Source organism: Rattus rattus, chromosome 4, assembly GCF_011064425.1.
Source record: "Rattus rattus isolate New Zealand chromosome 4, Rrattus_CSIRO_v1, whole genome shotgun sequence".
Classification (NCBI taxonomy): Eukaryota; Metazoa; Chordata; class Mammalia; order Rodentia; family Muridae; genus Rattus; species Rattus rattus.
Window position 1 is genome coordinate 18180128 of NC_046157.1, and position 144179 is coordinate 18324306.

Sequence of the window (144179 nt, forward strand, 5' to 3'; positions counted from 1 at the left end):
GGAGGGTTAGAAGTTCCGGGCCAGTCCTACTACATAGAAGCTTTGTAGCAAATTTTAAGCCACCCTGAGCTACATGAGACTTAAAAAAGGTGGAGGTGGGAGAGGTTCGAGAGATGGGTTAGACTACTTTTGGAGATAGCTATTCCAGAGGATCCAGGTTCAATTTTCACTACCTACAGTTTCACAACTGTCTGAAACTCCAGTTCCAGGAGATCCAGTACCCTCACACGGACATGTGCAGGCAAAACACTAATGCACATAAAATAAAAATAAATCGCTAAAAATAGTTACTAGTTCACCCTCAGTTTGGGTCCCCGATGTGCCTTATTTCCTCATTTTCCTGTTCCTAGCCTGGACACTGTCACCCGTGCTCAGTGTCTGTGGCCTTCAGACTAGCTGGAGCGCGGTCTCTTCTGTTCCTTCCACTACCTGTGGTTTCCACATCAGCTTCACTCAGCTCACCTTACCCGCTTGTCTCGTTGCAGGCGGGGTTTGCTACCTGTGTGGCTCCCAGACACCTTAGCTTAAGTTCTCCTTCCTCTCAACAGTAAGTGCTAGAAACATTTGGCAGAAAGATCCTGGAGCCATCTCAACGAGGGAGTCAAAGGCTAGCAACATGGCTCAGCTGGTAGAGGTACTTGTCATGCAAGCTTGGTGACCCGAGTTCATCCGTGGAACCCACATAAAGGTGGACAGAGGAAACTGACTCTACGAAATTGTCATCTGAGATCCACAGGGTAATGCGGCTTGAACTGCGTGTGTGCGTTCAAGCACACTCAGGCACACTCAGGCACACACACACACACACACACACACACACACACACACACACACCACTTCCATGCGCACAGATAGAAGAAAAAAAAATCAAAAAGTTAAAGGACACAAACTATAATGTTTTAAGAGACCTCCCAACTCATCAATGACAGTCGTTTCCCTGTAAAGTGTCTGTGTATTTTCACCAACCCGTCTGTGAAAGGAGGAGTCAGGAGAGTGTGTCCCACCCAGCACTTAGCGCAGAGGAGAAGCCTTTGTCTTGTTTTTTTTTTTTTTTTTTTTTTTTTTTTCGGAGCTGGGGACTTTGTCTTTTTTTTTTTTTTTTTTTTTTTTTTTTTTTTTTTTTTTTTTTCGAGCTGGGGACCAAACCAGGGCCTTGCGCTTGCTAGGCAAGCGCTCTACCACTGAGCTAAATCCCCAACCCCCTTTGTCTTGTTTTTAAAGGGAAAGAGCTAAACTAAAATAATACTAGATAATGAGACGTTCCAGAGTCAACTCTGTGCACTTGAGAATGCCAACAGGGAATGAATGAGTGGATTTCTCAAATGTTGCTGCTGCGTTGGAAATGACAGAAGTCTGAGATGCCTGGGTGGGGAAAGGCACAGTGGCCTGAGCTCAATCTCTAGCACCCACTTTGGTGGAGGAAGAGAACCGACTCCAGCAAGTCGTCCTCTGACGATCATACATTATTTTATTTGCAAATAAATAAATATATGTAGTAAGGTTATTTTAAATGATGGAATAACTCAGGGACAGACCATAGTGGTTTCTTTCTTTTCCTCCCTCTCCCTTCTCTCTTTCCTCCCCCCCCCTTTCTATAACAGGCTCTCATATATCCCGAAACAGCCTTGGGCTTGCTATGTAGCTGAGGATGCCCTTCTGATCCTCTTGCCTCTACCTGCATCTCCATCTCGGAATAGGAGCTTCTGGAAAAGTATGCTGCTGAGCACGATGGCCTTTGATCCCAGCTCTCAGAAAGCACAGGAGGGAAAGATCTTTGTGATTTCGAGGCCAGCCTGGTCTACACGTATACAGAGCAAGTTCCAGGATGGCCAGGGTTACATAGTGAGAACCTGTCTCCAGAAAAACCAAACCAAACCAAACAAAAAAAAAAAAAAAAAAAAAAAAAAAAAAAAAAAAAAAACCCAAAAAAAAAAAAAAAACAAATGAAAACAGAAGGAATGTCTGTATCATATGATACATCAGTTATGCTAATGGGCATTTACCCCAGAGAGATAGACACTTAAGTTTACACAGAAACCTATATACACAGACTGGGGTTCTAGCTCAGTAGTACAGCATATTTCTAGCATGTGTAAGGCCTAGGGTTTAATCCCCAGCACTCGCAAAAACTCACAACTAAATAAAAACAGAATCTGTATTCCAGTGATCACAGCAGTTCAGGTAATAATACCAAGTAAGCTAGAAACAACTGTGTGTACCTGGGGAGTGGATGAATGGACTCTGGTATATCTGTGTACACAAGAGAACACCGCTTAGCAATAGGTGGAAATGGACATTTGACATATGTGGCAAATTACATAAATCACAAAGGTAAAGGTCATTTAGGTAAAGATCGAAAGAGGAAAAGGTCCCATAAGGTACAGGCTGTAGATTGGCAGTAGAGTGCAGAAGGCCTTAGGTTCGGGTCCTAGTACTGCTAGGAGAAAGGTCACACACACATCACATCACATTATAGCTCATGGTGGCTAAGGAAGGGAGAAGAAGGCCATATCCAGGGATAAAATGCACACTTCAAGGGCACATAGCCCGTTTTGTCCAACTAGGGTTGCTTCCTAAAGATTCTGTTTCTCAGTGATATGCTAAACTGTGGTATTTTAGTAAGTCCTTGTGGGCCCCACCTCTGAACACCATTGTACCAAGTACTAAGTCAAGACATAGGCTGCTGGAGAGTATTCAGATACAAACCGAATGGGTGCCATGAGGGGGGCATGTGATCAAAGAGTGGATGCTTTGGGGGGGTGGTGGTGTTTCAATACAGGGTTTCTCTACGTAACCCTGGCTATCCTAGAACTTGCTTTGTAGACCAGACTCATGTTTTTTTTTTTTTTTTTTTCAGAGCTGGGGACCCAACCCAGGGCTTTGCGCTTCCTAGGCAAGCGCTCTAACCACTGAGCTAAATCCCCAACCCCAGACTCATGTTTGTCTACCTGCCTTTGCCTCCTAAATGCTGGGACTAAAGATGTGCACCACCAACGGGTGGTAAGGAGTGGTTCTGACCTCACTGTGGGAACAGACTTGTGCTCCTACACGGGATAAACTCTAAACACACATGAGGATGCACACGGGTTGAAAGGTCACAGATACTGACCATACAGTTCTGTGGATGTTTTGTTACGAGCTCCTGTCAATTTGCTGGTGTTGATGCCTCTCTATAGTTTTATGTCACACCATTGGAAGAAGATGGGTAAAGAGATAAAGGAAAAGGTTTGCCCTGTGTTTGTAACTTCCAGTCTACAGCCATTTTTAAAGTTTAATATTTCGGGTGCCCATGTGGAAGTTAAGAGGGCAACTTTGTGGAATTGGTTCTATCTACCTTTAGTGAGAGTGGAGCCCAGGTTGCTAGTCTTGTGAAGCAAGTGCTGATCCTTTTTCTAAAAAAAGAGTTATTTTTATTCACGCTGCGTGCTTACGTGTTCTTATCTGCCGTGTGTGTGTGTGTGTGTGTGTGTGTGTGTGTGTGTGTGTGTGTGTGTGTGTGTGTAGGTGCTCTGGAAACTTCGGCCCTCTGAAGGAGCAGTAAGTGCTCTGAAATGCTGAGCCGTCTCAGTCAGGGTTTCTCTGTGTAGCTCTGGTTGTCCTGGAACTTGCTGTGTAGACCAGGCTGGACTTGAACTCAGGAGATCCGCCTGCCTCTTCATCCTGAGATTGGAGGCGTGTATCACTACCTCACGGCTACCTGTCCTTAACTGTTTTAAAGTGGGGGAGTGGCTGAAGAAGAAATTAAGATAGAGAGGAAGCAAGCTGGATGGCTAAGACTGATATTGGGGAGGAAAACAAACAGCAGTATGGATAAAAAAATGAACCAGGAAGTATTTAAGGTTTATCAAGAGCCTTCAATCACCCTTACCTTTGAAGTCATGGTCTATAGTCTTCCTCACTCTGCCCATTTTAGATGGTTGTTTCTTCATTGTCTCTTAATTATGTTCAGAAACAAAGAGATCTATTCCTAGTGAACCCTATTCATCTTAGTCCATTGCGTGTAACCCTTGGCTTTCAGTTCTTTTTAGTCCTTAGCTTCTCCACAGATTAAACCTGAAGTTAGTTTCTTTGCTGCCAGAGTGTTTTGTTTTGTCTTTTAATATATCTGAATTTGATATCATCGCAGTTGCTAGAAGTTGCCAGAAAGTTGTCCTCCAGATAATTGTCCCTTGCTCTAGCTTATACCACTGTTTTGTTACAATTAGCATCCACAATATGCACTGTCATTGAAATTTCTATTTTTCTTAGTGGAGAAAGCTCATGGAGAGTTTATTGTGAAGCTGTGGGGCTCCTTTCTTAGTTAACTGTGTTTGAATTCAGCTGAACTTCTGAGCCTTAGCTACTTCAACCAGCATCATGGTTTACTAAGGTTAATGCCTGAGGGAATATTAACCTTGCAGACAGTAATCTAATTCAGTGTCATCACAAGTGCATAATGCGGGAGTTTGGAGTTTTGCCAAAAAGCACCATTCAAATGAACATTCAAGGGTTTGGGAGGTGGGTGTGGACAAGGAGAGAATTCCAGAAATGGTTATGTAGATATTTTCACGTCCTTTCCCTCTCACCTGAAAGGTTATGTTTAAGTATTGCAGAGAGGTGCTAAATAAAGCCTTGAGGTTGTTATGAAATCATAACGAAGGTGCTCCATCTCTCATTAAGTTCCCGATAACCGTTCGACGTTCACTGAATACATTCGATTACCTAGCTAACCTTGTACTAGTGCGTGTGTACAAAGGTCAGTAACTGTAAGCCCTCCCTTCGTATAGGCAACTCAGGGTCTTGGTGTTAGTTAAATGACTTCTAAGAAAGGTCATGATTTAGTGAAGGTCATCAAAGGGCCTCCAAAAGATAGGTCAACTAAGCAATCTTAGGTATGTATAGATTATAACCAAATCTTTGCAGACATGCAGTCCAAGGGTTGGGCCCAACGAAGTTCTGACTGGGTTCTCTTGCTCGGTGCCCACATCCAGCATCGCAGTTTTAGTTTCAAGGGTGCAGGGTTGCATCTTTCGGAAAAAGAGGAGAGGCTAGGTAAGAGAATAAAGGAAAGATCCAAGAAATCCTGGCTAAACCCTTCATCTACGTTCCAGCCTCTTCCACTTCCCGGGGTCCGGACCGCTATTAATCCCCATTTTTCACTTCTCAGGGTGCCAGGCAAGCACCCAACCTCAAGGGGAGGACGTTCCTCCCAGTAGCTTTCTCAGATCTGATCTATTTCAAAGCATTTTCCTTTCAGGCCCATGAGGGGGACCCTCAGTGCGGGGCCAGCTTCCCGGGCCACGCTGCACTGCTGACACGCAGGCGCCGGAATCAAAGCCACGCTAGGTCTCGCAGCCAGCTCTCCCCGCCAGGCGAGGGCGGGCAGCCCGGAGCGCTTCCTGTGTGCGAGGCTTCCCACAATGCACCGCGCCGGCAGCGGCGGCGACCGCGGCGACGCTCTAGCCGCGCCATGTCTGCCTCTCGACTGCTCTGGGAGGAGGAAGAGAAGGAGGAAGAGGAGGAGGAGGGGGAGGAAGAGGAGAAAGGCGCAGGGGTGGGAGCTGTCGCCGGAGCTGCCACAGCAAAGTTCTCTCCCTCCCCTCGCCCCTCCTCGCCGGGCCCGTGGGAAGGTCGGAGCTGCGGCCGTCTGCAGTCAGTGACCGCGCGCCTCGGCGCCAGCCCGCGGTAAACGCTCGGCCTGGCAGGCCCGGGCCCGGGAGGGCGGGGAGGGAGGGGCGGCGCGCGGGGGGGTTGGGGGGAGAGAGCGCGGCGGCGACGGCCTGACCCGCAGGAGCGGCGGGCCAGCCGGGGGCGGCCCGGGAGGCGGCGGGCGCAGGCCGCGGGAACGCGGGGCTGGGGGACGCGAGGATGGTGGGTCGGGGCTTGGAGAACGGAGAATGACGGGGGCGGCGGAGGCGAGCGGGTGGCTTCCGAGGCCTGCGGCTGGTGTCGGGTAGGAAGGAGGTGGGATGCACGCGGGGAGGCCTCCGGGTGCCAGGCTGTGGGCGAGCAGGCCGGCCAGACCCCAGGGCTCTCCGCCGTCTTGGTGCAGTGCATTATGCACCGCAGGCCTCGGTCGCCGCTGCTGCCTCGGTGTGCTCTTTGGCTGCAGGGAAGGGCAGGGGCTGGTGAAAGGGGATTGCTTGCAGGAAGCATAGTGGGAGTGCGAAAGGGGAGAAAGGGGCCGGAGGGAAGATGCCGGATAGGTGGAGGAATGCCGGGGGTGGTTGTGGAGCAGTCTTGAGGATTCTGGGGGTGTTCATTGTGCAGATATGTTAGGTGTTTCATTATGGAAAGAACCGAAGCGTTTCCAAGGCAAGGGAAGAAGGCTAGAGTAGTTTCTACGGATAGAAGGGAGAGCGTTTGAAGCCAGAGGATTGCTAAATATTGGAGAAGATGCAGGGAATGCATAATAGAATAGACAGATGTAGCATAATTATCAAATGCTGGCCCAAGGTCTAAAGAGTTATTCCAGATGGGCCAGAGTGGCCTAGTTCGGAACCTGTTTGGGCTCTTCAGTAGATGACATCCGGTAAGTGTGGGTCCCAGCTTGGTTGGGGTCATTGAGAATTAGTCACTTAGCGTGTAGATTGGTTTGAGACATTTTAGTGCCGCACTAGTGAACTGAAAAATCTTTGAAAGAGACCTTGAGAAACCGCCTAGCCTATGGGGATTCTTGAGGCCACGGAGTTGAGAATTTTAGCAGATTTGGAGTATTGTCCGTTACCGGAGGGTGGATGAACACTGTCCTGGCAGATACTGGAATAGGAATTAACTTGGCCTGGTGGTTTTCTTTTCCACTGCTTAGCTTATATGGTTCCAGAACAGCTGGTGCCGTATTTCAGCCTAGGTTGCAGGACACAAAATTATAGTTGTCCGTGTCGATAGTTGGTGCATTATACTCTGGTCTTTGGAGGCTCCATTTGTGGCCCAACGAAGTCTAGTTGAATTGGTTCTGTACCTCGGGTTGGCGGGAGATCCTTTTCCATTCACGATTCCGGATGTACTCCATCAAGGAGGCATGATGTTATTAAAGAAAATAACATCAGCAAGCAAAATGTGGGCATAGAGGATCTAGAACATCTGTGTTGATCTTAGCTTATAAGGAGGTCTGGAGTGGTTATCATGGTGCCAAGGAAACCTAAAGGGACAGAATGAGTAGGTCTGATGAGGAGCGACAGTGCTTATGTTAGGAAACCCAAGTTCTTTCTCTTGCATTTACTGAATGCTCAGTAGACCGTATTTTTCAAGAAGGAACACTGGGTGAGGACAGTGTTTTTTTTTTTTGTTTTGTTTTTTTTTTTTTTTTAATTTTTTTCAAGACAGGGTTTTTCTGTGTAGTTTTGGCTGTTCTGGAACTTGCTGTTGTATACTAGGCTGGCCTTGAACTCAGAGATCCTCTACCTCCTTAAAGGCTTGTGTCACTGTTGAACAAGAACAATGTCTTAAATTCTATTTGGGTAGTATTCACCTTTTGTTATTAAGAGAAATTACATAATATGTTGTGATATCACTTCAACCGAAGAGAAGATGAGTATGATGAATGTGACTTCTTTTTTATGGAAGTTGAAGGGAAAGAGGATAATGGGGAAATGGTGTGACATGTGGGAGAGGGAAGGGAAACTCAGGTACCATTCACTCCTTTAGCGAGGATTTCATTCCTTTAGCCGAGATAGCACTTAATACTTAAGGTGGGGAGGTTTCTTTCATTGTAGTTTTTCTTATAGAAGTAACTGGAATTTTTATTTAAAAAAAAAAAAACTTGGACATTTTCCTGTAAGTGCATTTAGATCGCTCACTTTTAAAGATTTTATTTTTATTTATGCATATGTATTTGTCTGTGTGAACATATGCTGTGGATGTGAGGGTACCCAAGGAGATTAGAAGAGAATGTTGGATCCCCTGGAGCTGGGGGGACAGTTTTGAACTTACTGATGTGGGTGCTGGAAACTGAACTTGGGTCCTTTGGAAGGGCAGGAAGCACTCTTTTTTTTTTTTTTTTTTTTTTTTTTTGGTTTTTTTTTCGGAGCTGGGGACCGAACCCAGGGCCTTTGCGCTTTCCTAGGCAAGCGCTCTACCACTGAGCTAAATCCCCAACCCCTGGAAGCACTCTTATTATCTGCTTCTTTGGTCATATTTATTTGATATGATGCACCGGCTTTTACTGTCGCCATGGTATTTGTGGCTCAGTTTTCCTCTGCTGCACTAGTATTATGTTTCTTTTACTACTGTGCACCAAATACAGTATGTTGCTTTTCTTATGCAAATAATATGAATATGTATGTAATTTACAAAACTTCTGAGGGGAATAACAATGAAAAGCGTCCCCTGTTCGTTGCAGTTTTGTGACTAAGACTGCTGCCTGCTATGCTCCCAGCCGTCCCCCCCACCCTTCACCCCCACTCTCCCAGTTCTGAGACAGGGTCTAATTGTGTAACTCTGGCTGATATGGAACTGGCTTTGTAGACCAGGCTGGCCTCAAACTCAGCAGAGATCCACCTGCCTCTGCCTTCCAGGTGCTAGGATAAAGGCCTGCACCACCATGCCAGTGTACTTTTTTGTTGAGGTTCTGAGACAGGTTTCTGTCACCCAGGCTGGCCTGGGTATGTAGGAAAGATGGCCTTGACCTTCTGAACCCTTTGCCTCTTTGATTTCTGGCATTACAGGTGTGAGTTCCACATCTAGTTTCTGCAGTACCAGGAACTGAGCCTGCGACTTTCTTTTCTTTTTTAAAACAGGGTTTCTCTGTGTAATGCTACCTGTTCTGGAACTCACTCTGTAGATCAGACTGGCCTGGAACAAGTGCTGGGATTAAAGGCTTGGCTGAACCCAAGACTTTTTTGCATGCTGGGTAAGCGCTACCAACTGAGCTACAACTCCAGCCCACAATTTTTTCTTAATCATATTCTCACCTTCCACCTTAAGCAAATAAACACATAGCAGGGTATGGTGAGTGCACCTTTTATCCTAGCATTTGGGAGGCAGAGGCAGGCAGATCTCTGTGAGTTCCATGCCAGCATGGTTTGCTGAGTTAGTTCTGGGACAGTCAAGGCTAAACCAGGGCTCTACAGAGAGAAACCTTGTGTTATGAAAAAAACCCCAAACCACACTTCATACAAAATAACGGGTTACTGCATGGCATTTTCATACACGTATATAGTCACTGTGATCATACTGATCCCTCTGCTGCCTTATCTTATGTTCTCCCCCACATTTGTCCTGTCACAGGCTGCTGGTTGTAAGCATTGATTTTTTTTTTTTTTTTTTTTTTTTGTAGTTCATGTTTTTCTCTGGCTCCCCCAAGTAGTTGGTAGGTGTTTATCATTTCTGTTTCCTTGGTTTATGGAAGTATGCCACCATGTTCTGCTCTATCATTTCTCTCTTTACCAAGATTACATCATCAGTTTGGATCATGACTACAGAAGCCAGCTTTCCCTGAGTGAAATGGTGACTGTCATTGATGTTTTTTGTTTTTCATCCTCTACTCTGATCTTCAGTTATTTTTGTGTATTAGATGGCTTATACTTTCAAACGATGTGCCTTGATATAAAAATTTATTTTTAAATTATTGCATGTTTGTGGGCACATGTGCAGCAAGGTGACTGTGCGTGGAGGTCAGAGGAGAACTTGAGGAGTTAGTTTTTCTCCTCAACCTTTATGTAGGTTCCAGGGATTGAACTCAGGTCATTAGGCTAGCTAGCATCATTAAGCAGCAAGGCACATTTACTGACTGAACCATCTCGATGGCCCTACGTAAGCCTTGAGTTTTAGAGGCTGAAAAACTCGTTTACAGGCTTTAAACCAACTACTTTAGAGCGTACCTCTTGACTTCCCACTGTATTAGAAGAGTCTTTAAACTTCTAACGTTAAAGAGGGAAGGAAGGTTTTGTTAAAGTAGTCAGGAGTATTGGGTAAAATGAGAGAGAGAGGCTGGGACCCAAACAAGATTTGTAGGAAACAGCATCTTTGCAACATTAGCTTTGCTGGCTAGGGATGAGAAGTTGCCTAAAAGTGGTCACTGCTTGTTCATTTTGGACGTGCCTACCAGGTTGCAGTATTCTTTGAGTCTTCTGGAGAGTTTTAGTTGATGAATGTGGGAATGTGTTAAAATGACCCCTTACTGTACATTCCAGGGGTCTGAGGTGTTCACTCACTTATTTAAGATAGAACCTTGCTAAATAGTTCCAGGCTGGCCTGGAACTTACTAACTTACCGAATTGTCCAGGCTTCTTGTCTCTCTGCCCCTCTGCTTCAGACTTTTGGATTACAGGCACACATTACATGTCTGGCTATAATTTTCTAAGTTGCACTTGTGTGTGTGTGTGTGTGTGTGTGTGTGTGTGTGTACGTGTGTGTACATATGTACGCATGCACCATGGTCTAATGTGGAGGATAACTTGAGTGAGTCAGTTCTACCTTGTGGGTCCATGGGATCAAACTTGGGTTACCAGGCTTTACAGTGAACTCCGTCCCCCACTCAACCATTCCCCTGCCCCTTTACTTACATTTTTATTAAGTAATGGAGTGGTGGAGATGATGGTGACAAGTCTGTGTTGCTTATTTAGAAGAATTGAGTCATTAGGGCTGGTAAAATTGCTCAGCTGGTACAAGTGTTTGCTGCCAGGTCTGATACCCTGAGTTCAAGTCCTGGAACCGGCATAGCAGTAGGAGAGAGCCGACTCCTGCAAATTGTCCACTGACCTGTACATGCAGGTGGCATGTACACACAGAATAATGATAAATAGTAAAGAGAATGGAGTCAATGGTTTCAAAACTGTGTGGAGTTGAGGTCAGCACTGTATATATGGGGAATAAGAGGATACTGTTCTATTTCTTTTAGTAAATCTTGTTTAAGTAATTGTACTCCTCTTACTATTAATGTCAAGGTTTCTTTCACATGTAGGTGTGAATGTTGAATATTTTTCTTCTGTTCATTAACCACCCCTCCCCTCCGCCTTCTTTTTGGTATTGCTGATTACATTTAGGGTCTTTTGCAAAGATTGTGCCACTGGCCTAGCTGTATTCTCTTTGCATATTCATTTATATCGTTCTTTCCCTTGCCTTCACATTAGGTTGTACACTATCTTGGAGGAAACTGAACACCTTATCTCTTAATGAATAACTGTTGAATGATTGCTAGAAGGTGTAATTAGCACTCTGGAGGCAGAGACAGGAGGCTCTCAAGAGTTTCAGGCCATCCTGGTTCATATAGGGAGCTTCAGGCCAGCCAGGGCTACATAGCAAGCCTTGTCTTAGTGAACAAAGCAATCCAAGAGTTTGTCTGTGGGTTTGACTTTGAGAGCATGGCGGGAAAATGGTTAGATACTCTGCATTTGTGGAAGAAGATGGAATAGATTAGATTTGAGCTCTAATCCTGCATAAATGTTAAAGGGGTAAGATCAGAGGGCCTTTTCTAATCAGAGGGTAGTTTAATCTGGTCTGGAGAAGGACACTAGTTTCAGAAATTTTGTTGCATGATTTTCATTTAACATACATAAAAGCATTACTAGATGTCATCAAGAATGAACCCTTTGGAAGTTATGTTCTGAGGGGGCTAGACTTGTGCACAAATACACAGTGATCACAAGTGTGCCACAAAGCAGAGTGTGGCATAAGAAAATGCCACTGAAGTATAAGAACATACTTAGCTGTGGGAGAACCCGGGACTGCATTGCAGCGATGCAGAAGTGGAGTTGGAAAGCCTGGTGCAATGGTGCAGACCTGTAACTCTAGTACTTGGAGACAGGCAGGAGGAGCCAGTCTTCTGGGCCAGTTTGCCTTACCAGAGTCAGTCTGGGATACATAATGAAACCTTGTCTCAAGAAAGAAAAGGGAAAACTATAAATACATAAAGTAATTTAAAGAGAACATTTTAGTTGGCAAGATTGGAGATGAGATACTAAGATCTATGGGGAACGGTGTAGTGTTTACATGATGACTACAAGCTTTATTCCACTTAATACATCTGTGTATGAATGTGTATATGTAAAACAAGAAAATTCATAATATAACTAAAACCACATTTACCAAAGTGGATGCTTTTATGATAGTATATACTATTCTCTTGTTAGGAAGTTCTTTCATTGTTTTGTGTGTATGGGTGTTTTGGCTGCATGTCTGTACCCATGTTCATGCAGTACCCCGGTGCTGGGGATTAAACCTAGGTCACTTGGAAGAGCAGCTCTTTCTCTCAACTGCTGAGCCATCCCCCAAGGGGATCCTACCTCCCTTTTAAAAATTCTTAGTTTTGAGCCTAGCCTTTAACGGCTGAGCCATCTCTTCAGCCTTCACCTCCCTTTTTTAAAAGATGGGATCTCACTATGTCTAACCCTGTCTCACTATATAGACTAGGTCTTTAAAGTAGAAATTTACCTGCCTCTGCTTCCGGAGTACTTTGGTGAAAGATATGTGCAATGAAAATCCTCAGAATCCCACTCTGCCCCTAAAAAAAAAACCCAACCAAACAACAACAACAACAACAACAACACACCCAAAACTGGCTTGGGGGTTTGGGTTAGCATAATTATCATGCATGAAATGGGTTTCATGAGTTGCTAAATAATGGTAATCTGTAATTCACAAGTAGAGCGTACTGTGCTTTAAAGCAGAAGAGTTAGTTTGAGTTGGGTAGAGTATGGATAAGTGTTTGTATTTGGTGAGCTAGTGTTGAGCTTAGTGAGTGACAGAGGTTGGTTTTTTGTTGTGGCCCTCATATTTACCCATTCTGTGATTGTAGAGAATTACTTCCTTTTCAGAATCTTCACGTTCTCAGCGGGAAATTATTATCATTGTACCTTTCTGGCTAAGGTTATTGTGGGGATTTGATGATGAAAATGTGTTAGCAGTAACACTGCAGTATGTTAACATATTATTAATGTGTAGCTACAGAATTTTGAGTAGAGAATTGTCAAGAACTGTATGTTAGACAGGATTGACTGACGTTCTTTTCCCCCTTTACAGCCTAGACTAGTGCTCTACCAGTGAGTTATGCCCTAGGTTCATTTATTTTATCTGATAATGGATATACCATATGGCACTGGGGCAGTGTGGTGGGAGATGAGTGGACCAGGAGGCTCCTAGTGACGTTCAGAAGGGCTTGAGTTAGTAGCAGCAGTGGTGTTAGAGACAGGAGGGTAGCATGGGGTTACTGCAGTGGAGAGACTAGGTAGCTAGATTCAGATGACTACAGCTGAAATTGAATGCATTTTTGGGTAGAATAGTGGGGTACATTACAACAGACAGTTTCGTGTAATAATTTGCTGTATGATTAAATATGCAAACTGGGAATGGAAGGATTATATTACAGGGTATTTTTGATGGACTGCTAGGATTTACCTATACTGTACAAGGTTTTATCGTAGGCAAGTGGAGAGACTAGGTAGCTAGATTCAGATGACTACAGCTGAAATTGAATGCATTTTTGGGTAGAATAGTGGGGTACATTACAACAGACAGTTTCGTGTAATAATTTGCTGTATGATTAAATATGCAAACTGGGAATGGAAGGATTATATTACAGGGTATTTTTGATGGACTGCTAGGATTTACCTATACTGTACAAGGTTTTATCGTAGGCAATGAAAGGTTACATCTATGTTTATGAACACATGATTCATTTTCTTCAGAAACTTATCTAGGGACAAAATATATGCATCTATCTATGACACAAGTAATTTGCCAGCTTTGATCAGGCTTTGTGGAGGAATTGGTGTGTAGCTCAGAACCTGAAGAATTGGTAAGGCTGTATAGGTCAGACGGTGAGGGTAATAGAGGTGACAATCCTGGATGTGTTTAGGGCTGGTGTTTTTCTTTTTTTTTTTTTTTTTTCGGAGCTGGGGACCAACAGGGCCTTGCGCTTGCTAGGCAAGCGCTCTACCACTGAGCTAAATCCCAACCCCTAGGGCTGGTGTTTTAAATCATCTGTAATTACGGTTCATGTTGAGGAATGGAAAGAAATAAAGCTAGAAAAATAGTAGCAAGGGGAGCTCCAAGTCCAGACCAAAGTGTTTAAAACAGTTTATTTATTGAAATATGCCCAGTGAAGTCCTCTAATCTTAAAGGCACAGGATAATATATTTTAAAACTTATTTTTATTTACTTATGTATCCATTTATATAGCTACTTCCAAGTTTAATATATAGGAAGTTTCTAACATTTCTTCTGTTCCCATAAGCTCTCCATGTGTCACCTCCAAGTAGGAAGATATCCTCTACAGACCATAATTATTCTCCTAATCTCTATTGTTACAGTGTGGTTCTGTGTGACTCTGCACTTATAAATGGAGTTCTTACCTGTGGTTTCTTTTGCTCAAATCATGGCTGTGAGATTCCTATCTGTTGCATGTAGCAATTGATTTATTCATTTTCATTCCTCTTTATGTGTCTCTTTTGTCACTGTTCTGCAGTTTATTTACCTATTTTATAGTTGTTGGACAATTTAATAGTCTGTAATTTGGGGGACTCAAAGGAACTTTAACTTGACTTAAGATATAATGGGGCACCGATGATGGAATTTTGTTTTCATTGATGAGTTTTGATTGTGGAAGTAAGAATGGAGTCTTAAGACACATAGTGAATTCAGGGACACCCTGGGCTGCATAAGGAGATCCAGTCTCCAAACAAACAAACCAATAGGAACATCAAGAGAGGTCATCTAGCAAGAGTTAAAGTACTGGGTGAAGACCCAAGAGGTCCAGAGACTTGAGAATACATTCATGGGCTTGGTAATTGACACTACTACTGGGTTTGGTAGGTCACTCTCTGGTGGTTATGAAATAATTTGGACTGGTAATTTAAGCATTAATTAAGCAATATTTATGCTGGAGAGGTGGCTAAGTGGTTAAGAACCAGGTCGATCCCAGCTTATGTGGTGGGCTACAACTGTTCATAACTCCATGATCCGGTCCCAGGGGATCTGTCACCCTTTCTTCTCCACGGGTACTGCTTGCATGTGGTGCACAGATATGTATGAAGACAAAATACCCATACATAGAAATAAAAAGCGTTATTTTTTTTGTCTTTGTGTTGTTGTTTTTGAGGCAGTCTTTCTACATAGTCCTGGCTATTCTGGAACTCGCCATATAGACTTATTACCATACCTGCCAGCCACCCCTAATGACACAGAAATGTAGTATTTATAACTGCTTAGGCCTTCTAGCTCAAGTTGTTCCCAACTAGCTTGTATAACTTAATACTCTTGTCTATACTAGTTTATGTTTGCCACGTGGCTTGTTACTTCCAACCCAGTCATCTTATGTCTCATTTCTTTCATGGCTGGGTGGCAAATCTCCCCTCCTCCATCTCCATTTTTTTCCCCCAGAATTCCTATCTCTGCTGTCTTGCCTTTCCTCTCCCGTCCTGCTATTGGCCATTCAGCTCTTATTAAATCAGAAGGTGATGGAGAAGAGTTTTTACAAAATACTCAGGGCAAGTGATAATTCAGTAAAAATACCAGTATCAAGATCCAGCCTGTACTCAACTCTGTGCCAGTACAGAAATCAACATCTGAATAATACAAAGACAACAATTACACAGTGCATAAAAAGATAATTTCAACCTCTCTGTGTGACCCTGGCTGTCTTGGCTCACTACATAGACTATAGGCTGGCCTAGGACTCACAAAGATCCACCTGCCTCTACCTACCAGTGTTAGCATTAAAGGCATGGGCCACCGTGCCTGGCTTTATAAATGCATAAAGTAAGATTTAAAAATCAACATATGTTCAGATTCCTTAGGAATAACAGGTTGAGGCAGAGGGTGGCGAGTGAAAGCTTATTTCTGGGGAGCTGAGAGAGATAGAAGGAAAGGGTTGAGGCAGTATTAGGAGGGAGAACATTTTAGAAAGTTCCAAGATAGAATTAGAGTACTCACTTCACACAGGCAGAGACCAGTGTAGAGTCGTGAACCAAGAGTCTAATGGAGGAATGCCGTGTATAATAAGTGTATGCTGAAGAGGCGAGGACTAGGAAGCATGGATACTTTATTCTGAAACTGGAGGGAGTAAGTGACAGATGATGAAGAAGACACAGCATTTTAGAAGCTGTGAAGGGGATCCAGGTGCCAAAGGTATGATCTGATTTTCATGGAAGGACTTGAGTGTTTGGGATTAAGCATTTAAGTTTGGAACTGCTTTAGCTAGTTGATGGGATGAGCTATTCCATTTAGAGTAAACTGTGGACGATTCAATGGCTTTCAGCTGCTGTTCTTAATACCCAGTGTGTGAGTGTGGAGAAAGCAGGTGAGTGTGGTGGAAGACTGACCTGAGGGGAGCAGTACTGAAGAACTGCTGCCTTCATAGTGTGAAGCTAAATGCCAGGAAAAAGCAGGGGTGCAAAGCAAGGCACGATGGTACCAGTTCTCAGTAAACTGAGGCAGGAAGACAGAGAGTTCAAAACCAGCCTGAGCTACATCACTGGATTCTGTCTCAAAAAGATGAGGTATCTATCTATATATATCTGTCTACATATGGTTGTGGCTAGGAAAAGAGACTCTTTGAAGTTATGAAGCACACTTGGGTTGTTTTCTAGTATATATGTGTGGGTAGCTGATGTGGGATATCATTAGGAAATGAGGAAGTTACTACAGAAAGTTTTTGAATGTATTGTTGAGCTCATTGAGAACAATGACTAATCTAGAACAAAGCAGAATTGAAGTCATTGAGGAAGTAGTCCAGAGATTGGTGGATGGTGCAGAAGGGATGGAGTGCATAGCTGGAACTACCCAGCAATCCTTGAGTGAAGGAGTAGTAATAGGAGAAGCAGAAAGGCATTTCATCCGGCTGAAGGAGTAGGAGAATGGTGCTTTAGACAGTAGAGAAGCAGCTGATGCAGGAAAGGGTGAGTTGGAGAAGAGGAAGTGGTCACAGCAGTCTGGTCAAGAGGTAAAAATTCTCATTGTTTTTGAGAATTGAGTGGGATTGAGAGAAACAGATGGATTTGTTATAGACACCAGTTCTTTGATTTTTCTGTACAAAGTAACATTTGTAGAATCATAACCCTTCATGTGTAATCAGATAAACTCCTTTGAGAGATAATGTGGATTAGAAAGGAAACATTAAAAATGAAGTAGAAGTGCATCAGAGACGAGAGGAAAGGATTATATTTGTAGACTGTAGACTATGGACCAGGGCCTCCCCCTGGTTTTCTTTTCTTTTTTGAGAGATGACTAGTAGTAGTCTGGGCTGTCCTTGAACTTGCTATGTAGCTGAAGATCTTGAACCTCTGATTTCTCCTGCTTCTACCTCTCAAGTGCTAGGCCTACAGGTTTGTGCATCACATGTGGTTTTATGTGGTGCTTGGATCAAACCCAGGGTTTGGTGCATGATAGGTATGCACTCTAGCTACCAAGCTACATCCCCAGTCAGAATATAGACAAGTTGATAGATAAGTCAATAGAAGCTAGTTAAATCAGTGCTCCTCCCACAAACCTCTACTTCCAAAAAATTTACATTATGATTCATAACAGCAAAATAATCAGTTACGAAGTAGCAACAGAAATAATGTTATGGTTGGGGTCTTCATAACATGAGGAGCTGTGTTAAAGGGTCACAGCATTAGGGACGTTGAGAACCACTGGGTTAAGTACATAGACTGGAAGTGAGCGAGGAGGTCAGAGAGGACCTGAGTGTGATGGAGGGGAAAGAAGAGCAGCATATCGGAGAGTAATGTGGAGAAGATGTGCTTTCTGGGAAGCACTGCTGTATGTGTAGTGAGATCCAGGACAGACATGGAAGGAACAGGTTAGACAGAAGGAAAGGGACAGACATCCTGCTGAGGAACTTAAAATGCCCGTGGTGTGTCATGCCTTTTATCTAATTTTCTGTCTGTCTGTCTGTCTAACTTAGCTTTTAAGTAAGAGCCACAATCTTATTTTTCTATAAGCTGGTCCGAAACTGTGATCCTTGTCTCAGACCTGTCCTTCTCTCCTAAGTGGCTGAAACTATGTGCACTCCATACCTTACTTACGCCACATACTTTCTTAGTTTTAGGAGTTTGCTTCCCAGTTATTACCAATGTATAGATGTCTCCCCCACACAATTCTAAATATGCTTTCTTGGCTTGTTCTACTTTTTTTATTTTTGATAGTTTTGTACACACATATTCTAGTCTTATCTTTTGAACAGCTCTAAAGCATAGACTTGCTAATCTCAAAGATAAAATATAGTTTAAGTGGAAACTTCACCACCTAAAAAAGAAATCTTCTGTATACTTACCATGATTAATGATATTTAAGGCCAACACTAGGCCTCTTAGTTGCTTGGATCTCTGCACCCAAACTTAGCCTGCCTAGCTTTGGAATAGTGCTCATTTTTGTCAAATTTAATTTTCTGTCACCTTTTCCTTTATACAGGCAAGGATCTATTTTTAAAGCATTTGTTAGTGTGTGCGGTTGCATATAGAGGCTAGAGGGTGACTATGGAGCTGCTTCTCCACATTGCTGTGGATTGGGGGATGAGTGGTTAAAATGACTTTAGAATTTTTGTCTGTAGAGCCTCTCTACCTTCCAAGTGTTGGGATTAAAAGTGCACACCACCGCTTTAGAAAGTGTTTTAAAGGGCTGGAGAGATGGCTCAGAGGTTAAGAGCACTGTACTGCTCTTCCAGAGGTCCTGAGTTCACTTCCCAGCAACCACATGGTAGCTCACAACCATCTGCAATGGGATCTGATGCCCTCTTCTGGTGTCTGAAGACAGTTGCAGTGTACTCACATACATAAAATAAATAAATAATTCTTAAAAAAAAAAAAAGAAAAAAAAGAAAGTGTTTTAAAGGTTTATGTTAAGTTGTTGGGCAGGGTTGGAGATGAAGCGATTGGAGGTACAGCTCAGTGGTGGAGGTTCAGTTCTGTCCCTAGTCCTGGCAAAAGGGAAAACAAGGCTGGGCCAGACCTAGAAAATGGATTTTTAAAAGTGACTCCTCTGGAATAATTTCACAGAATGTGAGTGAACATGTTAGGCTGGGAAATATTAACTTAGAACGATGGAACAGACCAGAAAAATGAGTGACCGAGGAGTCTATGAATTATTTGGCAGTAGCTGGTACAAATTATAAAAGTTAACTTTGGTGAGATTTTGAATAGCAAAGGGGGATTGTTATGGAAGAGACAGGAAATTTGTTAGGTAAATTTCAAAAAAATAAGTGGAAAAACAGGTTACAGAAAAATTCTTTAGAAAAATACAGTTATTATGTTGAAACCAGAGGAGGGAAGACTGAAATGAGACAATTGAAGGATAGAGAAGTGAGAGGAAGAGGAAGGAATGAAATTATTGAAAGGTTTCTTCCTATTTAAGAAGGCAGTGTTGTGCCACGTGCCTGGTACCTTCTGATGACAGGCTCAGTTTGAAAGGGTGCAGGTTTTTACCAAAGTTCCTGAATCCACACATTTTTCATTTTAGACACCCGGGAATAGGGAGTCCTCAAATCTCCTGGGCTTTTGGAGTTCTGGACAGATTGGCGAGCCTGGCCTAACGGAGCCGAACAGCCAAGGCCAGCCGAACAGCCGAGGCGAGCCGAGCTGAGCCGAGCCGAGCCGAGCCAATCCGAGCTGCGCCTTGCCGTCGGCCCGCGGGACCCACGCGCTTGTGGCCAAGGAAGGCCCCTTGGCGGCGGTCAAGGGAGTGAGAGAGTCTGGAGGCGGAGCCTTTTGTCTGGAGCGCGTGCGCCCGAGGCCTCTCTGCTGCTTCCGGATCAGCGGTGCGCTCTGGGCTAGGCTGCCTGTGTGCCTCGGTATAGTGTATGTTCCAGTGGGGCGGCCCTGGGCCCGGGGCTGCTACTCTTCTTGTTCGCTGCCCTGTGCTTACAGCTTTGTGGTTCGTGAGAAGGTCAGGCTAGAACTTGGTCTACAAGACAACTTTGTTTAAAACTTGGATTTAGGCAAGAGTATGTGTACTGCAGTTCTTATGTTGGTTGTGCTGGTAAAACCTGCGAGGTTAGTGGTGAGAACTCTCCCGAGGACTTTCCAGCGGTAGACTGTGAGGCAAACTTTGTTCTTCAGACTGCAAAGTACTTATTACAGTGACAGAGAACGGCTGCTAAGGTAGTAGACTCAAAATTAAAGTTAGGAAATGCAAATTGGGAGCCCTCCACTCCCGCATGCATTTAAGTCTTTTATTTTATGTAATAATTATGACTTGTTCAATTTCTCATTTAGAACTTTGAAAAATCAGGCATGATTTTAAAGACTTACTAATTTTGTTCTAAGCAATGATAAAAGTACTACATGGATTTGAAATTCAAGTGTGTTGAATGTTACTTTAAATAAGTTATACAGAATTTTTAGAACTATTTTTTTTTTTTTTTTCAGAGCTGGGGACCGAACCCAGAGCCTTGCGCTTCCTAGGCAAGCGCTCTACCACTGAGCTAAATCCCCAACCCCAGTTTTTAGAACTATTAAAGCTAAAAATATGTTAGCAATTGCCTTTTGGATGTCGAGGCACACCCCGGTTTTCCGTGAATTTCTGGATAGTATTATCAGTATGGTATGAGTGTAAAACCTGAACCTGAGTATATAGTGTTTGAGATTACCAGTGTGTTTGCTGCTGGGAATAGACTGGGTCTCTTATTCCCAGTCTGGTGACCTATCCAAGAATAGACTAATGAAACTGGCTATTTATTTGTTCGGAAGGCAATATGGCCAAGTGGGTTTTATAGTAAGCATTAAAAAGCTGAGAAAAATGAATGTGGCAATATTTAGTTTATTGTTGAAATGTGTAAGCCTAAGAGTAATTTATTTGCATGGAACTTCTTTGGCCTTTTAAGAAAAAGGCCTTGAATATTCCTCAGTGTTAATTCCTTTTACGGGATTTGTGCTGCATTTGCATTTGATTAAATAGATCTATGTAGATACTTGGCATTTAGCTGGGGTAGATGTGTTTTTCATGTGGATATTTTCAGTGGTTACAAGTAACTTGAATGCTTAGCCTTTTCAGAAATACCAGGGGGGGGGGAAGGAATTGTGTTAATAGTAATCTCAGTTTAAAAACTTCATGCCTGGCCATTGTACAGGGCTGTGATGCCAGAACTCAGGGGGATCTGAGGCAGGAGGATCACCACTTCCAGGTAACTGTAGGTTAGATAGTCAGACTGTCTTAAAACATAAAAAGAAAAGAAAACCTCTGAACCTCTTTGTGGAGGATGCTTAACAAAGTACAGATAGAAATATTAAAAGTTTTAATTAAACAAGTTAAATTTTATATGTCAATGGGTATTTTGCTTGCATGAATGTGTACCAGAGGCCAGGGTGTCAGATCCCCTGGAATTGGAGTTATAGCTGATTGTGAGCTGCCATGTGGGTGTTGAGAATTGAACCTAGGTCTTCTGGTAGAGCAGCAACTGTTGTTATCTGTGGAACCATCTCTCCAGTCTCTCCCACAGCTTGATATGCTGTTACACTATTTGGTTAGTGCTTTTTTTTTTGAGACACTGGATTTCTCTGTAGCCTTGGCTGCTCTGTAGACCAGGCTCATCTCAACTCAGAGATCCATGGGCCTCTGCCTCCCTAGTGCTGGGATTAAAGGCCTGCATCACAACTGCCTGGCTATAGTTTAAATTTACTTATTTTATTGAAATTATTTTTAATCACCACCAAGGGAAAGATTATTATCGTGACATAATTAATCAAATTAAGAAACTTCATCACTTACATGGCAAGTATTCGTTTTTAGTATCCATCAAATTATTGTTATTTTTCATAAATGGTTTGTGGTACCATGAGTCCTCCCTTATTTTTAGAACAAAGTCTTTCAGTGAATTTGGATAGGTTGACTGCCACTGTGTGCAGCAGCCTGGGCGCTGGGGACTCAGACTCTGCTTTATTCTCAGTCATTTCCCCAGACCCCTTTTAAAAAATGTTCAAAAAGTTAAAAAGATCACACACAATTTTAAAACAAGATCACTCAAAGTTAATTATAACCTTTTCTTCTCTCTCTGCTCTGTTCTCTCCCTCTTTCCTCCTTCCTTTGTCCCTCCCTCCCTCCCTCCCTCTTGTTTACTCTTCTTTACAACAGGTCTGTAGCTTCTAGACCCAGGTAACCCTGCTGCCTCTGCCTGCCTCTGAGCCTGCCCTTCTGAGGTAGCACAGGTTACGGGTGCGTGTGCCATGCTGAGTTTAGTAAGCAGAACTACAGGCAGCTAGGGTTAGGAAAGTTAATAAAACATCTTAGGGTATTTTGAGCATATCCATTTGCCCGTTTTGTGAAGATAACCGTATTAATGACTTGATTGTAAATCTTCCTCAGGAAGGTTGTTTGGGTAAATTTAGAAAAATTATTTAGGATTGGGGTTGGCTCCAAAGTGTTGAGTTCAGTTCAGGGCAGCTTCCCTGTTCTGTTAATTAAACTTTGGGACATTGAAATTGGCTGAGGGAAATTACTGAATAGAGAATATTACTCTATTCATATACTTCTAGCCTACACAAATTAAAAAAAAGGAATGGGGTGGGATATAACATAGATTGGATAGATATACATATTATATTCATATGTAATATATGCTATATATCTTGTATATTATACACAGTATATATTATATATAAATTATATATCATGTAATATGTATATAATATGTAATATGGGTATTATAATACTTTTTTTTTTGAGACAGGGTTTCTTTGTGTAGCCTTGATTGTCCTGGAACTAACTCAGTAGACCAAGGTGGCCTTGAAATCACAGAGATCCTCTTGCCTCTGCCTCCCAAGGGTGGGATTAAAAGTATATGCCACCACTGTCTGGCTCATAGATTGGGTATTTACTGAATTGTTTTTATATTATGTAAGCAGTGTTTTGTTAGAGAAAGAAGGATTAGTAGAGTTCTCTTTATGTCTAAACCAAAACAAGAAAACACACACACACACACACACACACACACACTCACACTCACTCACACTCATACACTCACACACACACTCACACACTCACACTCATACACTCACACATACACTCACACTCACACACACACACACACACACACTCACACTCATACACTCACACTCATACACTCACACTCATACACTTACACACACTTACACACACACTCACACATACACTCATACACACACACTCGCACACACTCTCTCACACCCACACACACAGAGTAAAAGGGCAAAATACAAGTCATTAATTTAACTTAGCCTGCTGAAAATCACTTTGTGTTACTTTATTTTTAAACTTTAATTATTGTGTAAATGTACATGATGTGTGTGGGAACTGTGGGGATGGGGGTGCCGTGGGCATGGGGGTGGTGGGTGTCAGAGGACAACTTGCGGAGTCAGTTCTCTTCTCCTGCCTTGTTAGAAGGGATTAAGTTTAGGTATTGGGATTTATACATAGGAAATGCATTTACCCACTGAGCCCAAAAGTCATTCTGTAGAATCACATTTATTTTCCAGAATTGAAGTGAAGTGTATGTTAGTGAGAGAGAGAGAGAGAGAGAGAGAGAGAGAGAGAGAGAGAGAGAGAGAGAGAGAGACAGAGAGAGAAACTCTTGTTAATACTTCGGTTTATAGATGGAATGACTTTCTTAAATTTTTTAAAAAGATTTATTTATTTATGTATATGAGTACACTGTAGCTGTCTTCAGACACACTGGAAGAGGGCATCAGATCCCATCACAGATGGTTGTGAGCCACCATGTGGTTGCGGGGAATTGAACTCAGGACCTTTGGAAGAGCAGTCGGTGCTCTTAACTGCTGAGCCATCTCTCTAGCCCCTTTCTTACATTTTTATTAATGTTGTAGACAAATTTAAATAGAGGAAAGAAAGCAAAGTCTGAGGAACTTTACAGTTGGCCAGTGTTCTTTCATTTAGACTTGTACTTGTTCTGTCTCCTGCCTCTTCCTTATGTATTTCTTTAAGATTGTCTTTACTTGTGTGCATCTATGCATCTTGGGAGTATGTGCATATGCTTGTATATGACTAGAGGCTAGAAGATTGTGTCAGATCCCTTGGAGCTGGAGTTAATAGGTTTTTGCGACTTATTCCATAGATAGATGCTGCAATCTGAACTCCAGTCCTAGTGATTTTATAGCAGACACTTAATTACTGACATATCTCCCTATCTCCTCTCTCTCTCTCTGTATGTATGTATGTATGTATGTATGTATGTATGTATGTATGTATGTGTGTATGTGTGTATGTATGTATGTATGTATCTGTGTGCACGCGCACATACACTCATTGCCCTGTTGAGGTCAAATGACAGCTTATAGGAGTTCAGTCTCGCCCTCTATCTCTATTGTGTGGGTCCCAAGGATCAAACTTTCAGGTCCCTAGGCTTGGCAGCACGTGCATTGCTCTTGCCAAACCTGCTGGCCCCACAGCTCTTGCTATTTTTAGGATACCTTTATTTTGAAAAATCATAGGAAGTGGCTGTGTAACTGGATGTGATGGTGCATACCTTTAATCTCAGTAGTCAGGAGAAGTAGACATCTGTGACTTTGAGGCCAATCTGGTCTATATAGCAATACCCAGGTCAGCCACAGCTACGAATGAGACTCTGTCTCAAAAATAAAACAAAACCAGAAAGAATGCTGTTCTTTCTTCATCCAGACATTCTCTAAGTTACCAAACCCAGGAAACGGACAATGGCACTTCCCAAGACTACTCAGTTTGTAGTTTTGTTTTGTTTTTTACAATTTATAGAATTACACTGATGTGTACATAATTCTGTGCCATCTGTTTCTCATGTAGAGATGTATATAGTGAATGTATATAGCCACTACAGTAAAGACACAAAGCTTGAGTCACAACAAAGGCCACCCCTCTTGCCATACCCTGAGGTGTTGCTCCCTGATTCCCAGCAGCCTGTTCCCTACCTAGCTCTATGGCTTTTCCATTTCCAGGATGGTATGTAGTGGGAAGTTGAAGAAAGACGTTTTGTTGACCTTTGACCTGTTGAGGGCTGCTGTTTGTGGTGTGTGTGTGTGTGTACGTGCTGAGACTAGAGGGAGGACCTGCATTCTTGTTGCTCTTTGTCCCATTTCGATGAGACAGGGTCTCTTGCTGAAGCTAGGATTGCGGCCAGCAGTTCTTTCTCCACCCCTCACCGTGCCGGGTTTACAGACACAGCTGGCTTTTTATGTGAGTGCTGGAGATTTGAACTCAGGTCTTTGTGGTTACAGACCCTTATCTGCTGAGCCTCCCTGAGCCCTGGGGTATGTTTAGAGTTTCCATTGTAAACCAAGGGCTAGTGAAAATTTGTGCAGGAAATATGAGGATTTTATGTAAATAAAAGCTTTTTTTTTTTTTTTTTTCCGGAGCTGGGGATCGAACCCAGGGCCTTGCGCTTGCTAGGCAAGCGCTCTACCACTGAGCTAAATCCCCAACCCCATAAAAGCTTTCTTTTATTCTTTCTGAAATAGGTGTTCAGTGGTGAGATCGCTGGGTTGGTTCTAAGTGTGTTTAGTTACTTGCTGTTGTGGTCAATGATTTTGATCATCTTTTTATGTTTTTATTCTCTTCAGATTTTTTTTTTTTTTTTTTTTGGTGAAATGCTTGATACTTTTTGTTGAATCAGTTTGTTTACTGTTGAGTTTTGAGAATACTTTATAGAGTTTTTATTTAAGAACTTTTGTTGTGGGTTTTGTTTGTTTTGCTTCTGTTTTTGGAGACAGAGTTTCTCTGGGTAGTCCTGGCTGTCCTGGAACTTAGTCTGTAGACCAGGGTGACCTTGAACTCAGAGACCTGCCTCCTGACTAAAGGTGTGAGTCACCTGTCTATTCAAGACTTCTGTTAGATGTGTTTTACAAATACTTTCTTTTAGTCCGTAAACAGAGTACACTGCTTTTGAAAATGATCTTAGACATTTCATCTTAACCAAGTCTTTAATTTTGATAAGGTCTGTCTGATGTATTTTTATTCATGGAGGGTAGCATGCCTCTGGTGCCAAGCTCTATAACCTTTTGCCTCAGTCCTCAAGTTTTCCCTGTGGCACCATCTGTAAGTTCTGTAGCTCTGTGTTTCATGTTTAATTTCATGATTCCTTTTGAGTTTGAGACATGGTTGTATGGCTTAGAGGTTGGTTTTGTTTGGCTTCTAGATGTGTAGTCACAGCACACTTAGCTCTTTGACCATCCTTTCTCAGTTGAACTGTTTTTGCCTCTGTCCAAATCCGTTGCACGCGTGTGTGTTCACGCTTGAGCTCTAGTTTGTTCATTATTTGTGTGTCCTCTGTCTTTCAGGACCGCATGCTTACCTGGGCCATAGCTGTGTGCTCCTGCAGGCTTGGTAGGAATTCAGTAAGTTCAGTTCAGCATAGATTGCTTCAGCATGCAGACCTTCAGTCAGTGACCAGGAGCATCATGGAGCTTCATGGAGATTTAATAAGTCTATAGTTCAGTCTTAGGAATTTACTTTATTATGTAGACGTTATTTTGATTTTGGTTCTTTTGTTTGTTTGTTTGTTTTAAGACAGGGTTTATATGTGGCCCTGGCTGTCCAAGAACACAATCTGTAGATTCCTCTGCCTTTGCCTCCAGGTGCTGGGATTAATGGATTGCATCACCATTGCCCCAGCCTGTCACTGGCTAGCGATTCCTGTTTATTTAGATCTGTCAATTTTGAAACACACTCTAGGAACCTGTGAGTTTTCCTTAAATATATTAGAAATATTTCTTTTTTTTTTTTTCCCGGAGCTGAGGACCGAACCCAGGGCCTTGAGCTTGCTAGGCAAGCGCTCTACCACTGAGCTAAATCCCCAACCCCAGAAGTATTTCTAACATACCATGTAATTCATATTCCGTAAACAGAGAGATGTGGTTTTTAGTATGTCATAGAGCTATGTGGTTGTCACTGTAATCAGTTTTAGAATAGTTAGCATATAAAATATTTAGAATATTTTCACTACCTTAAAAAGAAACTGCCCTTATTTCTGCTTCCTCTCAGTGCCTGGATATCTGCTTCTAGGAGTTTGTCTGATTTGAACATTCTATGTATGTATGTATCTATAAGTTGCTGCTAATCTTTCTGCTTCTAGTGGTTTGTCTTCCTTGAGTATTCTGTCTGTCTGTCTATCTCTCTTGAGAGAGGATTTCTCTGTATAGGCCTGGCTGTCCTGAGGCTAGCCTCAAACTAAGAGCTCTTCCTACCTCTTCCTTTCCAGTGCTAGGACTAAGGGTGTGTGCCATCACTGCCTGGCTGTTTTAACATTTTGATGATATCATAAAGTGGATAGATTTCTGTGTCCTGTTTATTTATTACGCTCTTACATCATGTGGCATGTGTTATGAGTTGATTTCTTTTTAATGGGTTAGTAATAACCTATATGAACATTTGTCTACTATCTGATCAGCACTTGGGTTGTTTGTATTTGGGTATTATGAATAATTCTATTTTGAATATATGTATTCGTTTTTTTAAAGAGTAAATCTTTCTTTTTGTGTATGCTGTGTATGTGCACATTTTCATGTTAGTGGGCACATTTGTGGGCTTAGACTCAGGATTAATATCTAGGATTTTTCTGTTTACTTTTCTACCTTAATGTTTGATGAAAGTTCTCTTGGTCAAACCCAGAGCTCACTAGTTTCATTAGCCAGCTTGCTCTGGGACCATATCTCCATTTCTGGTTTTTGAGGCTGAAATTACAGGCGAGCCACCACTCATTTAGAGTGGTTCTAGGGATCAGAGCTCCGTAAGCACTGTGACTACTGAGCTATGCTCCCCATCCTACCTATGTTGTCAGACTGGGCTTGAACTCAGGGACCCAGCTGCTTTGTGTTTTCTGGGATTAAAGACATAAACCACCACACGATGCTGAAGACACCCCTCCCCCCCTTAAATGGAGACTCTGTAGGTTGTCTGCAGCTGAGCTACCTCTTTAACCCGTGTCCTGGTGTAAGCCTGCGCTCAGTTCTCTGTGAGCATGTCTGAGAGTAGACTTGCTGACACAGCACCTCCGCAGTGCTAAGTCAGTTAAGAAGCTGCAGACGTCTCCAAAGACGCTTTCCTATTTCACTTTTCCATCAGTGGTGCAGGAACCCTTCAGTTTCCCTATATCTTACCGGTTATCACCTGGACTACACCCCCATCACGCATCCCTTGCACCTTGCTGTAGAGTCCAGATTGAATTCACTTTAAATCTGCGTACTCCAACTTCCCAAGTGCTGCGGTGACAGGGATGTACCACTTTCCATTCTGGTGACAGCCTTTTTGATTATAGCATTCTTCGTGGGCCGAGAAGTTTAACGATGTGGTATTGTAAGATGTGTGTTTGGTCTTTATCCATTTCCTGGCAAGTAACTCCTAAAATTCCTGGAATCTCTAATGAGTTTCTTTTGTATTTATTGAGTGTAGGGAGGTTGTAACCTCTGAGCTATCTTCAGGGTGGGGACTGGTCACAGGAAAAATCTAGGTATGATTTGGGGGTTCCAAGGAGGGGGAAGAACAAAAGTTGAAAAGATTTGTCCTTGAACAGTGGTATAATTTATCCTTACCTAGTGAGACCTTGTTTTGAACCCCAGAGAATGGAGTTTGGGGAACTACTGGATAGCTCAACTTGTGGAGGAGGGCCCTGAGGCATACTGTGCTGGAGAGAGCGAGGAGGCAAGGCCATTCTTCCTGTGCCCTGTGCTGCATATGTGTCTCCTCTGATGGTTAATCTCTGTCTTTTGAATGGTTTTTGTAGTATGTCAAAGGTTGTGTTTTTCTGAGGTTTGTGAAAAGCTCCAGCAAATTAATTGGACCAGGGTGGGGTTCATGGGAACCCTGATTTAAAGCAGGCTAGTCACAAGTTTTAAGACAACCAGCCTGGGGTTACATAGATGACATTCAAGGCAGAGCAGCTTATCTCCAGATCTGAGTTGATTTAAAGGTCAGTTTCTTAGAGTTTCTCTTGCTGTGATGAAACACCAAGACAACTTGGGGAAGAAAGGATTCTCCTTACACTCTGTCAGCAGGGCAGTCAGGGCAGGAACTCAGTCAGGAACTGAAGCAGAGACTTTGGAGGGACGCTGCGTACTGGGTACTGGCTTGTTCCCCACAGCTTGCTAGGCCTGCTTTCTTACAGTCTTGGACCAGCCGCCAAGAGGGGCCCCTCCACTCCAGTCATCAATCAAGACAGTACCCCACAGACTTGTCCGCAGGTCAGTCTTATGGAGGCATTTTCTCAATTAAGATTCCCTTCTCCTAGATATGTTTAGGTTTGTGTCAAGTTGACAAAAACCAACCGGCACAGATGCCCAGCTAGTGTCTGTTGCAGAATTTGGAGAAATCCCTCCTATACTTTTTGGTGACTGGAGTTTAGGGTCTGTATGTTCTGGGTCTCTTGCCACGGTTTGTACTTACTGCACCGTAAGGGTTGTCTTCACTTTTTTGATGGTATCTTTGAAGTGCAGCACTTAAGATTTTAACTTAAAAAGAACCATAGTATAAGATGTATGCTCTCAAAATTATATTTAGAGTATGAAATTAACTAGAAGCAGTGCCGTAAAGCAGGGTCCAGGATTCACTTTTGAGCACTAAAACTTTAGACCCATGCAGCATAACTCCTTGTTTTTCTCTCCTTGTCCTCTGGCAGCCTGTGTGTGCACGACCTTTCTTCTGGGGTTGCTTTAGATCCCTCATGGTGGAATCATTCATTATCTGACCATCTGTGGCTGGCTTATTTTACTTAGCATTTTGTTCTCAATAGTTTATCCGTCTTAAATCTCCCTTTTAAAGTGTTGAATGTTTCGTTGTATGTCTTTACAACGCTTTATTTAGGAATGACTCTTCTGCTTCATGGACTCCAAGGTTGGAGCTCAGGCTGTCAGGCTTGCTGGCTGCTGCCTTTACCTTCTGTTTCACTTTGAGAACTGGCCCATATCATAAATATTTTCCTTATCCATTATTTGTTGGTGTTCATTTTGTTTGTTTCCACATTTTGGCTCTTGTGAAGAATGTTGTAAATATCTATTTGAGATCTGACTTCAGTTCTTTTGAATGAGTAAACCCTACCTAAGGAGGGCTGTTGTCTTTGGAGAGCCTCTATATGCTTTCCTCAGTGACTGTAACCATTTTCTATTCTCATTAGGGCACAGGGTTTTCAATTTCTTCGTATTCTTTGAACATTTACATTACCCTCTTGATCATGGCCACTTTAATAGGTGCGAGTTAATAATAGTTGGGTGTGAATTTTTTTAAAGTTGTTTCCCTAGTAACTATAGTTTCCATGGTTTTAAAAAAGGGTTTATTTTTATTTTCTGCTTATATATGCTTGCATGTATACATATACCGTATGTGCACATATACCTATGAGGGCCAGAAAAGGGAGATGAATTCTGTGGATCTGGAGTTATAGACAGTTGTGAGTTGCCCAACATGGGTGCTGGGGGCCAAAGGAAGAGCAGCAAACACTGCTAATGCTGGGCCATCTCACCAGCCTCCCCCCCCTTTGTTGTTTTTTTCAAGATAGGGTTTCTCCTGTATCTCCCGGCTGTCCTGGAATTAGCTTTGTAGACCTGCTGGTGGCCTGGTCACAGAGATCCACTTGCCTCTGCCTCTTGAGTGCTGTGATTAAAGGACTGTACCACTACCTGGCCCCTTCCTGATTTTTGAATGCTTATGTGTGTATGTTTGTATGTCTGTAGGTGCATGGGTAAGCCAGAGGGCAGTCTGCAGTGTCATCCTCAGAAACATCATCTTTTTGACTTGGAGCTCACCAGCTGGGGTAGAACCAGTATCCTTCTGCCTTGCCTTCCCAGTACAGTGTCCAGTATACTTACTAGATTCAGGATCTTGAACTCAGACCTTCATGCTTACAAGACAAGGTCTTTGCTGACTAAGCTATCTTGTGGTCCTCTTTCCACATCTCTGTTGTCTTTGTATCTGTTCAGGGTCTTGGTCCTTTCTTACTGTTGGTGCTGGGAGTTAAGCTGGAGGGCCTTAGTTAGGCATGCCATCCTTTTGCTTTGCCACTAAACCACACCCCTAACTTGCCTACTTTTTTTTTTTTTTTTCTGGAGCTGGGGACCGAACCCAGGGCCTTGCGCTTGCTAGGCAAGCGCTCTACCACTGAGCTAAATCCCCAACCCCATTGCCTACTTTTTTGTTTTGTTTTGTTTTAATCAGGTATCTGGGAGTTTCTTTTGTAGTTTGGATGTTCTCCTTATAGATGTGGTTTGCATGTCTTTTCACTGGCTTGTTCCCTTTGTTCAGTAGAATCCTTTCAGTGGGATGTTGTTTCACTTGTCTAGTTTTTGCTTTTGTTGCATATGTACTTTTGGGGTCATGTCTAAGAAATTATTGATATGTCAGGATGCTTTCCTTGTCCTTTTCCCCCAAGAGACTGGTGGTTTCAGGTCTTCTATTTAAGCCTCTAAGAGGGTGGCGGTAGTGACAGGCATGCTGGAGTACACCTGGAGCTTCCCCAGTGAGCATGCGCCTTACTGAGCCTTACCCCCAAGCCGCATTGACTCTGGGCGAGTTTGTAAGGTATTCATCCTAACAGTACTAAAGTTTCTGACCCACAAATCCCAGATACCTGTTTTGATCTTTCTTAATTTCTTTCAGTCAGGTTTTGTAATTTTCAGTGCCTGTTTGTTAATGTGTAAAAGTAGGCACTTTATACTTTTTGATGCTACATTAGAGACTTTTCTAGAGCATGCCTCCTGGAGCTGTTTTAATTTACAATATTAGTGCCTTTTACCTCTTGCTTAATCATCCTAAATTATTCTATAACGATGGTTCTAGAGGTAGCAAGCACAGACATGTTTGTCTTGTTTCAGATCTTAGGAGAAGCATTTACTATTTCAGCATTAGTTACATATGATGTTAACCCTGGCTTTCTGGTACATGGTGTTTATTAGGTTGATAGATGGTGTTTATTAGATTGCAGTAATTTGATCAATCTGTTCTCTTGTGTGTGTGCGTGCATGCAAAGGTTTTATTTACCTAAAAAGTTTCCACGTCTTTTTAGGTGATTTGTTTTTTTTTTCTTTTTTTTTTTTTTTTTTTTTGGAGCTGGGGACCCAGACAGGGCTTTGCGCTTCCTAGGCAAGCGCTCTACCACTGAGCTAAATCCCCAACCCCAGGTGATTTGTTAAAAGTTCTTCCCTGTCTTGCTGTTGCAGATGTCTAAGTTTTCTTTTGCTGTGGTAAACACCATGACCAAGAGCAGCTTGGGGAGGAAAGGGTTTATTCAACTTACAGCTCTCAGGTCACACTTATCACCAAGGTGAGGACAGTCAGGACAGGAAGTCTAACAGGCCCCTGGAGGAGGGAGCTGAAGCCTTGGACAAATGCTGCTTGCAGTCTTGCTCTTTATGACGTGCACAGTTTGCTTTATTAAACCACCCAGGCTCACCTACCCAGGGTGACACCTTCTCCTGTGGACTGGGCCTGCACATTAATCGTTACTGGAGAAAACCGCCCCGTAGACTCGTGCCAACAGGCAGTCTGGGTGGAGGCATTTTTTCTACTGAGGTTCTTCCGAAACGTGAGGTTTGTGTCAGGTTGACAAAGCCAACCAGCACATTAGACTGATTGTCAGAGTTTAAACCAACCTGACGTTTTTGAGATGATTTGTTTGGCTGTGGTGCATTATCCCTTTATGTGTTGGTGGGTTTGCTGTTCTAATATTTTGGTGAGAGTTTTTTTCTATATCCATAAGTGATATGACTTATCTTTTCATGTGGTGTCTTTGTCTTGTTTCAATTTCAGTAGCACTAAACTGTGCTTGTTTGTTTGTTTATTTATTTGGATAAAAGCAGCTGAGTCTAATCTTGACTCTTTGGGCCTTAACTGCCTCTCAATGCAGCCCTGGCCCTCCTGGAACTCTGTGTAGGCAGACTGGCCTCAAACTTACTGAGTCTTTCCCTCTCTGTTTTAGGAAAAATAAGTGAACATTTGGTTTCAATTCTTAATTAACTGTTAGGTAGAAATAACTAGTGAATCCATTTTAGTTTGGAAATTTTTTGAGGAGAGGCTTTTCAAGAGCCCAGTTTTCTTTAATGGTTGTAGAACTATATATATCATCACTTTCTTCTTGATTGAGTTTTGGTAGCGTTCTTAGAACCTGGGGTCAAATTTGAGAGCATAAAATTGTTTGCAATAAATATTCCTTTGTCTTTTAAATTCAGGGTCTGCATTGATAATGTCATTTTATTCTTGATATTGTTTGTGAGCTCCCTTTCTGTTAGTTTTATAGAGGGTGAGCTTGTGCGCTCGCGCTCGCGCGCGCGCTCTCTCTCTCTCTCTCTGCCTCTGTGTGTGTGTGTGTGTGTGTGTGTGTGTGTGTGTAGGTTTGAAAGCAGCTGAGTCTAATCTTGACTCTTTGGGCCTTAACTGCCTTTAGGCCTTGAACTGGCTGAGGATGACAAACTTCTGACCTTCCTGCATCTGCTGCAATTGCAGGTGTGTGCTCCCACATCGTGTTTGTGGGATGCTGAGGGTGGAACATTGGGCTTTGTACAAGCTAGATGGGTACTCTATGGCTCGGTCTGGCTTATAAAGTTTTATTTAAATTTTCTCTTTTCTGTTTTATTTATTTCTTCTCTGCTTGTTTAAAGTTCATTTTACCTTTATGGTTTGTGTGAGTGTGAGTGCACATGTGTGTATGTGTGCATGCATGTACAGTACTAGAGGTCACCATTGGGCCTCTTCTTCATTTGTTTTCTATCTTATTTTAAAATCTTTATTATGTTTTAATATTTGTTTTATGTATATGAGTACTTTATCTGTATACATTGCTGCATACCAGAAGAGAGCATCAGAACTCATTTTATAGATTGTTGTAAGCCACATGTGGTTGCTGGGAATTGAACTCTGGAAAACAACCAATGCTCTTAACCGCTGGGCCATCGCTCCAGCCCCCTTCCCAAGATATATTTTGTTACTTTAAATTAGTATATGCATGTGTGTCTGTGTGAGAGTATGAAGGCCTAGGCACCTGCAGTTGTGAGCCTCCTAAGGTGGGTGCTAAGAACTGAATTTGAGTACTCTGCAAGAGCAGTGTGTGCTCTTAAACTGCTGAGCCAACTCTCCAAATTGTTATTTATTTGTATATTTATATATGTATGTGTGTATCACTCACATTCAACATTACACAGGTAATTGTACAGATTAAGAACTTTGAGGAGTCAGTCCTCAGCTTTGGTCATGTGGGTCTCAGAGATTGCACTCAGGTGCTTAGGCCTCACTTGTGGCAAGCACTGGTCCATCACTCCATCCATCCATCCATCCATCCATCCATCCATCCATCCATCCATCCATCCATCGACAAACACCTTTACCAGCCTAGCCACCTCACTGGTCCATCATGTCATTCATTCACTCATTCATTTATTTATACATCCATTCATTTACTGTTAAGTCTCTTAAGATCTTTGGAATTATTTTATGTACATGGGTGTTTGCCTGCATCTTAGTTTGCGCACTGCTTGCTTGACGGGGGGCCGAAAGAAGTCATCCGATCTCTCTGAAAGTGGAGTTACAGATGGCTCCTGGTTTCTGTGTAAGTGCATGGTCCTCTGAAAGAGCAACTTATACTCTTATTGTCTGAGCCATCTCTCCAGCCCTAAGGTTTATTTATTTATTTAGATTTATTATCTTTGAGTAAGTGTTTTGGCTACATATGAGTTCCATGTGGGTGTACCTAATATCTGCAAAAGTTGGTCTTAAATACCCTAGAACTATAATCATGGATGATTGTGGGCTACTATGCGTGTGCGTGAACCTGAGCACTGTGCGAGAGCACCAAGTATTTTAATGACTGAGCTGTCTCCATCTCTCTAAGGTTTATTTTTAACTATGTGTGTGTGGGTATATACATGTGAATGTAGGCACAGGCCTCTGGTCTCTAGAGTTGGGAGACTTAGGTGGCTGTGAGCCATCTGGTTTGGGTGCAGGGAACCAAGGTCGGGTCTTCTGCATGAGCAGTTGGTGCTCTTAACTATGAGACAAGGTTCCTCAGTGGGTCTGCTGCTCACTGATTTGGCTAGGTTGGCCACTCTGTGAAGTTCAGGGATCCTCCCGTCCTCATTTCCTAAGTGTAGGATTATACACACATGCCACAGTGTCTGGCTTTTTATGGGCTCTGGGGATCCAAACGTAGGTTCTTATCCTTGTCCTGAGTCAGCTTCCTTTTTAAAAAAGAATTTTTTTGTGGTAAATAAATAACGTTGGTTTGAAATGTTTGTTTTTTTTTTTTTTTAAATATAGGTGTGATGGCACATACATTTTTTTTTTTTTAAGATTTATTTATTTCATGTATGTGAGTACACTGTCGCTGTCTTCAGACACACCAGAAGAGGGCATTACAGATGGTTGTGAGCATTTAGTGCTATCTATTTAAAACAAAGTTTGTTACATTTGTTTATTGCATGTCTGCGTGCATGCACACATGCATGCAGCATGATGATATGCAGAGGTGGGATATTGTGGGAGTTGCTTCTTTTCAGTCACGTGCGTCTGGGGTTAAGCTTAGGTTGTCTGACTGGTGGGCTCTATCACTTTTAAATTAATTTTAGTTGCTTCCCACATATTTTGATGCCTTCTGTTTTTATTTTCATTGTTCTTTTATACTTAAATTTTTTCTTTGAGACTTATTTGACTCATGAATTTTGTGTGTCCACCTGCGTGTGGTGTGTGTGTATGTGAGAAACCTACAAACTTTTCAGAAATGTGTTTTATTTCTTTTTCAAGTTTCTTTTTCTATTGTTTCCAGTCTTAGTTGAGTATAGTCAGGGAGTAAACTCCTTCGTTTTCAGTAAACTTTTAAGGTTCACTTTGTGACCCTGTGCGGGGTGTGCTTAGGTTAATGTTTCATATATGCTTGAAGAAAAAAATGTGTATTTTGCTATTGTTTACTGGAGCATTGGTTATATCTTTGTTGACTATGTTATAAATGTAGCTACTCCTGTTTAAAAAAACAAAACATATAGGGGCTGGTGGGATGGCCCAGTTGCTGATGGAGTTTGCCTCCACTCCTGATGATCAGAGTTTACTCATGTGCGTGTGTGTGCACGCGTGTGTGTGTGTGTGTGTGTGTGTGTGCGTGTGTGTGTGTGCGTGTGTGTGCGCAGGTATGCATGCGTGGATGGGTATGCCTCATAAGATGTGTGGGCTCAGAGGCTGTCTTTGAGGGAGGGTCTGGCTCTTCTTCCCTGTTGGATTGAGCGTTGTGAACTTAGGCTGCAGGCTTTATTCACACCCAGACCTTTATCGGTCGGCCCCTGGGTTTGAGGTTTGTGAAAACACTGTAGAATCTAGCCATTAGAAACAAAGAGCATATCTTAGTTCATCTGTATGTCTCAAGTAGTTCTTGGTGTGTTAACACCCACCACTTCATTTCCTCCGTAGTTCACTCCTTTGTGTGTCGCCTTAGTTTGTGAAACAGGCCTCACATAGTCACTTCGCCCAGTCCCTCTTCTGTAGATAGCACCTGGCTCCTTAGGCCAGGTTCACCTTGAATTTGAGACCCTCCTGCAGCTGCTTCCTCAGTTAAGGAATTATAGACACGGGCCACCACACCTGGCTTCTAGTTTCTTGTCTCTTTGTGGATTACTTGAACGTTTCGTGGGTTTCCATCATTATCTATACAGTTCTGGAGTCCATCTTTTGTACAGTGTTCCTAGAGACTGTCCTCATCACCATATGCACATCTGCCGGGAAGCCGTCTTACTCCTATCCCACAGCTAAGGCATCTAAACCTCACTAGTTTTTTCACGTTCTTCAGTCTTAGTCTTATTCATTGTTTGAAATCACTGTATAAACCTAAGGCAGGGAAGGTAGTCTCTTATCTCTCTCTCTCTTTCCCCCTCCCTCTCTTCCCTCCTTCCCTTCTCCTCCCCCCACCCCACCGCACGGTTTTCCTTCTCCTTTCTTTGTCTCTTTCCTATGCTTCAAGCTTCAGCTTCTCCCCCGTGTTTGGAAAATTTACTTCAACTAATCTTTTTTTAAAAAATATTAATTAATTAATTAATTAATTATATACAAATACACTGTCGCTGTCTTCAGACACACCAGAAGAGGGCATCAGATCCCATTACAGATGGTTGTGAGCCACCATGTGGTTGCTGGGAATTGAACACAGGACCTCTGGAAGAGCAGTCAGTGCTCTAACCACTGAGCCATCTCTCCAGTCCCTCAGTTAATCTTTTTAAAAAGGTTTATTTTTGAAGAATTATGTGTATGAGTATTTTGCTTTCATGCATGCCTGTGTACCACATGTGTTCCTGGTGTCAGCCAAGGTCAGGAGAGGTTAAAAAGTTCCCTAGAAGTCAAGTTAGGGATGGTGTAAGATACCATGTAGGCGCTGGGACCTTATTGGATTTAACGCCTGTCCTGTAAGAATAGCACTGCTTTTAACTACTGAACCATTTCTCTGTCCTCCTTCTTCAGTCAATCATGATGAGTAGGTCTGCTAGCAAAGTGCGATTTCAGTTTATCTTTTGAGAGCAATTTATTTTTCTATCTCTGAAGGATAGTTTTACTACGTGATGTAGGGATTCTCCTACATCAGCTTCCCAAGTGCTGAGATGATAGGTCTGTATGTACCACTGTCCCTTGCTTCAGAAGGATTTTTATTATTACCTAGTTTTTGTTTATGAAGAATCGACATGTTTGGATGTGTGTGGTACACATGTAGATGCCAGGGATTTGCATCAACTGTCTTTTATTGCTTTCCTTCTTATTTTTGTTTTGTTTTGTTTTTGTATTTGTTTTTTTTCGGAGCTGGGGACCGAACCCAGGGCCTTGCGCTTGCTAGGCAAGCACTCTACCACTGAGCTAAATCCTCAACCCCTCCTTCTTATTTTTGAATCTTAAAAAAAAGGCACATACTTATTTTATGTGTGTGTACACACAGAAGCATGACATGGCACACATGTGGAGGTCAGAGGGCAACCTGTGGGCGTTGTTTTTCTCCTTCCGCCACATGGGTCCTAGGGATCAAACTCAGTCATCAGACTTGACATCAGGTCTCATGGTGGACCTCCAGCTTTGTCTTTCCTTTAAACTTTTAAAAAATGGCTTATTTTATTTGTGTGTGTATGTGTACACGGATGCCTATGGAGGCCCCTGGGCCTGGAGTTAAACAGTAGGTAGTTGTAGCTGCCCATTGTGGCTACTGGGAATCAAAGCTGGTAACCCGTATCTCCAGCCCTTTCACTTTATTTTTTGAGATAGGGCCTCTCGTTAGGACCCGTGGATCACTGACTGACCAAGAAGCCTCAGGATCCTCTTGTTTCCCAGTGTTGTGATTGTAGGGACGCACTCACGTGGCATACGTGGCATTCCTGTCCTCTGGGGTGTGGGTGTGAACCAACACAGCTACTCTGTTTTGTTTGTGATAGCTGATTTCTTGATTGAAACATAATTTGGTAGACTGAAGGGATGCACTGTAGACAATGAACTGAAATACTGTGTAATTACTTGTAGCTGTAGAAGTTAATCTAATTTTCCTAGAGCCAAAAAAGAAGGTTCTGGCATAAAAACAAAACAAACAAAAATGCCCCCCCCCAAACAAAGCAAGCAAACAAACAAACAAAAATCCCCGAATCTTAAACTTCCAGTCTCCTGCTAAGTTCATGCACTTTCTAAAATTTGGCTGAAAGAGAACTTTGTCAGTTAAATGCATTAAAAAGATAGCTTCTGGGGCACTGGTGTGTAGATGTCTGTCACAGTAGGGAAAGAAAGCAAAGTGCTTCCCTTTGGATTGGTCTGACTGAGAGGAAGCCCAGATTTGAACTCTCTCTTCTCTCCCTGTGTCTTCATCTGTAGCTGTGGTCTCTCTCTTATCTCTAGTCTGTATCTGCCTTGCCTGCCTAATGTTTGTCCCGTCTCTCACAAAGGGCAATCCTACTTACTCCTTCCCTCCCTCCCTCCTTTTTCCACACATCTTTTTCCCACAATAATTTCAATAATAATTTGTGATGGAAAGATATTGCAAAAATATTTAGTATTTCAGGCTATTTTGTGTTATGCGAAGCATGTTTTTTCTTGCTTCATTATTTTTCTCTTTTAACAAAGCTAGTTACATTCTTTGAGATGTGACAACCTTTATTTGGTATGTTCAGTAAAACTTATGTAAGAAAGTATCCTTTTTGTGAAAATGTTTATGGAACGTTAAGATTTCAGAACCATTTTTCTAGGCACTAGCAGTTAACATACTTTGTAGTTATACTAATGCCTTGATTGTGGAAGAGGTTTAGCAAATCAGCTTTTAAAAGGGCTCAGATAGAACTGTGTGTCGGTATATTTTTAAAATTTCTTTTCTTGCTCACCAGTGCTTTGCCTGTCTGATACGTGTCACCAGGCGTGTGTCTGGTGTCCTGGAGCTCAGAAGGGATCAGATCCCCTGAACTGGAGTCCCAGATGACTTGGACAGTTTTATCTTGGGCACCTAGTCTCGAAGTTCTTCTGTCTACTCGTGCGGCTCTAGTCCTGTGGCTATGGTAGCAGCTGTGTAAACTCAAACAGCAATGGCTGTAGGACTAGAGAGTGGAGCTCTGATAGGTAGGGAGGAATGGCGAGCAGAGTGGTGCACACTCTGTGCAGCTTTGACTCGTGGCGTCTATTCTTCTGTTACTGTAGAAATAGATATTTAAAAATAACTTTGAGTGTGGCACAGTAACATATGTCTATAGTTCCGGGTGTGGAGGTAGAAGTGGGATGCTTGCTTATGTTCAGGTATTTGGGATCAGCCTGGGTGACATAGTAGGACTGTTGACAGTAATAAGAAACACATACTGGCTCTTTTGCGTGCTTGACTTTGGGGCAGGCAATGAATTGCGTACTAGAAACTTTTGTTGTTATGCTGGGGACAGAGCTGTTTTGTGACAAAAGTTTTTTGGGGGATGCAACACATGGATCTACTCATTCCAGTTAGGAATCCTACTCCATAGCCAAGTACAGACACCACCAGATCAACTTGGGAGCCAGTGAGCTCTGCTGGGGTTACTTACAGGAGCAGAGGTGTCTCAAAGACAGCTACATCACCAAAGCCCGCCCTAGCATGGTGACAACTCACAGATGGGAACCTGGAGCTCATGTACAGCCTGCAGGCAGACCAAGAGTGTCCTGTCAGGTGCCCCAGCTGGTGTAAACCTTTTCAGGCAGTTGGCTGTTTCTGACCATTACAGGCAGGTGGTCTGGTCTCAGAGTCTTCTGTATCTTGGATTACCTGAGAAGCTTTTCAGCTTTTACTGCTTATTCTGCCAGGGAGGGGCCTAGGGAGTCTTGTCAGTTTCAGGGATTTCCTGGAGTGTCATCCATGCTGGAGTGGGCTTTGCTTGTCTTGGAATCTCTGTCTGGGATGAGTACGGGTAAGAGTGTGTGTGTGTGTGTGTGTGTGTGTGTGTGTGTGTGTGTGTGTTGTATTTTCCTAGGGAGAGTTAGGGTTAGGGTTAGGGTTAGGGTTCTTTGCTTGTCTTGGAATCTCTGTCTGGGATGAGTACGGGTAAGAGTGTGTGTGTGTGTGTGTGTGTGTGTGTGTGTGTGTGTGTGTGTGTGTGTGTGTGTGTGTTGTATTTTCCTAGGGAGAGTTGCTTGGGGTGCTTAGCATGCTAGGCAAGTGCTCTACCATTCAGCTACATCATTGTCCTGTGAAATTGTCCTGTGAAATGGATTACTTTAAAGTACATTGAGAAAATGATTTTAACTGGAACTACTCACCTGCTATAAAATGATAAATTATCAGAAAGGTTACTCTTTGGAACCCCATGATAAAACTATTATCAACAGAATTTTTAATTGCTTGCTTATTTCCTAGCTATTACACTGGCAGGTTTTATTGATTGACAGGATTTGTACCAAGCTTTAAAAATGCGTTAGGGAGGCGGTACGACGGCTCGGTAAGTGAAGTAGTTGGGGACTTGAGTTCAGGCATAGTTGCTGCCTGAAATCCCAGGACCTGGGGACAGACAGGGAATCTATGGGGCAAACCAGCCAGCTAGACTATTCAAATTGTCCAGCTCTAGGTTCAGTTTGGAGATCCTGCCTCAATAAAGAGGAGAGTGCTTGAGACAGGCACTGACATCAACTATGGGCGCTGACATGCAGGTTGTACATGTGCACACACGTGTCACATGCACCTCAGTTAAGGCTGACACATGAAATGCCACATACGTTTTTTTCTATATAAAGTTTGGCCTATTCTTTGTCTGAGAATTCAGCTTTAGTTTTCATAGCATTTGTTTCATATACCTGGAAAAACATCCCAGTTAACATGAAGAAAGTGGATCTGTGTCCTGGATCATTACAGTGCAAACAGAATGTTAATTTTCTTAATTTTTGCTAAGAGGTTGATTACTACATATAAATTAAAAATCATCCATACATTATTTTGACATTATTAAATCTGTTTTGCTTTACAGTCATGTAGCTTAGGATAGCCTTGAACTCGTAATGCACTCAAGGATGATCTTGAATTCTGCTCTCTGCCTCCTCCTCACTTTGGAGCTGTAGGCATGCATCACCGTCCTGTGCTGTTACAGTTCTGAGTATTGGCACCCAGGGCCCTATGGATGTTAGGTACATTCACAACTAACTGTGCTCCCGCTCCTCTCCCCAAGAGAGGAGCTTCTGTGTAGCTCTGGCTAGCCTAGATTTATTTTACTATGTAGCCCAGGTTGGCCTTGATGGTCATCTTCCTGGCTCAACCTCTTGAATGCTGGGATTTAAGGTATGAGCCAACATTTTTATTTAAAGTGTGTGTGTGTGTGTGTGTGTGTGTGTGTGTGTGTGTGTGTGTGTGTGTGTAGCGGGCTGTGTGTGCAGGTGCCTGTAGAGTTCAGAAGAGGGTGTTGGATCCCTTGGAGCTTTCGTTAGAAGCTTCCCCATATGAGTGCTGACAAGTGGTGAACTTGGGGTTCTCTGCAAGAGCAACAGTTGCTCTTCCCACCAAGCCCCCTTTCCAGCCCCAATCACATCGTTAGCACATGTAGTCGTTTCAGCAAGCGGCGCTGTTGTCCTGGGGTTTATTAAGGTGTAAGTAGTATCATGCGAGTGACCAACACACCACGGATGTGCTCGTTTTTGTGTTTTCATTTCTTGTGTAAGTGTCCCAGGAGTCCACAACTTGTTTCTAGCAACACATTTGTGCTTAAAATAATTCAGAATTGTCCTGTCAGGACACCTTAATCCTTAACTAGAAGTTTGAAACACTATAACTTTCTATCTTTGATAAACAGCTAGCGTTGATAGGCCATTGTGGTTGAATGGATAGTCGTGAATTATGTTTAATCCAGTAGTATCTACTCATGAAAAATTTTGTTAGATTTTTCACATTTAGTTAGAACTATTTTGCCTAGCTGTAAGAATGTGTTTAATTCAGTTCTTTTGAGTTACTAACTTGTATTTTCATACTTTTGCAGGATAGAAGAGAAGAATCAGTGGCTTGGAAATTTAGCCAAGTGATCTGGCGGGATGGGCTCATGCCTGACACACTTTATAGAGGTAACTCGGACTGCTTTATCCAGGCTTTAGTGTCTGACAGCACCGTTCGCCTCATGCTTGCTTACAGAGGTGCACCTCATTTCCTGGAGAGTAGTGCTTTGTAGTGCTTTGCATCAATGCACTGAAGAGAATTATGCTATGGAGCTGGGAGTTGAAGACCATTGCCTTTTCATTTAACCAGATCTCTTTTTTGATTCCCCCAGTTCTTTTATGTTAGGAGGACAGTTGACCCTTTTCTTTCTTTCTTGGCAACCTGTCTTGGTGTTTGTGTTAAACTTGTGCCTTTATCAGACAACGTGGAAGAAAACAAAATAATTAACAGTTATAGAATATTTATATATCTGTAGTAACATTCATTCATTCATTCACTCATTTATTTACTTATTTTGTTTTTTGAAACAAGGTTTCTCTTTGTAACACTGGCTGTCCTGGAACTGGCTCTGTAGACCAGGCTGGCCTCCACACTACCAACCTCCCCCCACCCCCGACCCCCCCAATCCACTCCTCTTCAGTTTCTCCTCAGAAAAGGGTAGGCTTCCCATGCATATGAAGCAAACATGGCATATTAAGTTGTAGTAAGACTAGGTACGTCTCGTTTTAAGGTTGGATGATAGAACCCAGTTTGAGGAAAAGAGTCTCAGAAGCAATCAGAAGAATCAGAGACAGCCTCTGCTCCCACTGTCAGGAGTCCCACGAGAAGACCAAGCTGTACAGCCATGACATGTGCAGAAGACCTAGGTCAGACCGTGTAGGCTCCTGATTGTTGGTTCAGTCTGTGAGCACCTGTGAGCCTAGGTTCGTAGAGTTTGGTTTTTTTTGGTGTCCTTGACCCCTTTGATTTCTGCAATCTCCTCCCACTCCCTTCCGCAGCCTCCCCTACTGTTTGGCTGTGGGCCTCTGCATCTGTTTCCATCAGTTGCTGGGTGAAGCCTCCCTGATGACAATGATGCTAGTTAGGCTCATTAGGGATGAGTTCCTTGACTTGTTTTTTAAATTGATGGTTCTGTTTGGTTCTGTCCTGGGCCTCTGGGTTATCCAGCCTCTAGTTCCTGGCTCTCTCTAGGTAGTATCAGGTGGTCTCCCTCAAGCTGTACTAGGCAATAGTTGGCCACTCCCATAATTTCTGTGCCGCCTTTAGCCCAGGATATCTTTTTTTTTTTTTTTTTTTTTTTGGTTCTTTTTTTTTTTTCGAGCTGGGGACCGAACCCAGGGCCTTGCGCTTCCTAGGCAAGCGCTCTACCACTGAGCTAAATCCCCAACCCCAGCCCAGGATTATAGACAGTGCAAATTGTAGGTCAGAGGTTTTGTGGTTGCATTGTACATGTATTCTTATGTCAGTTATAAAAATTGTAAAGTTGTATTATAAATTTTTTTTATAAAGTATTATAAAGTTGTATTTTTAAATTTGTTTTGAGAATTCTTTTAGAACTTGAAGATTGAAACATTGCTAGTTTTAATGGCCATATTTTAAGGTTTTAATGTCTATGTCTTTTGGCAAATGTATATGCTACTTGTAACCTCCTTCACGTAGATTTCATTGTAAGCAGTAGAGAATATCACAATGTTAAAAACAAACAAACAAAGAAACACAGAAAAATGATCTCTCCCATTCTTTTACTAATATTATATCTTCTCCCAGACATCTCTGGATGATACACAAGGACTTAATTACTTCTGTCTGAGACAAGGGCTCTGCGTACTTGATGCTGGTTTCATATTCCTTTTTATGGCGCTCCTCTGTGAGCTGGCTGCAAACATGTGTTACCATAGTGGGCTATTTACTTTTTTAAGTCGGTTTTATGTAGGTTGTATTTTAAAAATAGTGTCTTTTTATTGTCGGATTATTTGTCAGATTGCCAAATATATTGCCAGAATGTCAAATGTCATTAAATGTCATTATGATTGGCAGTTTGGATGAGTGTGCCCCTCTCCAAAGTATGCCCAGCACCAGCAGTTACCAGAGTGAGCACCTGTGTATCTCTTCGACAACACCAGCAAGCGATTTATTTACCCATGTCAGGTGTTTTTTGTTTTTTGGTTTTTTTTTTTGGATCCTTTTATAATTTTTTTTGTGTATTTACATATTAGGGATAGGATCCTTGTTGTTATGTTAAGAAAATTATTTTTACTTAGTATTTGCTTTTTTTTCCTGGCTTTTGATTTTGTTTCAGGTCTACAGAAGTTAATTTTTTTCTAAATTGTTGGATACTTCTAATCCTTCTTGGCTGTGGTAAATGTGGAGTGGAGATTCTGCATGCTCTTGAGAAGGTTATCACCCTTGAGTGTGTGACTATACCATCACTTCTGTGAATGACCTACATTGCTTATTTGTCCTAGTTTGACATTCTTTTTCGCTCTTGGTGATGTAGAATAGTATGCATAATACTATAGCTGTAGATGTAGTGAAGTGTGGTATTAAAAGTCAATAGTAGGTCACAGAAAATGTAGCAAGTGGCCACACATCATGGTGTGCACCTGTAATCCCAGCACTTGGCAGGTAGAGGCAGGAGCAGGAGTTCAAGGCTTGGGCACATCATAAATTTGAGTCACGCTGGGCTACGTGAGACCATATCTCAAAAAAGGGAGAACATTTAGTAAATGATAAGTTGTCTAAAAAATGTAGAAAAGAAAATAATAACATACAAGACCTCATTGACTGATTCGTCTGCATTTGTGGCTCTTGACATAGCTACTGCTGTGGCCCCCAGTCAAAGTAAAGCCGAGGGAGGCTAGAGGAGTCAGGGCAGGGAGGGATTTCGTCTCATTGACTGATCTCTCCAAAGCACTCAGGTCAGCCAGGCTTAACTGAGAGCCATGGGAAATAAGGCTCATCTCTTAAGAAACAAACAAAAGGGAACAAGCAGCCTGGTAAACAGTTGCTTATCTGGAAGATGTAACGCTAGCTCTCTGCATCTGTTGGTTATAGAAAGATAGCGGATTTTATTTTCGTTCGTAAAGCCCTGGCTGGCCTGCAACTCACTGTGTTGAATAGGCTGACCTCGAACTTACAGAGCTCTGCTTGCCTCTGCTTCCGGAGTGCTGGGATGAAAGTGTGCTGCCATGCCTAGCTCATAAGTCAGAGTTTTAAGCCATTCAAGTTATAGTTATAGAAAGGATAGAACATTTATTATCTAGTTTGAATTTATTATGGTTGGAGAACATATTTTGTAGGAGTTGTGTCCCTTTAATTTTACCGAGGCTGCCTTATTAGTTTAGTGTCTTAGTGCCTTAGTTTGGTGGTCTACTAAATATGGTTAAAGCTTAGTTTGGTTTCTGCCAGAGAATGTACATTTAGAGACAGTATCTTCTTTTTATTGTCCTTTCTTTCTTTCTCCTCCCCTCTGTGAGTCTACGATCCCACCATCTTCTCACTGTTGTCACTGGTTAGAAACTGGCCATTCTTTTCATGTTTGCATTAGTAACCTTTTGGTTGCTGTGATGAAGCATCCTGACTACAGCAGCTGATGGAAGAAAGCATTTCACTGGGCCCACGGCTTCAGAGGGTGAGAACCCACGGTGAAGGCAGGAGCAGCTGACTCAAAGCCTGCCTTGGGTGTCTCCTCCAACAAAGCCACAGCTCCCTTAGACCATTCCCCCTTAGACCAGCACAGTGGTGTCCTCACTCACTGCCTTTCCCTTCCTGCTGCCCAGCGCTCTTCTCCCCATGTTTGTTTTCAGCAGTTTTTTTTTTTTTTTTTTTTGTTCTTTTTTTTTCGAGCTGGGGACCCAACCCAGGGCCTTGCTCTTCCTAGGCAAGTGCTCTACCACTAAGCTAAATCCCCAACCCCTGTTTTCAGCAGTTTTATTTTGACCCAGGAGTACCACTTTTCATATGTGTCCCAGTGGGAATTGATTGAATTTTCTGGATTTGTAAGCTTATTTTTTAAAAAAAATAGTCAAGTATAAGGAATATTTGGTTTCTGTTTTATTAAATTTTACTTCTTTTTCTCTTTCATTCTTATATTAAGAAATATTGGTAAGCAGAATGTTTGCTCATATATCTCTGGAGCTCTTTATTTCTCTCTCTTTAATTGGGTAATTGAGTAAGGTCGTGTTTATTTATCCTCGCTTGTGCATATGTGGAAGACAGATGTCAGTTTGTAGGAGTTGGCTTTCTCTTCTGTACATACAGGTCACCATGCTTGGTAGCAAGAACTCCTACCCACTGCGCAATCTTGTCAACTCTAATCGGGTAATTTCTACAGATTAATAATTAAGGCTACTGATTGTGTTTTGCAGTTGTAAATTTGGTTTTGAATACTTGGCATACCTTTTTTTTATTTCAATAATCACATTCTTCTATTTCCAAATTTCTATAGGTTCTTTGAAATAATTTCTTTGCTTTATTGAGAATTTTACTTGCTAGATGATTGTTTTTATAGTTAAATGTGAAATATAAGTTGAGTTCATAACATAATAAATGTTTTGAAATCTTTGTTTAAACTACTCCATGAGAAAGAATCACTCTATATTGCCCGATTTTGATGAATATATATGCCTCCCCACCTTTCTATATTGTTTTTTTTGAGACAGGGTCTGTCTGTGTAGCCCATGTTGTCCTAGTAAGCAATGCTGGCCTTGAACTCACAGAGATCTTCCTGCTTCTGTCTCCTAAGTGCCAGAGTTAAAGATGTGAGCCCCTATAGTGGCTTGTGTTATCATTTTGAGGGCCGTATTGAGGAGTGAACCTAGGCCTTGTGCATATTATGCAAGTGCCCTATTATTGACTCAGTAGTGCGACTTACATTATCCGCTATTTTTAAGTATCTTGGTTTTTTTTTTTTAAAGATTATGTGTTATATATGAGTACACTGTAGCTGTTTTCAGACATACCAGAAGAAGGCATCAGATCTCATTACAGATGGTTGTGAGCCACCATATGGTTGCTGGGATTTGAACTCAGGACCTCTGGAAGAGCAGTCAGTGCTCTTAACCACTGAGCCATCTCCCCAGCCCTTTTAAGTATCTTGTGACTGTTGAAATGGCTATTGTGCATGATATATATTATACACGTATACTATTGCAAGTCTAGATCATCATTCCTCCCCATTTCTCCCATGCTGGTTTTATTTTTCATATTGTTCATATGTGTGATAACAGTCCTGTTCAAAAAGAAATCACATTTTATTTTGTACATGTCTTGTTAACAAAAACATAAGCATAAATACTCAGGAAAATTTAGGAGTAGAATACTGAGCACAGGCAGGTTTGACTTTGACTTTTCAGATGCCTGTACAAGTTTTAGAAGTTTATCCTCTATTGTAAGAGACCTCACTGTAGCCCTGGCTAGGCTGGAGCTCACCATGTAGACAAGGTGTCCTCAGACTCACAGAGGTCACTGCCTCTGCTCCCCAAGTGCTGGGGGGATCAGTACTGTTTGTGGTTTAAGTGGGCACTAGTGTCCTTGTCACCTCTGTGCCATTGTAAACACGACAATCAGAGCTGTTTGTAAATCCGATGTAAACTGTGTGGACCCCTTATGATAGGAAGTTTTATAACATCTTTCATTCGGTTGATACTTAGTCATAAGAGCTTGCTGTCAGAACGTCTCTTGTGTTTAGTCTGTGCTCTTTGGTATAGGTTATACTGCACACTGCTCTGGTGTTCAGTTTATGTCTAGATGCTTATGTGGTCTTAGGATGACACTCTACTGTGTCTCTGCACACTACTGCTGTTTGTTGTCTGTGAGTCCTCGATTTGTTTGCTTCTCCTTCACTTTACAGGCCCCGCCCCCCCATTTTCTTTTGAGACGGGTTTTATTGTGTAGGTTGGTGGTCTGGAGCTAACCGTGTAGACCAGGCTGGCCTAGAACTAAAGGCATATATTGCCACACCAGTCTACAGACCCAATAAAGTAGATCCAAAGATCCAACTAGTTTCTTCGTGTGGCTGCTTACCTTATAGTTCTGTAGCCCTCTGAAATTTGATGTAACATTTCATATCTCAGAGTTGTGGATTCTGGGACTAGGCAAATTATATTTATCAAAAATCTTATCCATCCATCCACCCACCCACACACAGAACATGGGGAAAAAGAGACCATGTAGAGGTCAGAGGTCTCCTTGCTGGAGTCAGTCCCCACTTCTTCCATGCATTCCCAGGAGTCAGACTCAGGGTTTGCATGTTTACCCGTTGAGCATCGTTCTGGCCACAAGGCAGTTTGTCTTAGAAGTCGGGATACTTCTTTCTTACCTGCCACTGTTGTTTCCTCAGGCAGTGCCCTCTCTCTTCTGCAGACACCGCTCCCTAGATTACAGTGTCCAGGCAGCACTCAGGCAGCCTGCACACACTATGTCCCGGCCTGTTCTCCTTCGAGGAGTGGAGTATGCTTTGCCTATCCTCTATGTATTCTCTTGTAGGCATCGGATGGCACAAGTGACTGAGAGGATCCTGTGAGTTTCTGGAGCCTGTGAAAGGTAGAAACTCAACCATGATTTCTTTCTCAACTCAACAGCATTCCCTTCCTTGAAGTCTTCAGTTTTTACTTCAGCCTCAGGTAACTTTATGTTTCATAATCTTGAAAAAGTACGTTTTAGGCCGTGTTTTAATTAAGTCATGAATAAAATCAGCCTACAGTTTGAGGTAAGTGTCCTAGCTGTGAAGGTCACTGATGTATGTGTAGTTTTGGACTAGGAAAGTTCTCGGTGGCCTCAGCTATATTGAAGTTACTTTTTTCAGAAATAAACATTTTTTTGTTGGATGATAGATTTCATATTGGATTTGTATAATAGTTTCAGTTTGGATTTTCATCTCTTGAGGAAATATTTATTTGTCTGTTTATTTAGTTTTTTCAAGACAGGGTTTCTCCATGTAGTCCTGGCTGTCCTGGAACTTACCCTGTAGACCAGGATGGCCTTGACTTTAGCCTACCTCTGTCTCCTGAGTACTAGGATTAAAGGTTTGTGTCACAATGCCTGCCTTTTAAAGATAATTTTTGAGATGAAACTGGTCAATATATTGTGTAATAATAAGTAGCAGGTATTCTCTTAATTAATCTCCTTAACAGCATTTTTAAAATATTGGTAGAAATGTAAATGATGGTTAATGTTGTCAGCTAGTTAGGGTCTAGAATTGTCAAAGCTAAGCCTACAGGCTTACCATTAAGGGATTATCCAGGTTAAGGTTAAGGTTAACTGAGACTGTCTGTGAGGAATTAATTGATGCGGGAAGACTCATCTCAGTTGGGAGATGAGATCCTGCCGTGAAAGGGAACCCTGCACTGTGTAAAATGCAGCAGGGGAAGCTGAGCGCTGGTGCGCTTCCTCCAGTGTTCACTGCCTGACTATTCAAGTCCTGCTGCCTCTACTTCCCTACTTGAACTGTGAGCTAGAATAAGCCCTGTTTGCTTGTCTTGAGGAAAAGAACCTGAGATAACATAGTCCTCTAAATGTGTACATGTTGTATGTTTACCTGTAGTAAAATAAGCAAGCAGTCTGATATATTGCCATGTACAGTTGGCTACTCTGATAGCCTTATAATCATCGGAATATATTTCTGTCACCTGGAAGCTTATTGTAAACTATCTCACACCTTCCACAGCTCCATCATTGCTGTGCTCCAGGCTCCTTTGCTTGGCACTGCTGCACTTTGTTTGGGGAGTGGGGTAGGGCGAGGTTGTTGAGGATGATGGAGCTTAGAGCATCGCTCATTCTAACTAAGTCTGATACTCTGTCACTGAGTTATACTCTGAGCCCATGCTGTTCTGAATACTTGAGCATTTTTTCTGCTTGTGTGCACGCACCACATGCATATAGTGCTTGCAGAGGCAGAGTGGGCTTTTGGAAACAGGAGCTGCAAGTGGCTGTCAGCCTCCATGTGGGTGCTGGGGATCCAGTATAGGTTCTCTGTATTAGCATCCAGTACTCTTGACCCGTGAGGATCTTTCCAGTCCCTGTGATCAATATTTTAAGTTCCAGCTTGTTGGGGATGATTGCTACAGTGCCTGCCAGTGGAGAGAAGAAAACAGAAGAATACTTTGCATTTCTGTAGGCAGTTTTTTATTTTACTTTCTGTATATGGACGTTTTGCCTGCATGTATATCTATCTGTCCAGGTCTTCTGCAAGAGCAGCAGATGTTTTTAACCACTGAGCCATCTCTCCAATCCCAACAATAACTTATTGGATAGAAGACGGTAGATTTTGGTGTGGATCTTGGATAACCAGCTGTCTGCCACACTAGAGTTTGTGTTGGATTTAATTTTATAAATAGTTATAATACAATTATAATGATTTAAACAGTTAACGTCTTTTCTATTCTTAGACAAAGTTTGGTGAATGATCTAGCACAGTAAACCAAGTGTCAGGCATTGAACATTTGTTCATTTTTATCTAGGGAAGTTTAAGAAGGATTTCTTATATCTATGCTACATAAAATGATGAAATTCGGTTTTCTAATGGAATGAGTAGTTTTAAGTTTGTGCTGGTACCAAATGCAATGTACAGGGTAACCAGGACCACTGTGTGCGCCCAACCCCATCCTTCTCATCTTAATAAAGATAAGTTATACCTGGTTCTTAAATAGTTCGAGTTGGCAAAAATGCAATGTTTTAGATTCCCAGTGCCACAATTTTCTGGTTGTATCATTTTAGAAGACATTTTGATAAATATTTGGAATATATTATGTGCTTAGATACAAGGTTTTTGAATGGTCTTCCTGTTATGTTGGAATGTCTATTAACTTTCCTTAAATATTTATAGATTATTTTTCTATGGTTAAAAATGGTCACTTTTATCTAATATTTACAAATGGAGACCTTTATCCTAGTTAATAATTTTATTACTATCTGTTAAATTATATTTATTACTTCAATGTCTCCTGCTGCTGCTGGCACTGAACATGGCTGTCTTAAAATAGTAGCACTTAAAAATACAGTTTTGAAGAAAGACTTTATAATATGAAAAGTGGTGTTTATACAAAGATGTATCTGAGAGCTGGGCATGGCGTCATGCCTGTAACTCCAATGCTTAGAAGGATGAGGCAGGAGGATTGCTATGAGTTCAGGGCCAAACTGGTTCTCAAAAAACCAACATTAAAAAATAAAAACTAAAACAAAGACATATTTCAGATGTGTCCAAATATAGACTATTCCTAGAGAAGAAATATTTTGTTTTTCAATGTGGTAAACAATTTTGAGTAGATTAGAACTCTGTTTTGAAGGGTGTAAGAATATAGCAAACTTCTTAGGAATGAAGTGGAAACTGGGTAAAAGGCCATTCTGATATCCATAGGGGTTTCTTCATTTTACCCACTGTGGTGTCGTGAGGCGTGTGTGTGTGTGTGTGTGTGTGTGTGTCCATCACACGCTCACCCCAAGCGCACACACACACACACACACACACACACACACACACACACACACACACACACACACATCTTTGTTGGTTTGCAGAGACAGCATCTTGCTGTATTAACCAGGCGAGCACTAAGCTTGCAGTGGTCCCCTTGCCTTGGTCCCATGTGCTCCGACTATAGTCATGCAGCACTAGATCCAGCTGGCTGGGTGACATTTGTATTTTTATGTTGGGATTTCTCTCTAATTTGCATCTAGAGTAGAAAACTATGAATATCCAGATTAATGTAACTGAAATCCTCCAAATAAACAGGGTTTGGTGGAAATGCTTTGGTTCAGAAGTCATTTCAGAAGGATGTAGTTCAGTGGCGAATGCTTTCCTCTCATGCACACGCCTCTGGGTTCTACCCTAGTGTCTTGGTGATGGGCTAGAGAAATAATTGATTTTTGGGATAAGTACCTTTGAGTGGCTGTCTAAAGAGAAGTTTCTTTTTAGGTTGAGTGGGTTCTGGTGTATTGCTGACCATTGGAGAGTAATTAATCATCTAAGTTGGGAATTACTCTTTTCATAGAAAGTAAAATGATACTTAGGTTCATGGGTTTTTGTTTTGACTCATAATGCACATTTGAAGTTCCATATATTCAGTGACAGAGAATAAGAAAGAGTGTTACCATCAATCTCAACAAATAAACAGGAAAGCAGAATCCTGAAATGAGAAGTTTATGTTCTGTTTTTTAAATGTTTGAATGCAGGTTAATTAAAGGTAGTTTGTGGCTGGTGGAGACATTCTATCTATGTACAATCTGAAAGGGAGCTAACTGCTTTCAAGAATTTTAGAGAATTTAGCAAAAGCTTTCAAATCTGTTTTCATGTTAAAACTTAATAGCCATCTTTTCTTTGACAGAAGTATGTTTTTAGTATTGCTCTTTATCAGCAACATATTGAATTTAAAAAATTCCAATTGGATGTAGAAAGATTGTCTTCATTATGACTTGACAAAAAAGGAGGAAATGAGGTAGTTTAAGAGGATAAATATAGGAAAAAGAATACCTTTTTTTTTCATGAAAAAATAAACTGAGGTATGACTAATAAATGGAAAGTGGAGAATGAGAAATGTAGAAAGGGATTTTCTCACTCAAGGGGGAAGATAGATTCTGCATCAGGAAGTGCTCATTTGAGCCTCAAGGTGAAGAGTACTCAGTAAGGAGGTGAGGGGTACTCAGTAAGATGGGGAGTACTCAGTAAGGAGGTGAGAGGTACTTAGTAAGAAGATGAGTACTCAGTAAAGAGGTGAGGGATACTCAGTAAGAAGGTGAGGAGTACTCAGTAAGGAGGTGAGGGATACTCAGTAAGGAGGTGAGGAGTACTCAGTAAGAAGGTGAGGAGTACTCAGTAAGGAGGTGAAGGTACTCAGTAAGAAGATGAGTACTCAGTAAAGAGGTGAGGGATACTCAGTAAGGAGGTGAGGAGTACTCAGTAAGGAGGTAAGAGGTACTTAGTAAGAAGATGAGTACTGAATAAAGAGGTGAGGGATACTCAGTAAGGAGGTGAGGAGTGGTCATTAAGGAGGTGAGTGATACTCAGTAAGAAGGTGAGGAGTACTCAGTAAGGAGGTGAGAGGTACTTAGTAAGAAGATGAGTACTCAGTAAAGAGGTGAGGGATACTCAGTAAGGAGGTGAGGAGTACTCAGTAAGGAGGTGAGAGGTACTTAGTAAGAAGATGAGTACTCAGTAAAGAGATGAGGGATATTCAGTAAGGAGGTGAGGAGTGGTCATTAAGGAGGTGAGTGATACTCAGTAAGGAGGTGAGGAGTGGTCAGTAAGGAGGTGGGGAGTGGTCAGTAAGGAGGTGAAGGTATTCAGGACTTGAGTGATGGCTTTGTAAAGCTTAGTGGTGGTGATGGAGTTAGCTTCAAGAGTTGGTGAGCAAAAAATGAACTCAATAACTTCTTGACAGTTCTAGAGCCTTTTTGGGTCTGGGAGTAGCTTGATGTAGTAAGAACTGCATTGGATCAGAGACGTTTCATTTTAAATTCCAGTTTATTTCCTAACTGTGACCCTACGTGAAGTTCTTTGTTAAGTGAGGATTATGTCTTTAGGGTTATGAACAATATTGAGCAAGGTGACTTAATATAGCAGTGTCCAGCCTGATGCTGTCTACCTAATAAATAACCCCATACATTAATTATCAACAGAATAGCTCTGCCTCTCTATTAATACTGTAATTATTTACACTACAGACACAAACCTACTCTGACTGCAGAATAATACTTCTTACATTAATTGCATAAAATCCTTTTAGAACTTAATGTAAGTTTCTGATTTAATGAAAAGTAAAAAAAATAAGTATTTTAGTGTGTCGTATAGTTGATTAAAAGTGAGTAGTAGTGTTCAGTTTGTGTATCTGTAACACTTGTGTTAATGGCTGAAGCAAGTCCCCAGACTCTCTGAGGCTTAAATCATTGTGACAAGTGCTTGTATTAAAAACTTATATTTTAGCCAGGCGCATGCCTTTAGTCTCAGCACAAAAGGCAGAGGCAGGCAGGTCTCTGAGTTCAGGGACAGCCTGGTCTACAAAGTGAGTTCCAGGACAGCCAGGGCTACACAGAGAAACTAAACAAAACCAAACAAAAACCCCTTACATTTTAATTCTATAATAAAAGCTCCGACTCAGAGCTTCTTTACTCTCTGTTTACTTGTAAATCTGTACACCTTAGTTCCTCAGAACATTAAGTTAAAAGCGGACAGTAAGAGTCAGCTTCTCTCTTCCTGAAAACAACAGGAAGAGGTGGCTACTGATTGACCTCCTCTTTAAGAGTGTCTTCCCTCTAGCCGTGAGTGATGATGGAATTACCCAAACTGCTAGCTACAGTGCAGATGATTTCTGCATGGGTGAGCCAAACAGTTGTCATTTAGTGGAGTAAGAAACCCTGGGTGAGGAGGGGACTTCATCTTGGTGTAGACTTGTTCTCAGAAAGGGTTTGAGATTTGAGAGCCAGGCCTGTTTTGACTTGTTTCTCCTTAGTTTTAATTTACTCTGTTTGAAACACACTATTTTCTGTTGTAAAACCCTGACTGAAGTCCTTGGTGCTTCCCCACCTCAGATAGTCTTGTCTAAAGTTTTTTTTAAATACTTTATTTATTTGTCACCCCTCCCATTGATACAAATGCAGGAATGTGATTTTCAATTGTTGATAAAACTGTGGCAGTCAAGAGCCTCTACGGTAGGGAAACTTGGTGTTATCTGGAGTAGTAGATCAGCTGGATGCTTTGCTATTGGTAACGCCCAAAACCAAAAACTGAGTTTCCCCTAAGCTACTTACTTAAGCTGGTCTTTTATTTTATTTTAAATTTCTTTTCCATCTTCCATACTCTAAAACTGACACGTTTTTGTTTTCACTGTGTAGCCCTGGCTGTCCTGAACTCACTCTGTAGACCAGGCAGGCCTTGAACTTAGAGAGATCTGCCTGCCTCTCCCTCTGGAGTGCTGGGATTAAAGGCGTGCACCACCACTGCCCTGATTTTTTTTTTAAGTGATGGTGTATGTGACTGCAGCTGATGCCCTAAAGGATGTCTTGTACATGTATAAGTGCCTGTCAGTTGGGGGTTTTTCACATCCTTTGAGAAAAACAGTAGGTAGTCTAGAAACAGCATAGTTTGCCAGAATTTCCAAAGAATTGGCCAGAATGATCAACTTTTAGTCCTTTCAACAAGATTCACTTAGTTGTAGAAAGCTAATTTTCTAAGGACCGTGTACAGCAATGCAAAGACAACAGCTGTTTGGGAAGATGTTCACAATGACTGACCTTTCACAGCTTGTTTGCTCTGGGAAGATTTTGAAAAATAAAGTCAAGTACTGCTCTTTGGTCATACGTTTTTCCAGACTGATAACATCTGGTAGGTACCAGGAAGGCAAGAAAAGCAAGTCTGAATTAGACTTTTGTTTACTCTGCTGTTCATAAAGGCCTGCGAAGTGTTCGTTTAAGAAAAGGTCGTTCCCTTGGCAATACCGTCCGTAAATCAAGGAATATTTTCATTTTAGTAGGGATTGGAATCTAACTACATTTTGGTCTTACATTATGAAGCCGAAAGTGATATTCAGCCCTGTCTTTAGGAAAGACACCAGAACACAGCGCTCTCCTACTTGTGGCTTCCACTTGGGGACCGAGGGTTACACTTGTTCTGTGTGACTTGGAGTCCTTCGGTGCACACACTGTACCGTATGTTATGTGCTCCTGGGGCGTACTGAGCCGAGGACTCTTCCCGCACGGTAGCCAAGCAGTGCTCTAACTGAGCTGCCGCACATCACAGCCCTTCTTAGGGCTCTTAGGGTTCACGGGGATCTTTGTTCGCATCTGCATTTTGCCTGGTAGTATTCTCTGTCCGTTATGTTTACCTACTTCATCCTTTTATGAAGGATTTTATGAGACTATAATATGTTCAAACCTGAAAGTTCTTGAACTGAAGCTATAAATACTTCCTTTAATCTGTTTTGTGTACATTTTCAGTAATAAAATATATTAGGATTATGGCTTAATTTCAAAATGAAAACTTGTTTTACTTTTCTAGCCTCTGGAAGTCAATCTTGGTAATTATATGAATTAGATAAATAAAAACTTTCTATTTCTTTTATAATTTGAAGTAAAAAACTACCAAGTTAGACATATAAACTAATTTTTTATGCTTTGTTGCCAAACTTGGTTTTTCTAGGCAGTTATACTTAAGCATGAACATTGACGACAAACTGGAAGGATTGTTTCTTAAATGTGGCGGCATAGACGAAATGCAGTCTTCCAGGGCAATGGTTGTGATGGGTGGAGTGTCTGGCCAGTCCGCCGTGTCCGGAGAACTTCAGGAGTCAGTACTTCAAGATCGAAGTTTGCCTCACCAGGAGATCCTTGCTGCTGACGAAGTGTTACAAGAGAGTGAAATGAGACAACAGGATATGATATCCCATGATGAACTCATGGTCCACGAGGAGACAGTGAAAAATGACGAAGAGCAGATGGACACCCACGAGCGGCTTCCTCAAGGACTGCAGTATGCACTTAATGTCCCCGTAAGTACTGAGCTAGAAATGGCAGACAGTCCTGCAAGTCACCAACATTTAAAGGATAGTAGTTTTTGTTTGTTTGTTTAATAGAGTGACTAAGCTGTAGGCAGCTATCATATTTGAAAGGCAGAATTAAGCTTGTATGTGTCATTATTTTTGGACTCTATTTTCCAATATTATTCTTTGGTCAAGGTTATGTGCATATTGGATTTTAAGTGCTTTTTTAAAGACATCATTTGGCATTTTGTTTTGATTTTTGGAGATGGTTTCTCTGGGTAGTTCTTGCTGTCTTGGAACTCAATCTATTTGTGGCAGGCTGTCAGTATATAGCCCAAGTTGGCCTAGAATTTGCTATGTGGACCAGGCTATCCTTAAACTTTCTGGCATCTTCCTGCCTCTGCCTCTTTGGTGCTGGAATTACATACAGCTCCAAGAAACTCATTTTTAGACATTTATGTCTTTTTTCCCTGTAATGTCATTGTTTAGTTTTGGTGTTTTGTATTTCTTGCCTCAGAATTGAGTTAGTCCCTGTTCTTGTCTTCTGGAAAAGATAGGAGAGAATTGATAAATTTCCCCCCTTAAATGCTTGCTCGAGATCATCTGTTTCTTCTATGAGTCTTGGCAGCTTGTTGAAAGAAGTGGTAAATTTCATCAGTTTTCCAGTTATTGGACACACAAATCTGTTTCCAGTTTTCTTTATCTATCTACCTACCTTCCTTCCTTCCTTCCTTCCTTCCTTCCTTCCTTCCTTCCTTCCTTCCTTCCTTCCTTCCTCTTTTGTTTTTACTATCCTTTAAATGCACATGGACTTGCTCTGTGTGTGTTGTTAATAGTCTATTTGTCTTTTACCCAGACTGTAGGCGTGTGTTTGTGGTTTTGTTACCACCTTTACCGTTCTTAAGCTTACAGTGGAGTAGTGTTAAATTGTATCTGCAGTGTTGTACAGTAGGTCTCTAGAGCTTCCTTGTCCTATAAAATTGACACTTTATGTATTGAGTACTTTATGTTATGTGTATGTGTGTTTGCGTGGGTGGTATGTGCATTTGAGTGTGGAGCAGTGCAGAGACCAGAAGAGGGCCTCTGATCTGTTGGAGCTAAAGTAGCAGCAGGTGAGGGTGAATCATCTGGTGTGGTTGCTGGGAATTGAACTCAGGTCCTATAGAAGAACAGCAAGTGCTCTAAGCACTGAGCCGTCTCTCCTGCCCCTGACTTACTGTTTTCAATTCATTGTTTTAATTTTGTGTGTGTGTGTGTGTGTGTGTGTGTGTGTGTGTGTGAGTATGTATGTGCGTTGCCCTCCTCTAGCCCTAGTTGGCCTTGAACTCTAACTGAAGAGGATGACTCATACTCGAATGGAGGTCAGGGGCCATCTTGCAGGAATCCATGTGTTCTTTCACTCTGCGCCCCTGGGGATCAGGTCACCATACCCAGGCCATCCACCCGACATGGCAGCAGGCGTCAGAGCTGCCTCACTGGCTCTGCTCTTCCTTACGTTTTACTTGGAGTTTCATTAGGTTGTTGATTTCAGCCCTTCTCTCCTGATGCTAATACTGTGAGTTTCTCTTATTTTAAGCGCTGCTTCAGGTGTCTCACTAGTTGAGTGTTTAATAACAGTCTCTTTCCTTCTGTTTTTGATTTCTTTGAACTATGCATTATTTGGAAGTGCATAGCTTAATTTCCAAATATTTTCTAGATTGTTCTTGCTGTTACTTGATTTCTAGTTTTAGCTATTGTCAGAGTAAATACTATTTGATTATGGTGTTAAGGTGTCTTTTGTGGCCGAATTCTGGTCTGACTTGTGGCGCTTGAGAATATATCCATTCCAGTGTCGGTTATATCCAGTCGTCTAGAGGCCACCAGAACTCTACTGGACAGACTGTGTTCTAGACCTTCTTTGGTTTTTAGTTTCTGTGGTGATCGTTTCAAATGCAATATAACTTCTTGCTCCCTTTGTAAAATGACTTTGCTGGTTCCTCGTTGAGCTAAAATACTTATTGGTATGGATGGAGATAGTCACTGTGTCAGAGCTCTTAGGTATCTTCTTTTATTGCTGTTACTGAACTCTCCCACACTTCATTTCCAGCATATCAGACTACCTTAGTTCACCAGATCACAATGACTTTATTATTTCTTTTGCACATGGCTTGCTTATGCCTGAAATATTCTTGTTGACACCTTGTGAAAGCTTTCTTGTGGCCACTTCACTTTGGATTATTTGCTTGTAAAACTGTTGTTATCCTTTAAGGTTGATTTTGTAGGTCTTGTCTTTAAATTTTATGTTTTTAGTACTTGGATCGTAGGAGACAGCCCAGTTGCTTGGGTGAAGGTGCACTTTGTTTTTAACTGAAGGAAAAATTAAATGGTGACGCTTACTCCTTCCTTCAGTAGACAGCTGCACACTTAAGTATTGCACAACCCATCAGGATATAAAATATTTTCATTATTCTACAAAGTTGTTTTGTAATTCTTCCCAGTTATTCGCACCCAAATTGTTAGGATTTTTTTCATCATAGTTTACCATTGTCTCTCTTGGAAATTTTATGCCATGAAGTTAATTGTAGCTCTCATATCTGCATGCTTTTGTGAAGCATGTTGTTAGTTTATCTGTGTTGATTAGGTATTTCTACTTTTGTTTTCCTTATTGGTTAATGTATTGTTTTAATATCTAAACATTTACTATCTCTTTTCCTTCTGTACTTTCTTATTTTTATTATTAGAAATAAAGCTACTAGTAAATGTATTTATTGTACTTCTTTCTTTTCCGCATTTTTGTATGCCTGGTCTGAAGTTTTGTTTCTGACTTAGTATCTATCTTTCAGTTAGAAGCACGTTTTGACTTTATCCTCCATGGTAAAGTTTGAGATGGATAGAGTAATACCTCAGCTTTGTTCTTTACAAGCCTCTTAGGACAGTTTATGTACTTGTATCTTATGTCTGTCAGTCTTAGTTTAGAGCCAGCTGGACTTAGATCACATAGATTCTAGGGAATGATTTGCTTACAGTCAACATTTAAACAGTGGTGGCTTTAATTCATCAGATGGTATACCTCTAGTTTTTTAGGTTTTCTTTAATTTACCCCAGCATTGTCTGTAGTTTTTAGTGTTGTTTTATTGGACACGTTTTGACTCAGTGCTGTAGCAGATAGTACCAATGTTTAATTGCTGACTAGGATAAAGACCTTCAGCTGCTTTTCCTATGTACTGTGCACTCTCTGACACTGCTCAGTTACCTGTCAGTTCCCAGAGTTACACTGCACATTCTGTGTTTCTCAACCAGCACTTGCCAGAACTTCCTTTCTTTGTGGAAAACCTTCTTATCCTGCCTGGGTGTGATGTCTTGAGAGACATCTTTTAATTTGCTTGCTAACTAGCGAGTGTATGGAGGACCTCAAGCCAGCTGGTCAAACACGACCCTTGGTCTGCAGATCCTGAACCCTGCTTTGGCATCTTCTATTGTTCCCATGTATTGCCCCGCTTACAGTCTGGGCACTGCAAGGCTCTTGATAGAGAAGAGCAGAAGGGAAGAGACAGCTACCTAACCATTTATCATCAATCCCACACCCTCTGAACCTCTGTCTACCCCAGATCTGGTTCCTACTCTGTAATTGGGTTACTTCGAGGATGTTTTTTATTGATGAAAAAAACAATATGTGACGTTTTCACTTGACCCACAAGTGAATCAGAGCTGTCATATCTGTAATCCATTTTTCTTATTGAAAGTTTCCTATTTTTAACTGGTGCAGATCAAGCTGCTGTGGGTTTTTGTATGGTTTTTGTATGAAGAATACAGGCGCTGCTCTCTAGAGCATGTCCTAACGTTTTGCTCCGTCTGTCTGTCTGCTTTTCATCGGCATATCACTCAGGGCGGTGAGGGTTCCTTCCTTACCAGCACGTTAGAACTAGAACTGTTCTCAGTCCCGTGTCAGCTTGGCGCCCCATTTGTAGGGCACTCAATTCAGTTGTTGTCCTCAAAGATAAGTGAGTCTGAAAAATTGGTCACGCCATTTAACAGATGGTCAGAACTTGGGATTTATGTAACATTGTTTTATAATGAGACATAAATAGACATGAGGAATTATTTCCCTTCGTCATATATTGCTGTTGGTGGCAAGGGCTAGGGCTTGGGATGTAATTATGTATTGGTTTTCATTGAAAAGGGCATTTTACCCAGAACAGTATGATTTTGTTTCTCAGTGTGAACAGACTTAAGAATAACAGGCCATTTTCAACATTCTTTCCTGAATGTGTTTTAAAAATGATATTGTACAAGGTAATAGTTTTTTTCTGTTTGTTCATTCACTTGGAAATCACAGAGAACTCCTTTTCATATTTCCCCTTGTTAGTATGGAATTAGCAATTGAGTTTTCTCAACCTGTAAATGACTTTCGGTTCTCTTCCCTTAGTAAATTAAGTTACAGTTAAAAGTTATTTGCGGCAACTTAGTTCTCAGGATTTATTTTGATTTTTTTTTCTTTTTACTCTAAATCAGTAGAGGTCAACTACTAGTGTATAGTAGTATATAGTTTACCATTGGACATTTAAATTAAGACGTGAGGTTTTTAACTCGCTGGGCACTCTGCAGATGCTTATCAACTGCATGGTGTCTGTGTTGGACAGTGTCCATGCAAGCTGTTCCATCACTGCCTCTGTGTCACTAGATAGTGCTGTGGTAGAAGCTTTGCAGCCATCTCAGAGAATTAAAAGATTTCAGCAACCTTCCCATTCTTAACAAGTTCGTCAAAGAAGGCTTGAGAACTCTTAACCCTCTGTGCAGTTTTCTTCCCAGGCATGTGAAGGGGCAGGTCTGCCATCTGTACTTACAACTTGGAGCAGATTATAATTGACAGTAATACATTTGTCTCCTGATAAACTGTTGGGCTGTATAATGTGAATGAAAATATTTTCTAAATTGGGAGCTATCTAAAAAATTCATGTTCTTGTCATATAATGGTTATAGAAAATATTTAGGAATATATAACTCCTGAAAGATTTACTTCAGAATTTCTGTGACATTCTTTTAAACATCTTTAAAAACTTACATGTGGAGGTCAGAAAGACAACCTGCAGGAATCAGTTCTTACCTCTTACGGTGTAGGTCCCAGGGACTGAATTCTAGTCATCGGGTTTGGAGACAGGTGTTTTTACCTGTTCAAGCTTCTCAGTGGCTTTGTGTGACATTTTTAAATCATAAATTTCTAAAGCAACATGATAGAATTACTGCTGTACTTTAAGGTGTCTTATACATTTGAATAAATTTTTAATGGGCCTGGAAACTCAAAATGTATTAGGCCATTGGAATAAGACTTCTGTTTTCCTTCTCAATTCCTAACAATTTCTGAAATCCTTTCATTAGGGAAGATGACACAGGCGGTTATAATTGAATTGTGTGCTTTTTCACAGTCAGTTGTAAGTCACAGTCTGTTCCTGATTACTGTTGCATATCTTCAGAGTTGTTGAGGGACTCAGTAGTAATTTGTTGTTTGGGCTGTTGGTTCTTCCTTTGGTTCAGGCTGTGTTTCAAGAGGTTAGAGTGGTTTGTCAGGTACAGGATTCTCATGAGAGTTTACTCACAAGCCACTTGATGGAGGGTGGTTTCTGAACAGAGATAACATGAGTTGAACACTGAACCTTCATAAATCAGGCTTTAATGGGAATTGTTATTGCTCACAACTACTGATTTTCATTAATTTATTTATGTATTGAGACAGGTTTATTCTATGCAGTCCTGGCTGGCCTAGAACTCACCATGTATATTCTTAGACTCACAGACAGGCCCGTCATCGTTCAGGTTGTGTAAGCGGATGAGTTAGAGTAACACTTTTGCAGTTGAGATCCTTTATCTGAAATGCTTGTGTCCAAAAGTATTTTAGCACTTTTAAGATTATGGGGTATTGACATATGAATAATAAGATTTTGGTGATTGGACCTGGGCTAAAATAGGATAGTCATTTTTGTTTCATATTCTTATTACACGAAACCTGGAGATAATTCTACTCAGTATTTTTACTGTGCATTTTGAGTGTAGCCTTATACCTGAAGTCAGGATGGCCAGGTTCCACTGAGGGCAACACTCATGAAGGTTTGGGACTTTGCAGTATTTTGTAGTTTTGGGTTAGGAATGCTTGATTTCTAGTTGATTGTTTTAGGGAGTAAAACTAGCACATTCTCCTTTTAACTATTTTCTTCTGGGCTTAAACTAATCTGACCCAACTCACCATACTTTTACCCCCATAGATAGATGCAAATTATTAATAATAGATTTTTCTTTAGATGGTTTTATGCGGATTTACAAGTTGGATTTCATTTAGGTCAGGGCTAGAGGTTCAGTTCACCTGGGTCAGAGGTGTTTATTCCAATATGACCACATAGTTACTGCTTCTAAATGACTACATGGTTACTGCTAGAGCTGAAATACTATGATGAGAATAGTTACACAGATGGAAGGTAAGTGTTCTGTAGGCTTCTGTAGAGCTCAGTTAGAGAGCACTTATTCAGGGTGTCTGGTCTCCAGAAACACATACTAGTGTGTCCGGATGGATTAGTGGGGGGACTCTTTGTTTCTATCTTTTGCCTATTCTGATCTCAAAGAGATTACTAATATTGATATTCTAGAAAAATTTTAATTTGCAAACATTGGTATAAATGATAAATCTATGATATCACTTGAACTTGTGTTTATTAATGATAATTTGTTTTGATTTTCATGTCACCACATATAAAACTGCCTTGTTTATTTCCGTGATTAAATGGCATGCTGTTATTTACTTGATGTTTATGTTGTTGCTAGGTCTGTTTGAGTGAAATAATGGTAAAAGGAATGCTTGTGCATGTATCTATACATTCACATGGTGCATGTATCTGTGCATTCACATGTAGGCTCTTTCTGCCCATGTGTATGTATTTATTAGATAAGAATGTTCATAAAGAAAATTGGACTAACTGTTAAGTTCACAGTCAGAAGTTACTCTCGTGTGCCCAAATCATGACATAGAGCATCATTAGTGACCCTGAGACAAAGCCTCCCAATACCCTTCCTATTACCTTGATGCTTTTATCACGGTCTGTTAGCTTGCTTGAGTTTGATTGTGATATAAACAGAACCATTTATACTGTGTGCTCTGTTTTTGTTTGCTTGTTGCTTATGAAGTCCGTCATCTCATGTATTTAATAGGTTATTCTCAGTTCTGAATGTAGTGTTCATTCTGTCATTGCAGACTGTTTCTAGAGTGGGCTGTAGGTGTGCTCAGTGCACATTGTTTGCCTAGCCAGTGGAAGGGACTAACTAGTTTTAATCCCTAACACACCTTCCCTCCTCTCCAACAAAAGATTGCTTTTAGGTATCGGCCAATCTGGGAAGTGCTTCTTTGAGTGTTCTTGGGATGTGCCTTTCTGTGCCTGCCTCTCCTCACTGCTTTGCCTGTTTCCTCAGGACACAGGTAGCTTGGCAAGTGGTTTGGCAAGTTACAGAGGTTGCTCTGTATCCTCGATATGGGGTCTTGTCATGTACTGGATTTTCGCGGTAAGCATTTTGGTTGTACAGTGTGGTAAAGTGTGTTTTGAGTTTTCCTTTCATGGGTAACTAGTGAAGTCTGGTAACGCTTCATCTATATGCACTGTTATGGGAGCTGAGTTTTCGCAGGTGATGTGAGAACCAAACCAAAAAAACGAAACAAAACTTTTTCTTCCTGATTGCAGTTTAGTTTTGTAAACTAAGCAAGAGATATTTCCTTTCAGTTCCCCGTGGGTAGCAGTGTGGGTATAGCAGTGTATAATGAGTGTGCAATAGGAGGGCGTTGTATTCCTACAGCCTTTCCTCTCTCCCCCCTCCCCCCTCCCCTTCTCTCTGACTGACTTATCCCTTTATCATGTCCAGGGGTCGCGTAGGTCGGCCTACTCACTGCAGCTGAGATGACCCTCAAGCCTGCCTTCTCGCCCCCACTTCCCAAGTATGAGGCTTGCAGCATGTGGTACCTACCACTCCTCAGACATCTTTGCTTTTACCAGTGAGGACTTGTACTAGATAGGACTTGATGCCATTTTAGGCTAATAAAGTAATCCACACTTCCTGAGAAAATCCTGAAGGTTCTGAACCATAGAGAACAGATAATGGCTCTAACCTCCTACCCTAGGATAGCCACTGTCCATGCGCTTCTTTGGCAGCATTGTACAGTTTTTTGTCGTCGTTGTCGTTGTTGTATGTAGGTATTTGTGTGTTTGGACAAAGTTTGTCCCAAACATATGTGGATATTTGTATAAAGTTTTAAAACATCCTTTATATTTATTTTTATTTACCACTTAACCTTCACCATGAATATTTCTTTGTCATTTATGTTAATCAAATGAATTTAGTTTTTGTAGCCGTATTTGAAAAGTCCAACTTAATATCTTTATAAATGGTGTAGCAGAAGAATTTTAAAATGTGTCTCTGGGTTTACTTATGATCCCCCCAAAATGACAAATGCCCTTGTAGGCTAGAGAAGAAAAGTAAAAGTAAATCAGTATATGGGGAAAAAAGATATGTACTTGGATAGGTGTGAGTGCTGTGGCACAACTTTGTGCTCTCAGTTCTCTCCTGGCATGCATGTCCGTGGACCTCATGTGTGTGCCTTGTGCCTACAAAAGCCAGAGAGGGTTTTGGACACCCCATCCTCCCTCCCACCCTCCCGAACTGGAGTTTCAGACAGTCATGAACTGCCATGTGGGTGTGGGTGTTGAACCCTGGTCCTCTGGAAGAGCGTGTACTCTTAATCTGAGCCATCTCTCTAGCCCTGGAAGGAGAATTTTAAATGAAAGCTTAATGAGCTCTTAGCTGTATTAAACTTTAGAAAGCACGCTATATAAATGAGCTATTTGTAGCAGTTATTAACACTCTGCATATCTGAGAAGCCACAGTCCTGCAGTGTGTGGTAGTGATTAATGGCAGATACGCTTATTTGGTGCCTTAGGATTTCCAAGGATTCTTTTTGTAATATTGTTTGATTTTTTTTTTTCTTTTTTTTATCCTTCTTACATAAGTGAGTACTGTTACTGCTCTGTGGACGACTGAAAGGTGATTAAACCAATAAGTAGCATCATGGACAGTAGATTACCATTGCCTATCCCTTCCCCTGTGTGCAGTGTGTGGAGAGCCTATCAGTTCAATCAGGGTTGTCTAGACAGCACAGGTAAAGGGTGGCTAATTGGTGGCTATGTCGCTGAAGAAAATGACACTTCACTTCCCCAGCAACTAGTGACTTCCTATGAATTCTCCTGTGTGAGGGGACACTGAGAGGCCCGGATGCATGCAGGTCTGTGCAGGCAGGAACTGCTAGTGTGATTTTCTGAGTGCACTGGAGATCTTGGTTCTAATCCTAGTTTTGGAACTGTACAGCATTGGGGTGAAAGACCTCACTGAATATGCTGGCAGCGTGAGCATAAGAAATTATACACAGAATATAGGAGTTTGGGTCCTTTTATCCCAGAATATTGAGGACCTGGATTTGAATTTTTACATTCTCTTTTGATCAGTACAGTTTTAAGCATTAAGTTTAATCTTTTTTGGGGCCTTAGTTTTGTTTTCCAATGAGGTTAATTCTCTAACAGTCTAGAGACTATGTACCCCCTACCCACCACTCCAACTCACATTATCCTTAGTGCCCTGATAGTACCTGGTGCAGGGAGCCCAGTCCTCTGTGTTTCTGACAGTGCCACAGATGTGATCTTGTATTGACCTCAGGTCGTCTTTCAGGGGACGTATGAGGCCGGTAACTTCATTTAAGATGATGTTTGCCAGATTTCCCCATTGTAAAAGTAATGTTTTTGTTGTCATTTCAGTGTGGATGTTTACTCCACAGGATTAAAATCCCGTGCAGCCATTGCTTAATTGCGTGGTCATACTGGTCCAGTTCGGGCCTCTAGGGGCTCTTTCATTTGGCTCCTTTGGACATATTTCTGATCCTTCTTAAAGCACTTGAATTTCTGGCACCACAGTGTTTAGCTTTTACCACACACTGTTTTTTTTTCTGTCCTAGATGTGGACTCAATTAAGTAGTCATTGGTAGATAGAAGCTAATTTCTGGGTGCTAGAGTAGTGAGTGTCATCCCTTCTTGCAGTCTCAGCCAGTGGAACTAGGAAGCACAGGTGTGTCTGCTCGCCCACACGTGTGCACAGCCTCTAGACGTGTGCACAGCCTCTGTACGTGTGCTTGGTGTTGATGGGGCACAAGCATTTCTATAAAAAGAGATTCAATGGAGGAGGAGGAAGAGAAAATTGAGGTGTGTCTAAATCAGTTGTCATTCTGTTGTTCGAACTCCTTCATGCTCTTAAAAAATTTGAAGACTTGCAAGAGCTTTTGCTGTTGATTGCATTGTATTTATCAGAAAAAATTAAACGTGCAATAATTTAAACTTTCATCTTAATGTATGACTAACGTATTATATAAGTAGCAACTCGTTTACAAAAAACCTTAAAAATTTTTTAGATTGATTTTATGCTTTTGAGGTTTTCCTACATGTATGTCTTTGTATCATGTGTGTACCTAGTACCCACGGAGGTCAGGAGAGTTGGAACTGGAGCTACGGTCAGTTTGAGCTACTATGTGGACATTGGGGATCAGGCTGAACAGCGGTCCTCTGCACCAGCAGAATGCGTTCCCAACCACCAAGCCACTTAAGTTCCATTGCTGGGTTGTTATTTTGGTTTTGATTGTCTTTTGAGACATGTTTTTCTATATAGTCTTGTAGATCAGGCTGGCTTTGAACTCAGAGATCCACCTGCCTCCCAAGTTCTGGAATCAAAGGCCCACCATGCCTAGCCTTGTTTTATTTTAAAGGTCTATTTATTATTTTTATTTATAGGTGTGTGTGTTCATCTGTGTGAATTTCTGTGTATCATGTGCATATAAGTGCCCTTGGAGGCCAGAGAACATCTGCCTGGAGGTGGTTGTGAGCCACCTGATGCAGGTGCTGGGAGCCAATCTCAGGTCCTGGTCAAGAGAAGTAAGCATTCTTTTTTCCCCCTTCGAGACAGGGTTAACTCTGTGTAGCTTTGGCTCTCCCAGAGCTAACTCACCTGTAGACTGAGTGGCTAGCCTCTAACTAGAGTTTGATGCTACTGCCCCTCAGGAAGTAAGCACTCTTAACTTCTCTACAGCCCTGAAAAGTGACTTTCATAAAACAGTTAATGAGAAGTGAGTTGTGCATTTTTGTAGCTCATTGTCTAGATCAGTATAAAATGCTTGGATTCTCATACTTAACTAATGCATCCAGTCTCTGATACTGTCACTTGTTAAACATCCATAAGGTGTTGTGACAGCTGTTTGATCAAGGAGCATGACGTGGAGAGGGTGTCAGGAGACTCCCACACTGGAGTGTCATTGATGTAACACTTAGCAGAAGTTTATTACTGAGCCAGTTCAAAGCAGTTGCCACAAGGCAAAGGAGAGAACTTAAGTTGTACGATGTTGTGGAAGTTAGAAGGGTAGAATTCCAATGAGACGTAGTCAGCATTACTTTGTTAGGATAACTCGACATACTTGATTCATTTTGTCTGTGGGTAACTATAAAATGCTGATACTGCAACATCATTGACTGTACAGGAATAAGTATACGTGGGAAGTTGGCCAGAATAGGGACTGGAGACTCCTCAACCTCCTCACAATCATAACTGGTCATTAATTTCTTCTCCTGACAGAGACGGTTCCTTACAAGGGTTTCATGTGGTCTTAGGTCGGGGAGAGGAGACACATACCTGCCCATCAGCTTCTCCTCCCCACGCTATTCTGTAGCTTTGGGAGCTTAGATTTTGAAGTCTTCTTCCTCTTGGCTGGATACATCTGGTTCTGTCAAAGATGTCCAGAGTTAGTCACTGCAGTTTTCCTTCCCTTCCTCGTGCCTCCCTTTTGTGTCTCCTGCCTTAGTTTTCTCCTTTCCTATATTCCATAAATATCCCAAGTACTGCTGGCATTCTTTCTTTAGCTTAGTATATTTGCATTATAGCTAACTGTGTTATATTTTTCTTTTCACACTTAATGCTTGTTATACTCGTGACCATCTTGATTGAGCTTGTTTCTCAGACAGTCTTTGGGACAGGACTCTTCTGTGTAGTTTGTGCGTATAGTATATCTGTGTACTACTTTGACTCCCAGCATAACCACTTTTTAAAATTTGGAGTCAGTTATTTGTCTGTATACTCCAACTTTGGAGTCTTTTAAAATCTTTGGCTTTAAGAAGGATATTAATTAGAAAAATTTGGGTCCACACGAATTTATAGTAGACACTGTTGTGTTTTTAAGAGGAGGAGAAGGAGCTGACGGAGCCAAGGATGGTAGGAAGGTGGTGAGGTGGCAGAGCCTGGGTGATGGGTGGGGAGGGATCATTAGCAGACTTAGAGGGAAGTTGAAAGATACTCTTAGTCGCTGAGACAGTGGATGAGAATTCAGAAATTGAAATTGAAAACTGACAAGAATGTATTTATCTTTGCAGCAGTGGAAGATGAGTAAGCCCAGATGTGTTTGTTCGAAGGTCACATAGAATCATGACAGCCGAGATTAGGAGCTAGTTACTGACTAGTTGTCAACAGGGCAGTGTTCTCTTGTTTTTCACTAGAGAAACAGTTTGTGTTAATGCATTTGTAAAAGGCTCATAATGAGATGGTGTCCTAAGTTAGCAGAGCTGGCGACGTAGCTAGACTAGGACGTGGATGTTGGGATGAGAGGGCCAAAATGCTGGCAAGGAGAGAAGTGAGAATTTGTAGACCTCATTGAAATGTTAGGTGACATTTATGTGTACTACATTAATAACATTATTAGGTCTGGGAAAAGAAAGATGGGGAGGGAGGCAAGTTAGGGAGTAAAAATGAAAAGGAATATAATGACAGACTTGCAAATCTAATTAAGTCTCTTGTTTCATCCATGAAACCTGTCAGGTTGTCATCTTTTTCTAATTCTGCCTTTGCTGTTTTCCTCTGTTCTGTTCATTCATTTAGAGAATTACAGGTGCTGTCTCTCTTCAAGTGTGAGCTTTTTCCTTGGGATTCAGAACCACACTATTTATACATTTAAACCCAGGAGAAAGAGACCTCATATTTAAAATGCGTTCTTTCCATCTAGGGTGGTACTTTGTATGTAGGAGCTCAGTAGACTTTTGCTTCGTTCTTTTAGCTTTACTGAATTTAGTACATACAGGTGCTTAGTAGCTGCGGGATGAGTGCAGATACAGGGATTATAACCAAGGATGTTTTCTGTATTTATGGAATCTTCAAAGTCATTCCAGACTCTGAGCTTGATTTTGATTTCAGGCTTGAGAGAGGAGGAAGGGTTTTTTAAAATTTACTAAGGCTCTTTATGTTCAAGTATGCAAGAATAAAAGGAAGCAAACAGGTGAGCAAGGAGTGGGCCTGCATAGTGTTCTTTGGAGGGCTTGGGAGCAGGGCAAGAGTAGAGGGTTTAGAGTTTTAGGTGGTGAAATATTTGAGTTTGGTTAATGGGTTTAGGAGTCATGTTGCTATTTCTAGATAGAAACTGCATTGAAATTCAGGCTCTTAGGTTACCATGAGGGTGCTTTGAGGGACTGGTGGTATGGTTGTTGTCAAATGACAGGGGACACTGGGGTTTTTATTTTGCTTTTTGTTTTTGTATTTTTTTCTTTAACTGGATATATTTTAGTCGGGTAGTGGTGGTATATGCTCTTAATCCTAACACCGGGGAGCAGAGATAGGCAGATCTCTGAGTTTGAGACCAGCCTGGTCTACAGAGCGAGTTCCCAGGTCAGCCAAGATTACTCAAAGAAACTCTGTCTTAAATAAAATAAAACAAAACCACCACAACAAAAAAGTCAATGTATTTTTGCTCACTGTTTTTTAGATTCTATTATGGTTTTCAAAAATCTGGTTACCTAGTCTCTTTAGCTGTTTAACCATTTCTTGACACCTGCTTTTATTAATATTATAGTTTAGTTTTTGTGAAAATTAGCACCATGGACGTGATTTCTTTTCAACAGGAGTTGTTAATCTGAGGAGTTGCCTCAGTTGTGAGAGTGCTTCCTGCCATGCGGAATGCCCATCTCCAGTATCACGTGTGCCAGACACGGTGCCACAACCTGCAGAGGGGAGAGAGAGGCAGGAGGGTTAAAAAAAAAAAAAAAAAAATCAAGGTTATTGGAGCTGGAGAGATGGCTCAGCAGTTAAGAGCACTTGCTGCTCTTGCAAAGACCAGCATGCAGCTCCCAGGACTTACATTGGGTGCTCAGAGCCTCCTGTAACTTGAGCTCCAGAGGACCCTGCAACTTATAGCCTCGTCATGCACCCACATATATAGACACACATATGATCACAAAAGGTAAAATAAAATTTAACTTTAAAAAATGTTGAGATCACCTTTGAGTTTATGAGATTTTGTATATAAGTTCCTTAAAAAATCAAAACCTCTCTGTCAGGTGGTGGGGGTGCCTGCCTTTAATCCCAGCGCTTGTGAGGCTGGCAGGCAGATCTCTGAATTTGAAGCCAGCCTGGTCTACACAGTGAGTTCCAGGACAGCCAGGGCTACACAGAGAAACCGATAAACAAAAAAAGGATGTGTCTGGGGAACCTCTCAAGGAAAGGAAAAGATGACTTAATGAATATCCTTGCCACGTTTACATAGTTTTCTTGTTTTTATAGATTACTACTGCAGTGTCTTGCTTGGACCAGGAAAGACTGAAACTCTTTCATGCTGTCAATAATGCGTTCTTTCACCTCTCGTACTTCTCATTCTTTGTTTGAATTTTCCAGCATCTTTGAAAAAATTTTACTATTTTTATTAGTATCTCTCTGTGTATATGAACAGAGATTAGAGGACAACTTCGTGAAGTTGGTTCTCTCCTTCACCTTTCTGTACATTCCAGGGATTGAACTCTTGTCTCCAGGCTTGTTCAGCAGTGACGTTATTCCACTAAACCATCTCTTTGCCCCACCTTGTTCTGTTTGTAAAAACCTTTTGTAAAAAGTTGCAGTGAGGAGGGGTTAGCTGAGTGCAGTATGTGTTTGCACGGATTGTGTACTTGAGACTCGAGTGTAGTCACATTATTCCATTATGGTGGCAAATGTTTTGGACCATTCCAAAGCTATAATTTACTGTCTGCCTGGGTTTGTACCCCTTTTATGTTACACACATGCCTCATATTTGAAAGATAGTATTAATATTGTCACTTTCCATGTATGTGTAAGGAAAACTGCATTTTGCTGAGAATTGATCAAGAAACCACTAGAAGAGCAGGCAGTGTTCTTAACCACTGAGTCATCTCTCCAGTCCCCAATGACAACTGCATTTTTAAAAAAACTGTGTGCTCATGAAGAGCTGTCGCCTGTAGAACTTACTTATGAATCCATCTTAACTCTGTATTAAAGAATTCCTGTGTTTTCTGTTTTGGCATTATTTCGAGACATGATCTCTAGTCCTGGTTGCCCTGGAACTCAGAGATCCTCCTGCATCAGATCCTCCAAAGCTGGGATATAGTTGCGTGGTCTTGTGGTCCCGCCCCCCCCCCAATTAATTTATAAATAACAACAAAGTGTCAGAATTGCCTTTTGGAGCAATTCCACAGTTGCCCTATCTCTCTTACTTCTATTTGCTGTGTCCCCAGCCTCAGTGTGTGGTTGTTTCAGGGAACCTCAGGGCTGAGGAGTGATTTACCATTCTATGCTACCTTCTAGCACCAAGATAACCAACCGTCTTATGCTGATAGTTATTAGCCAAGCAATCATTTGCTTTTTGAGTGTTGTTTTGCAGGTCTTTGGTTCAGAAATTCACTGTTGCTTCCATTCCCTCATTCATTCATTCTGTCTGTCTGTCTGTCTGTCTGTCTGTGGCCCTTGCCTGGCTCACTGAGGTTAAAGCCTTCTTTCTACTTACGAGTCCTTAGCTGCCATCTGCATTCCAGCTGAACCTGTGAGATGCTCTGAATCTTTGGTACCATGTGTTTTGTAGTGTTTTGTAGTGTTTTAAAAATGCCATGCTGACTGTTGTTTTAGGGGCACAAGCCTCAGCCCCGGTGCCCTGTCCACAGCATACCACTGACAGAAGCAATAGTGAAGAGCACAGGAAGGACAGTCGGACTGTGTCCTCACACTGAAAAGAGGATTCAAGAGAAGGCTGGTGGCTCGTGAGCCCATGGTTGGGGTTCTGTGTGAGACTTAGGTGTAAGCAGAGAGCAAGTGTGTACTTCATAACTAGCAGCCCTGGTCAGGGCTACCCCTTCCTGGCATTTGACTGTCTTTGTCTGGGCTTTAGTCTCTCCTGAGGTGGCCTCTTAATTTCTTGAAATCTGTGTGAAGTCCCTTCCCAGGAGACAGTTCCTTTCCAGGTTGGCACTTTGGGCTTTGGCCATCCCCTCCCCAGGGAAACAGCAATTCCTTGGGGCCCAGTGTTTGACTGGCCTGGTAGGCAGTTAGAGGCACATTGTTCTTGTCAGGACACTTAAGTCATTAACACTTTGTGTTTTCTTAGATTGTTTTCAGAGGGTTCTGGTGTATTTTTAACAAAATTTGAGAATTTTTGTATTCATTTTAATGATAAGTTTAAAGGGTTGCAGTGGGGAGGAGGCTGACTGAGCATGCTCAGTCCGATGATAATTAACTGTATCGTTAGTGACCTGAGAACCTTGGTGTTTTAAAGATAAGCAAGCAGCTCTGGGACCTAGATTTGAAGACAGGATAACAGTGTTGGTGACATTATATGTCTCTTGGACTCTGTTTCTCTAATTATACCTTACACAACTTTATAATTATATATTTGGTATGATTTGTTGAAAAAGCTAGGAAATGTTGAGCATAGAAAAGGGAAAAAGTGTTGAGCATAAATAAAAAAAACATTGTTGCCATTATTTGATTTAATTTTCTTTTGATCTGATCAGTTTTTAGAATTCTGTGGTTTTCTTGATCTAAAAACAAAGACTAAAATGTCTAAATATAGTTCCCAATACTGTATTGACTTTTGCTGGAACCTAATCTTTCTTAACGGTTTGTGGCAATGAAACTGATGTTATGTACCTCACTGTATGCTCTTCGGTCTCATAAACATCCCTTCCCAAGACATCATTAATCATCTTCTCTACTTCAACAAAATTCTTTAGTTTAATATACTCTGCTTTTGTTTATGATTTTTTTTTAGCACTCTGTTTACACACACACACACACACACACACACACACACACACACACACACACACACAGTCACTCTGAAAACATGTAGGTTCAGCAAAAGATAAGAGTTCAATTTTGAGGTGGGTGATCACAGAAGTCTTTCTCCTGTGTGTGAAAAGCAGAAAAAACAGGGGAGGTTTATTCGGTGTGAGCACACAAGGAAGAGAACTGCAGAGGTCCAGTAAGCTACGCCTTGCTTTTAGAACACTGACAAGAGGTTGAAGTTTAAAGGAATTGGGGCGGAGGTGGTCTCGAGGCAATTAAGAGTCCTGAGTGAGCTGTGGACCACTGTCTGATCTCTGGTTGATCTTGAAGAAAGTCTCTGGCTTACAGGGTAGGTGTTCATCAGAATAGGATTACTTTTGCTCCAGGGAAGTTGCTGGCCTGTGAGGATAGGTTGTTCTGGGTATCCAAGGTGACTCCAGAAAAAGGCTAAGGACAATGATTTATCTATGCCATCAACCATTCAGGGATGAGATAGATTATACAGAGACTGCTGGAGAGGGAAGAAGGTAACTCAGAGTAAAGGAGACAGACATGAAACCAAAGTAGAGAAGCCAGGCTTTTATTCTGAATTTATTACCTTGAAGCCCAAGCAAGAAGTCAGCTCTTTGTAAAACAAAAGCAGTTTCTAAGTGCCTGTTACAACTCTCCACTGTGTATGAATATTCTCAACCTTAAGAAAGCTGGATATCAGCTGATCTGGCCTTACTAGTTTCCTGGCCTATGATAAAGTAGTATATAAGAAAGGGGCAGGCTCTAATGTCAGAGGCACATAGGGGAGCAGAGCCAGGATGTTATATTTGAAAGTAGAAGTACCCCTATAGAGCAGAGTCAGAGAACATGGAGGAAATTCTGTTGGGAGTCATTCCTGTCACAAGCACCATGAATGTGAAAGCTAGTGGGAAAAAAAATAGTGTTAGGTAACCATGTGTAAGAGTCATTTCCTGGGGTTGGGGATTTAGCTCAGTGGTAGAGCGCTTGCCTAGCAAGCGCAAGGCCCTGGGTTTGGTCCCCAGCTCCGAAAAAAAGAAAAGAAAAAAAAAAAGTCATTTCCTCCCAACTTTCTGGCTATATTTACTCTTGGAAGGGTAAACACAAGTGTCTTCATTTTTTGATACTGACTTTTAAGACAAGGTTTCAGTATGCAGTCTGGGCTGGCTTCAGCTTCATGATTCCCCCTCCCCAACCTTTAGCCTACCAAGTGTTGGAAGTACAGGGGTATGTTACAATGCCACTTCAATTCTGACCTCCCACCACCACTACAAACACCCTTTGTCCCTGAACACTTCTCTTGACATTGTTGGCTAACTGTCCTGTGCTTTGATTTTTTTTTTTTTTTTTTCATCCCTCATCCACCACAGTGGAGTTTATCCTGGTTGGTTTTGATTTGGTTTCGAAGTCTAGGGAGAAAGAACAGATGACAAGGACTTAATAACCAGTCCAAAACTTCTTAGCTCATTTCAAACAATTTCAGAAGTATAGAATGAATATGCAGAACCTACTTGGAGTCCATCCTCAGACGGAAGCCCGTCTGCCCTGTGGGCGCTGTCCTAGCATCCCCCAACATACCCTCAGGTTATCTTGTCAGCTGTACGTCTACAGAATACACATTGGACTTTATGCATTTCTAAAATCAGCTTTGTTCTTTTTAAACAGATAAGTGTAAAGCAGGAAATTACTTTTACTGATGTATCTGAGCAACTGATGAGAGACAAAAAACAAGTCAGAGAGCCAGTAGACTTACAGAAAAAGAAGAAGCGGAAACAACGCTCTCCTGCAAAAGTAAGAGAATATGTTAAGGTGTGGTTACTAACCTTTTCATGTTAACTGTTGGTTTATCCTGTGGGCAGGAACCTATTTGGACCTTAATCCAGAGGGAGAGGTCTTCTGTGGGTTAGTGTTGCTGTGCTATCCCAGCTTCTGTAGGAGGGAGTAGAGAAGAGAGTTCCATACCTGTGTGGGTGTGGTGGGCCTTGACTTTCAATCCCTCTCCCCTACCCCCTCTCCTGCCCTCTCTTTCCCTTTTCCTCCACTCCCTCATCTGTACTCCCTCCTCCTTTTCTCCCTGAAAATGAACTTTTGTCTTTCCTCGTCTCCCTTGTATTATAAAGTAACGAGATATGTAGGATCCTTGTTGATTGTTCCTATTTTTATACAAGTGTTCATGTTTCACGAAAGTTTACAGTGTTCATCGGAGACACCTTTAATAGACTTACGTGCCCCGAGGGCAGAAACCTCATCTTGTCACAGCTGGCTCAAGAGCCTGAAGAGGGAGGCAAATGAACACTTTTTATTGATCTGTTAGGGGTTGTCCTCTTCTGTGTTTGTCCCTTGCAATGGCAGTGGTATAGTGCAACATTGGTAATTCATCTTCATAGTTATTTCCCTGTTTTACCTGTGTAATAATGAAGCTATTCCTTCCCTCACCTTTTATTAGTAAGGTCTCAGCCAAAACTAGCCTTGAACTTGATACAGTCAAGGATGACTATGCTTTTGATTCTCCTGCCTAGTGCCTATCTCTTAAATGCTAGGATTATTCAGGAGTGTGTCATCAGGCATAGTTTTATACAGTACTGGATACTAAATAAAGGGTTTTATGCATGCTAGACAAGTACTTTGCATTCTGAGCTGCGTCTTCAGTCCCCCCTTTAAATATATTATATATGATCACTCTCCCCCCCAACCCCTTGTGACAGGGTCTTGCTATGATCTAGGTTAGGCTGGCCTTGAACTTGAAGCCTTCTTGCCTCCATCTCCTGATTGCTAGGATTATAGGCATGAGCTACCCTGTTAATGAAGTACCAGAATCTTTATGATGGCTACCTACTGTAGTTTTTATTTAAAATTATAATCATTATCTATCTTGTACACTTGTAGTATAGTGACAAGAACAGCTAATAGTACTGGCTTATAAGAGCAGATGGCTAACATTTCAGCAAACTAGGAAATCCTGTTCACTCATTTTCTATTGTTAAAGACACCCCATGCTGTTCTTAGGGAGACAGAACATGTGCCTATGGTATTTTATTAGATAAACTAACTGAGTTATATTTTTGATTCTCTGTCATGTTTCCTTTCTATCCATAAAATTTAGTAGATTTGTATAAATGTAATTTCCTGGTTTTTCCACTTGTAAAGTGTGTTTAACCCATTTTTGGACTTAGAGTTAACAATAGTAGTTTTGTTTTTTATAGTGCTGGAGAACACACACCCATACGCACACACCCTTGCTCATGCTAAACAAGCATTATATCATTGAGCTATATCCCCCACTCTGTAAAGTTTTTAAGAATTTTATTTACTATTTAATAAATTGCTTGGGCAAGATCATGTTATAATTAATGATTGTTTTGCTGAACACTGCTGTGTTGTATTCTTTTCATCTCCTTTTTAAGTCGATGCCATATATTTATCAATGCTGTCTGCTTATGGAATCGAGGGGTATACTCTCGATTTCCAATCATTGTGCACGTTATGTCCTGCCTGAGTGGATGTGACTGGGGCTGCTGCACTCTTGAGAGCCTGGAAGGTTAGGCTTGACTACAAGAGTCTCACTGGAGTTGGAATTCGTATTTTGGTTCATACTAAATTCATCTTTCTCATTTGTCTGACATTTTAGGTTTCATATTTTATGGATTCCCTCCCCCTCCTTTTTTCCCTGTCTTACTTTTTCTCAGTGACTGATGTTTTATTGCTATTGCCCTTTACACTAACAAATTCATCAGAGTTAACTTCCCAAATCGTAGTGATGGTTCATTGTGCTTCTTCGTGCTCCTGCTTACATGGGAGGAATCTGTTTTACAATTTTAGGATTTATTTACTTATTTATTTTTATTGTATGCATATTTTTTATATACCACATTCATGCCTAGTGTTTGTGTCCACCAGAAGAGACTTTGGATCCCTTGGAACAGGGGACAGGTGGCTGTGAGCTGCTGTGTGAGCACGCAGCTGAACCTGGCTGCTCTGGAAGAGCAGCGGACGCTCCTGCCCTCTGAGCTGTCTGTTAGACGCTCTGTGCTAAGTATGGATTAGCTGTTATTCCCTAGACAGTTCACTGTCCTGTTTGCTAGTGCCATTCTGTACGTTAATTCATTTTTTGTTTGTTTGTTTCAAATACTCTCCCCCCAAGATTGATTTATTGGGTGTGTGTATGAGTGAAGGGCAAGCAGCCTGGGGTCTGAGGAGTTACAGGTGGCGGCTGGCTGTGAGCCACCATGTGGTGCTGGGAACCACACACAGGTCCTTCTCAAGAACAAGTGCTCTTAACTACTGAGCCATCTTTTCAGCACCCGTTTTTATTATTTTAATTATGTGTATGTTTGCATATGAATGCTGGTGCTCTTGGGGGGCGTCCGTGATGTAGTATTGGATTCCCTGCAGCTGGAGTACAGGTAGTTGTAAGCTGAGTGACATAGGTACTGGGAATCAGACCCAGGCTCTGCAAGAACAGTATATGTTCTTAATCACTTAACTCACCAGCCCCAGCCTTCGTAAATTCTCCCTCAAGTCTAGATGATTACCACCCAGGAGAAGATTACTGGAATCTTGTCCAAGTCAGTTCTTTGAAGATTTTTTTTTTTTTTGGTTCTTTTTTTCGGAGCTGGGGACCGAACCCAGGGCCTTGCACTTCCTAGGCAAGCGCTCTACCACTGAGCTAAATTCCCCAACCCCTCTTTGAAGATTTCTAAAAGCGTCGCTAAGGTATTTTGTCCCAGTCATTGTAGTGGGGAGATATCTCTTCTAGGTATAATGTACAGAAGAAAGCATTTCAGGGCAGTCCGTCAGGGAATTCTTAGAAGAATGAAGTATGGAGCAGACACAAATGAAAAGAACAAAAATAGTTACTCTAAAAATTGTTAAAATTGTTCCCAGCATGGTATGTGGATTATTCCTCTAAGCCAGCACTTGAGTTCCAGAACAACCAGAGTTACCCAGAAAGACCCTGACTCTTTTTTAAAAAGATTTGTTTATTTATTATATATAAGTACACTGTAGCTGTCTTCGGACACATCAGAAGAGGGCATCGGATCTCTTTACAGATGGTTGTGAGCCACCATGTAGTTGCTGGGAATTGAACTCAGAACCTCTGGAACACAAATTGTTTTTATATGTTACATGTAGTGGACAGAGAAAAGTGTGGCTAGTTTTAACATTGATCTTTAGTTCCCCAGGTGAGTGGGTTTTTTATGTCTGAAATGTTAAGGCTTTGAGGTATAAGCTGGGTTCTGTTACTCTTCCTCAGATATGTGTTAGTGTTATATTCAGATATTTCATTGAAGTGACTTTTTCTGCCATTTTCATTGAAGATAAACAAGTTTATCTTGGGTTTATAGTTTGTAAATCGGTATGTTGATTGGTTTTTTTTTTTGTTTTGTTTTTTGTTTTTTCAATTTTAAGTTTCTCAAAGTTCAAGGTGTAATTTATTTTAAAACAGTGTCTAAGACTTTGGGGAAGGTTGTCAGAGTGGAATGTTTAGGAATAATATGTAACAGGTTAGTGTGAGAACTAGAATTCATGATCTTTGCAGGGCTGCTTGCTGCCAAGACCTTTTCCAAACCCTAGTCTTTGCCCCCATCAGTATCTTTAGTATATGCTGTCATCGTGTCAGGCAGGATATGTACAGGAAGCAGAACTGATGCACGGTGGTGGGGCTCTGTTGAGCACATCAGCTCATGCCATGTTGACCATGTCACCACCACAGTGAGGAGTACTGCGCTGTTAGCCATGGTGTGAGGAGTACCACGTTGCTCTGCCAGCATCAGCTGCTGCAGACACTGAGCAGCGGCCATGTTTGGAACCTTTGTCATCTTAAAGTCGACAAGGATGCTTTGTCACTGAGCGTTGTCTAGGTTTAGGTCTTTTCTCTATTATGAAGTAATCTACTTAGGAAAATAGAAGAAATTGTAGACACTTGTTTCTTTCAAATGCCAAATTTCTTCTTTGAATGAGGGAACCCCAGAGCTTCATGCATGATAGAAAACAACTGTACTGTTGAACTCTATACCCCCAGCCCAAAGACTGTTTCATTTTAATCAAAATAGTACATTTAACCATAAATCACCTTTTGGTGTCTTTGTGCTGATGTTATAAACCCTCTAAAGTCACACATCTTGTGAAACATCCCCATGAGAAGATCGTTCTTTCCCCTCATGGTGGAGATGCGAGCATTAGACTTGGAAGTGTCCCCCCATCTGCTTGTGATTGCTTCACTATCTCTTTCCTTAAGGACAGGCTGCTCTCTGTTTTATCACTCTGTCTGTCTGCGAGCTCACTTTGTTTTGCCTCTTTAAATCTGTTTTCTGTTTCACAGACAGCTAAAGTTGTTACAAGCCTGTGACGTCTGTGATGTAGTAGTGTCTCAGTATATTTATGTCAGTGGTCGTACCCCAACCTCGCAGGCTCTGTGTTAGTTGTAATCAAGTAGCATAAACAGTTTCTAGGCCTCTCTCTCTCTCTCTCTCTCTCTCTCTCCCACACTCTCTCACCAGATCCCACTCCAGACAATTCTCTCTCTCTCTCTCGATATACCAGAACAAGACACCAGATCCCATTACAGACAATTACTATGTTGCTGCTGGGAATTGAACTCAGGACCTCTGAAAGCGCAGTCAGTGCTAACTCAGGACCTCTGAAAGCGCAGTCAGTGCTCTTAACCACTGAGCCATCTCCCCAGCCCTAGAGTATGACTGTATTATGGGGAAATTGTTTTCCATAGAACTGAACCTTTAAAAAGATTCTAATCTCGAGAAAACTCATCATTTAGAAACTATCACCTACATCTTTAAATTCAGGAAACAAGTAAGGACCTTTCTGAAACTAACAGTCACAGGCTGTGAGATGGTTCAGTGGGTAAAGACAACTTGCCACCAAGTCCAACCGTCTAGAGGGAGAAAAATGACCCCTGCAAGTTGTTCTTTGACCTCTGTGTGTCTGCAAGGGTCACACGCAAACGCACACTCAAATGTGTACACATGCACTGCACTCACACATAAATCTTTTAACCCTCAAGGCCAGTATGCTAAATGTGAGTTGTGTTCCATTCTTTTGACGCAGGGAGTTTCATGTTCTGCCACTGTTAAAGCTTGCTATTTGAAAGTGAGATTTGCAGAGTCTGAAGAGATTGTGAGTGTGAGGAACTAGCTCTGACTGGTGTGGTCACACGATTTTTACTCTGGATGACCTTGCTATGCCTCTGGGGTTGTGTTCTTTTGAAGAAGGAAGAAAATCTTTAAAGTCCCTCTCCCACCCTCAGTTGTTACCAAAGCCTCTCATAACTGATTGGTGAGGTTTTAAATCAGTGGCTCTCAACCTTCTTAATGCTGCAGTCCTTTAATACAGTTTCTTGTGTGTGGTGACCCCAGCCAGAAAATTATTTCATTACTATTTTGCTATTGTTATAAATTGTAATGAAGATATCTGATATGCAGGATATATGATATGTGACCCCTGTAAAGGGTTGGTTTGACCCCCAAAGAGGTCATAACCCACAGGTTGAACACCACTATTTTAAATCATCTTCTCCAAATTCTCATGGGTTTGAGTGGCTTAAATGTTAATATCAGTTAATGTTGGAAGGTATTATAACATCTGTCTGTTAGATTAAAATATCATGGGTAATTTTAGTAGAATGCGGACAGCTGTGTTTGTCTTTTGAGAAGAACCTTTTCTAATGGAGGAGCATTACTGATCCTGGAGTGAATTCTCTCAATTGAATAAGCAGAATTTAGACCTTTACTTGACACGTGTTGAGAGCCTTCCTCATTCCCGACACCTCTCCCACTCTGTGTGTGTGTGTGTGTGTGTGTGTGTGTGTGTGTGTCTGTGTAAAACTATATATATATAATATATATATGATACTAGCTAGGAACAACTTTGTCTCAAACAAAGCAATACACAAGGAACTATGAGAGCAGGGATATAGAATATCTAGGGAATTCCATTTGATGCCAGTTTGTCTTTCTGTAAATTTTAATTTAACACAATCAAACATAAAACAAGTTGAATATTTAAATTATTGCTAATTTGCTTACTTGGTAACAGGAGAGCCTGAGGTCGGGTCTTTATAGTGTCCTGCTTCTGCTGAAGTAGCAGAACAAGAGGACACTGAAGCCCCCAGAGCTGCTGCCGTCAGAGTTGGGCTCGGAGGAGCATGCCTATAAGCCAGTTTTGGGGACTACGAACATTCTGGAATACAGAGCCAGAGTCTTTCTCCAAAACTAAAAAGTGCTGTCTCCCATGTCCTAAACATGAACCTGCAGCCCTTTCTGCTGTAATGGTGATCATATGTTGAGTGGGAGGAAAAACAAAGCAAAAATATACTAATACCAAGTAAGACTGCTAATCTTTAGAGCAAATGTTTCAAACCATTGGGTCATAATTTGAGAGGATCCTAAAGGATATAAACAAGAATAAGTCAAGAGCCAAAGAAGACAGTCAGGCCAGAGGTAATATGCTGCAGCTCCTCTTGGAGGGCTCTCCTCTCTGTGCTACCTAGCCTGTGGGGTCTGAGGACCAGAGGCGGGGACCTGCATGTTTAGCAAAGCCTTTTTGTTTAAGGAATGAAGTGGTAAGTTGTGGGGGCTATTTGGTATGGATAGCAGGCAGCAAAATATCTCAGTGCTAGGTGTAAGATCCCCACTGTGCCCCAGACTCTGAGTTTGGACATTGGAGCTGGAGCAGTGAAGGGCACAGACAAGTTCATGTGGGCACATTTCAAACGTTGCAAACTGGAAAAGTGTTTGTTGGTGGCAAGATAGATTTTACTTTGCCCTATAAACAAAAATATTGTCATACTGTCCTGACAGAGGAAAAGAAAGTTAAATTTAAAATTTCTAAGAACTTGGTATTTCTGCTTGAACTTATAAATATTCTGGATCTTATGTTTGCCCATAAGCTAAGTATTCTCTGTCTTACCCACATAATTCTACCTTTTATGAAGACCTGAGTGAAGACAGCATGACTTCCAGTGCAGTAACTGTCCATAAAGGGCTTTGCACAGTCAGGGATTGCATCCGCTTCCCAGTTCTGCCTGACAAGACCTTCCTTGCAGTTACCGAGCTGCGGAAAGCCAGTGACCTGCCATGGAAAGCCAGTGACCTGCCATGGCTTTTGGCACTCATTTTCACCAACCTGTGTGAAAAGAGGAAAGCCTGGTATTTTTGTCTTACTTATGATATATAACACACAGCATGTTCTGTTTTGCATAACTTGTGTTCTATTTTAAGAGGGTTTGTGTATTTTCTTTTTGTACAGTGTTACTTGCATTATTATTATGTGACTTGGAGGAAGTGAAAAAAATTTTAAACTTGACTGGCCAGAAATCAAACTTTTATTCTCACTGACTGTTCAGGAAGCTGTGACACCCACTTCCATTCTCCTGCCAAATGTGTCCCTTCTATGTCTTGGGTGCATAGACTTGAAGCATTGTTGACCATGTTGGCAATTTGCCCAGAATCCAAAAACCCTGTATAATTTGCATACTAATTATCATTGATTTGCATTCAGTATAGGCTGAACTGTCTTCCTGAATTTAAAGTAAAAAGATACACTAAAGATTAAAGCTATTTATCCTTCCTTACTTGTCTTTTCTAGGTTGAAGAAGCTATGGTTTATAGGCCCAGGTTACTTCCCATGGTCCTCTGTAGATCTTGTGTTGGTCAGTCTCTCGGCTTTCTTTCTTTCTGTCTTTCTTTTTTTGTTTTGTGTGTGTGAGGAGAAGTGTCGTAATGGGGTCTCTATCTCCCTGGCTGTCCTAGAACTCTGAGTGCAGACCAGGCTAGCCTTGGACACACAGAGATCCACCTGTCTCTGTCTGTCCCTTGAGTGCTGCGTTAGTGTGCAGACCAGGCTAGCCTTGGACACACAGAGATCCACCTGTCTCTGTCTGTCCCTTGAGTGCTGGGTTAGTGTGCCACCATTCTCAGCTTTACTTTCTATATGCTTTTCGCCTTCAAAGTTGTTTCCCACTTCCTGGCTAGATGCCTTCTGATCTGATCCTGCTTTCCCTCTCCTTGGCTTCAAGTTCTTGCTGTGTAGCCCAGGCTGCCCTTGGACTCTCTATCCTCCTGCTCCAGACTCCTGACTCCACTACACCTGACATCCTCTTAGAGCTTCTATGCTTCTTCACATCAGGTTTTGTCATCCTTTTTCTTTCTTGGTAATGTTAAGGGGATGGTGTGACAGGAGGTGGTAAAATGCTGCGTGCTGAGTAAGTTGTTGGTAAGTTAGAGTTCATGAGGCTAAAGGTGAGCTTACACTGCTAGCTGCCCAGCCCCTACTCACACAGCTCTTAATTGCCAGGCACTCGGGGTAGAAGAGTCTGTCTCTTTTCTCCCATCTTCCTTCCCCATTCCTACCTTTATTTACCTGACAAATCTGTTTGGGACATGCTTAGCAGTAATAGTTCTATAGTATCCTTATAGATCCTAGACTGAGACAAAATCCAGATTCTGTTGGATTACTGGAAAACTTTATTATCTTCTCTCTTTTTTAAAATAGAAGAAGATAACAGCAGTAAACTCTTATCTGACTAAAAAATTCAGTCTGTAAAATGTATGCACACTTTTCATTCGCTCTGTTCCTCACCTATCACAGCCAAGGTGTGGGTCCTTGTGAAGTGGTTATTAAACACATACAAGTAAAAGTGTACTGATATGCGTGGGTATATGTATACACACACACACACACACAAAAGGACACTGTCTGTCTGTCTATCTATCTATCTATCTATCTATCTATCTATCTATCTATCTATCTAGTGTCCTTTTGTATTGAAAAATTATATACTGGGTTCTTAACCTTTAACAAATCCTGGTGTTTTTTCCCATTTAAGTAGATAGAATTTCTCAATTTGCAGTCACATTAAATAAGTTAAGTTGATTTTCTGTGGCTTAGCCTTTCTCATTGATTAGTATCTGGCTTTTCTCCCTCATATGTGAGAATTTGAAGTTGAAAACTAAACTGCTTACTCTAGCAGCCCTGTAGGGAAACACTTAGGGACTCTGGTAGCCATCAGCTACAGGGAGGCGGCAGAGTGCTTCCAGGGTTTTAACCCAGTCTAAGTCAAACTGTACTTTCCTACATTAAAGGTGCCACTGTCCTAATAGCCTTTTCCAGATTATTTCTGAAAAATTATTTTACAACCTCTAGTGATCAATGCTTATATTGTCCTTTTAAAATACAGTATTTACATTTTAAAAACTTTGTTTTTTGCCTTTATTTTTAAACTAGATCCTTACAATAAATGAGGATGGATCACTTGGTTTGAAAACCCCTAAATCTCATGTTTGTGAGCACTGCAATGCTGCCTTTAGAACGAACTATCACTTACAGAGACATGTCTTCATCCATACAGGTATTGAATTAAAATGGGCTGTTGGCCTTTAAAATTATTATCATTGTTATTTTCATCTTTGTATAAATGTCATCCAGTCTTTCGACTGTAGCTTACTTGGCATTGTCAATCAAAATCATTAGGAGGAAGACGGAAAAGACTTTAAATGGGAAGACAATTAATTAATACAGATATATGCATTTAATAGTCGTAATTGGGTACCCACTTGCCTTAAAGCTCTCTTTTCAACTAGAGAAACTCTTCTCAACTGAGGCTGCATTAAGAGCCTGTTGCATTCATCTTTCTGTGCTAGGTATGTGATCAGCACAGGCAGTGTTTGAAAATCAGATATTAGAGATGATAGCTAACAGAAGTAGAAGTTAAAAAATCGTGAAATTGTTGAAAATAGAGCTGAAGACTAATTACACACCTTTAGGCAAAACAAGCTAGAAATGTGAAATGACTTGGTGGATGAAGGAGATGGATTGAAGGAGGAAATGCAGTGGTGGCCAGAAGCTGAAGGAGAAAAGATTGAAGGAGACCTCAGGGAGGGAGGATGGCTGCAGTCTGTGGAACAGAGGGGATGATTTCTGTAAGGCTCAAGCCAAAGTGTAGGGAGGCACTTGAGACTTGAGACCGCCTGCCTGTGTTGTGTAAGGTGTGATGGGAAGAAGGAGGAAGGTACCAAGGGGCGGTGAGTGCCGCATGAAAGCAAGGCCTCCTTCCCCATGGGCAGACCACAGCACTAGGAAATTAATGGGTTCCAGCAGACACAGTTTCCAAGGACGGGGTTCTCTCCAGGGTGTTTATACAGCTCCGAACTCTCTGAAGAACATAGGTAAAAGGGCAGAGAGGGACGGCCAGCCACCCAGAACAGGATGCTGCCTTCAGACAGGGAAGAAGGCATATTGAAAGCAGACACCAGGACATCTGGAGAGTGCTTTTTTAGCTTGTATATCTTTTAAGTTTTGTTTTCTTCCTTATTAAAAGGATATAAATGAAATTTTATTTTTTGTGTGATTGTAAAAAATGTGTAAGTCCTGGAGGAAATTTTTAAGGTAAAGTATAACTGTTAATAAAAAATGTTTTTAAAAAATCATGCAGTGTTTTAAAATTTTACAAAATTTGGGCATCTAAGATTTATTTATCCTTAGAAGTAATGACTTAAAATACTGTTTTATTCATTAACTAATGTATGGATGTCAAATTATTTTAAGGCGAAAAACCGTTTCAATGTAGTCAGTGTGACATGCGTTTCATACAGAAGTACCTGCTTCAGAGACACGAGAAGATCCATACTGGTGAGTGCTGCGTCCTCCCTAAGCTCACTGACATCACCACAGGGGATGGAGGGAGGGAGGGGGAGGGGAGCGGGAGTCTAATAAGGCACACTGCTTAAGACCATCTTAAGTCTTAGCCTGTCTCTTAATAAATCATTTTAGTATGTCCAACCACAATAAATAATCTTGAAATAGTTCCATAATAATCTAAATTACATATTTTAAGTAACAAAGGAGGAAACTTTCCTAACATAGCTGTTTCTTAGGCTAAGTAAGTTTATCGTGCACACTAATCAGCTTGTGAACTATGGGATCTTCGGGATGTTAGAGCAGCAGCATCTTTCATGTCTCCTCTCTATATGGCACACTGTGTCAGAGAGGCAGCTGCCCGTGTCTTCACACAGTGGTAATGATTTACAGCAAGTGCTTTGGAAGATCACCAAAGTGATTAATGTTAAAATTTTCGTCTCATTTAAAACAGGTATCTCAGATTTTCTAAGTGACGTTGATTTACTAGACTACTGAACTTTCTCCTTTGATATTTCTAAGCATTGTAAAAAGATATTTCTTTGAAATTAATTTACAGTGTTTAGGAGGGTGTGTGTGTGTGTGTGTGTGTGTGTGTGTGTGTGTGTGTGTGTGTGTGTGTGTGTGTAGCTTGGGTTTTATATCTCGTTGGAAGTGAGAGTGATGATGAATGCTAACAGTGAAAATGCTAGCCCTGCAAGTCAGGGTCTTGTTATGTGGGATGCTGCTATTCAAGACCGGAAGCTGCTGTGGACCTGGACAGGGTGGACCAGGCAAGTTGTTTGTATTTCTCTGTATTGCTGCTCAGCTAAATACCCATCTCAGAGTTATTTACATGTGGTCTCATGGTATGTGCAGCATCTGTGAAGTGGATCCTTGGAGACCCTGTAGATAGAAGCAGCCTTTTTAAATCAAAAGCTTCCCTGCGTCTTTGTTGCCGTTAGAAAGAAGTGTGAAGGCGGCCATTCTGCAGCACAGTGCCAGTCATGCTGCCTGTCTGTCGTTATGTTTGGTTTTATTCTGAGACAGGGTCTTACTCTGTAGCTAAGGTGGCCTGGAACTCAGTCTGTCCTTGTGCCTCAGCCTGCTGAGTGCTGGCATCATTAGCATGAGTCGCCATGCCTGGCTGGTGCTCTGTTCTTTAACGTTCTGTTTTGTTTATCGCCAGGTAAACACTAATCACTTTAATATATATGGTAGAAGAAAAGATCATAGGGTTTTATGTGATCCAATAGTTAAATTGAAATTTCAATGCAGTAGTAAAAATGTAAGATACAATGTGAAAGTAGTTAATATTTTCATGTGTTTATTAGATTTTGATGATTTATTCATTTACCCAAAACTTGGTAGTTGATCCTCCAATATTTTTCTGGTTCTAGGAGTATACAGAGACTGTATGGGAGGGTCCTCTGCTTTCTTTTATTTTGGAGATACGAGGTACATCAATAAGCACCATGTAATTAAGTGTGGTAGGTTTCTTGGGAATTACCCAGGGAAAGCCTCAGGAAAGCAGCACGAGGCCAAGCTACAAATCTGTGTGACTGGATGGGTGAGTGTGATCTGAGACAATGAGGCAATGAGGCAATGCTCGTCCTCTGTCACTCTGACATGACACTGGCCACAGTCCTGTAATAGCTGTCCTGGTTTCATTCCTGACAGAACAGCGTAGGAGAAAGTATCTATTCTAGCTCCCGTGCAGCCTGTCCCAGGCTGCGATCTGTCATAGGCAAGTCAGAGCTAATGAGCACATGCCTGCTGGTTCAGTGCGCTCTCCTCCAGGCTCAGACCAGGGCCTTCTCACTGCTAGGCTGTGTCTTACCACAGCTATGAATGCAACTAGAAGTCCGCCATAGACATGCTCACAAACCAACCTGATCTACACAGTGCCTCATGGAGACTCCCAGCTTATGCTAAAATGGGTTTCGTTGACTATTAAAATGAAGTCCCACTTACTGATTGGGCTTACGTGGAATATGATGAGTAGTTTATTGAGAATTTACTAAATACCAGACACTGCCATTTAGTCCTCACACTAGGTTTGAAAGGCAGGAGTTGTTACTGTCCCTGTTTTATTGTTCAGGATGAATTGGGCAGCAGAGAGAAGCTGAGAACTTTAACTTTCTACAAAGTAAATGAAGTTGTCCAGACTCCGTTTCAAGGTTCTGTCACTCTAGAGCCCAAGGTAGAGTCACTGAGCAAATGAGACAGGAAATAGATACACAGCTTTTGGCTCTTTGAATTTTTCTTCCTCACTAAGCCAGTCAGCTATGGTGTAGCTTCTCTGTGTGAGTTAACATCTTCAGTGAGTGAAAAGCACAGGCCGGAGGTCTCGCATTCCAAAGACAGCCTAGGAGACACACCAGCTCCAGAGGAGTCATAGCAAGGCAAAGTCATCCTGTTCCCCTACCACCACCTTTTTTCCTCTTCCCCACCCCCTCCCTCCCTCCCTCCCTCCTTCCCTCCCTCCTCCCTCCTTCCCTCCTCCCTCCCCGTGTCTGGAGGTTAGAGAACAGTTTTGACAGAGTTGCTTCTTGACTTCCACCTTGTTTAAGCCAGGCTTCTCTTTGTTCTGCCAGTGAGCTTTGTATCCAGGCTATTGCTTCTACTGTCCATCTTGACACTGGAGACCAGGGGTCACACGTGTGCGCTGCTGCTTCTGGCTCTTTATGTATACGGGGGTCACACGTGTGCGCTGCTGCACCTGGCTCTTTATGAAGGTTTGGGTAGTCTGAACTCTGCTCAGTGGGCTTGCACTGCAAGCAATTTACCCAGGAGCCATCGCTCCAGCTTCAGAAGTTTCTTTCAAGAAAGAGTCCCTTTTAATTCCATTGCTTTCCCTTTGCCATTCCCCTGGCACATTTCCTATCAGGGACTAATAAAAGGGGATTAATTTTCTACTATCAGATTCCTTTCTTAGATTGATTTTAAAGATAGGAAAATATTTTTTGTCTTGAAATCAACTTACCTGTTTTGGAATACATCTCAAAAAATATTTCCTGCACTGATATTCTACTTTGCTTTCTGTTGGCTGATAAACACCACTATCAAAAGCAACTAGGGGAAGAAGTTTGTTTAACTTTGTGGATCATAGGCTGTCATTGAGGACAGTCAGGAGCTGATGCAGAGACCAAGGAGTGATACTTACTGACTTGCTTAGCTACCTTTCCTGTATAGCATACACTTGCTCGCCCAAGGATAGCACTACCTGCAATGGGCTAGACGCTCCAGGATCACTTACCACACAAGCAGCCCCAAAAGGGTAACCAGTGGAGGCAGCTCCTCAAGTGAGAGTCTGTCTTACGAGTTATGTTTGGGTTCATGTCAAGTTGACAGAAATGTGACACTTATCTGCTTTTCAGTTGAACAAGAAATGAGTTTCCCACGGTCAGCTGGTGTGACACTGTGTAGTGAGATGATCCATCAATTTTTAAAGGTTCCGTCTTTATAGGCTTTTACCTCCTCATTACAGTGTCCACTCTTATTCCCTCACTGCCAGCCCATTCTCTGCTCCATTTTTAACAGGAATAAAACTCATTACTGGCTTGGTTGATTTGACAAACAATACAATGTTTTCTGGGACTCTTAAAAGCTAAGAATATAACTAAACTGAATCTTTTATATTTCAGGACATTTTAACCTGCCTTGCTGGTCACTTAAGCATATTCTTAATGTCAGGCTTGTCTGTTCAGTACTATTTTAGGGTAAAATACTTGGTCATCTAGAAGCTAACCCATTAATTCTGGTCCCTTTAGACCAATGACCTGAAAATTGCCATGGCGTGAGTCTCCTTAGGATTGCTGTTTGAGGCAGTCAGACACTATGTCTCCTTAAGAAGATCACGGGCCCTTTACCTTGCATATATTTTGGGGGTGTGAGCGAGAAGGCGAGGCTCCGAGGCCGAGGATGAAGACAGTGATGGGAGCTGCTGCTTGGTGTATCTCCCAGGGAGCCATCCTCATTATGTGCAGGTTTACTTTCGAGCAAGGGTTCTCTCTTATGTAGGGCACCTTTTCTTTGCATTTTTAAAAAGACTTTGTAGGATAAGATGGATAAGTGTGTGAACAGTTGTACTCTTCTCTAAGACAGTGGCAGTTTTTCCACCATGGTTAAGGAGGCACTGAAGAGTAAAGAATCTTAAGTAACAATTTCTAATATTTTTCTGAATTTCTTTATTAAGTACAGAACACCTCTTCTGATACACAGTCTTAGCAGTCTGTGGCTGCTTTTCATAGTGGCAGCAGTTTTTGATTTCAGTAAAAATTTCATGAAGCCATTTCTATTTAAAGAGAGTTGATATAAACATCCCCTTCCATATTAAAGAAAAATTAAAAATGTAAGCCAAATTACTGGGACTTACCTATATTTACTAGGTTTCTTATCCCCTAAAATTTTATTTGAGGGGCTTGAGTGGGTTGAGATTTTATTGCCAAACCTCACAACTTGAGTTCTGTCTCTGGGACCTACGTGGTGGGAGGAAAACTTATTCTCACAAGTTGTCCACTGCTCTCCAATTAACAAACAAACAGATAAATAAATAAGGAAAGGAATGAATGAAACTTTAAGGGGGGGGAGCTCTTGTGTATAAGATCTCTTATGAACACAGTTGATGGATAGAGTTCCATATCCCTAATCTCAACACTCAGAAGGCAGAGATAATTCACAGAACTCAGAAAAGCCCTTTGGGTGTGTGGCCATGGTTAAAGCTGTGCTTTGGTTCTCAGCAGCTGCCGTTGAAGTAATTTTGCCACAAAACTAATTTCCCTGTTGAATGTATTAAGAAAACCTTTTCAGTCTTAAGCAAAAGCTAATTTCCACAACCATCCTGCAATGCTCATCAATAACGAGACGACTGAGTGTGGTTTCTTTATTCAGAAACACATTTCCCCTCCACTCCACCCTCAAACTCCAAGTAGAGCCAGACAGAGATTTAGCTTGTCATAAAGGTGCCTGAGGTCAAGGCAGAATTCAGTTCCTAGAATCCCCATGTAGAAGGAAAAAACCCACTCATGAGGGTTTCCCAATAAACCACCATAGCATGCATGCAAGCCTCCCACTAAAACTTATCACTTCTAAAACATCAGTGTACTGTATAGCAGGAAAAGTCAGGTGCACAGGCAGTGATGGCAGTTACCAGAGCAAAGAAACCCCATTGCTGACACCCTACTTTAGTGGTGCAGTGTTTCTAAGTACTTCCCAGGCCATACTCACAGAGAACAGTGAAAAGCCTGACTTTAAATGGCTTCTACTGCCCAAACACTTTTTTTCTGCTCTTTTCTGCTCTATGTAGATATTTTTCCTACCATTAGTTATAACAAAACTTGACAGGCTTACTTCAGGTAAGCCAAAATATTTCCTCCACTTTTTGAAAATAGTCTTAAAAAGAAAAAAACATCCCAATGAGATTGAAGTCAGTAAGGTGTTAGTTCATTTGAACTATGTGGCTAGATTTTAAGAATATTCTTGCCTGTGTTCCAGATCCTCCTTCAGTCACTATAAACTTGGCACTGATTTCTTGAATTACCACCAGCAATACGGATAGAGTGTAAGAGTTGGTCTCTGCTTCTACGTTCTGATAAACAGCTCCTAAAATCCTTGTATTTTCCTGAAGGACTGGAATTAACTCGGTATCTTTCATGCCAGTATTGGGTTTTTGACCTTGATTCCTGACAGTGCCTCAAATCCCTGCCACTCCTCAGTGATGGTAGTGCTAAGTGTCTTCTATCCCTGCAGCAGACAGAGCTCTCTAATTCCTGGGCATTTCCCAGTCCAGAAGCCTCTCTTGTTTTACTGAGTTGACTCTCGGTGGGACCCTAGGCAGGTTCCAGGTGTGGCTGTTCATAAAAATATCAGGCCTTGATTAACCTCCAATTCTCACCACACTCTCCCCAGCCTCAGGGGTTCTGCTATCTGCTTAAAGCCCCTGCATACATAGCACTCAGAGGCCTCTGGTGGTCAACACATCCATGTTAGAGGAGGATAGAGGACCCTTCCAGACTCAGTCCTCATCTGGTTGTTCATCAATATCCTTTACAGCAAAGGATACAAGCAAAGGGCTTTTCTGAGTTCTGTGAATTATAAAACTGAAATAGGGGGTCATGGGAACCCTCACTTTGCAGTTGGTCAGGAGTACAGACGAGAGGACTTAAAACAGCATCTGAAGAGAGGGCAGTCTTGTTCAGGCCTTTGAAGGATTGGATTCTAGCTCAAGTTCCATTAGCTTCTGGATAGTGATCCAAAGGCAATGTCTGTGTTTCTGAATCCATTTAAATGAACAACTTCACCCAACCTTGTATTGGCAATTAGTAGTATATAATGTAAAAAGTATTAAAAGTTAGCAGGAACTTACTATATTTTACAATTCATTTCAGTTTATAAGTCGTATTTTTATGGGTTGATACCAATACTTATGGTAAGTTTCCGTAAAGATGGAAACATAAACCACATTCATGTGTTGTGGTTTGTTGATTTTTACTTTTTCAGATAGACCAGATGTGCTATCCTCAAACCCAGATCTACCCAGTGTGGGGTTGAACTCATATACTATTGTACCACTGCCCCGCTGAACATTGCACAGCTTATTGGCATTATCACTTGAGATAGCCTTGAAGGAAGTGCTCCTCAGTACTGACTTTCACTGAGCTTTCTGTTACTTCCCACCATAAGAGATAAATACTGTGTAGAAGTTCGTTTACTTTTTTAAGATTTATTTATTTTTATTTATATGAGTTACTGCCTTCAGACACACCAGAAGAGGGCATTGGATCCCCATTACAGATGGTTGTGAGCCACCATGTGGTTGCTGGGATTTGAATTCAGGACCTCTGGAAGAGCAGCCAGTGCTCTTAACCATTGAGCCATCTCTCCAGCGCTTTTTATATTTGTATCATACAGCATCTTTTATTACTTCTTGGAACACCAAGTCTAATATATTTACTGTCTAGTTTTTATAGGAAAAATATGCTATTTTAGTTTTCCCCTTATTCTTTCAGTCCTTAGGCCTCTGCTTGTTGATGTTCCTGTCATTCATTCATTCTTTTATTCATTCTTATATATTTATTGAGACAGCTCTCACTGTGTACCTCCAACTGGCCTGAAACTATGTAGACTGGGCTGGCTTTGAACTCAGAGATCTCCCTGCTTCTGCCTTATAAGTGTTTGGGGTATTAAAGGTGTGCAGCTTTACCCCTGGCCCCTGTCATTTATTCAATTGCAGTCCCTCCTTACACTGATGGTTACTAAACTTGAATGTCTGTCTTTCCTGGCTTTAAGACCCACCATGTTTGCTTGCACTGTTAGTACCTGGATTTTAAGATGACCTTTTCTCTACGAGGACCTATAATTCAGTAATTTTACCTCTTCTCTAAATTACTTTTTGTCGCTGTGATAAAACACTGACCAAAAGCAACTTGAGTAAGGAGAGGGGCTTATTTCAGTATACAGATCATAGTCCGCCATTAGGGGAGGCCAAGGCAAGAACTTAAGGCAGGAACTGAAGCAGAGCCCATGGAGGAAGAACACTGCTTGCTGGCCGCTCGCTTTGGCTTCCTCATTTCTCTCTTATCAGCTTGTGCCCCCCTGTCCAGGTGTGACGTCATCCACAGTAGACTGAGCTTTCTGCATAAATTAGCAATTAATAAGATGTCCCACAGATATGACCACAAACCCATCTGATAGAAACAATTCCTCAATGGATGTTCCCATGTCTCATGTTGAGACATGTTCCTTTGTCAAGTTGAGAAATGAAGGCAACTGTGACGTCCACTTTGTCAATTTTGACACACAAACCTCTTCTTAAAACTAGAAACCTTTCCTTTCTTGTTCTCAAAACCTCATATTAATATCATAAGATACTTTTTAAAAGTCCTACCTTTAAAAATTCTAGTGAATTCAATCTCTTTTAAAAGATTAAAAAATCTAAAATAAGTGATATATTTTTATTTCAGGAGAGAAGAACTAGGGCACAGTTAAATTCAGATCAAAGCAAAACTAAAGTTGAACTGTGTAAACAGTTAATGTTTGGCATCTGGGACTTCCTCATGATCTTCTGGGTCCCAGAGGGTTTGAGTAGCTCACCTCACTAGCTCTGCCATCCTCAGCACACTCAGCTTTTTAGGTAGACTCAGGCCAGCTCTTGCCGTTAGTTATCCTGATGACTTCCCTTGGCTTTTCTTCTGACCATGCCACGTGATGCCAGTCTTCAGCATCTTAATGATCCCGAGTGCTGTAGCTTTCATGCTGCCAGAACCAGTCCTGTATGTGATACTTGCTGTACTCCCATATGGCTCACAGCTTCTGTACTTGGCCTTGGGGAACACTTCCCAGAAGACTTTGCTGCAGTGAGGCTGGTCTCTTGGTGATCACAGCTGATTCTTCAGCTCCAGCTCACCAACACCCCTTGTCCTAGGGAAGCACAGGTTTCATGTTGGTGATGAAGCTGAATGCTGGTCTCGTCGGATTCTTCAGCTCTGTTAACCAAAACCAGACCCTTTGATTTATTTATTTTTTTCCTTTTTGTTTTTTTGAGGCAGGGTTTTTCTGTGTATCCTTGGCTGTCTTAGACCTTGCTCTATAGACCAGGCTGGCTTCAAACTCAACAGAGATGTGCCTGAGTCTGCCTCCCAAGCATTGGGATTAGAGGCATGTACTACCACTGCCTGGCAGAAACCAGGTTTTTAGACTAGGTTCTTCTGTATCAACTAGCAATTTAAAAAATGCACTACCGGCCAATCTGACTGAAGTGGTTACCTTTCCAAGTATGCTAAATTCACAGCTGAAGCTAACTGTGACAGCCCCCTTTCATCATTTTCTATAATCTTGAGTCTACTTCATCTGAATTCTGTCAGTTGCAGCTACTCCCTTGCTTATATCAGGCCCCTTGCCCTTTATATTTTAAAAATACTTTTGTATGTGTATTAGTGTTTTATCTGTATATGTCTTTTCACCACTTGCATGCATGGTATATGAGGAGACCAGAAGGGAGCATCAAGTTCCCTGGAACCGAGTTGTAGACGGTTGTGAGCCTACATGTAGATGCTATGGATTGAACTTAGGACCTCTGGAAGAGCAGCCAGTGCTCTTAACCACCGAGCCATCTCTCCAGCCCTAACCATTTGTCTTTATCAGACTTTCTTTTGTGTGGTTAGGGTCCCAGGGATTGAAGTGAATGCCCTGTGTCCAGGTGAGTACTACTGAGGGCTGCATTCCTAGTCTTTTCCTGCCACCGTCATCCTTATAGTACTTATCTGACTGAACTTTAGTTAAGTATGATTGTATGTTTCCACTCATTTAGCTATTGGAATAAAAATGCTATGCCAAATTAGAGTCAACTTACTGGTATTTTGTTATTTCTTTTGTAAGAAGGCAAGAGTGGTATGTGCATGTTATAGCTTGTGTGGAAGTCAGAAGACAAGTTGTCTGAATAGTTTTCCTCCTCCTGAGTGTGAAATTCAGGTTGTCAGACTTGGCAACAAACACCTTTGCCCACTAAGCCATCTTCCTGGCCACATGAAATAGGATCATGTAACAATGGGTTCTGAATATCTGTTGTGAATGGTTTCTTTAGTTCACTCATCTGGAACAGGTCTGTAGTTTATAACACATTGAAACGTGTGTGTGTGTGTGTGTGTGTGTGTGTGTGTGTGTGTGTGTGTGTGTGTGTGTGTGTGTGTGTGTGTTTGTGAGAGAGACAGGCAGACAGACAGACAGACAGGGTCTTACTGTCTAGTTCTGGCTGTCATTGGAAATCACTGTGTTATCAGGCTGGCCTCAGTCTCAGCAAAGCTGTGCCTGCCTCTGCCTCCTAGATGCTGAGATTAATTAAGCCTCGCTGTCTTAAAGGAAAGGCTTATCTGCCTTTTTTATGCAAACAAGAACAGACTTTCTCCTTTCTATAAAACACCAGTAATTCTTTCTGCTTCCCTTCTCACTTGTGGTTGATCGCCTACTCACTGTATAGTGGACAAGACTGGATTGCTCAGACATTGAGATAAGGTCCTAGCACTGTGTGTATCCATCCATGTGTGGAAGCCTTGGTGGAATGGCCTAATCACCTCTGAGTAACAGTCGAGAGTGGATAAAGGTAGCAAAGGTCTGACAGTGAGGGCAGGGAGTGCAGCAGGGGCCACTGGGCTGCAGGCTGCCTCTCATAAGGAGTGTGTGGAGTAAGCAGGACCACTCAGAAGTAGTACTTGGGAAGATGAATTGTACTTTACAGTGATTGTATAGATGTGGAGGGGGAAAGCTTTTTATTATTCATTTATTCATTCATCCATTTGTGGTTTCTCTCGGTAGTCCTGGCTGTCCTGGAACTCACTCTGTAGACCAGGCTAGCCTTGAATTCAGAGATCCCCCTGCCTCTGCCTCCTTCCTGAGCACTAGGATTAAAAGTGTGCACCACAGTGCCCCTCTGATAGAGAGGTTTTTTTTTTTTACACTTTTAGGGGGAGAATATGTGTTGTTAAATACTTAACAATATTACAGAGCACACAGTGTTGCCACTTTAGTGTTAGTTGTCTCTTTTTGAAAAACACATATATTACTGGGTGATGCTAATCTGCAGCTGGTGTGTCCTTCCCACTAACCTAAGCGCGGCACCTCTCAGCCTGCCCTCAGCTTCAGTTGCTCAGTTACCTTTAGTCCTACCGCAACGTCCTAATCTCCGACCTGGAGACACGCACATGGCCGCTCCACCTCAGATCTCACATGGCTCTTCTCCCTCCGCAGTATGGCCAAAACTCCTTTCCGCCCTCTCCTGTGTCTGCTACCTTGTCTACAAGGACCGGGGAAGCCCTGCCTATTCACTTCTTTTTCCTTCCTCTCTTGGGGGCCACTGCATTTTAGTTAGGGCTGCCTGCATGATTGAGCAGGGGCAACTTACCAATGACCATACTGCAAAGAAGGGGACTCCCCCCACATGTAGCCATTAAGGGCCTATAGGTCCTCAGAGAGTGGTGGGGCCTTATGGAGAGCTCCCCACCCATGACTGAGTGCTGATAGGCAAAGTTTTGTGGAAGTCTGGAACACGTAGCCATTGATGGTGTGAATAAATGGGGACAATAGCCATATTGTTCCAGGAAGATAATGCATAGCATTGATGCCTGATGCTCCCCGGGCTTTGGAGGAGTGACATCCTATTTAGGGGCAAGGACTCCAGTCTCTGGGTCTTTACATTAGGTCTTGCAGCTGCAAATGGAAGGGTCTGTGACCAGGACTGAGAGCAGCCCTCAACTATGACTCTGAACATCCATTTTTGTTTTAGATGGGCTGTCATGTGAGGCCCGAACTCTCTTTGTGGTTGAGAATAATCCAGAGTTTCTGGTCTTGCTGTGTACCTCCCCAGTGCTGAGATTGCAAGCGTACATAACCACACTCTATTTATATGGTATCGGGGATCAAACCCCCAGCCTTCTGTGTGATAGGCAAACACTGTCAACTGAGCTATGTCTCAGACCCTAGCTCATTTTCTTTCAGTAGAGGTAATAAAGCCATCAGGATATCTTTGTAGATCCATTTTTAAATCAGTGTAGAATTCTATACCCAGGGAGCTATCCATCCAAAGTGGATAGAGTAAAACTATATTCAGAATAACAGAAACCAAGAACATAAACAAGGTGTGGGACCAGCGACATGGGTCAGCAGTAAAAGTTCCCGTCATGCAATTCTGATGGCCTGAGTCTACCTCTTGAACTGTGAAATGGCCATGCATGGCGGCACGCATCGTTGATCCCAGCATTTCTGTGGTAAGACAGGAGGTGGAGACAGGAGATGGACAGGAAGTTCATGGGCTTGCCAGCCTGAAGTGCTTGGCACAGCTATAGAAACGAGAGAGCCTGACTAACACAGTGGGAGAGAGAAACGACTTCCCAGAGTTGTCCTTTGACCTCCACATGTGCACCTTCTACGCACACACCATACACACAATGATGAAGAGAAAAGAAAAACATGGAAAGGCAGAGACAGACAGACAAGTTGTAGACATTAAATATGTGGCTGAGGCAGATCTGTGTGAGTTCTAGGCCAGCCTGGTCTACAGAGCAAGTTACAGGACAGCAAGAACTGCATGGACCTTGTGTCAGAAAAACAAAACAAAGCAAAATGAGAAGAGGAGGAAGAGAATCGTAAAGCAAGTTGCAGTCAATATAATCAAATATGGCAAGAAAAAAATTGCTAGGAGATACAGTTTAAGTGTCCTTTACCCTAAATGCTCAAGACCAAAGTGTTTAAAATTGAAATTGTTTATTTAGATTTTGTAATACTTGCTTTTGCATAAGATCCCTTAGACTTTGGTCCAAGTATAACATGGACTTCACTGCTGTGGCACATTTAGCCTAAAGGGTAATGTGATAAGGTTTTAGTATGGCTGCACTGTGCTGTCGCACACATACCATGACTTACATGTGGGGCTGCTTCTTGTTCACTTTGGCACTCAGAAAGTTTTGGATTTTGGTGCATTTCAGATTTCAAAATTCTGGGCTAGAGGTGCTTAGCCTGTACTTAATTAACCCCAAGTCAGTTGATTCCCATAGCAAGCAAGTGGTGTATGATTATGTTTAATCCAAAGTCGTTGAGAAAGTATCCTACTGTAGAGAGCTGAATACTCCAGAGTAGAGTGAGGCTGTACCAAGACCAGATCAAGAGGCATATTTGATATGTAAGGGTCAGTAAGAGGAAACAAGCCCTTAGAGAAGCACACACTGTGGACAGTTAGGCCAGAGTGAACACAGCCGAAGGAGAGTGTGCAGGCAGCAAACAGAAATGACGGAAAACATGTCACCATGACAACAGGTTTGTTACCATCAGAAGACTGGATGGTTTTAAATGAGACGAGCCAACACTGAAAGGAAAAGTCTGAGCATGGTGTCCATCCGATTTTTTTTTTTTTTTTTAATCAGCTGATAAAGAACTGAAACCATGACCCCAGGGATCTGGTTTACTCAGCTCATTGACATTGAGATATGGACTTGTGTCATCTACAAATGTATTGGGCCACATCCACAACAACTCTGGGATGTGAGCAGATCTGGGCTGTGCTTTGGACACGTTAGAGCCCATGCATCCAAAACTTCCGCACCACGTTCTTTTCAAGTGTATGGTGACCGTTTGTCAAAGAGACACAGTCTGCTCTAAGCCAGGTCTGCACACTGTCAGTGTCAGGCTGCGGTGCAGATCTGTCTATTACTGTAGATTTAACACAAGCATTAAAAAATAGGAAACCGGTACAGCTTTGTTTTAAAATCCTGAAAATGTAGTCGGGAGATGGCTCAGAAGGAAAAGGGGTTTGTCACCAAGCCTGCTTCCCTGAGTCGGATCCCTCAGACCCACAAAATGGAGAGAACTGGCTTCCACAAGGTGTCCATACACTGCGTGTATGGAGGTCAGAAATTAACTTGTAAAAGTCAGTTTCCACCTTTCACACATGGGCCCAGGGATAAACTCAGGTTCCCTGAAACAGCAGCCTTTTACAGCAAGCACTTTTACTACTGAGCCATCTTTCCACTGTAATCTTAAGAAGATTTGAAAAACAGGGAGTTGGGGATTTAGCTCAGTGGTAGCGCAAGGCCCTGGGTTCGGTCCCCAGCTCCGGAAAAAAAAAAAAAAAAAAGATTTGAAAAACAAAACAAGCAAACAAACAAAAAAAGCCGGTGTATGTGTAGGAAGGAGATGGCCTCCTGGCCATAGGGCTGTAGTGGTTGGGGGGTTGTTTGTTTGACTTTGTTTTAGGTGTTTGACAGCCCCATACAGAGAAGAGATAGACAGTGTAAGAATGGCTGATTCTGCACCAGAGTGTGCGGATTCTTTGTATAACAGTAGTGTTCGTATGCTTTGGTCAACATAGAGCATTAAGCCATATCTCTCAAATTCAGGGTGTGCCCCTTAGTTAGGAAGACATCCAAGGAAAACAGAGTAAACACTGTATATTGTAGACTATAGCCAGCATTATAGCAAATGAGAGGAAATGGAGCATTTTCTCTAACTTCCGGAATGAGATGACGGTGTCCAATCTCTCCGTTCTTACTCAATATATCAAAGTCTTAACTAAATAGAACATAATGTACAGTAGCTAAGTCATGAAACCAAGAAGAATACATAAAGCAATGTGGTAAGTATACACAGTGAACTTCCTTTCAGCCATAGAGAACAAAGTGTTTCATCTGTGGGTAAATGGGTGCGGTCACACTACGGGAATCTAGGCAATATAAATGGATCTTTTCTTTGATCTGTACCGCCTACATTTTACATGCAAATATATGTATACTTAAGAATATACTTATCTTGGCTGCTCTGTTCTGCCAGAGTTCCCCCCCCCCAGATTGTGTTTATTAATTTAAGTTTTATTTGTGATTTATTTGGCATTTATTAACTGCAAATTTTTATGGAGGACAGAATGGTGCTTCAGTCCCTCTCTATAATGTACGGTGATGGGATCAGGGCAGTTGACACATTCATTCCTTGGAACGTTTATCTTTTCTTTGTGTGAGGAACATTCTGAATCCTCTCTGGTAGGAGCTGACAATACATTGATTTGACCCACAGTTCTCCTGCTGTGCTGCCTTTAGCCGCCTTTAGCCGCCTTCAGCCGCCTTCAGCTGCCTTCTCCCCACACTGCCTTTCACACCCTTCTCCAGCCTTAATGTTCGTCGTATGTTTTTACTTCTTGAAGTAAACACTGTGGGTCTGTGTAAAAACACTAGTGTATGTGGAGTGCAGTGTGAAGTCCAGTTACTCGGAGCAGTCAAGTCTTTTTATTATAGCAAATAAGAAAACACTAGGTTCCAGGGAGTCAGCAGAGGCCAGGCCCCTAATTAACTGCCCTGATTAGGAAAAACATTTAGTGATAAGGTTTGCTTTTGAGGATTGTTTTTATCCCTTGATACTTAAAATTAATTAGGAAATTGTATTTATTACATACTTATCTCTGTTTAGTATGATTAATAAATATACAAAAAGGCTGAGATGCCCACGTACAGTCTTGTATGAAGAGGAGAACAACAGTCTGGTGAGGGGATTTATTTCTTGTTAGGAATTTAGGGGGTGGTCAGCTGACATGCACTGAGCGCTGTCTGCACTGTCGATCTGTTACTTCAGAGCACTTACTGTCAGGTGGCTGCCAAGTTCAGAAATAGGCTAATTTTAGAATGCTATAAGTCAGGACAGTATTTAAGCATTTTAAAATCTGTTTCTATGTTTTAGAATTACATAATCTTTTTGGCTAAGCACATAATAATAGGAAACCCATTATTACTAGTAATGCCATATTTAGATGACATTTGCCATTGATTAACACTATGCCTAAAGTTAGATCTGCTCGATGCTTTTCGAATGTTAATTACTTCGCATTAAATAGGCTGAGGTGCTTATAGCCATATGTACACTGACTGTACAGCTTGGCTGATTTTCTTTTTATTGGATATTTTATTTATTTACATTTCAAATGTTATCCCCTTTCCCAGTTTCCCCTCTGCAACCCTTTATCCTTCCCTCCTCCCTCTGCTTCTATAAGGGTGCTTCCCCACCTAACCACCCACTCCCACTTCACTGCCCTGGCATTCTCCTACATTGGGGCATTCGGCCTTCACAGGACCAAGGGCCTCTCCTCCCATTGATGCCAGGTAAGGCCATCCTCTGCTACATGTGCAGCTGGAGCCATGGGTTCCTCCATGTGTATGCTTTGGTTGGTGGTTTAGTCCTGGGAACTCTGGAGGGTCTGGTTTGTTGATATTATTGTTCTTCCTATGGGGTTGCAAACCCCTTCACCTCCTTCAAACCTTTTCCTAACTCCTCCATTTGAGTCCCCGTACTCAGTCCAGTGGTTGGCTGCAAGCATCTGTATCTGTATTTGTCAGACTCTGGTAGAGCCTCTCAGGAGACAGCTATATCAGGCTCCTCTCAGCAAGCACTCGTTGGCATCAGCCATAGTGACTGGGTTTGACGTCTGTATATGGGATGGATCCCTAGGTGGGGCAGTCTCTGGATGGCCTTTCCTTCAGTCTCTGTTTCACTCTTTGTCCCTCAGCTTGGCTAATTCAAAAAAAAAAAAAAAAAAAAAAAAAGGAAATAAGAGAAATGTTAAACTTGTTTTGATGGTGCACACTTTGTCATCCCAGCACTTTGGGAGCTGACAGTTTAAGGCCTGTCTACCCAGTATAGCCAGGCTTCATTCAAGAGAGAGCAATGGGGGTTGGGGAATTGGCTCAGTGGTAGAGCGCTTGCCTAGCGAGCACAAGGCCCTGGGTTCGGTCCCCAGCTCTGAAAAAAAGAAAAAGAGAGAGAGAGCGCGAGAGCGCGAGCACAAGCGCGAGCAATGTGTAGCAGTGGCCATGTTTGTTACACTCAGCATCTAAGTAAGGACAGTGGGCAGTGGGTTGCTGTTTCCCATTTTCATACCTAGTTTCTAGATGAGTGCTTTCCAACCTGAGGGTCATGACCCCTGTTGTAAGGGTCACATCAGATATTTACATTACGATTCATAACAGCAAAATTACAGTTAGGAAGTAGCAACGAAATAATGTTGTGGGTGGGAGTCACCACAACATGAGAGGCTATGTTAAAAGGTCGCAGCATCAGAAAGGTTGCAAACCACTATCCTAGATCAACTCTCAGTTATTTGAAATTATGGTTAGGGTTTTCTTGGGATTTTTCTCTTACTTAAGGCAATTAGTTTTCTAGTGTTGTTGGGTAAATAAAAGAGAAGTCTAAACATGAATCTTCAGAAGCTAAGAAACAGTTTTCTTATTCGCTGCTTTACCTTCAGGAGACTAGGCCTAGACTACATTGGCAGTATTATAAGTGGATCGTCCACAGCTTTGTCAGAGACTCAGGATGAAGGCTTCCTTTTCATTCATTCAGATATTCATTCTTGAACAGACCTTATCTTCCTCTGTAGCCTGTATTTGCCTTGAACTTAGTTCTCTAGTCTCAGCCTCCCGAATGCTATGTCCCACCATGTCTGGATCTAGCCTACAATTTAAAGTGACGGACGGACGGACGGACGGAAGGAAGGAAGGAAGGAAGGAAGCAAGTAAGCAAGCAAGCAAGCAAGCAATCATGCATTAACTGTGTTTTTAGAGTTTTAATTCTCATGACTTTTCATTTCAGGCAAAGAAAAGCATTCTATATCACAAAGATGGGTTTTGAACATTGCTTCCCAGCGAAGTTGCCCAAAGTTACTTTTTTTCTTCCTCTGTTTTCTTTTTTCTTTTTTTGAGACAGGCTTTCTCTCTGTAGCCCCGTCTACCCTGGAACTTGCCAACTGGCTGGCCTCAGACTCACACAAGATCATCCTGTCTCCCTTCCCAAGTGCTGGCATTGAAGGTGGTGATCCCTGCCGCCTGGCTAACGTCACTTCTTCCTTGAGGGTCTTCAGGCCGCAGTCCCTTTGCCCGTCCAGTTGAACCTAAAACTGGCATGTTTTCATGCTGTTGTCTAGCCTGTGTGTAATAATCTGGTTTTCACTGCACGGCTTGTGCTTTGTCTCAGGAAGTTCTCTGTAGAATGTCATTTTCCTGGGCAGTGCTTAGGCTCCCAGCCCGATGAATGTTTTTTTTCTAACCTCCTGTATGAACTAGAAATCAGTCTTAGTGCTTCCAAAGTTAGGAGCAAAATTACTGGGACTGCGGTTACTAATCCATGTGTTGAGCTTAGTAATTCTGATTTCATCTTCGCCCGAGTTCAGTTTAAGAATGTTTCATTTGGTGTGTATGGCCTAGCTGTTGAATTATAACTATAATTAGTATGTAGGTGTAATAACAATATACTCCCAGCCTCTTTATTTTATGTTAATAGCCAACATATTCTTGAATTACTGCACTGTGTCAGATTTCATTCTCAAATCACCACTAATTTTCATAAGTTGTCCACTTGATGTTTGGTTCTGAAATATTCTTTAATGGTTCCTTTTTACTGATGAAAATACCAACTCTGGAGGTTTACATAAACCTGCAGTTTCTTAGCTAAGTCCTGAGGCCAGCTTTAAGCCTAGCTCTTGGCTGTAGAACCAATAGTCTCATGTACTGTTTTATGGCTGCTGTAATGCCAGCACTTGAAGCTTAGGCAGGTGGCTCGCCATGAGATTGGGCCAGCCAGGGTTATGCAGTGAGACCCTATCTCAAAAAAAATTAAAGTTACAGAGTATAAATTTCGCTTGTCAAGTATGTTTTACTAAGACTGTGTGAACTTTGTCAGAGGTGGGATTTTTCTTTTCAGAGCGGGGTGGGAAACAGGAGCTCACAGCTTAGGCTGATCTCGAACTCATTATGTAGCCAAAGTACCCTTGAACTCTTAATCCTGCTTCTGCCTCCTAAGTACTGGTGCTCTCAGCTTGTGCTACCATACCTAGGTCACAACGAGGTTGGCCCTAGGGTTTTTCATTGAGTTCATTATTTTAAAGTTTACTTACACTACAGTTGGTAATAAAGTTTCTTGACTATTTAAAATTTTCCCACTCATTATAATAAAGAACTAAATAAGTAATAACAATGGGGCTGTAGTGTATAGAAGAATGCACGTGGCAGCTTTTGAAATTGAAGAAGGGTTAGAGGTTAGAGTCGAACCCAAGAGAAAGGCAGAAGCCAAAAAACTGCACATTTTCTTTTATCTTGAGACCTTTGGAAGACCACTGATTGGCCAGGTAATGTAGTGGTGGCACTCAGAAGGCAGATCTCTGTGAGTCCCCATCCAGCTTGGTCTGTAGAGTGGTTCTAGGACAGCTAGGGCCACACTGTCTCAGACCACTGATAGGCTTTTAAAGTGACCAGTCTCCCTTCTGTCAACAGTCTCTTGCTGTGCTGTGGAGTTAGGAGAGGAAAGGCGTCCTGGCAGGACTACTGCTGTTAGGGTTTCAAAGTGAAATGTTTTCCAGAGGCTTACTGAGTCACTGAGAGCTGATAGTTAGTAAGACTCAGACCTAGTCAGTGGATTACCCTTTGATGGATTCATATAATGATGGCATTATGGGGAGAGAGTAAAAAGTTAAAATAGTGCCTAGTTGTGGGAACAGGATCCCAGGGGTTGTAGTACCCGGATGGCTATAGCTTCTCCATTCTTTCCTGCTTTTCTCTGCTTCCTGGCCAGTATGAGGTGAGCAGTTCTGTTTCAACAGGCCTTGTGCTTAATTTATCCTGTCTCTCTGTCTCTGTCTGTCTGTCTGTCTCTGTTTCTGCCTCTCTCTGCCTCTCTCTGTCTCTCTCTGTCTGTCTCTGTCTCTGCCTCTCTCTCTCTCTCTCTCTCTCTCTCTGTCTGTCTCTCTCTCTCTCTCTCTCTCTCTCTCTCTGTCTCTCTCTCTCTCTCTCTCTCTCTCTCTCTGTGTGTGTGTGTGTGTGTGTGTGTGTGTGTGTGTGTGTGTGTGTGTGTGTTTAGGGAGGCACATGGATTTGGGCATGCATGTGCTATGCACATATGTGGAGGTCAATAGACAAAACCTAGACTCAGTTCTCTGATTTTTTTTTTTTTTAACTCTAGTTTCTAGGGGTTGAGATCCACTTGTCCAGTTTCTGTGTTGGTTCTCGTTTGCATTTCTGTCAGTGATAAAATACTCTGACCAGAAGCAACTGAGAGGAGAAAGGGTTTTAACTGGTTTACACTTCTAGGTCACAATCCATTGTTTAGAAAATCCGGATAGACGCAGAAACCATGGGGAAGCACTGTTCCTCGATCTGTGTTTCAGCTTGGCTGTCCAGGTCGCATGTGTAAGAATGGTACCACCCACAATTGTCTGGCCCCCACATCCATTGACAGTTAAGACAATCACAGACATGCCCACAGGCCAACTGATGGAGGCAGTTCTTCAGTTAAAGTTACCTAGGTATGTCAGCGTGCTAAAAACTAGTGGGAACACATGGCATGCACTTTTGCCATTAAGCCACCACTGCCTTGGACCTGTTTCCTACCTGTTTTACATATACAATGCCAGTGGAGCCAGCCACATGGAAACCTGTGAAAGTGTAAGCCAAGCGAATCCTTCTTTTAAATTAAGAGAAAGGTGACCAACACAGCTAGTTAAAAGGACATTACATCACCCTCCAGCCCAGGAAATGTCTTTTCAACTAGAGTGATTACAGTGGGAAGTTTAGAGGAATCAGTAGGATCTGTTAATTGGGAAAATAGGAAGAGACAGGGAAGGTTGTACAGGCCTCTGGCTTGGACAGCTAAGTGAATAGTAGCAACATTTTAATCTACACTGTGGTTGACGACCTTCCGTTTACTGTGAGATGCTATGTATTTGAGATCCTAAATATCAGAAATGTTAGAAGTGGGGAGATGATCCAGTGGTTAAAAGGCACTGACTGCCCTTGGAGAGGACGCAGGTTCAATTCCCAACATATACACTGTGGCTCTCAACCACCTGTAACTTTAGTTCCAGGAGATCTGACACCTACTTCTGGCCTCTTTGAGCACTAGGCGCACAGTAAACATGTATACATACAGGCGAATATTCAACACATAAATAAGTAAGTCTAAAATGAAAAAGAGATATGTTGAATAGACAAAGGAGAGGTGAGGGTCTGGGGATCAAATTTGAGCATAATTAAAGCCATGGCCATAGATGAGCTTCCCTCTTGCCAAAGAAAATAGAAGGAGAAAGGCTGAAGGCGCAGGGGCAGTATCCAGAAGGAAAGCATTTGCATTCAGAAGGAGGACTGGCTGGAAAAACGGGGCCTTGCTGAGTGATGGTAGGAGAGGCTGCAAGGAGGAGATCGAAGGGAGACTTGTTTGAGTTAATAGCTCTATGGTGATTTGCAATAACCGTCCTGAGCCTGGTGTGGTGGTACCTGCCATGTTACTAGCACTTGGAAGGTTGAGAGAAAAGGATGGTGAATTTAAGACCAGCATGGGGCTAAATAGCAAGCTTCCAGCCAGCCTGGCCTACATATCAAGATGCTGTCTTAGATGACAAAACTGTACATCAGAACAGAACCATTTTGATAGGATGGTGGTTAAACTTAAGTTTACAATAAAGTTTAAATGTGAAGAATCAGATTATGTCAAGCTATAGAGCAGTAGGGTATGCATGAAATGTAGGTTCTTGCAATGCTCACACGTACTTCAAAGAGAAAGGAAGTTCTGTTAGCTCACCACTTGGAGGCTGAAAGTCAAGATGATGTAGCTCTGTTAACTTGGCCATTGGTGAGGACTCTCACCACACCACGTTATCAGGTAGCATCATGGCAGAATTCAAGTGATCTGAAGGTAAAATGGGAGGCCAGAGTGTCCATTTAGTTTCCTTGCAAGAAGCAGTCATAGAGTCCTTTTGAGAGTGTTGTTCTTGATGATATAATCACTTTATGCTAGGCGCCATTTCCTAAAGATTCCCTGCCTCCCAGCGCCATTATATTGAGGGCCAAGCTCCTAACACAGGAACTTTTGTGGGATACACTCAGACTGTAGCATGTGGCTCTCTATCTGTTAGAGGACTTGAACATCCTTACTCATAGGCTGCGGATGGTCTGCAGTATCAGGTCCAGGGTGAACCATTACACAGGACTAAAACTCCAGAGCCCTCGGGCCTTAGGAACGTAGTGCTATGGAACATACTGAGATTATTTTTTCCTCACGTGTTATGCTTTCCTAGATGGCTTTAAAAAAAAAACCACCTACTTACTACTCTTCATTTAAATGTTTATGCCAGTCTTAAAATCATTTACATAGTTTATATATAGATAGGCTTCTTTTTCCAGGAGAGGCTCTCAGACCCTCCAAGGGAAAAGCATTAAAGAAATTTTCTCCAAAAGAAATTTCATTAAATTGTTTCAGTTTTCATAGAAAAGATGTACCAGTCATTTTATGTCCACTTCTACTCAGCAGTAGCAAACACCAAAGTTCCCAATCAGGGACATCAGCTCTACTGCTTTCTAAGACAACGTGTGGAATAGCTAGCAAAAGTCATTCAGCAAGACTCAGGCACACAGCTACATAGGAAAGGGAAATGCAAGAGTCAATTTAAAAAACTGTGCAAATGAATGATTTCATTAACATAGTAGAAAGATACACCTTGTACACACATGCATAGGAGGATATTGGGAAGGAGAATCTTTTTTAACAGTTCAGTAACATACTGTTCCTGTGTGGTGGGGAAAGCATTTAAGATGATTCTGGCCCCGCTGTTCACAGACGTCTTTTATTGGTTTGGTATAAGCTGTCTGAATTGGAGGTAATATTTCCTTCCCCACAGCTAAGAAATCTCTAGGGAGTGAAAGGATGAGAGCAGTCATGTGTCCGGTTGACAGTCAAATTCTTTCCACAGATGACACGAGAAACTTGGGTTTAAGTTAAGGGAAGAACTAACCCTCACTTTTGTTTGGCAGTTGTAGGCGTGCATTTCCCTCAGGACTGCCTGTGTGCTGTGGAGTGCACACCACAAATGACTTCCCAACCTCAAACCTTATGTAGGAAACTTTGTCCCAGCACTTGGTGTCAGTAAATTCTCATTTAAGAGATACTTAGGATCTAGATTTCACATACTCCCCAAGTGCTTTTGAAGGAAGTACGAGCCATTCTAACCCTGATGACTGGAGTTGAGCTCCTACGACCCACAGGGTGGTATGAGAAACTGATTCACTCAGATTGTCCTCTCACCTCCGCACATTTAGTGACACATGCATGTTTACCTCGAATGTACAGAAAAGTAAAAGTAATTTAAAATTAAAAAGAACAAAACAAAGACCTAAGAATAATGGCCATACCCAGGCTAGCAAGCTGTCTGAATCTATTTGCTGTTTCCTGTCAAGACTGAGCGTGTCAGTTCAAACCCTGGGACCTCCATGGTAGAAGGAGGGAGCCAGGTCCCACAAGCTGTCTTTTGACCACTGAATGTGTGCCGTGGTGTGCACGTAATTAAGGAATAATTCAAATCTCCTGGTGATAAGTTAATTTTAAAAATCTGTACCCAAGAACTGTGTTGGATTGCATCAGCGCACCAGCGACTCTTCCAGCCTTTTTTTAGTATATGGCAGACTTTTTGTTTATGTTAAGAATTTCTTTTGGCAAAATAGTCCATGACTTTACAATGTTTTGTTTTAAATTTTTAAATCACATACTAGGTGAAAAACCATTTCGCTGCGATGAATGTGGAATGAGATTCATACAGAAATATCACATGGAAAGGCACAAAAGAACTCACAGTGGAGAGAAGCCTTACCAGTGTGAATACTGCTTACAGGTAAGTGAGACAGTTTGGCTCTCCCGCCTTAACTACAGTGTGACATCACCAACAAGTTAGGCACCAGTTAGTGGTAGAACCATTGAACATTTTAAGCTCCAATTAGATTTATAATAGAAACTTGATCAGTGAGTTAGTTTGGAATTATTTATATTGTTATTAATTATTTTGTTTCTTTTCTTCTCTTCCTTGTTGACCAAAAAAACCAAACAAATAAACATAAAAACAACAACAAAATACCACTTCCAACCTCTGACTTCAACAGTATTTTTCCAGAACAGATCGTGTATTGAAACATAAACGTATGTGCCATGAAAATCACGACAAAAAACTAAACAGATGTGCCATCAAAGGTGGCCTTCTGACATCAGAGGAAGATTCTGGCTTTTCTACGTCACCAAAAGATAATTCACTGCCAAAAAAGAAAAGGCAAAAACCTGAGAAGAAATCGTCCGGGATGGACAAGGAGAGTGTACTGGACAAATCTGAGATGAAGAAAGACAAAAACGATTACCTGCCCCTCTACTCGTCCAGCACTAAAGTGAAGGACGAGTACATGGTGGCGGAGTATGCTGTTGAAATGCCCCATTCCTCAGTGGGAGGGTCCCATTTAGAAGACGCTTCTGGAGAGATACACCCACCCAAGTTGGTTCTCAAAAAAATCAATAGTAAGAGAAGTCTGAAACAGCCCCTGGAGCAAAGTCAAACCATTTCACCCCTATCCACTTACGAAGACAGCAAAGTTTCCAAGTATGCATTTGAGCTTGTGGATAAGCAGGCATTACTAGACTCAGAAGGCAGTGCTGACATCGATCAAGTGGATAACTTGCAGGAGGGGCCCAGCAAACCTGTGCACAGCAGTACTAATTACGACGACGCCATGCAGTTCCTGAAGAAGAAGCGGTATCTCCAGGCTGCAAGTAACAACAGCAGGGAGTACGCACTGAATGTGGGCACCATAGCTTCTCAGCCTTCTGTGACACAAGCAGCCGTGGCCAGCGTCATTGATGAAAACACCACAGCATCCATACTGGATTCCCAGGCACTGAACGTGGAGATTAAGAGCAATCATGACAAAAACGTTATTCCAGATGAGGTCCTGCAGACTCTGCTGGATCATTATTCCCACAAAGCTAATGGACAGCATGAGATTTCCTTCAGCGTTGCAGATACCGAAGTGACTTCTAGCATATCAATCAATTCTTCCGATGTACCCGAGGTCACCCAGTCAGAGAACGTTGGATCAAGCTCCCAAGCATCCTCCTCAGATAAAGCTAACATGTTGCAGGAGTACTCCAAGTTTCTGCAGCAGGCTTTGGACAGAACTAGCCAAAACGATGCCTATTTGAACAGCCCGAGCCTTAACTTTGTGACTGACAACCAGACCCTTCCAAATCCGCCAGCATTCTCTTCCATAGACAAGCAAGTCTATGCGGCCATGCCCATCAATAGCTTTCGATCAGGAATGAATTCTCCACTAAGAACAACTCCAGATAAGTCCCACTTTGGACTAATAGTCGGTGACTCACAGCACCCATTTCCCTTTTCAGGTGACGAGACAAACCACGCCTCTGCCACATCAACAGCAGACTTTTTGGATCAAGTAACTTCTCAGAAGAAAGCTGAGGCACAGCCTGTCCACCAGGCTTACCAAATGAGCTCCTTTGAACAGCCCTTCCGTGCTCCATACCATGGATCCAGAGCTGGAATAGCAACTCAATTTAGCACTGCCAATGGACAGGTGAACCTTCGGGGACCAGGGACAAGTGCTGAATTTTCAGAATTCCCCTTGGTGAATGTAAATGATAATAGAGCTGGGATGACATCTTCACCAGATGCCACAACTGGCCAGACTTTTGGCTAAAAAAAAAAAAAAAAATGTGTAAATAATACTGGCACTTTAGAACAGATTAATCGAGAGTGGGGTTACTCTGTAAAATGGAGTGCTGTACAGATCTAAGAGCAGTGCGTTCATAACAAGCTGATAAGAATAGCAAGATAATCCAGTAACTGCATTTCGTTTGGTTAGTCCGCATTCCTTGAACTGCCTTACGTGTCGTCACCGTTAGAGAAGCGATGCATTACCTGTTTTAGATCAGGATCTTGCTATTCACCCACACCAAGATAAAAGAAAAAAAGACTTTCGCACAATTGTTTCCTAACTGATAACATTGTACATTTTTAGGAGCGTAGTAATTGTGTGAAAGCTCCTCATACTGTTCTGAGTTTTCAGCAGAGTATTGCACTTCAGCAGGGAATCCGAGGAGACGTCACAGACAGTGAACTTAAAGTTTCAATGTCAAGAGATTATGGCTTAAATAAGTAGTTTGTCCTAGAGGGGGTAATAAAAAGAAACCACCTTTAAAAATGATATGCCATATACCCTTGGTTTTCATTTTGCATTATATTGACATGTTTTTTTTTTTTTTTGAAGAAAAAAGTAATAAATCTGATAGTCTAAGACTCCACTATTTAAAAGCCTAATTACTTTTAAAGTATGCATACTTTCAAAACTTTTACCAAAACACACAGCTGTTGAAGCATTCACTTCTCTGTGGAAGTGTGCATATTGGTGTCATTTCTTTGTACAGGTAAACGTAGATATTTTTTATGATTTTTCATGTGCAAGTATCAAGGTTTGAAGTTTTAGTAAAAAAGAAAAATTCTGTAGATTACATTCCCAAGAAAATAATGCTTACACAAAATGTATATTCCACGTTTTAAAGCTGAAATGTATTTTATTTTACACACTTCAGTTGACATAGAGCACTTAGAATTAATCTGGTATTTTTGATTTCTCAAAGTTAAAATCATAGATTTTTTTTTTTTTTTTTAGGTTTGGTATGGTTGTGTCATAATCATCTCGTAATTGACAATTTTGCTTTTTGGCAATAAAAGAAAGTTGGGATATCTTCGGACTGTAAAACCTGGTTTAATTCTTCTCTTTCTGGACTCTTGATAGATTGGATAATTCAACAGTATCCCAAGAAACTAAAGAAATGGGCATTTAATTGCTTACTTAAGTTACATTTAAGTGAATACCGCTCATGACAGATTTACAAAGCGGAAGTGCTTACTGACTCCAGTAACTGCAATTTCTTTTCCAGCTAGATGAGTGATGGGAAATTTTTTGTTGCATTTCAAAATCTAAATAAACTACAGACTTTATCCTTATACCACGAATGTTTTTTTTATATATGTATACTTTGTCTTAAAACAATACAGCATGCTACAATAAATAATGCTTTTATATATACACACACTTTTATGAAGAATGATGGTTTGAGTTACACATCGGACAGTTTTAATTTTTGGAGACTAACCTTCGTTACATCGACTCTACATCTCTTTTATTTGTTCCACCTTTTTGGGTTTCATACTTTCCATTTCGGCCATCTTTATCACAATGCACCAGTGGTGATCTGAAACCAGTACCCTTGGGAGAGGACCCTCTTGCTAACTTCCATTTTGACTTTGCTGTTGGCCCTGTAGATCCGCGTGCTTTGTTTCAGTGTCGAGTATTTTATCCACTTAAATTATTTTTCTTTTATTTAATGATATCCCAAGACTGTTCTCATAAAGAAGGGAACAAAGAAATATCCTCCCCCAGTATCCTTCACTTACACTCATTTATTTTTTAAAATGTTGGTATTTTTATGACAAGGAATATAAGTTATGTTTAATATGGTATCCTCTTCGCTTTGTTATAAGACTTTGCTTGAAATCATAGTTTTCCCATTTGACAGCTTTGCTGTCAGATCTTCAAGAACTTTAGACTTCTTTGAAGTAAATATTTTAAGTTCTGCCATTATCGATCTGAAGACTGACGTGTGTCTGTGGCGCATCAGATAACCACAGGGCCGCTTCATCAGATGAGGTGTGATGGGACCGTGTGTACCCTAGACGGGTGCTTGTATTCTCTCATAGTACTTTAGATAAAAGCAGACATTTATTTCCTAAGTTGAGCCTGATTAAAAACACGGTGTGGTTCCACTGAGCACTTGACACATTTCCTGCACAGTGTAAGGGTCTGTCTCTAACATCACCAGCACAGTTTTAAGAATGTGATGGTTGCCGGGCAGTACAGGTCAGCTTAGGAAGAGAAGCCTTCAAAAACGGAAGTTCTGTAAACAGAATTCCAGGTGTTGCATTCCTGTCTTAAACACGTTTCTTTAAATCCACACGACAGTATGGCGGCAGACTTTTCTACTGGGTTGTCAGCGTCCGAGGTGACTGACAGCCAGCTAACTTCCTGACTCACCAGTTCAGTGTAGTCATCACTTACTGTGAAATCGCAGAGGCCCGCCAGGCTCAGCTTGTCCCTTCTTCCTCCGAGAAGCATCATCTCCACACGCTGGGCTTCCCTGTGTGGGCTTAGAAAGCTTTCCTGCCTGATACCCTTGTCAGTTCACACTTCTCATTCCTTGAAGTGAGCAAATTCTTCTCGAAGTGTATGTAGCTCTAACACCCTCAGCTTCTGCTCACCAGGAGCCCGTTAGGCTGCACCCACTAGACAGGGCGGGAGCCCTCCAACATCAGAAAGCGTAGTTGCTGTTTTGAGCGTCAGTTCTTACCGCACACGTATTCCGTTGGGTTTGGAATAGCTGAGTAGTTCCTATGGGGTTTTTTTTGTTTGTTTGTTTTTTGTGGATCTACGGTGTGCATGTGCTACCTAGTCAGGTAGGAACCCACCATCTTAGCTCTGACTCAGGGTGCCGCAGTGGGTCATTTTATCTCTGATGAGGTAGAAGGGGCCTTGTGCTCACAGCAAGCTTTCATTCCCACAGATGAGGGACACTTGCAAAGTGCCAGCAAGGTTAGATCTTTGCCACTTCTTTGATTATTTTTTTATTAATTTGGGCTTTTAAAGGGCTGTTAAAAAAAAAAAAAAAGAGGCCGGGAACCTTTGAGTAGGCACACTGCGTACCGAGCTCCCTAGAACCTTTAACTAGAGTTCATCCTTGTTCAGTGTATTTACTTGAAGAAGCACTATTATAATCAATGAGAATCTATTCGAGTCTGCCATTTAATTTAAACCTTTTCTGTTTCAGATTGCTTTATTTCAGGGAAATAATTTTCCAGTTTTTGCTATATTCTGCAAATAAAAACCGTGTGTTTCCTTTCTTCCACCTAAACTTTGGTAGGAAACAGACTAAAGCAGACAAACATTTCTTGTTGTGCTTGTTGCTTTCTTTAATCCAATGGATAAAAAAAAAAAAAAGTAAAACCCTGTAAACATTATTTTATTTTTTTATGCAATACCATGCTGTAAATACGGTTCATCGAGTAAGGATGCGCCTAAGATTGAACCTTTGATTCTGCACAGTTAGAGTTTATATATAAACGTGTCTTGACAATCAAGGACTTGACGTGAGTCTTCCTTTATGATGTTTATCAATGTCGTGCATTCCATTTGTCTGAAGTGAGTACCAATGTGCTGATTTGTATGGTCTGAAAGTATGTAATGTTTTTACAGCTTGTTTTTAAGACTGTAAATATGTACAAACCAGTCACAGTCCCGCTCTACGTTAGGAGGCGTGTGATGTTGTCCTGTATGTAAGCAATAATACATGGCAGTGCTAACTTTACAAGTAGCATCAGGAACGTTCTAGAGAAACATTTCAGAGTTGTTAGTTATCCTTGCTTCACTTAATGATGATTACCTTTAATCAGTTTTTATAAGCAAATTCCACCGTTCCTCCTGTTGGAACGTAATACTGTTTACACAGCATTCTCGATGTTGCAGGGGAGACAGGCTAGATCTGGCTTCGTCTGTCCTCACTCTCACTAAGCATTGAATGGCCTTACCACTCTTGTGCAAAGGTGGAGGAAGACCGCAGGACTTAGTGCCCATCACACTGAAGGAAGGGGTGTGTTTTTGTTTTGTTTTCCTGCTTCTGTAACCGCTACCTAACTCTGTGGTTCGCTTTGGGTTTTCACATGTGTCTCTGTTCTAGATTCAAGCCCGTTAGTGTTGAGGTCACTTCAGTTCAGTTGTGAGGTAGGTAGATCTCTTCATATTTCATAGCTACATTTCAATGACTCTAAACTTTCTACTTTGATTTTTAGATACTTATTTTTCAAGCTTGATTTCTCAGCTGACCAGATGAATTTACTCAACTTCAATACAAAGAAAGACAAACTTATAGCTTGAAGTGAGTAGATATTTACTGTACAGAGCAGCTCTCTGAACACCCATCACTGCTTTAGAAACAAAGCCGCCAATTTATAAATGATTATGACCTACATTTTATAGGGAAAATGTTTTTAATGCTAGTCATTTATATAATGTGCTTTGAAGGATTTGCTAGCCCACTCCTGTCACTTTTAGTACACTGGGACCTTTTCTATGTAATGTTTGCCTTTTATTATTGTAGCAAAGCACTTCAGTAGAAAGAATTTTGCAACAATATGGGGGAAATTTTTCATTGTCGGGTTTGAATTATACTGGATTTTATCTGTCTAGTCTTACTTGTCTTTATTTTAATGCTGTCTGGAAGGGACCTTGGTACCCAAATAAAGCAGGTTAACCTCATTGCTTCAAGGGCATACTGTGTAGTGCTGAGTTTCACCTGGGAATCTGATGACTTTGAAAAGAAAAACACGTTTATAAAAATTGTACAGACGAAATTAAATGTATGACGGAAATCCCGACGGTGGAGCGCGTTGGATTTTCTGAGACATAGTGTTATTTTCCTGGAGTCCCTTATGCCTTCTTTGTATTCCAACCAATAAAAGAAAACCTTGTTGTTGAAAGCGGTAGGCTGCTAGGATATTCTGATTATTCAGTATTGCTTTCCCTGTCCTGGTCTCTGGCCCCTCTCAATCGCTGTAAACTTTTGTTTCCTACTTCCTATTGCTAATTAAACATGTACATAATGGAGAGGCTGTTGTATAGAACTGAATGAATTGGGTTGCTGTGCTTGAATGGGTAGCTACATGGAAATATTGGATGGATACGGAGAATTCCTAAGATGCCAGAGTAAATTTACGTGGGAAAGGGGGTGTCTTTTCCTGGGAAGGCCACAGCAGATGGTCCCTGCACCCCAAGGGGGTCAGCGGGAGAATCAGCTGCAAACTGCGTGTCAGGCACGCGGGGCCTCCCTTCCCTTCCCTTACAATACGAGCACTAAAGTTCAGAAGTCTACTCAGGTGAAATTCTTTGCAGTGAAACTTAACCACATTGAAATTTTCACTGCTAAATGCTATATTTGTGATATTTTTAAATACAAACTTTTACACTGCAGTCAGCAGCCTAATGATTGAAATTTAGCCAAGATATTTTAAAATAATAGTTATCCTCCATGTATAATTGTTTTTAAACAATTGGGAGGATTTTCTGTTGAAAAATTTTTTTTATCATTGTTTTAAAAAAAAAAAAAAAACCAAACCATCTTGCTTGAGCCCCCATTTTATACCACGAGTGAGTCACTGAGCCATTCAGATGCAGTGACGGCGTGTTTCATCCCTGGTCACGGGACATGAACTGACATTACACGGTTTAATGAGTTCATAGCTTTCGGCACAGTTGTCACAGTTCACCTCGCCTCTTGGAGTTTATAATACTGTTTTGTGTATTGTGATACTAAAGGAAGTTGTTTTACTTTATTTTAAATTGAATTATTAGATTAACTTATATTTGCAAATTCTGCATTTTAAATGTGGACACTTGGCTGTTTGAAAATAAAATACAGAATACAAGTTTTATGAATAATTTTCTAGCTGAATTTTTCACAGTACTTTGAACCAAATAACTACTGGTAAATATGCAAAAAAAAAAATGTGGTACCTAGTTATTCTGGAGGAAAGGGTGTCCGTGTGGGATTAATATCCCATAGGGTGAGTAAATATCAGGGCCTTCACTGTAGATTGCTGTGAGATGTTACTAGTTCTAAGATCAAGTCAGCTGTTAACTGTCATTAACTATTTCAGACTTGAACCGTGTTGAAGCATAGGGCTAAGAATATATACTGCTTTTCCTTTACAGATAAGATTCCATTAACTTCCATCCATAGCATACATGGTTTGTTTGGGGTTACCCCCCACCCCCTCCGTTAGTGTAGATAGACCTGTATTCATCCACCAGCCACCTTGCCAGGACCTTGTCTTCTGACAGTGGGATGCGTTGTAAAAAAGCAGTTTGCAGTTAAGAGTGCTGCCTCCGTTCTCGGGACAAATGTCAATTAATTGGCCCTTGCAGAAGTCAGTGCTCAGACCCTGGCTCATTGGCACGGTGCTGTGACCAACTGTACACAATGGTACCACTGATGGTCTACTACTATTCATTTCCTGGATCCCGGTTCTTGAGTGATTTGGCTTGGTGGGAAGAGGGATGGGGAGACATTCTACCTGACACTTCTCCCACCTTCTGAAGATTCTATGAAAAAATAAAATTGAAGTCACTTGAATTAATGTGTTGTCACTGAGTCTTACTTGACAATTTATCGCTCACAAAAATGATTTTTTTTTTCCGATCGGTGTCCTGATAGACCACACTTCCCAGCTGTTCAGTCCCCCGATTTTCTGAATCTGATGGATATTAGGATAAACAACATCCACTTCCCAGATCAAGAGTCAGTGGAGGCCAAAGTGAAAATGGGAATCATCCCCCAGCCCCCTCCTCCCTAGCCCAGTCATTTTAAGACCGATCAGGCAATCAGAACAAAACCATTTATCCATAGACTTAGGCATGCCTATGGGTAAAGGCTGGGGTGAGAAAAAAAAGACTCCAAGTAAGAATGGTATTTTCCAGTGCCTGGGGAAAGGCAGGTTAAAACAGCCTCCTCGCCTTGTGAAGTGGGGTGAGTGCATTTGATCCTTTGCCTGTTTGCTCACACGAATGAGCTTAAAGTTGTAACCTTACTGTTCCTACTTTTCATGTCCTTAAAGCTGAAACAGATACTCCTGCTGTGTGGGGAAGGGAGTCTAGGGGAGAGCATTCCCTGGGCTAGGACTTGGCGTTTCCTGATGACTTGGATCTTCACTGACTGGGGCTCAGCCTTCGCCCTGCACTCAGCACTGATCACCTACTTACCAGACACTGTGCTAAGTGCAGATAGTACATGGCTGAAGCTACCAGTATCTTTCTTTAAGAAAAGAAAGAAAAAGACTACGTGTTTTACCCACATAGACATCAGTGCACCGTGTGAGTGAGATGCTGGGCAAGTACTGAAGAGGTCGTCCAGTCCTCGGACACTGGAGTTACAGGGGCTTGTGAGCTGTCACGTGGGTGCCAGGATTCAAACCTGGATCCTCTGCAAGAGCAGCCAGTGCTGTTTAGCCATTGGGCCAACCCGCCTACTAGCATCTTAATCGAAAGCATTGTGGTTATCAACCACAGATGACGTGTCACAGTGTACTTCGTATGGTTAAGGCGAACACTGGGTGTACAGATGTGTTGGTACTGTGCTGCACACCTCAGGTGGAATTCCTTAATAAATAGGTAAGTGGGAAAGCATGGTTATTCTCTGCTTCAGCGTGGTTTCCTAAGACAGGTACAGCTTAAGAAGCCAGCTCCAGAAAATAGAAATACGAGAAGACCATTACAGAGGAAAAAGAACGTTGTCAAAAGTTACCCTCAATGGAAACGGTTAGATTTATGGGTAGTATTTAAAGCCCGGAGTGCGCAACTGGGGATGTCTGCTGGAGGTGCTGGCCTGTCAGGCCTGGGTAATCCGTGCTCTGCGGGTTTAAACACAAGGGTGACACTGTCCAGAGGATCACCTCTTAGTGCTAGGACGATGGAAATGGTTTCCTGGCAGCAGAGGCGAGGCTGGTGGGCACGTCTTCCGTGGATAAGTGTTAGCATGTTGACTTCTGGTCTCACACACTGAAGCAGGTCCCTCCAGACTACAGCTGTGCCTTACAGCGCCCCCATCTTCTCCAAAGTCTTTGAGCAACTGTAAACCCAAACCTCCTGTGTGATCTCCCTTTGACTGGGAGCTGCAATGCCATCACTTAAGCCGCTTCTGCCAGTGACAGAATGAGACTTGGGACAATTGCTGGAGCACATTGGAGTCAAAGGACTTCCACAGGTTGTCCTGGATCTTGCTAAATCACCTCGCTGAAGCCACTTAACTCTCCTGAGCCTCATTGGCTTCCTTCTACACCATGGCAGAAAAGTGTGAATTATAAAGTAGTCGATAGATTTGCATGAGGAAAAGGCAAGGCCCTACCTGAGCAAATGATTCTGAGGCTGGGGAGACAGTTCACAGTTTAGGGGTGTGTGTGTGTGTGTGTGTGTGTGTGTGTGTGTGTTGCAGTTATGTGAACATGAGTACAGGTGCCCAGTACAAGCCACCCAACCTTTATGCTAGGAATCTGCAAGAGCAGTGTGTGCTTTTAACCATTGAGCCATTCCTCCAGTCCCCTTGGTGGCAGAATGAACACTGCTTTGTATTAAAACATAGAAGAAACTAGCAGAAACATTATAAAAGTAAAGGAACAGTAAATTGGAGTGGAAGTCTGAAATTTCTCACATCTGTTTGGAAGTTTTCGTTTTTTTGTTTGTTTTTGTTTTTCTTTTTCTTTTTCTAATTTTTAAGTTGGTTCTTCCATCATTTAACCCCCACTCCCATACTTGCTTCTTTGTTTTCATCCTGTGGCCTCGCCATGTATGTGATGTCGCAGGTACATGCTAAAGAGCTGAGTTAAGTTACAGGATGCCCTGCCTCATTGGGGTTAAGTTTATGTGTGTGTTTTCAAATAATGATAGTTCAGAAAAATGCAAATATTAACCTCTCGCTGAGAGGTCAGAGACCCGTGGGTTAATGTGTAAGCTTCTCGAAGGTGTTTAGTTCACAGCCTCTCTCAAGCTGTCTCCCATAAACATCCTTGAGTCATCGGTGATTACACATTTTGCATGGTAGAGAAGGTATCAAGGGTGCTGTTTGAATTCATCCAAACTGGCATTCCGATGAGGCCATGATCAAGCAGGAAGATGCTAGAATTCAGCACTTAATGCAAACTTCTAAACAGGACTCCCAAAGGAGATGCAAGAATCTGGTGTCAGCTAGATGTGGAATATCCTCTAACCCCAGCATTCTTCAGGCTGCTGCTAGCGATTTTGAGTTCAAGGCCAGCCTGAACTTCGTAGTGAGAAAATAAGGAATCCAAGGTTACTGGGAAATTAAGGATCTTCTTAAAATGTGTTGGGCCTGTTTCCCAAACCTTGGTGTGAAAAGGGTCAGAGCGTCAGGTCAGGACAAACCATGCTCCAGCTGAGCAGAACATCATCAGCGGAGACCGAGTGGAGAATAGGAGGCCAGTGGCTCCAGCCTTTTCCCTGCTGCAAGGGGCCAAGGGAAGAAGCGAATCCCCTGGCTCCTCAGTAGGAACAACTTTGCTCCATGCTGGATTCGGTTCAATGTGCTCTGTCCTATAGTCAGTCAGAATGTCAGCTCACAGTGGGGACAGGCTTGTGAATGCTATGTTAACCCTTTGCAATCTTCCTTCCCTTTACCACACCTATAGCCCAAGCCAACCCAGGCTTACCAGGGTTCCTGCAAGTTTCTGCACACCCACACTTGTTCACCTCTAGTCCCTGCTCTAGATGTAGAAGCCTTTCCCAAGTTTCTCAGCTCAGTCTGGAATACCCGTGTCCCTTATCTTGGCCCTGCAGTTGTCTGCTCCCCGGTTCTACCACTACGAACACGGTTTTCTCTCTACAAGGCTAAGATTCCCCTCTCCACTCTGTCCTTCGGATCCTCAGAAGAGCCTGCCCCATTCGACTGATGAGATCACTTACAGTTGCAATGAGGCATGTTTCCCTAGCCTGGTTAGTTATCTACTGTAGTGGTGAATAGTTAATCTGTTTCGGCTTCCAGCAGGTCTCGTGTGCACTACACCCGTCCAAAGCTTTAGATTCATGAATGAAAGACAGACAGACAGACAGACAGACACACACACACACACACACACACACGGCTTAGTTTTTAATATGCCTAACTAGCTCAATGGTTGGGCACTCCTAAACCTCCCCAGGGATAGCACACATTCCCCTCCCATATTCCTGAGTTAAGATTTTCTAAATCTATGTTTTATCTTTGGTTCCCCAGACCCAAGCAGGGGAATAGCCCCTGAGGCTGCTTCCTCGGATTCTTACTGCTCCCCTATCATGGCGATTCTGCCTGTTCTTCTTCCCCCTCAGTCCTTTGCCCATGCAATCTAAAAGTCCCGCCTCTATCTCCTTGCCCAGCCATTGGCTGTACAACAATCCTTTATTACCAATCAAAACTAGCTGGTGGGGGGGCAGGAACCCTCAACATGTGGAAGTGCTTTGGGGAGGTAAGCTAAGAATTTGAATCGATTCCCAACAATCTACAGTGCTGTGCTTATCATAGGAGAATCTGAGGAGTGGTCTTGCTCCTGTGTCTCTTATGCGTTGGCCCCAGTGGTTGATGATGTACAGGTATTTGGTGGGTTTGCCTGGGAGGGAGGGTCCAGGCACTAGAGTTAATGTGAGGGTGCAAAAAGATTCCCTCCAAGGTGCAGTGCTCAGAGTTTGGTGTTCTGGGACGACAGCATTAGGTGGTGCGGTTTCCAAAAGAAAAGAAGCAGAGTAAGGTCTGAAAAAAACAGATCACCGATCTGGATTTCAGTCCCCAGCAAAACGGTCCATAACTCCCACCGGTGGACTCAGCAGTCTTAATGTGAACTCCTTGTAAGGAGCTAGGAGATAGGGCCTGGATACATCAAAGACCTTGGGCATGGTCATAGTAAAAGGAGCCAGGGGCTGGAGAGATGGCTCAGTGGTTAAGAGCACCGACTGCTCTTCCAGAGGTCCTGAGTTCAATTCCCAGCAACCACATGGTGGCTCACAACCATCTGTAAAGGGATCTGATGCCCTCTTCTGGTGTATCTGAAGACAGCTACAGTGTACTTACATATAAAAAATAAATATTTAAAAAAAAAAAAAAAAAAAAAAAGGAGCCAGGGCTCCGGGCCAGACCTCACTCTATTCAACTACGTTCTCCAAGGTCTGCCGTTGAGGCTTCTGTGCGTGACATTTAAGGAGATAAAGGATGCCAATCAGTGCTGCTGCCATCTGGAGAGGCTGCCACCGTGGCCGTAAAGTAAACAGGACGTCCGCATCACGTGCTTTCTCAGGCTTCCAGGTCCTGGCTGGTAGCAGGTGGCAGGTGGCTACTGCTAGGAGAATGACTTTCTCTTGTCCTAAGGCAAACCCCCAGAGTCAACAAGTGCCTCAGATCCTGGATGAGAAACCTGCTAGACAGGAGCTGAGGATACCTGAGAGAAGGGGCCCTGCCCTCTTACTCACCCCACCCAGGAAGGGAAGGCAAGGGGGGCTCTGTTCTCCCTGAGGTCACGCCTCTACTCCTCTGAGACCCAGGAGCTCCTCTGTCCCACTTTCAGGAATTCCCAGCAGTGCTTCTAACAGTTCCCTCACCCCACCCCCACCCCCCCCCCCACCCCACCCCACCCCCATTTACCTAGGACTTTGATGTTCAATTCAAAATCCAGAAAGGAGCCAAGCTGAGCAACACGCACCTGTAATCCCCAACTGAGGCAGGAGAATTGCTGGGAGTTTTGAGGCCAGCCTAGGCTACGTACTAAGTTCTAGGTCAGCCTGGACTGTACGGAGTAAGACCCTGTTTCAAACAACAAATGTGGCCCTGGAGAGGCGGCTCAGCGTTTAACAGTGGACATAATACTGCCCTGTGGAGAGCCCGAGTTTGGTTCCCAGCACCTGTGTCAGGTGTCCACAACCACCTGTAACTCTAGGGCATCCGGCACCCTCAAGGGTACTTGTGTGAGCATGCATGCTCACACACATGCACACACACGCGTAAATGTAAAAGAGTAAGCATAAAACAAAACTTTTAACTTTAGAATAGGCATGCCTTGAAAAATATATTTCAATGACCTAGCATATTTACCTTGTAGCGTCAGGGGCAATGTTTACACTCTTTCTTGCTATTAACATTTTGATTAGAGGACTGGAGAGGTGACTCATTGGTTAAGAGTTTTTGCTGTTCCTCCAAAGGACCTGAGTTCAGTTCCCATCAGGGGTTTTGCAACTCTGTAGCTATAGTTCCAGGCATCCTATACCTCTGGCCTCTGTGGCCTTTGTGTGCACATACACGTGTATAGACACAAAGCTATACAAGGTTAAAGATAATAAACCTTTTTAATTAGATGAAGTAGCATTTTGAATAAAGACAAACACTGTAATACTAGAAATTCCATAACTGCTATAGATGGCTGTCCACCAGCAACGGAGGGCCTTAAAGAAAGCATCAGTGTGTCCAGCCCCGCCTCAGACCAGTCAAGTAATGAGGTCAGAGTCCTTAGGGCAGGTTTCCAGGTGGGGGTTTTTTCAGAACCTACCCCTAGATGATTGTGAAGTGCAGACGGGTCGCAAAGCCCTTGTCAGTCCATCCTTGCAGCACCCCTCCTTTGGTCTGGAGTCCAGGCTGTGCACATATGTGCCGATCTCACTGTCTAACGTCTTCAGTCTGCTTTCATATTTCTGTTCTGCTTCACTCTGTCCAAGCCCTGATCCTGTCCCCAGCTTCAGACTTTCTGACAAAAGAGCTCATCTTCTAAGACAGTGGTTCTCAGCCTTCCTAACGCTATGACCCATTAATGCAGTTCCTCATGTGGTGGTGACCCCCGGCCATAACTATTTCATAACTGTAATTTTGCTGCTGTTATAAATCATAATGTAGATATCTGTGTTTTCTGGTGGCCTTAGACCGCCCTTGTGGAAGCATCAACCCCTTGTTTGAGAACCTCGGTTCTAAGGCGTGGTTTCTTTGCCAGCCTTCACACCGTCGTCTGGAAGGAAGGACATGAAGGAGCTTCTGTGTGCACAAGTGCACAGAGCCACAGCCTCGCCATGGGGTCCAGCCCTGGAGCCTGAGTTCTTACTCAGCTGAAGAAGAAGAGTTTAATAGCCGCGTTATATTCTCACATAACTGTGGGCTGTAATAACAGTGAATCCAAACAACAGATGGATAAGGACTACAGGGAGGGGGAGGGGCTACTTTCATCATGGTTGGATTCTTCATGTATCTGATGTCTATCGCTGTGTAAGAAACGGCTCTCAAACTGATTTTTTGTTTAAAGCAGTCGCCATCTTTAATCCACTCTGTGAGTCAGCAATTCGGAGCTTGCCCAGTGAGAACGGCTTGCTCTACAATGCCCAGGACTCCTCGGCCACAGGCAGGAGTCGATTGAAGGCCTGTTTCACTCACAGTTGGTCAACACTAGCTGTCCCAGGAACATCCACATACTACATGCATACTACATACTACATACTACATACTACATACTACATACTACAGTAGAGCATCGGAATCTCAAGTGTGAGCCGTGTGACAGCCAGGACACCTGCTGCCTTTGTTACTTAGCTTGTGAAGCCAGTGTTATTTCTTCTGTCAGGAGGACTTGCAAAAGCCCACTCTGGTGAATGGGAACAAAGTCCCATCTCCTGAGGGAATCTCACTTCCTATTTTTCAAAAATCAGACACGATGGAATGCATTAGTGCAGCCATCTTGGGAAAGTCCGATTGGCCCCACACAATCTGTCTTTTTAACTTCTTAATCCCTTTCCTCCTTCAGACTCTAAAGTAACAAGTACTTGTTGTAAGAAAAAAAGAGCCAATACGACTCTAGATGTACCCACTATTTTACTATCCCGGTTCCTCTCTCTAGAGAGAAACACAATAGACTGATCGTGTTTTGTGTGCACAGGATACCTCTGTAGACATGGTTTACAGCGCACCACTCCTGTGTCCTGCGACTTGCCGTTCGTACTCATTGTGTGATGGGCAGAGATTCGTGTCAGTACACGGCAAACCACCTGACTTAAAGGGCCAGCTGTCCTCGTATGGCTCTGTCCTAAATTAATCCATCTTCCGCCAAGGGACTTTAGGTTTTCATACTTTCAAGGATTAGAGTATTTTGTTGTCCTTGTTGTTTTAAGGTTATAAATTAACATGGCAGGGTATACTTTTTCTTTGCAAACGACTGAGTTTCTCTAGCCTTAAAATGGAAAACAAGGCAGGGACACATTTATTCCAAGGTTTAGAAGACAGCCTTTGAAGGAAGCTCTTTTTTTGTTTATTTAGAAAAAAAGAGTTTATTTCAGGAAGCAACGTAACAAAGAGGGGTGCGTCTCCTTTTCTCCTGCCTTGAACTCAGGCTGACATGGGTTTGCATGTGGATTTCTCACAGTTCTGGCTGACGCTTAGGGGTAGGCTCCCTAGAGATTGACAGCAAGCGGGAACCCAGTTAACAGCAAGGTAAAAAAAGTGTCAAAAGTCACCCAAAAAGTGACGAACAAAGAAGACTTTCTCGGCCATGTAGGTGACGAGATGTCCGTGGTGTAGATCTTAGCAGTGTGCCATTCTTCAGTCTGTCCATCCTCTTCTCAAAGACAGCTAATCCGAGATGCACTCTGGTGGAAATGAGGGGTTTGCTTCTTCAGAGAAGGGCTATTAAGACCCCTCTGAAAGCTGAGGATGTAACTCAGTGGTAGAACAGTCCAGCACAGACAAAGCCCTGGGTTCCACTACCGGCATTGTAAAGCCAAAACTGAAAACAAAGCCCCATAAATGAATGAAACCCAATTTGCTGGCCGCAAAGCGCTGATCAAACAACATAAAAAAGACTTTGGGGGCGTGGTGCTCAAGTGAGACAAGCCAGGCACAAAACGGTAAATGCTGTACTATTCCATGTAGAGGCTAGCTTATATCCCGGGTAGACAGGACAGACAGTGGATGGGGGCACAACGGGAAGGGGCGGCGGAGTGTGCATTTTCTGTAGGAGGTGATGAAAAACGTTTTGGACATAGTGTTGGATCCTTGAGCAACTAATTCCGTGAGCGAGATTAACTACACTGAAACTGTACAGTGAAAATGGCCCAGACAGCAAACTTTATGTAAGGCACCTTCGCAGGAACAACTTCCCTGGAGTAGCAAAGAGAGGATAGGGCGCCACCAGTGTTCCCGGGCTTCGCCTTCCCTTTTGTTTTAAAAGAACAGCTTCTATTTTTAGGGATTTCACACAAAGGCTTGTGGGCGTGGGAAGTACTCCCAGCTGCCCTCCTGTTTCTCAGAAGCCCACATGGAAGCCTGGCAAGTTATTTAAGGTTTAGGAACTATGCCAGATTGAAAATGGAGATAATTTAATCTCCCTGTATATTAATTCCCACCCCTGGCCCTGCAACCCGAGCCCTTGGAAACCTGATTTCGCCTCTAAGAAAGACGCTCCCGGATCCCTGCTGAAGTAGTGAGGGTCACCCCCCCTGCCTCTCAGCATGCCCCGGGGCGCTTTCTTGTCTCTAGAAGCTCCATTCCCTGCCAGTTCCGTGTCACCCGGCTGAACCACCGCCCTTCAGGACAGGTGGTGCTCAGGGCCTGGGTCTCAAGTCCAGATGCTCGGTCCCGACGCTGGGGCGGGAGACTCAGGGCAGGTGACCCGGAGCGCGGCCACGTGGCGGAGCCGGGTGGGGCGGGCGTGGCCTCCGGAGCCCGGGTAGGTGCAGGTGAGGGTCCGGGTACTGCTCCGCGGAGGGGAAGAATGGCCAGGGTCCGGAGGACCTGACCCTGGTGCCCAGAACCTCATCCCGCAGCCTCCAGATCTCCTTAGGGTAACCTGTCCGTTCCTCGCCCCACGTTCGCTCAAGTCTCTAGAATCTTTTCTCCCCGGCAGGATGGGGTGCACGGTCGGTTGCCTCAGCCTTTCTCTCTCCCTCCCTTTCTTCTTCCAAATGTCACAGGGCAAGGTCCCTAGCCTCAGGAAAGCCAGATCAACTCCTCTGGTGGGCCAGAACTGTACTTTTCTTGCCTGCCCTATTCTGGCTAGGGTCCAGGGGCCTCTCAAGACAGCCCCCAATCCTCTAGCTCTGCCTGCCCTCACCACCAGATTCGGGTTCCAGTGAGACCCCAGTCCCCTTGCTCTGAGCCAAGGGTTCCTTCCCAAGGCACTGGGAAAGAAATGTGGGGCAGCTGGTCAGTCAGCATAGACCATTCCCCAATATTTCAGGAGTTCAGGGAGTAGGGAGTGAACTGTACGGGTTCCCATGGCCTCAGGACAACAGGAGATGAAGTGGGCTCTGAACCATGAATGGGGTACTGAAGAGGCCAGTGGGGAGGAGTCCCCAGATGGGGCCAATAAGGTTCCTACTTCACCCACGGCCTTACTCAGTGCAGAGGAAGCTGGACAGACAAGAAGCAGCAGCAAGGGACGGAGGGCCTGGCCTGACAGAGTGATGTTTGCTTTCCAGAGTGGTCTCCCCATCTAGAGTATCAGAACCTCACTTCCTGGAGAATGGCCCAGAGGTCTCCACAGGAACTTTTCCACGAGGCAGCCCAGCAGGTAAGCCTGGTCCAGGGATGGCGATGGAGCTGGCAGAGGCCAGCGGGACAGACAGATGTGAGTAGAGGGGTGTCCGTGGCAGTGCAGTAATTTTTTTTTTCTTTTTTTTTCTGGGCTGGGGACCGAACCCAGGACCTTGTGCTTCCTAGGCAAGCGCTCTACCACTGAGCCAAATCCCCAACCCCGAGTGCAGTAATTTCAAAGCAGTTATCTCAGGTTTACTTAGGCATTGAGAGCATACCTCGGACAACGATTAGCCGTGGGCGGAAAGCCTCCTTTGGCATTAGCTGTGATGTGCTCGGTCCTCTGCCCCACCCCCCATCATGGGAATAACTCAGATTCGGGAGGCTGAGACTCAGATGATATTAGCTCCTTTTAATAACAAATCAGACCAGTCAGAAGGTACGTTTATGTCTAGAAAAGCTCATCTTCTGAAACAGATTCTGTTGTTTCTGGGATGATTTTGTTTTTTTGTTTTTAAGTCCTTGCCTATATATATATATATATAATTTCATATCTCAAGCTCTGGGTGCAGAGCTGAAAGTCAGGAGGTGGTAGGGAATCCAAGCTACATGTTAACCCCCTTTCATGTGTGCCCGATGTCCGTGAAGGAATGCTTCCCGAAGACTGGCGGGCAGTAGATGCTTGCTCAGTAAGATACACCACTCTGTCTCCTTCCTCAGGGGCAGAGTTTATTTCTCTGACCTTGGCACTTACTGTAAATCCTCACACTTAGCCCCAGGAATGGTCAGGCTGCTTAGAAATGAATGACTAGGACCTTAGAATTGATCCTCAAATGTACTTACTTCATCACAGGCTGGGGTGTACCTCAGGGGTGCAGCACTTGCTCTGTGTGATGTCCTGGCTTCCATTCATCACACTGCCAAAAAAAAAAAAAAGAAAGAAAGAAAGAAAGGAAGGAAGGAAGGAAGAAAGGAAGAAAAGAAAAAGGAAAAAAGAAAAAGAAAATTACTCTTGGCTAGAACTATCGATTCTCGGGCAAGAAAGCTTGGAGCTGTGTTCTTGCTGTGGGACCCAAAGACTTGGGGACCCTCAGAGAGTTCTTTTTTCTTTTCTTTTTTTTTTTTTTTTGGTTCTTTTTTTTCGGAGCTGGGGACCGAACCCAGGGCCTTGCGCTTCCTAGGTAAGCGCTCTACCGCTGAGCTAAATCCCCAGCCCCGTTCTTTTTCTTTTTTAAGTGGACAGTGGGTGAATGTCAGTTGGCTGACCAGATGAAGAAATACCAGGCAACTGTAGTGCCGAGTCAATCCTTTTAAGCTCCTCAGGAGAATGCCCACTCTTAAAATGTGTGCCACATTACAGAAACACGGAGATCCATCACTCTTAACAGAGCTTGTTTAAATTACGTGTATACGCTGTGTCTGTGTTTGCATCTGTGCACACGTGTGCATTGCTGGTGGAGGCTAGGGGAGGGAGTTACTCCCAGGAGCTGGAGTTACAGATCCTGTGAGTTGCTGAAGGTACAGGAACCAAACGTCTGCAAGAACAACACAAGCTCTTACCTCTTCCATCCCCCATCCCCCTTTCTCCCTCTCTCCCGCCTTGTCTAGGGTACCATTTCTTGCCTGGGATGTTCATATCCTCCTAACATCTTTCTCCTACATAGTTCCTTCTGTAGCACTGACCTGTGCATTTGACTTCTTTTTTAAAAAAAGATTTACTTATTGATTTTATATATGTGAGCACACTGTAGCTGTCTTCAGACACACCAGAAGAAGGCAACAGATCTCATTACAGATGGTTGTGAGCCACCATGTGGTTGCTGGGAATTGGACTCAGGACCTCTGGAAGAGCAGTCAGGGCTCTTAACCACTGAGCCATCTCTCCAGGCTCTGCATTTGACTTCTTGAGGCTGAGAGTCTTTAAGTAGCTTCTCTTACATCAGTGTCCAGTTTAAACTTTCTGTCCTGGCCCTCAGACCTTCTGAGATATGACCAAGCTGTGTTTCCCATTGTACCTGGGTCTTTCCTACTCGATTCTGCCTGGAGAATCTGGAGAGCGTAGAGTGGTCATTCTGTCTTCTTTCCCTGAGGTGGGGGATGTTCAGAAGCATCCCCAATACTTGATACAGGCGATGGGGTATAACCGTGTTGCTTGTATGTCTGGGATTGGATAAACGACCATTCGCCTCAGGTCTTGAAGTGTTGGTAGAAATGAATTGTGAGGTAAATCCGGGAAACACATCCTAGATGGGATAGGTGGAAAATTAAGGTAGCCACCAGGTAGTGAGCATTTTCTTACTCTAAACACTTAACATATGCTATCTTTACATTCTGGGAGTCATACAATTACTTTGGTATGATTGACAAGGACTGGAGGTCTTCGAGTGCAGGCTGTCTGGTGTGAAGGGTGGACATTTCTCCTTTTCTGGTATATGCCTTCTGCTCCACATATATGCAGAATCCATCCAGATGGTAAGACGAGGGCCTTTTTGGGATTCAGAGGGGAGCGGACAGTAAATTGAGGCTCTCCATGGAAGTCAGAGTAGTGAGGTAGCTAATGTTTTTGAAATGGAACTCTGGAGTGGCTGGACTGCAGTAAAATCTGTGAACCCTTTTGTAACCTTTACTCCAGCCATGGTGGTAGGAAATTCTAGGAAGAGCTTTGGCGCAAGTATGTCAAATGGGATTAAGTAGACAGAATCCAGTAGGAAGACAGGCTATGGAGTGTTGTACAAAACCCTTCTGTCTTGACCTGTCTCTTGAGCACCATGAGTGGGAAGCAGCCTGTAGCTGTGAGTTAGGTAGAGACTGGATTCTTGGGTGGGAGTGTGTGTGTGTGTGTGTGTGTGTGTGTGTGTGTGTGAAATGAACTCACTGATCAGGGCTTGTAGATCTAAGGGTTAACACTCTGGTGGTCAAAGTTACATGTACAGACTGGGCTTTAGTGCTGACTCTGCATTTGGTGAGTCTGGGTGATTTTCTTACTTCACGGAGCCTCTATTTCCTCACCTATGAAATGGCTATAATGACGGAGCCTACTCTAGAGGAATGAGAAAAATAAAGGAGACAATTCTTGTAAATTATCATACGGGACTTGGTTCATAGTAAGCATTCAGTAACATTTGTGAAGGTAGGGAGGCCACACTTAGTCCACCGGGCAGCCATAATATACATGATCAGAAGGACCAGCTGGCAAATGAATGCATGATTTAGCACAGCAAGGCCAGGCAAGAGAAGAACAAAGACAGGAATGTCACATCCAGAATGACACCCAGAGGAAGTGCTTCCTAGTGTCTGAGCGTGCCTGGGTCAGGTCCCCAGCCTGAGGACACTTTGGCCCTTGCCCCTTGTTGCCTGTATTGGTTGCCCAGCAACGCCTGGCTTCTAGCTGTCTCCTCGGTTCCACCTAAATTAGCTTCATCAGTCATAGAAAGTCTGCTCCCAGGGTTGGGGATTTGGCTCAGTGGTAGGGCGCTTGCCTAGCAACCGCAAGGCCCTGGGTTCGGTCCCCAGCTCCGAAAAAAAGAAAAAAAAGAAAAAAAAAAAGAAAAAAAAAAGAAAAAAAAGAAAGTCTGCTTCCATTTGAGCACAGTGGTCAGCTAGAAGGAAGTGTAAGTAAGGGAGATGTCTTAGTCAGGATTACTGTTGTTTTGATGAAACACCATAACCAAAAGCAATTTGGGTAGAAAAGGGTTTATTTTGGTTATAATTCTATTTCACAGTTCATCATCATCTAAGGCAGTCAGGGCAAGAACTCAAGCAGGGCAGGAACCTGGAGTCAGGAGCTGATGCAGAGGCCATGGAGGGTGCTGCTTACTGGCTTGTTCCTCATGGCTTGCTCAGCCTGCTTTCTTAGAGAACCCAGGACCACCAGCCCAGGGATGGCCCCGCCCTCAATTGGGATGGGCCTTCCCCCATCAATCACTGATTATTCCTGAGGCTTGCCTGATCTTATGGAGGCATTGCCTCACCTGAGATTTCCTCCTCTCTGATGACTGTACTTGTGTCAAGTTGACATAAAAACTAGCCAGGACAAGAGGCAAATCAACCCAAACTTATCAGGAGACGTGGGTCCTCAGAGATTCTATGGCCTGGCCCCTTGCTTAGCATGTCAGGGAACAAGTTCAGAGATGTCAAATTTCCCCAAAACACATGACAAGGAGTGGCAGCGCTAGGCAGAAGCCAGTTAATGACTTCATAACGCAGTTAGGGATGATCTAGTCTCCAAGTAACAGCATTCTAAACAAAATTAAAAAAAAAATCTTTACTCTCATTTCTGAGTCCTCAAAAATAAGGCTGTGCCAGTCCACGGGGCAATGCACTGGGTTTAGTCAGGCGGCCAAAGACAAGAGTGAGAGGAATCTAAGACCAAGGCTTTTGCTGGGGGTTCTGCAGGAACAAGAAGGCAGGGTAGAGTGAACAGTTTGGAATGTGCTGATCTGAAGAATTTTTCTGGACTCTGGATTCTAGAATTGGTCTCTAGTTTCCCAGGAATTGGTCCGGGAATGATTTAGGGAAGAAATACTGGCCTGGTGTTCAGGAGTTAGTGGCCGCAGGTATAGGCTGAGAATTGGTAGGTCGCCTTATGAAAGACGTTTTCCTGTCTGCTTTTGCTCTCTCAGCCAGTAGGATTGGGTCTTTGCCTACTTGTGAGTGGATGGCTTGTGTTACTTCAAACGTTTGCATTGCCCTTGGCTACATCTCATCCATGGCCAGAAGCGGAGAAAGAAAATTGCTGTCTCTGTCAGATATGATAGATTGGAGTTTGCAAAGAGACGTTTCAATGTTAAGGATGCATTCTTGTCATCTGACTGAGGTGCCGCTGGGTGGTACTTAGACTATGGTCTGACTCCCTTAAGGGGAGGCTGTCTGAATTTTAGCTTCATTTTGTACTTTCCCTGACCAAAATATAGATCTTTTCATGAACGGAAAAATGAAATGAGGAGGACATGACTCCTCAAGCGTGGAGAAGATTTTTATTGTCGATGTAAGGAGGATATCGGGCAGAGGGAAGAGTCCAGGCTGAACATAGCTGCTCAACTAAACCTGGCCATGAGAAATGAGAGAGGAGGAGGGGGAGAGGAGCCACTGATCAATAGAAGTGACCAAGAGACCAAGAGACAAGCATAGAGGGATATGGCTGAGCTATATAGGGATCGGGCTGGGGGAGGGGAGACCAGAAGCAGAAACCCAGCCCCCGGGAGGGAGAGGTTTAGGGTAGAGAGTAGGATGAGAAGTGTTGGGAGGAGCCACGGGTACTGAGGGATGCTGGGAGAGCTGGGAGGAGCCACGGGTACTGAGGCATGCTGGGAGAGCTGGGAGGAGCCACAGGTACTGAGGAAGAACTGTTTTGTATCTGTTTCAATAAGCTATTAGGGGGTTGAGGATTTAGCTCAGTGGTAGAGCGCTTGCCTAGCAAGCGCAAGGCCCTGGGTTCGGTCCTCAGCTCCGAAAAAAAGAAAAAAAAATAAGCTAATAGGCACATAAGTTAGCCATTCGTCTCAGGTTCCTGAGACGTAACACTTCCGGACAGATAATAGTTTAAGCACTATAGCTGTATGTTCATAGACCAATGTGAATTATGCTGAACAAACCACATATCTCAGTATAATTCAACTAAATATCTTCACATTTGCTCATCCATAGTTTGTCAAGGATGTTAAATCTATTACACATCAATTTTTAAAACATTTTTCTCTCCTCGAGCTTTAATGCCTTATTCAGATGGTGCAGCGTGGTGGTGACGGTGATATAGGATTGTTTTACACAGTCTTTAGAGGCAACGCCCAGGCAGCCTACAATGAACTTCTAAGGGGACAGTGACAGTGTCACCGACTCTCAGGAGAAAGAACCCATATTAGTCAGCAGCGTGTCGCTACAAGAAAAAATATATATATGTAACTTATAAAGGGAAAGGGTTTACTTAATAGGTTCAAAGCCCGCATCAGCTTAGTTCTGCTAAATTTGTAGATTACCGTAGTGGGGAGACATGTAAAGTAGAGAGAGATGCATTTTGAGCAAGAAGGGTCAGGGGAGGGCGAGAAAGAAGGAGAGAGGGGGAAGAGGTGGGGGAGAAGGACACATACACAGAGAGACAGGCAGCGAGAGACAGACAGAGATAGGGTCTTAGGAGTAATAGTTTATGGATTGGATGGATTGCAGGTGAGAATTTATAGAACTGGCTTACGTGGTACCTGCTGGGTAGTCCAGCATTAGAGTCTGAGAACCTGGTAGGTGCCACATGTCTCAGTCGTTCTAATCTAATGCTAAAAGCCTGGAGCAGTGGTTCTCAACCTTTCTAATGCTGCAGCCCTTTAATACGGTTCCTCATGGTGTGTTGACGCCAACCATAAAATAATTCCGTTGCTACTTCAGAACTGTAATTTCGCTACCGTTATGAATCATAGTGTAACTATCTGATACGCAGGGCATCTGATATGCATCCCCAAAGGGGTTTCAATCCATAGCGAACCGCTATCCGAAAGGGTTTCTGGAGAGCCCTTGATCTTCAGTCCACACTCTTCTGATGGCCGCTAAGCATGCTGGGAGTCACAACAGGATAGGTACATTCACCCGCAAGAGACAGAGGCCGGAAAGCAAACGGCCCTGTGTCTTCTTCAGACCTCTCCATCCAGGCTGACAGTGGAAGGTGCTCCCTACACTGGGGGAGGGTCTTCCTCCTGGAAATGCCCTTCTGTAGAGGGTGTGCTCCTCCCTAATGAGTTCAAGATCTCTGGGTAGCACTCACTACTTAAGGGTCCAGGTCATTTTAATACCTGGGAACCAAAAGTCTGAATGTGGAATATGGGGTGTTAGACATCCCAGCCATAGCAGGACTTATATACATTTTCCTTATTTTGGTGAGTGCTTTTCATTCCTACAGTCAAAAAAAAAAAAAAAAAAAAAAAGGATCGGGAATAGTGGAATTTTAAAAACCTTCTCATTTCTATGAAACATCACTGGTTGTACAGGTGCTCAGTGCTTACTGAATGACCAAGAGCCACGGAGGCCTAGCACCCTTCCATAAGCCGGAAATAATTCCGTCCTTCCTCAAACACGACTTCCCCTATTTACAGAGTTCTTAACTAAAAGAAAACAATGTCGTGGCTCATTTGAGATATTTTAATTTTATGTGGTTATTGGTCAATGGATAATAGAAAGCAGTAGCAAATCGCGGTTCGTTTTAAAGGCACAGCAATCGTGGGAGCAGGCAGTCACCTTACAAAGGACCTCATGCAATGCATTTAAAATGTGATTCGGAAGGAGAGCATTGCTCCGTGACTCCATCCACTGAGTGCTATAATCAGATCTCTTACGTCAGCTCAGCAAAACCACACCAAAAAGCCCTCATCTATTTAAGGCGTTTTTAATACGTAGCGACTTTTTTCTTTAAATAAAAATGGAGTCTCGTCGTCATTGAAACACTTCATGTGTGCAGGAAGACGCCCTCAAGTGTGCACCGGGGCACCCAGACAAAATCTCCCTTTACTCCCCTGCCCGTCCAGGCACCAGCCACCTCAAATACTTAATGGTTTCTATTTCCTTTGCTGGTTATCATTATCACTGTAAATAAAATACTGATATCTCGGTTTCTGGGTTATTAATTTACTATCAGCTTACTTGTTGCTTCCTGCCTTCCTCCCTGCACTGCTGCCAGCTGTCTCGCCAACGTTGAGGATTGCGACAGCCCTGTGTTTTCTGTAACTGGAAGGAGCACTTTTCTTCTTTAAACGCTTTGGTTCTGAAAGTTTTAAATGGCGAACAACGTTTAATGTGGTGAGGTCGTACACATGTGGTCAACTGAGAAGCCCTGGACTCATCTGAGGGAAAATGGTCGTCAGCCTTGTACCTTTGCTAGAAATTAAGGAAGTCTTAATTTCCTTTGTTTTCGTTCACTCTTCACGAGTGAACCTGCGGCATATGTTGCAGCCTCAGTTTCTTGGATCTTTTCTCTTTTTTCTCTGGGGACTTCTCTTGTCTTTTGAGTGATCCATGTTTTCCACACATGGATCAGATAGAACAAATCACTCTTTCCTTTTCTGACATAAAGACGGTAGGTTTTTGTTGGTTTTTTCTCCTCTTGTAATTGACATTTTACAGCAGATTGAATCCAAGGTACACACACACACACACACACACACACACACACACACACACACACACACAGAGGCCAGGTTTGCTTTCAAGCTAAATATTAAGATTTGTAAAATGACGTCCTTCTTTTCACAATAGATAATAATTTTGCGTTGCAAAATAGTTGTTCTTTCACTAAAGCCATTTGTCTTACTCAGAAATAAGTTTGTGGTTACGTTAAAATAAATAAGGACTTAACCATCTCAAGTTCCTAACATGGTTAATATTGGTAGATATTAACACATATAAGCACATGCTCTCGACTCTCTGTGGCCTTCAGCAGATGTGTGTTTGTGTGTGCGCACAGAGACCAGAGGTCAATGTCAGGCGACTCTAGTTTTTGTTTTCCATTTTATAGTTTGAGACAGTCTCTCCCTGTACCTAGAGCTCACCAGTTCAGTTAGACTCAATGGCAGCAAGCTTGGGGTCTCTCTGTCAGTGCTAAAGTTACAGGTACATACCGCCATGCCTGGCTTTTAGGTGGTTGCTGGGGTTTGAACTAGGGTCCCTGCATAGTGTCCTGGTTTGGTTTTCTATTGCTATGAAAACCACCATGACCAAAATAAACTTGGGATGGAAATAGCTTACAGGGTACAGTTCATCATCAGAGGAGGCTAGGGCAGGAGTCCAAGGCAGGAACTTGAAGCCAGCCAGGGGCACTGCTTACTGGTTTGCTCAGGATGCCCTTCTTACGCAGCCTCACCTGCTTTGGGAAGGCACCTACCCCATCGTGGGATGAGCCCTTTGACCTCACAGGCATTCACAGCTTATTCGGGTCTAGGCAGCTCACAGCAGAGAGACCCTCGGATAATTCTGGCTGTGTTAAAGTTGATAGCTGAAGTTAAGCACTGTGACATACGACAAGGGCTTGATTGGTAGCCGAGGCCTCCCCCCAGTCCCTGATGTCTTCTTCAGTAATTGCTTTTTAGATCTACTTGGGGGGTGTGTACACAGGCGTCACTATGTGCATGGGGCGGTTAGAGGACAAGTTTCAGGAGTCAGTTCTCTCATTCTGTCAATCAAATTCAGGTCATCTGGCTGACCATTCAGGTGGCAGGAAGTGGGGTGAGACAGAGGAGGACACTTTTTACTTTAACTCAATGTCTGAGAATCCTCATTTACTGAACTTATTTATTCTCCAATATTTCACTGTGTTAAGTAACATGTAACCTCAAAGTTACCATCATAACCATTATTAAGATATTTTATTTACGGACTGAAGACATGGTTGAGTGGTTGGGAGCGCTGGCTGCTCTTTCAAAAGGTCTTGAGCTCAATTCCTAGCAACCACATGGGATCTGATGCCCTCTTCTGGTGTGTCTGAAGACAGCCACAGTGTACTCATACGCATAAAATAAATAAATCTTTAAAAAAATTTATTTACAGTTTTTAGTTATGGTGTATATGTTTGCAGGGCTTATATGAGAATGTATGTAGAGGTACCTGGGGAGGCCAAAAGTGGGTTCTCCTGGAGCTGGAGTTATAGGTGATTGTGAGCCAGCTGATGTGGGTGCTGACCAGTTTGATAGTATTAGCTATGTCTAATACTGTGAAACCTTATTTTTAAACTTTATTTTGATAAAGTTTAAATGATCATGTTTGTAGAACAATTTGATAGTGTACGCGCACACACACGCACACACCACCCCCAACAAAAGCCCTCAAAGCTTCAATGCACTGCTTGTCACAATTTGTCTTTATTATTGGGTTTCTCTTGTGTTTACGATTGCCCTCTCTCTCCTTCATGTGTGCGTCTGTGTCTGTGTGTATATGTATATATGTATATTCCTTGAGAATAAGAATTTTCTTTTTCTTGGAGCCGGAGAGACAAGTCAACATTCAAGAACATTTGCTGCTCTTGGGAAGGACCCACGTTTGAGTTCCAACACTCACATCAAGAAGCTCACAACTGTCTGTAACTTTCAGTTCCATGGGGTCCAATGTCCTCTACTGGTCTCCTTGGGCATCTGCACACACGTGGTACACATGTGCAGGCCTTCACACAAACACGTAAAAATAAATCTTTAGAAAGTAATTTTCTTTTTTAAAATATTCTTGGTAAATAATAAATTTACTGAGATCAGAAAATGTGACAATGATATATCCTATTTCCTAATCCACAGTTCATATGTAAATGTTACCAGTTACCCCACTAATTATTATCCCATACCCCTCCCCCACTAATTATTCCATCCCCTCCTAATTATCCTACAACCCCCCCCCACCCCCAATCCTGATGCAAGATTCAGTACAAGACTTCTGTTCCTTCAGGTCTTGATAATTTTTCCTTTTTTGAAACAAGTTTTTACTCTCTAACCCCCCACCCCCCACTGACCCCTCAGAACTCACTGTGTAACCAAAACTAACAACAGTCCTCCTGCTTTGGCCTCCCAAGTGCCAGGATTACAGGCATGAGTCCATGTCTGACTGAACTTGACGGTTTTTCAATACATCCCTCCTTGTTTTGTAGAATGTCCCACAGTTCGGGACCTGGTCCCTCAGGCTAGGTCTGTGAGTTATTCATACTGACAGGAAGCCTGTGAGGTAGGTGTGTTCTCCAGGCATTGCAGCAGGAGGTCCCACATGGTGGTGTGACCTGTTACATCCGGTGGACATCTCATGATTAACCAACCAGTCGTTAGGGCTGCTCTGAGAACCTCAGGTTAGCCCTGCTGATAGCTGGCAGTCTGTGGGTCCTGTGGAATGAGTACTTCTGTGATTGGGTGCAGATGGTGGTTTTCTGATTCCATAATTCCTTCCCCCATACCTTAGTTTGTTTTTCAGTGTAAGTAAGGGTAAAATGTAAAGGGTAGTGGCATACGCCTTTAATTCCAAGCACTTGGGAGGCAGAAGCAGGCAGATATCTGAGTTCAAGGCCAACATGGTCTAAAGAGTGAGTTTCAGGACAACCAGGGCTACACAGAGAAACCCTGTCTGATAAAACAACAAAACAAACAAACAAACAAACAAACAAACAAAGGCAGGGGGAAGGGAGCTATCTAATTCCAGCATAGCATTCTGGAGGCTGAAGAAGGAGGGTCACAAGTTCAAGGCCAGCCTGGGTTACATAATAAGACTGACCAAAAGTAAGAAGGTGGGGGGGACTTTTTCTTGTTTATTTCAAGTTATTTATTTGTTTATAGCTGTATAGATATTTCTTTCACTTTTAATTTGTAAATTTTTATTTTTATTTATATTATGTTTGAGTGTGTGTGTGTGTGTGTGTGTGCGCGCGCACGTGCGCGTGCGTGCGCATGCATGTACTCATGTACACCAAGTGTGTGCAGTGCCTGCAGAGGCCAGAAGAGGGCATCGAGCCCCCTGGAACTACAGTTTTAAGCACTGATGCTCGTCCTGTGGATGCTGAGACTTGAACCTTGGTCCTCTGCAGATGCCACAAGGCTCTTAACTGTTGAGCATCTCTCCAGCCTTCAAATTCCTTTTATCTTCGAATATGTGTTCATGTTCACGTGTGTGAGTGTGGCTCACAGAGAACAACCTCGTGTGTCTGTCATGGCCTTCTACATTGTCTGAGACAGAGTCACCACTGTGTGCCCAGGTGGGGGCCCTTGACGGTTTCAGAATTCTCTGCCTCCCATCTCACTGCGGGAGCACAGGGATTACAGAACTCTGCTGCCACCAGCTCTTCATTGGTTCTGGAGGACTCGAACTCAGATCCTCACACTTACCTAGCCCTGGATCCAAACTTTTATTCTTCTGCTGTTATTCTATTTAATTACTAGCATTTTTCATATTTGATAATCACACTGTGCCACACATGGCTTGTGGGAGTCCCTTCAATCCAGCTCCTGTGTCCCAACATCCCCTTGTCTCTCTTCACCCCAACCCCCAATTCTTTCTCTCTTGAGCATTTCCTTACTTTTTGGTGCATTGATTCTTTACTCTTTTTTTCTCTTTGAAGAACCTTAGTTCCTTAAGTTAAGAATGGTATCTAGATGGGGCTGGAGAGAGGGCTCAGAGGTTAAGAGCACTGACTGCTCTTCCAGAGGTCCTGAGTTCAATCCCCAGCAACCACATGGTGGCTCACAACCAACTGTAATGGGATCTGATGCCCTCTTTGGCATACATGCAAGCAGAATACTTTATACATAATAAAAAAATAAATATTAAAAAAAAATGGTATCTAGAAATGAAGACCTGTGTCTTTGGCATGGTCTTTGCTACTGAGATGTCTTTCTCTTCTTTTTTCTTAGTTGGAACCTGAGATGTTTGTTTGGGGGGGCGGAGAGAAAGAGGGGAGAGAATGTGTGTGAGTGTGTATGTGTGTACAATGTGGAGGTCAGAGGAATAATGTCATAGGCCACCATGTGGCATTATCTAGTGAGCCATCTTATTAGTCCTAAGATGTTCTTGTCCCACTCCAGAAAGATCAGACTTAGACTGTTCCGGTTAGATTCTTGATCCTCTCCTGCAGATGGGGTTGCATATCCACTATCAGTGGGGTTGACGGAACCCTTATCCATGTTTAGGCCGCCTGTGTTGAACATCACTTGTACAAAGCTTTCACAATGGTCATCTCAGAGAGCTGAACTTTGCACAGTCCCCATGGTGCATTTGTGAACTTCCTCTAGGTACCCCAGGTGGGTTCTGGTCCCTAAATCCTTGTCACATCACCCTGGTGCCCAGCTGACTGTTATAGCTGTGATCTAGCCATGATGCGTTCAGCTCCAGGGTAAAAGACTTAAGCACTCCAACTAGCCCACTATATTGTGGGTCAGCAGCTTCTTGGGTGTATTCTCTGATGGCCAATTAAGTAGTCAGCTCCTGGAAAACATGAGAACCTGCAAAAAAGTCCTGCAGGTTCCTATGCACAAGACATAACCCATGGAGATTCACTCTGTCTCGGTAGGAGGACTCTGGGGACATGGTAAAAGACAGGCCCTGCTTCAGTCCACCTCTGACCTTTATCTTTTCCCCCAGTTGCCTGAAGAGACAAGGTGTTAGCTCGTGGTTCAGGTGTGATCATTAAGCCTTGTCAGGTAGTGTAGTGCCAGGGAGGTGTTAATGATCCCCCCCAAACAGACAGGAACTGATCTGATGCAACTCACAGCAGGGTCTTTGCTTTTCGAGCTAGCTGGGGTGGGGGTGGGGGTCAGCTCACTGCCTATCTATTGGGACAAGACTTTATAGTAAGCAGCAAGTGGGGGGGTGGTGGTGGAGGGAGTAAGTAAGCAATTGGTTGCAATGCTACCGTGGCCTTTAACATAATTGGCTGGTGCTGAGAGTCGTATCATAAATTTAATTTCTGATTCCCTCTGCATTGGTGGTCATTAGGCAGGGAGCGGGCCTGCACCTGGGGGTGCAGATCTGTTGGGATAATAACCAGAGATGCTGATCTTGTTGGGGATTAACCTAGAGACTGGAGCTAGGCTCGGGTTTTGTTGAGGGGCAACTTGGAAACTAATGCTAGGAACCAGCATTACTTCCTCTGAGTTCAAACTTAGGCCAGGTTCTTTAAAATGAAGCCTGACTCAGTGGCTGTAGGAGCCAAAGGGCCTTGGGCCTGCGTCCTTGTAGCTTCCTCTTGTAGAACAGCGTCCTACTCAGCTCAGCTTGTTGGTGCAAGAAGGAGAGTGCTTCCATGTTTACGGTTGGGACGGTCTGTCTCACCGAGAAATACTGCTCTCTCAGAACTGGAAGCCATGGCTATCTCAGCATTGGGTACAGAGCAGAGTCACCTGGGAAGAGGGATGTCCAAGTGAAAAGTTGCCCAAATCACATAGGCCTGTGTCTGTGCCTGTAAGGCGGCATTTTCTTAATTCCTAATTGGTGCAGGAGGGCCCAGCCCACTGTGGGTGGGTGTCATCTCTAGGCAGTTGGGTCTGGGTTGTAAATGAAAGGTAGTTGAGTAAGCCAGAGAAAACAAGCCAGCAGGCAGCCTTCCTCCATGACCTTTGCTTCAGTTCCTGCCTGGCGATGTAACCTACTGTAACCTATGAGCTGAGATACACCCTTTCTTCCCTGGATGCTTTTGGTCAGGATAACCAACAGCAACAGAAAAACAAACCAGAGTGGCAGGCTCGCTCCTCACTGTGCTCGCTCTGCTCAGCCAACATCTCTCCTTCCCAGAGGACCCTGCACGAGGCCCATCGCCCTTTGCTACTTCCCTTTCCTCAGCCTGCATGTCTGTGCGAACCACTGAGTGAAATTCTGTTATTTTTGGGAATTGATGGTCTAAGCTAAGGACAACTGTGTTCTAAAGGCAGTTACCAGCAGCTGGCATCAGAGCAGCCCCTGACACTTTGAAAACAGCCCGGAACTGGCTTAGCATTGGCACTTCTCATCCTAGCCTCATTTCTTATCCTGTCCCTCCTTCTCTGGGCAAGAGGAGGAGTCACTGGGGAACTGAGAGCTGACATTGCACTCTCCCCCTGAGGGTCTGCTTCTAATACAGATGGCTGCCGTGCCCCTCATACCTGAGCTGGTAGCCACAGTGCTGGTTGATGGGTCTGAACCACACCCTCCTGAATAGTAACTCTGACAAGATGGAATGGTATTGGGTGTGTGTGTGTGTGTGTGTGTGTGTGTGTGTGTGTGTGTCTGTGTGTGTCTGTGTGTGTCTGTGTGACAGAGACAAAGGCTAAACTAGGTACTGATGCTGGTGCTTCTGTGGGGTGCCTGGGAGGCCGTGTACCACTTCCACAGGGTCTGGAAAGTCACCTGGGGGCTCTGTGACACTTACATTTTATTGTAAGGGTCTCTATTCTATTATCTCTCTCTTGCTGTTTGCCTAGCTTTGCTTTTAAGGGGTCTTTCTCTCTAAGAACACTGGAATTAAAGCTGTGGTCCAAGCCAGGCAGTTCCTGCCCACACTCGGGTGAACAAAATGAGGGGAGACTTAGTGATAGGCTTTGATCACTTTGTTAAAAAAAAAAAAAAAAGTGGAAGGATCCTGAAACACACAGTCCTGGCTCAGTCACCCAGCCATTTTATAGCTATTCTGCTTCCTTTCTCAGGGTAAAAAGTGTCCTGAGGTTTGGACCTATAATAGACATAAAGCATTCTTCAGGCTGATGTGCTAGAGTGTGAGGTCCAGAGGTTTTCCACAACCTTCAGACTGGAAATCACAGTCACACAAGCATTCACAGGGTAGACCAGATGGACGAGGTTAGGCCCAGAGCATTAGGACCTAAATTTAGGGAAGGCAAGGACACAGTTGCCTTTAAGCAAGTGTAGTATATGGTAACGTTCACATCCCACGGTCTGGGCACCCACTGGCACCCCAGCTGGAAGAGTTAGGGCAGCCATGTATTAGCTTTAGGCACCATCCGGCCTGTCTCCCAGGGCTCCATCTCCCAAGGCTATGAGGACTAAGGCAGAACACCGATTTGGAAGCAGAATATTTTTTTTTTTTCGGAGCTGGGGATCAAACCCAGGGCCTTGCATTTGCTAGGCAAGCGCTCTACCACTGAGCTAAATCCCCAACCTCGGAAGCAGACTATTAACTGTTTCCATTGCTGATGGCTATTGCTATTACTGTCTCTAATAATAATGACAGACCCATGACAGATCCTGACAGGAGGCTGACACAAGCAGAGACAGGAAGTAGGGCTGTGGTCCTCCATCTTCAGAATTACTGGGATCCTAGTAAACAATCTTGGGTTCACCAGCCTGTCCCTTGGTACTGCAGTTCAAGGACAATCTCAGGTGGCAGAGTCCTTGCTCTGAGCTCCGTCGGTCGTTGACTTTGAGGAGCTTCTGCGTTTGTGGCTTGTGAAAGAAGAATTAGTAATGAATAAACAGACGTCAGCAGAGCTGAGAACCGGCAGTCAGGGCTGACCAGAGTCTCACAGGGCCTTCTGCGTCGCCAGTCTAATTGACTCCCTAGTTATTTCTTGAGGCCTTCTCCTTCCTCCCCCACCCCTCCCTCCTTCTCCCTCCCTCTCTCACTCCCTTCCTCCCTTCTTCCTTTTCCCTTCTCTCCTCCAGCTTTCAAAATTAAATTGTATTATGTTTGTGTATGTGTGAAAGACAGATGGACAGACTGAGACAGAGAGACAGAGACTGAGACAGAGAGAGAACATGCCATGCTACACATGAAGGTCAAAAGACAACTTTCAGGAAACAAGTTTCTCCTTTCATTG

At 42.6% G+C, this 144179-nt stretch overlaps 1 protein-coding gene and 1 non-coding gene across 6 annotated transcripts; both read left to right on the forward strand.

Annotated features, from left to right (window-relative positions):
* Window positions 1-5442: 5442 nt before the first annotated feature.
* On the forward strand, window positions 5443-117347 carry Znf148 (zinc finger protein 148). 5 transcript variants are annotated; one of them, XM_032900138.1, is made up of 9 exons: window positions 5443-5664; window positions 42258-42339; window positions 48698-48834; window positions 56340-56688; window positions 75496-75639; window positions 85072-85195; window positions 86392-86475; window positions 109515-109633; window positions 109899-117347. In XM_032900138.1, the coding sequence occupies exons 4-9, from the start codon at window positions 56356-56358 to the stop codon at window positions 111495-111497; spliced, it is 2403 nt and encodes an 800-aa protein (XP_032756029.1). In that variant the 5' UTR covers window positions 5443-5664; window positions 42258-42339; window positions 48698-48834; window positions 56340-56355; the 3' UTR covers window positions 111498-117347. The 5 variants fall into 5 exon arrangements, with proteins under 5 accessions (XP_032756029.1, XP_032756034.1, XP_032756033.1 ...); XM_032900143.1 differs by having other exon boundaries at window positions 5459-5664; window positions 75496-75621; window positions 109899-111512; XM_032900142.1 differs by lacking the exon at window positions 5443-5664 and adding an exon at window positions 5830-5850 and having other exon boundaries at window positions 109899-111497.
* Window positions 22261-22391, forward strand: LOC116899817. The gene has a single exon (XR_004387817.1). It is a non-coding gene; the product is annotated as a small nucleolar RNA SNORA36 family (small nucleolar RNA).
* Window positions 117348-144179: the final 26832 nt, after the last annotated feature.

Excerpts from the sequence above, each read along its gene's own strand:
- Znf148 (XM_032900138.1), top strand. The coding sequence starts at position 56,356 with ATGAACATTGACGACAAACTGGAAGGATTGTTTCTTAAATGTGGCGGC. Across the intron at positions 56,689-75,495 it reads AGTATGCACTTAATGTCCCC|ATAAGTGTAAAGCAGGAAAT; the intron begins GTAAGTACTGAG and ends CTTTTTAAACAG. Across the intron at positions 109,634-109,898 it reads AGTGTGAATACTGCTTACAG|TATTTTTCCAGAACAGATCG; the intron begins GTAAGTGAGACA and ends TGACTTCAACAG.